This window comes from Pyxicephalus adspersus, chromosome 2, assembly GCF_032062135.1.
Source record: "Pyxicephalus adspersus chromosome 2, UCB_Pads_2.0, whole genome shotgun sequence".
Classification (NCBI taxonomy): domain Eukaryota; kingdom Metazoa; phylum Chordata; class Amphibia; order Anura; family Pyxicephalidae; genus Pyxicephalus; species Pyxicephalus adspersus.
In genome coordinates this window covers 88,246,050-88,368,278 of record NC_092859.1, presented here as the reverse complement: position 1 = coordinate 88,368,278, position 122,229 = coordinate 88,246,050, and the positions used below count along the sequence as shown (strand labels likewise).

Here is a 122,229-nt window from a genome sequence, read left to right as displayed (position 1 = left end):
CTACATGGAGTTCGCAAGTGGTAACAAAATACAATAACCAAAATTATTCAGGCTTTCAGGAAGGTTTTCAAAGCCACCCATCATTTCAGATTTTATTTTTTTCCTCCCACTCCAACATGCACAGTAATGTCCAACATGTATTGTGAACTTGTAATTTGCAAATACCTACATGCATACTGAGCCAGGTAAAACGTGATCTGGGTGCCCATACAGCTGGCCAAATATGTTTACTAAAAAGCCTTCAGAACCAAACTAAAACACCAATGGCTGCCATTGCATCTTGTTTTGGCTCTTTTGAAGTAAGTAGAAACATGAAGAACTAGTAGGATGAACAGGTAATAAAACAATGGTATGGGCAACACAGAAAAACAAAAAACCCTTGCGTGAATAGAGGGTGACAGACTGCAGCATATGGGTTAATTTGCCCATAATTCCATTTCGATTATGAACTAATACATCACTGCTGAATGGTGTGGCCTGGATTTCTTGTTTATTCCAGTAAAGCGCAAATTATCTTTGACTTTTTGAATAGAAATTTGTGTCCTACAATGTAACAAAGCAAATAAGACGTGACTGTCTCTATGCAAAGTTCTGTTTTTTTGGAGCGCTTGAGTCATACTTCACGGAATGAAACAAACAACTTTTAATGTTTTCAAATTCCAGTCCACTGACATCATATAACGCTCTCTTTATCAACTGTCAATCAGAGGTACAGTAGGGATGCATAGAAGGTAACTAACTGGAGCAACAAAGAAACAGGATTTCTTGTTAACTGTCATGTTCAACTGCCATTTTATGGCTTTCCAATTTAAAATAATAAAAAAAACATTTTCATACCAAACATTCTGCACTAAAAGTTGTCTGCCCTATCGTATTAAAATGCTACTCCAGCCAAAGACTGGAGTGTGCATACATGTCTAAAATGAAGGCATAAAATAAAGGCAATGATTACAATATTGCCATAATATTAGGGCAAACCTAGTAACTTGCATACGTTGTTTTTTATTCTTTTATAAGCTAATGGTATAAGTATTTTGTATACGCCTCGCATTTATTAACAAATGTAGGGTCATCTTGGCAAAAGATCCATTTATCTGGGAAAGCCAAAACATTTCCAGAGCGCATTTGTAGGCCTATAATCTGGCGGAGGTGGTGTATATTTCTCCATACACAACACACTGGAACAAAGATATGTCCTCTGGAAAACAGTGCAGTGTGAAAACAGTGAGTGTAATTAAAAGATTAAAATCGGTAAACATAATATTTGAATGAGACAGCTAAAGACACCCGTCTCTTTGTTCTCTGTCTACCCTAATCAAAATATAAATAGGAAGCAGGCAGATAAATGAGAATGTTTTGTAGGAATAGTCATGGAGAATGTTCTAAACACAATGAATGTGACAGGAACAGCAAGGACATAATCAACCCTATCTACCACAGGTAAAAGCCTTGTTTATATTCAGAACCTGTAAGAAAAAAACAAAAATGTTTTAGATATAGAAAGGTGGGTACATTCCAAGTATATTCCAATTTAATAAAATAAATTCTAGTTTAACTACATTTATTTTTGTTAAGACCTGTATATTATGGACAATTGCCCTTTTCTTTATTGTTTTCATAGTTTTTCATCCATTGTTGCATTTCAGTTCTGTTGTTTTTTATGCAGCTTTCTATATAAATGCACTCCAGGCATGGCTGAATGGCATTTGTCATGTGCTTTGAACACCCACCTGTAGCCTTCTTTGGAAGCCCATATGAAAAGGTTACAGGGCATGGTAATATACACTTTAAAACTTTCTGGTAGGATCACCAAGGTATTTTTAGGTAGGGTTTAGAATATTGAAAATTACTTCCTAAATTACAATAAACTCCAACACCAAGCACAAAATCACATAAACAGTAAACTTTGGACTCCAGCAGCCTTTCCACTCGAAACATGTACTATTAAACTAATTTACATGGCCAGCTACTGCTAATTATGTAAAAGGAAGGCAGCTGAAACGTAGAAATCAGCCATCTTTTAGATGTAAACAGACTGACTATAGAGTTTCTGTTGCTATCTTGAGGGAAGAATTCCTTTCTAGTACCCACGGATATACCGTAGGTTAGGTTATATTAAAGAACACCCGAAACCTTCAGAAATGTCATTTCCACCATAACCTGAAAAATTCATGACAATAATGGAAAAATTCCTATTCACAATTACCAGCAGTGCTACGAAAAAACTTCACTTTTTGGGACCATGTGGACACATATACACTTACCTTCCAGATCACTGATGGCGGTGGGGAAATTGCAGTTTAGAAGAAAGTTTTGGCTGATTTTTTTTACATCTTTAGGTGGTACTGGCAGAAACTCTGTGCTCAACACATTTTATACTACCTGACATATCTCATGCATAAATTTGTATACTGTATACTTTTCTATCAAAAAATGGAAGTGCAGGTAGCTGAATAACACTGAAGGTTCCAGATACTTGTGAATACAATATTGCAAATCAGGAATTTGTTTTAGAACCATATTATAAAAAAGCGCAATGTTGATCCTGAAGTTTAGGGGAAAAAGAACCAGCTATCTAAAGTAGGACTTTTTTTTGAAAGACAATACAATAAACATCTTCATTGTTTGCTCCATTGCTTCAGCCATAAAGGATATTGTATTTTAAAAATAGGCATGTATGACCTAGTGCAAAACCCACAAAATACTAATTTTCCCAAAATAGTTCCTCATAATACTATTATTTGGATATTAATATACCACAGTTAGAAATTAGTTGCATGTGCTAACAAAAATTCAAATAGTAAAGATATCCTAATAATGTTATCAAAATTATTCACCATACAATCATGAGAAGCACTTCCTCAGCTAAAATAGGTCACCTCATGTGCTGCCAATCAATAAGGGGCCAATTTTGTGTAGCCTCAACTAAAGGTTTGGACAGATATGCAAATATAGGCAAAAAAAACAACTTTTCGGGGTATTGCTGCACTTGAAAATTAAGTTTGGGAAAGGGCCCTTTAGAAAGACACTGGGGCAGCAATGAATTAGTCCCAGAATTTTACACATGATCGGGACTACTTTCACCAAACACTTCCTACTACTCACAATTCTTGTCTAAGATATTTTATCCACTCACATTATTTCATGTAGATCCCAAACCACAAGAGCAGTGATATGTATTAAAAACACAAAAAGTGCGGAATAATGCTTAAAAAATGTGAACATGCACTGTGTTTTCGGATGCAGAGTATTTGGAAGCAGAGTTTTTATGTTAGTCAAGGCGGGTTTTACTGTGCATTTAAATATTGGCCGCAGAGCAGTTCAGGTTTAGTAACCCAGCACAAAGAGACATTAATCTGACATTACAGTTGTGGACTTGCCAAGAAGGGGCATCATCACAACCCCCATCATTCACAGTGTGATGATGCAGAGAGTGGCACTGACAACATTATGTCACTACTTCTTTCTACATCACCCTGACCCACTAAGTGCCAAAAAAAAAATAAAGACAAACAGGAAGTGGGCCCATTATGTATGAGACAGGTCTAATGAATGTAAAAAGGTAAATATAAAACAACTAAAGCATGACATACTATTAGAGAGGTGGTTCCAGGAGGGAAGGGGGAGTTTGCAGAGTGGAGAAATTAAATATGTTGAAATCCATGGAAACAATCAGTAAGGAAGCAGCTATCATTGGACTTTTTGTAAGTGGAATAAAGTAATACATTTGGCATATTGATAAACCATATCTGTGGAAAATTCTTTAAACTTTACATTTCACATGCAGTCGTAATCCTCACAAATACTGATTTGCTTTAGTCTGTTTGTTTTAATAGATTGTGCTCAATACTGGGCCACTCTGTCACTTTGTAATGCTACATTTCCTTTTTTTATTTTCTAGTGCATGAAAGCTGATATTCATTTCTGATGTCAACAGTAATAATGGAAATGTTCAACTGCTCCATCTGGTTTATTTGTAAGTTAGCCTCTCATTTACAGTAATATGAGAGAGAGCAGTTGAGAGCCCAGCTGGTATACAGATGTCCCGTCTGATTCTGTTTCCTCTGAATGGTTTAGAGTCTACAGTCCTGTTTACAATCGATCAAACGAAAAAGCTTCACATTGCGCTGTGCACATACATAATTCAACTATGTACTGTAGAAGAGCTGAGTACACATTATTGGAGAGTAGAAAGGTGTCCTTTGGGGTTGATGTGTCATAGCATCCTTATAAAACATGTATGATTTCACAGAGAAAACCCATGCTTTAGGAGCAGATAATAAAGTTTAATAAAAACCTGTACTAATACCAATGAAGGGGGTCAGCTATTATTGACCTCTAAAAAAATGCATTAGCTTGTTGATGAGATGGTGGGATGGAGAATGTGAAGTCAAACTTATAAGCAGAATAAACTTTTCCCTTGTGGCTTATCCCATACACCACAATGGACTAAAAATTAGTCATATTTGTCTAGTGCACTGCAATGGCTGCAATGAAGGTGTACCAGGATACTACTGACAATTATTAACATCCGCTGCAAAGCACCAACAGATAGAATGTGCATTAGCCAGCATTTTAGTAATGCGCATATTACAGCAGCACCTTGGTTTAAATACCCCCACCACATGTGTAATCACTGCTGATTAAAAAAGGAGAATGCCATTAAAATAAATATGTTTTGTGTGAAAGAACTGATGTTGAAGTATTTCACATTGAGTAACTAGTTAAAAAAAACTAAGATAAAAAAATAAACCCCCCAAGGTTTTGGCCTCCAGGCATATTTTCACATTATGGCAGACTTAACTTCCACAGTTCTTCTTTTGGATCTTTCGGCCAGCTACATTGTCTGGGTTAAATTTGGTGTATCTCTCATGCAGACGACAGGAGTTACTTTATCCTAGAATGGATTCATGCCAAGAATGTATGCTAAACTGGGCATGCGTGGATCAGTGTACCCATTCAGGAAAATGACCAGGCATGCTGGAACAGCTTTGACAGATGAACACCTTCTGTTATTAAAAAAAAGCCTCCCTGTCAGCACTTTTTATTAGGCAGAGTATACTTCTGCTTTAAATAAAGTCAACTTGATATGGTGTTTAGCAATTGCATTATTTCCAAAAGGACATTCCTGCACACAAGAATACCTTTGAATTATAGAAACTTTCTAATTTAAACGTACAACTGAAAAAGAAGTAAGAAATAAAATATAATGAAGGGGCTCGTGTTTTATTACAACATATTACTCTCAATGCTCAAATCATAGTTTACTGTAACATTTTTTATCTGGCAATCCTTTCATACATGAACTCCAAAATTGGCAAACAAGAAAATGCAAATGTGCTGCATTGTGTCTGTTTATTAGCCCATTGCAAGTATTTGAGTTTCCTACTCCTCCCATACTACTCCTGCCCTCAAAACTGAAAACACTGATTTAGTCTGCACTTCCTTGATAGCAAATATAACACTGGTCAAAAAACATTTTTTTTGCCAAACAGATTAAAATAGTTTACGTTATGTTTGATGCACAGATTCCAAATATGATATTGGTTTTGCTAGATTTTCTCTAGTTTTTTAAATAATTACCTCAATAATAACCTCATAGAAAACTAATGAAACATGAAAAATAAGTAAAATTTAACTAGTTATGCCTATGTATACAAAATACAATGTATACAAAATTAAATTATGTCAATTTATAATGTCAAATAATAATGTCAATATATTCTATCATCAGTATATTTACAGAACTAATCACAAAGAAGTCATGTCTGTTTGTATGATTTCCTTTTATGCTGATGATCAGGACAATCACGTTGAAGGCTCCAGCAGTAGTCTGCCATCATGTGTCTATCCCATCTGCCCTGATACCTTTCTTCTATCACCTTTATATCTTGATGGAACCTCTCCCCTTGTTCCTCACTGCAATCACCAAGGTTTTATGGAAATTTTTGCAAATGGCTATGGAGATAGTGTACCTTTATGCTCATAGTAGCACCCAAATTTTTAAAGTTTAAGCAAGTTTTTTAGCAGTTCTTCATAATGTTGTGCTTTTTGGTTATACAAGAAGTTCTTTACAACCATGACATAGCTGTACAAGGCAGAACCTTCAATATCAGTCATGTAACTTGTGAAATTTGAATCATTTATCAGTTTCTGAATCTGGGGTCCATCAAAGATTCCTGCTTTTAATTTTTCAGTACTCAATCCAGGGAAGAATCTACAAATGTATTTGAAGCAATCGCCGTGTCCTTGTTCAGAGCTCTAACAAATTGCTTCATTAATCCCAACTTTATGTGTAGTGGAGGGAGAATGATTTTTTCTTTGTCAACCATTGGCTTCTAATGATGTTCGCTGCACATTTTTTCATGTTTGCCCTTGGAGGCCATGTCACTTTTTTCCAGTGATCCTGCTTTGCTCTAGTAACCCACAAGCAGGTGAAACATGGGTACTTTGTGTATCTACTTTGCTATCCAAGTAGGAAGTTCACCATTTGGACCATTGGTGTTTATGATAGCAAAGCTTTTGTAAGACCATTTTGATATTTTCATATTCTTCTTTAAGTTTTGTTGAGTGACCAATTGGAATTGCTGCATAGCAGTTGCCATTATGCAGTAAAACAGATTTCAAACTTCGAGTGGAACTGTCTATGAAAGGCGGCCAGTCTTCCGCTTGGCATTCTGGTACTCCCATATGGGCTAGTAGTCCAGGGATGTTACAACAGTACACAATGGCCCTGATTTATTAAAGCTTTCCAAGGCTGGAGAGAATACATTTTCATTAGTGAAGCTGGGTGACCAGCAAACCTGGAATGGATCTGGTCCAGGATTGAAAACATTTGCTAACAAATAGCTGATAACTATTAGGAAATCCATTCCAGATTTGATTACCCACCTTCACTGAGGAAAGTGTATTCTCTCCAGCCTTGGAGAGCTTTAATAAATCAGGCCCAAAGTCTCCATCTTCACTGAAATATGGTAGGAGTGTCACCTCTCTTGTCCTTTAAACTGTTATTTTAACTTCCGGTCTCAGACAGTTCTTTTCTTTTAGCCTGGATGCTAAAATTTCAGATGCTTGTTTTGACATGTATTAAATCATTGAGCTCTTCTTGGGAGAACTGCTGGTTTGATGAAACACTTCCTTCATATTCACTTCCACTGCTACCTCCTGGATTACACTCCAAACCCTGTATATCCTCCATGTCGGATACAGGAATATCAGGGAGTGTACTGAACACTGGTATGGGAACATCAAGCGGCACAGGTCGTCTTGCTGATTCCAAATCAGGATACTTATAAGTATTGAAACCTTTTTACATTCCTAGCACAAAAATAACAATCATTATAATGATTTTTGGGCTCTCACCATACCATAGGTACACCAAATTTCTATTTTTTTAGCTTTTTATTTTTCCACTGACGTAGACACTCTACACAAGTTTTGCATACCATATGGGGAGCCCAATACTTATCTTGGTCCCCCAGTTTAATACCAAAATATGGAAGATAGACTTGTTTTACAAATTCTATAATGTTTCTTTTCTTCTCTTCTCTCTAAACTCAGAATTTTCATTTTACATGAATGGGTAGACAACCCTTTTATGTACGGTAAAAATATTTTTTTAAAGGCAACAGCCTTCGAAAAAAAAATGCAGTGCAGTGCAGCACCGCCCCCTAATTTTCAATCGCCTAGGCAATTGAGCATGAATAGGAGTGCAAAGCCTAATGGGATACCTACGTCAGGCATCCCTGGAGGCTCTTGGGTGCTCCTTCTGCACATTCGTGAGCATCTCTGGCATGCGCAGAAGGAGCCTTTTCGTAGGTAAAATTTTTTTTTTTTATCCTACATCACCAGATCTCATAGGGTGACATAGGGTGAAGAACTTGGAAGAAGAGACGAAGATGGCGGTGTCCGGAGCGCCGGCTCCAGGATGATGGGGGACCAGATGCAAGACACCCCCGGATGGATCGGACTACCCTGCGGGATTAAAGGTAAGTGTATTTTTTTTTGGGTGTTTTTAGTTTTGTTCCTCTTTAACATATGTTGTTGGCTATCGTCTATTCTGATTCCTGTATCACAAGAACTACAGCCAATTCAAAGAAACTGATGTAATTTCTGGATTCAGCAGACACGAAATACACTAAATATATTGAAAAATCCTTGGCAAGTGAAAAAGTTTTGTTTTGTTGAGCTGTGTAATTGTACCTGCTGTCTATTGGGTGCCTAGCTAATAGCGACCCTACTTGGTCCTCTTGTCCATTGGGTGCTTACATAATGGCAACTGTAATGGGTTCTCCTTTCCATTGAACTGCCTGTACAGCCTCTTTGGCACCTGTTCCCCCTGTCCATGGTTTTTATTACAAACATTAGTGCAGGTTTTAGCCATGCAATGGAGAGTTAACCGTACACATTGCCATTTGACTGCAGAAAATCAGATGTAGGATGACTTGTCTGCTCATTGTGATATGTAGCACATGTTCTGGCATCACTTAGAATGACTGATTGTTATTGAACTAAGAGCCTCTCTTTCCTCCTTATTTAGAAGTAGAATATTGATGTATCTGTAGTGTTTTCTGTTTACATCAGCATGTACAGCAGGAGAATAGTGTGTTGATTCAGAGTCTTCTCTATCATTAGAAATACTTGTAATCATGACAAAATAGCGAGGATAATAACTAATTATTTGTAGTCCTAGTGACTTCATTGTGTATTCTCCATCTCATGGGAACAGCTGTAATATAAACAGATGTACTTCAACAAATGTATTCATCTGTGACTTAGGAGGCTCATGAATATTTATAAAAAAACATTTAATTGACTTTCTGGAGTCATACAAAATTTAACAACCTAATCTACATTCCATATTTTACCCTGATCTACACCCTTTATACTGATTTTCAAGTTTGTACCAGTGCAGAACCTCTATTCTTGCCTGTATTGCCTAATATCAACATTATTTGTAAAATATATTTTAAACAATTCTATTGAATGTGTCCCATAGCAGTAGACATAACTAGTTACATTGATTCATGTACTTTTTCTGCAATTATCCCACATGCTTTTCAGTTGTTACCAGCACAATAATACAAAGTGACTTGCAAACTAATACACATATTACTATTTCTGGGCTTTCCTTTTATGATTTATTAACTTATGTATTTATTTTATCATTTATCACCTGCCCTAACTTTTAGGTTTTCTAATCAAACCAAATATTCGATAATGAATGTTCAATAAATTATAATCCTGAATATTGTACTGTATAAAAGTGTGATTCCAGGTCTATAATCAGTTTTCATTCTTAAGCACTTAGCCAAAGCTCCACAAAAAAAATTCTTTGTCTGCAGAATCTACAAAAATGATAGTCATCAGTACCTATACACCATGTTCAAGTCTTTTACCAAAATTAAAACACAACATATACTTACAGATTTTTTAATTACCCTAGAAGTAACCCAAGATCAATCACATTCAGTGATGTAATCCAGTACCACAATGGTGATGCTAAATGACAGATCTCCAACACTGCGCTGTTTGCACAGGAATTACTTATGTCACTGCATTAGTACTAGTAATCTGTAACTATGTCCAACTTCCAATGTCCTTTATTTGACAGTAGCTTGTCTATCAGCAGTAAAAACTGTAGCAAATGAAAAGGTAAGATTCATCTTCCATTGATTTTATTGGGGGTCACATTAAACATTGGGTTTGGTGACATTCATAGAACATTGCTGAACATGGCACAAACAAAACTTGAACACATCTTTCCATCACCAGCTGTAAAAAGCATGACACTGATGTAAGGCCATAAACATGTAAACATGCCCTACCCTCCATGTTCCTCTACAATGAATTACTGTACTGGGTTTTTGTTTATTGAGCTTTGCAAGCCTTAATTGGATGTAGTTGATCATTCACCTATCAAACCATTTTAATAAGACAATAAAGACACAATGGTGATTTCAAATATTCTTCTTGGTCGCTTTGTGCTGTTTCAGTTTGCACTTCTTTATTCACAACTTGTGAGCAGGCAGGATTTTTACTGCAGAGGAAACAGGTGATGTCCCATGTGCAACCTAGTATGCTGGGATATGCTGAGTATTCCCCACTGCTGCTGGGACTGAAAGAACTCCAACAGCATGATGGCCGAAGATCCAACACTTTGAGGAGGATCAGATGAAAATGGCAGCACCTATGAAGAAGCAAGGACATGGTTAGTGTAAATAAAAAATTGTGATCAGGCAGGTAAAATTAGTTTTTTGCAGAAGGGACCTAACCTTTAGTTTGGCTTTAAACTTGATGATGGTTCAAAGTACAGAAAACCAAACCAATTAGGGGCCCCAAATCATTTTGGTAGGGGTGGGCCCCAAGTCAGTTCTGCACAGGGGCCCACTGTTGGCTACGTACGCCACTGGTGGTAAAATATACCAGAGATAAAAAGTAGGCTAAACAAGAGGCAGTAATAGGAATGCACTGAGTTTACTAGTCGTCACCACTAATTTGGTCTGGTGTTCCACTCCAGAATTCCCAGTGAATCCAAAAAGCAAAGCCAAGTTATGGTTTCATACTCCCTGTTGAATTTTATATAATAATTCTTATAGAGAGCCTGTCACCAATCCAAGTTTCAAAATGTTTAATGTAATAAAACACAAATAATAATAGATAATTGTATGCTATTTTTTAGCTTCCTAAACATTTGTAGTGTTTGTAATAAACCCAAGAATAGAAGATAAATGTGTGCTATTTTTAATAAGCTTTTTCTTCTTTTATTTACCAGTTTTGCAAAATGAATAGGAATGGTTATTTCTGGGAACATTAAAGCCCCCCACAGCTAGATCACAGCTATCCTGGCACTGCTTTAGCTGCTTGCTGAGTTTCTGCCATCAGGCGATGAAAATAACTTTAATTCATCAGCTATCAGCAATCATTCTATCTTAATTCATTGTATCTAGCAACTTGTGCTGTCAGCCTTGGTATTGTCAATGTGAGGACTTGGAGACAAACAAAGCAACTACTTTGCCTATGATGCAGAGTCTCTTGTACTGATGTCAGGGTCTTATTGAAACAAGGCTCCTTTCTGCAGCCAAACAGCACATTAACATGGCCTGACAATGTACAATTAATTTAGCCTAAATATATTTTCTGCTTTTATTAGCTCAGCTACCACTGAATTTTTTGTTGGGGTAGAGAACGAAAGGGTAACAGTCACTGCTAGGCTTTTATTACCATCTGTGGTGTTTCTATTGGGATATTTACTCTCACTTCCTATCAAGACTCATATGATGGAAAATCTCTGTAGCAAGAATATTTTGGATGAAATATGGCTAGAGCTTCTATATATGTACTTGCTGTCATGCATTTCTGCAATATTTGTTGGTTGAGTGAGGTTGAGATTCCAAACATATTACATTTTTGATCACCTGGGGCATCTATAGGTTATCAATTTCAGGAATTGGTTGATGCTGCATAGCAGAGGGTAGGCAAACTCCGGCCTTTAGGCCAGATACGGCCTACCCAGTAGTCCGTTCTGGCCTAACTCCCCCTTGGTCAATCCGGCCTAATCCAGGCTGCAGCTCTTGAGCCTCCTTTTTATGCCTCCCTTCCCTATATACTGTGGCCAGCGTTAACACTTCCGTGGCCGAGGTAAGGTGACTCTGCAATGCACATGGAGGAGAGGGATTTCCCTCCAGGCACGTTCTTGGTGGGGGGCGGAGCCATAAGCGCGGGACGAGAGAGAGAGTCCGGCCTAGTGTGCCTTCTTGACCTCCTAAAATGGCCTAGTAGCCAAAAACGTTTGCTGACCCCTGCTGTATAGGAATGTTTAACAGAGCCTTTTTGGGTAGCTAGCAGGTGTAAGATTCAGAGATTTGATTACCCTTGAGCAGAGACTTGCAACAGTTATACCAAAAGGCTGTGAGAACACAGGAATGTCCACCAAACATAACCTCCCTTCTCTTACCTCAATGAGTTCTCATTTTGTGTCATTTGGTCCATCGACAATGGAAAACTCTCGTTTGGAAAACATCATGGAAAACATCGTTTGACAAAACTCGAGCAAATATAAAGATGGGCCCCAAATGTACTGCATTGCAGCTCTCTGCATCCCTGCTATTCTGCTAATTGAATAACTGAAGAAGGTGGTGGCCGTGATTGTCCAGCTTGCCCTACCCAAAATCCCCTCACTTTATGATCACATATAAGTGACTGTTTAATGCACAGCCACTATTAATCTTGGTAAAATTTCCCTTTTTCTTTTTCAAATGTGCATGTGTGAATTTGTGACTACACATTATATAAGATAAAATATTTGAAATGATATATGGCCTCCCATAGTCTATTTATGTGTTTTAATGATTGATGGACACATTATTAATGCAATGTGTTTCCGCAATAGTTAAATTAAAACAGACTTAATAGGAAAAAACAATAACATTATATCACTAATTTAAACAACAATATATAAATATCATAATCAAAGAAAATAAAAAAACTCAAATGAATTAACTAAATAATAAATTCACATAACAATATTTATTATTGATTTAAAGGAGATTTTTCCTAAAAGTAAATGATGAAAAATTTTAAAACTCAGCGAGTACCTCTAGGCTTGTGTAATCCATGCAATAAGGTAATATAGGTGTTCAATTCAGAAATATGTCTTTCTGCAGCTTGTTCCTGGCTTTGCTGACCACTGTGCAAATTGACAGTTTTTCATAGCACAGTTTACAATGTCAGACTATAATTGCTTTAATAATCTCTTGAGATGGGAAAGTATTGATGTTTGGCAGTTGTGATCAGCATTTTACCACAAACTGATGTTACAGTGTGCATGTGTAGATTAATAGCCAGGGGAATTAAAGGTGTGCTATAAATTTACCAATGGCATTTTTCAAGGTCTGCAGTCTTTAAATAGACTTTGTCAGCTTTGAGTAACATAATAATAAATTATTAATCGATATTTTCTTTCAGCTTAATACTACAAAATACAAGTTGTATGTAGATTTATATTTGTCAATATTTTGTCCTATTTTGATAAATAAATCTTAATAAATATGAAATTCAAATTTTAGATTAGCCATGGGCAGCATTGTGGATTTGCCACTACAATTATTAGCCACATGGAGTGCATTTTGTTTTTTTAATGCAGTCAACAAAACTGTTTTTAAGTAATTACTGGGCAATCAGGCGGCCACTTTCACTGGCTCATATATCATTAAGCACAGTATAATAAAACACACTTTTCAGCCCATAGGCTTAGTCTCCTGCTGTCATAACACTAGCAGATAATAGTACAAAGTAAAACTATATTATAATTCATTAACATTAACAAAGACCTACTACATTGAAGTGCAATATGTAGTACAATAATCTCAGTATGTTCACCCATGGCTATTTAATACCAATAAAGTAAATTAAAATGTAATCTTCCATCATTATTTATTTCCAATTTTTAAGTATGTTTGCCAATAAGTTTGCACACAATGATAAAAAAATGATATAATATAAAGCTACGTACACACGTCAGATTTTTATCGCCCGATAATCGGCATCGGCCAATTATCGGGCGAAAATCTGCCGTGTGTACAGTCGGTGTCGTCCATCGTCCGGACGACCAACCTGCCGGATCCACGGACGATGGACGACAGCCGATCGTAATGAAAGTGAAGGGGAGAGCGCGCAGCAGGGTGCCGCTCCGTCGCTCTCCCCCTCCCCTCTCCATAGAGCATGAACGGTGCTGTATGTACAGCACCGTTCATGCATCGTGCACTCCCTTGTCGTTGGAAAGGATCGTGAAAGATCCTTTCCAACGACAAAAATTGCAAGTGTGTACGCAGCTTTACATAAACACAAATACTACAGGTAACATGGGAACCCCTCGTAATGGACATAGCACATGTGGAGTCCCAGGATCTGCACCATCCTGTCTCAAAATGATCTCTGCTGTATACAATTACATTTGTAATAATATATTTATATTGCTTACTTATGTCTTATGTCAGACAGGCGATTACCAGTACTACACAGCAGTTTGTAGCTGGTAATTTGATCACAAATCACTGTAATGTATGTTGAGAAGTACTTGTTGCTGTTACACAAGTGTATCTACAGCCAAATGTTTAATTTTAGTTTTGGATAGAGTAGCGAGGGGTTGGTACTCTTGAATGGATCCACATTTGAATGCCTGAAACTGATTTATTTGATTAATACTTTTATTGTCATACTTGATGATTGTAAGTGCCACTTTTTTGATTAGGTATTTTATGCCATTATCATTTTTTGCAATTATTTAAACATACATGCCAAAATGCTCTAAGAATGCAGCAAATCCCAGAAAAAAACACAGCTACATGTCATAACAGGTAACAGACATGCTAAACTAAATAATTTTTACAGTGATGTGGTCTCGCTACAGTGAAAAGCATTTGGCCAGAATTTTTTTTACTTGTTCTTTTATGTTTTATATCTGTATGAAACAACACCATGTACTTTGCTGATTTATGTAAATTCATTTAAACCTATATTTATAATCCTTGACCATGAATTTAACACATTATCATCTCAGGAAGGATTAGAAACTGATGAAATTATTCTGTTAAATGACCACAAGCTGGGAAATGTCTAGTTTTCCAGCAATATTTATCAAAAGCATATGCGCCAACTGCTGAGATGCCATATGTTCTTCAGAAGACATGACAACATAGGCTACTTACAGATCTTATTAGCCCTTTATATGTATATGCTTATCAAAGTCTGGGCATTTATTGTAGACAACATTAGACACTTCTAGGAAACATATTCTTCCAAGAGACACTTGTTTTTAGCTACTATTGAGCTACATGCACTAAAATGTAGCCATGGATTTTTTTTTTTAATGGGAACTGTAATAACTGTGCAGTGGTAGTAGTGTATATTAAAAACCCACAGGAGTTTACAGGCACTCACATGTTCTCATACATAGATTTTCTAGATTGCCAGTCTGCTCATATGTGTCACCACTTTACCACTGGAACATTAAACATTTAAAAACATTCTTACTATTATTTATGTATGTTATATGTATTATTATGTATGTTATACATTTTATATACGTATGTATTACTTATGCATGTCTCTTTTACGTTAGCAACACTGCTAAGGGTAAAACCATTCTGTCAAATCTGGCCCTATCTAAGCTCCATTTTTTTAAACCTAATGCTAAACTCTGAACAATAAATCATTAAAATAAATTTCCTAATAGCACCAAATACTACAAATTTCCAGTTGTTTGTATCAAAAACTTTTACAAACCCAGATATCCCTATATAAAAGTAGTAGTGACATCACCAATTGCTTCATAGAACCCGTAAATAGAGGCGAGCTACGGGATGGCCCCAGACAGATTGCTGATGACTACATTAAGGGGCAGATACAAAACCAGCCACCCCCAAGAAAAGAGAGCGGCAGTAACTGCTCTTTATAACAGGAGGCTCCTGCACAAATGCAAATTTTTTTTACTAGATTACAGATCTGGAAGGAATACATAAAGCCTAACAAGATTCAAGAACACACTAACCACTTCTATTGTTTGTTTGATCATTTGTTGAACTAGGTATTCAACTAAAATTATGCAGCTAGACAGACCCTGAATGCAATGACATTGACAACAGTCCAAAATTATATCGAAGACATGGGTTATAATGTGTATGATAGCCAACAAAGTTGGCTCCTGAAGCAGTTTACAGCATTACTTCTTAGCCGACATAATTGAAAACAAACCAACTGCTTAATAAAACATACTGTACAAGAGTGACAAAAATGCATTGCAGTTTTCTGCTGTTGTGGTCTTCTTTATGGCCTTCTTTACAAACAAAATGTTATAAATTCATATTTAGATTTATTAGTATTTGTCATGGAATATCAAATTTAAAAGCAAAATTAAACAATCTTGTATTTGTTATTGCCCCATGCAGAAAAATCTGCTTGATGGCGTACGATAATTGGTATGTGTCAATGCAAAGATATTTATAGACAATAAATGTTGAGATGTTTATGCAGTACACTAGAATACCATGATCTGTGCACCAGATGAAACTGAATTTTCTGATTATAACATCACAAGCGGACTTTTTTAGGGAAGACAGAAGCTCTCCACAAAGCTGTATAAACTGTTTTGTTTGCTATTGGTCAATCTAACCTGTCACTTTTGTTGAATAAATACTCCCACCTAAGTATTATGCCTTGTTGATCTACATAATAAACAGATGGAAGTAAAAGTTTTAAAAACAAACATGCACATCTATTAGCATGAACTTCCCGAAATGATGAGGGCCGTTGATGTGTAAAACTTTATTCACATCTGACCTCTGCTAGGAAGGGTGTGTTAGGCATGAGTCACATGATAACCACACAAGATGCTACAGTGTCTGCTAACCATTTTCATTCATATAAACAACTGGACGTACAGTTGCATTTGCATCATTCAGTTGTGAAACGAATTGACATCATCAGGCTTATTATCAGATTGCACTTCACTGTAGGCAGATTTCCTATTCTCCAGGGTAACTGCTACATTTCCCCTTTGCTATTCACACTTGAACATGGAAGATAAGATTGTATGCATATATTTCCTTCACAATATTGATCTGGCACGATCCTGTGTAAATCAGGTTTTATATTTCCTTATATAACTAAATTTTTAGATGAAGCCTTAAATGATCTATACGTTTTAAAAGGATTGAATCAATTAGTTCATTGAGAACTCCAGTGGCAAGGTTTCTATGAGATATCTTCTCATTGTGACAATCCTTATTATTTGGTGTGCCAGAATTGGATACTCTAGCAAGTCTGATCACTTAGGTCTCTGCATTATATAGTAAAAACGGTAAGTAGATCATCACATCCAAATCTGTCTATAACCAAAATATTAGTTTTACATGGACTGACCTTCTTACACAAGATATAATAAAATGTACAAATTTGTGGTGTGTAACCAACATGCACAATAAAATGGTTATGTAATGTGTTAACATGCATTTCAGTAAGGTAGCCCGTTCATTTGGAATGGTTTGCCAATGCACCACATGGAACCTGGTATGCAACTGCATGTTTTTATCACTTCATTAATTTGCTAGACCATTTGGCAGCACTTGTGTTCAATAGAATATCAATGCCAATCCAGCAATTTTGCACATACAATTACAGGTTTCACCTTCTGTGCTGATCATCACCTATTGCCAGGTTGCATGTAAGGCAGCAAAATGTCATTACTGATTTTCCATAATGACTTTAATTTTGTAATATGGTTCAGTTAGCCATAATCCCTAAAAATATAGAAGATCTGTTATTTAGTCCTCCTTAGTCTGGTCTCCACCAGTCTCTACCTACCTGGTAAGCTTTAGCCCTACATTAATAAAATAATAAAATGGGCTGGCAACAGGGTTCTTTGGAAGAAAAAAAAGGTCTTAGTGTGAGGAAGACAAGGTCTAAAGACAAGACACAGAGATCCAAATTCTTCTCATGATCACAAAACAAAAGTTGACTTCTTTTCACTTTATTCTCTGTACCCCTCCAGAGTGTCATCCCCTCTTCACTCCTTCTCACCTGCTTCTCCTTGTATCCCAACTACCACTTCAGCTTTTGCAAACATTGAGACCCGGTTGTTTCCCTAATATAAGTGTATGTAGGAAGCTGGTAGATAGTCAATCCAGGTAGAGAAGACTAATGAATATCCAGCACCTATCCCTCATCTCATTTTAATCTACAAAAAAAACTTTGCTATACCAGGGGGGAGTATGGCACCACTAGTCTCTGTTTTAGCTGTTTATCTTCCTACATCTTATGAAGCCATTTCCATTCCCTTGCTCAGTCTGACCTAACTTCTTGCCCTGTAGTCTATTCTGTCTGGAGTAATCAACACCAACTGTTTATTTAAGAGTTTTTCAAAATTAAAGCGGAACTCATCCTTACATATCTTAATCCCAATATACACAAAACTTCTGGGAAGACATATAATGACACTTTTTACCACAAATTCTTGTGGAAAGGAAAGGAGTCAATATGCTAAAATAATCGGTGTAACTCACAATTGCTTTTCACCACTACTTTTCCTTCATATAAATACAGAAGCTGAATGAAAAGTTTAAGTATAACAAATTGGGTAGTTAAAAACATGTTTTATAGAGGTCTATTTGTCAGAATATCAAAAGAATGAGGGGGGTGAAGGACAGGGGGTTTGGTTCCAAAAGAACAGTCCTTACTATGTATGTAAATTGTACATGTATAAAAATATAAACTGCTATTTTCAACATGCCAAATATTTATAAAACAGGCATAGACATTTATGGTCAGCTATGGCCTCCTTTTTGAACCCTGTCTGTCCACCTTTTCTTCATATTTATAGCTTGCAACGCCTGTTATCTCATTCAGTAAACCACAACCTGAATATAAAAGCATTAGTATAAAAACACTACCTGCTGCATGTTTTCTGATGCCTAAATACTCTAAAGTCCAAGGTGTAAAAAACAAACCTAAAAAAAGCCAACAGGATGGGTAGCCCACACAAAATGTGAATAATCTTTTAGGCAAGTTTGCCAAGTTACACCGTAAGGGATGACAAAGGTGTCACTGTTCATTTGCAGCCCTTTGTTTTTTCCTGATAAAAAACTTTAACAAAAGGTTGCATAAGATAAAATCATGTTCTCACCAGTGTGAAATAAAAGTTCTTTTTTTTTACAGTGATTCATAGCATGGTCATAAGTTTAACATCATATTCACGCAATTTAGGGGTCTGACGTTTCTAATGACAGGTTTTTGTTTTTTCCTTGTTCTGTTTTAATTATTTCCTGGCACAGTCGGGTCCAAACATGTACTGTAGTATGGTTACATTGGATGAGTCCCATTCTCTGCTGCCTTGCGGTTTTTGAAGTATCGCGTCACAGTTATTTTGTTTGGATCACAGAGGCACATTTTATTTAACCAAATGTTTGTAAACTCTGCAGTATAAGGAGTGCACAGTGCTAAATTCTCCAGCATTTGGCCAAACAAGTACAAAGTAGACTAATTAAAACCTGATTTTAATTCACAATGCAATGAAAGGTCTTAGCAACAAACATTTGAGAATATCTTTCAAATAAATGATTTCATTTGTATTTTTATACATATGTGAATTATGTAATTAGTATTCATTAAAAATCACCTTAAACAGTTGCCACCTGAACAAGCATAATTAGAAGATATATGCTCATGTCTTCTATTTATTATAATATTTTGGGTTTCTGATTACTTACTGTTCCAAGGGCAATAGTTGCCAGGTAAAACAGATAGGGTAAACCTTCTCAATAGAAACCTGACAGGTGTTCCAGTATTTTCCTACTCTGATTTGGAGACCACACTGGTGGGCAAGACGCATAGGAAAATTCCATCTCTGATGCATTTCACCCATATATAAAGGATAGCCACCCTTCAAATGGTAAAAATGTCAATGTTAAGGTCTGCTTTGCTGGCGATCTGGTTTTTCTTCTCTTTTCTTTTCTACACCTTGTATAGTGCACCAGAAATCATGAACCCAAAACATGAATTTTTGCAACGCATTAGAGGTCCATGCTTAATACTCTTACAGCTTTTCCAACTCTTTTGTTTGTGACTTTTGTCCATTTCAATGTCATAGGTCACCATATTATTATCATCAATGGAAGATTTCATATCAATTTGGAAGTTATCATATCTCATTTGGAGTTTATACCTGCCACCCACCCGTGTCGCCACAGAATAAGTGTGGTATTCTTGAGTATTAGGAAGTACATCCTCCAGCACCAATTGAGGAAATGTTCCTTCAAGAATTACTACTTTTCTTTAAGTATACTTTCACTTGAAACTAAAGTGGTCATTCTTGAAGAATTAGTTCAGCATTTGGTGTCTAGAGAATGTCATTACTTCCCAGCAATACAACAATACCCATCTATATTGCCAGTACCAATTTCATTTTGAGCCTTTACTGATAAAGCTTGGGGCCAAGGATAATGACTTTTGTTGACCACTTTTTTGATTCTTGGGTGCCCCTAAATTTTAACACTTTTCTGTTTCAGTAAAAATGTTTTCAGAATGATATTCAAGATTTGTATCATCCCAAGTGACATTTGTCTTCATGAAGAGACACTGACTTTCACTGGACTGTTGAGTGTCATTAGAAGAACAATAAGACTATATGCTCCATATGTTCTTTAAAATGAACTGCTTAACATGTCAACACAAATGATAATAATAATAAACAAAAAAATCTGGTAGAATTTTTTTTTTACCCAACATTATACAATCAGGTTCTTCAATTTTACAGTCAGTCTTGAACTGAGAGAGGTTTAGGTCAGACTTCTCTGGAGTGCTTTATGTAATCATGCAGACTCTATTAACACTTACGAATGCCAGCTGCAGATTCTTTAGTTAAGGCTCAGCTGAATATGTTCAATCTGTCAATGTTTTCCTTCATTACAGGGGTAAAATCAATATCTCATTGAATGTTTATTTAATATGGATTTGTTTTTCTAGGCACATAGACTTGCAACATAAAGAATAAATGTTTCTAATATGTCATATTCAGTATACACTGGAGCTCAAGTCTATAAATAAATCACTAAAGTATAAACATTTCCCAAACCTCAGAATAGATTCCATTTACATTTTAGGCATGCACAATTATATCGTTTAATTTTTTTCTTGGCAGTATATTGCATTTTCCACAACAACAACCTTGAATATTCTGTTAGCATTGGACCTATGATTATCCGTTCTCCTTATCTATACCTCATATCCTTACTTGATTGAAATTAATTTTACATTTAAAACCTAATGCTTACTCAGTGTTTACTGTATTGTAAATTGCAAGAACTTCTGCTTGACTGCTGGGAGGTGACCATTAGGAATGGTAACTGGGGTACACATTGGCCTTTCACGTGGTAATATGTACACTCCTTTTGGGTGAACCATCATAGCCATGTCACTAAATGTGCTTCAGATCCACTCACAATCTAATGACTCCTTCTATAGTGGGTAACTGTCTCTAACATAGCTTAAGGCCAGTTTTTTGGGAGGAGGCCAATTAACCAATCATTAGGTTTTGGGATGTGGAAGGAAGCCTAACACAGGCAAGACAACACACAAGAAAACACCGGGAGAACATACAAACTCAATACAAATAATGTCTTAGCTGAGATGTGAACCTGGAACCTGGCAAAAGTTCTAGCTACTAAGCCAACTGTTGTAAATCTTTGCCTCTCTATATGAGGTAGCCTTAGAAATCTCATAGACAGTATTTATATAGCACCATCAAATTACACAGCACTATACAAAGTCCATAGTCATGTCACTTACTGTCCCTCAAAGGAGCTCACAATCTAATGTCTCTAATATGGTCAGATGTCATTAATGTAGTCTAAGGTCAATTTACGGGGAAGCCAATTAACCTAACTGCATATTTTTGGGATGTGGGAGGAAACCCATGCAGACACGGGGAGAACCTGCAAACTCCATGCACATAGTGCCCTGCCTGGGTTTCAACCTGGGACCTGGCGCTGCAAAGGCCAAAGTGCTAACCCCTGAGCCACTGTGCTACCCTTGTCCCACAACCTTTTTATCAGACACTAAAGTTAAGAGCCTCCAACTGCATTAAACCTGACATGAGTTCCATTCCATTATTACTCTATCCAAAATGTTAACATTTTAGGTATAGATATACTAGTATAAATTTATTCTGTAATGAAGATCTGGATGAAGACCCTGATATTATGTTTTTTATTATTTTTGTAAAGCATGATATATTCTACCCATATGAATCATTCAGGTTTCACCCTGAACAATAAAGAATAGTTGATGATTGGTTCAGAAGAGGTCAATTTGTATTGTAGAACAGAGAATGTTATCTGCTCTCTAACAGACACTACATTACATTGCATAGTTCCTTCAGTTAACAAATCATAAAACACGGGCTGTTCTGTGCATAAAACTGTGTTTAACAAATGTTTCATTTTAACAGCAGTATTACCATAATACAGTTTTATAGGGGGGCCCCAATGTATTGCCAAAACTTGCAAATTGATATTTAGCCATTTAAAATGGGTAATTTTAATTCTCTCAAATGAAAATGGTTTACTGCAATGATGAACTAAAAAGTAAGAGAAGGGATTTAGAGAATTTAGAAGTATTGATGCTCTGTGGCAGGTGCTGTAATAAACTATGTTAGAACAAACATTTTTTTCTTTTTGCAGACACCTGACAGCTTTAATTGAAGCTATTGAATCACATTAGCATGACGGTTCCTGGAAACATCTGCAGCCAAGGGGAGTAATTTACCAAGGAAGGAATGTTTACCTTTGCAAGCCCTTGTTCCTTTTATATTTTGGAAAATGTTCTATGTTTTATTCCCTTGCACACGATTGGATGTTGGAAGTGAACACGAGTTTACTGGGCTAATATAATATAAAGGCTTGAGTAAATCTTCTCCTGACATGTTAAGCTGAATGTGTCAGAGGAAATAGTGCAAAGCCTCATGAGAGAGAAAATGCATTACTTTCTTGTCCTGTTTATCAACTGAATAAAGCCTCATGTTTTTCATTACAAATATATTAAACTGAACGTGACAATATTCCTTATTAAGATGGGAGATTGGGATCAATAATTAGAACAACACAAACATATTAAAGGGTCATGAAAATAAAAGCTATTAGTGAACTAGACTGCTCAGTCCTTGCAGTCCTCAGATTGCACAGTCCTTTTTAACAGATTCTGTCCACTGATATGAACATTCAAATTTACTTTGATTTTGGAGTCAAAATTGATTTTTCAACCAATGTTTTTATGAGAATAATGTTTGCTATTTTTATCACACTTGCAAATTTTATTCCATACATTACCGTTTCTGATATTGTCATTTATAGGTAGATTTTATAAAATGTGCATAATGTTTTTTGTAATACCAAAAATATTAGAAACTTTTTTTCACATTGGTAAACAGATATATGTGGTGAATAATAGAAAAAAAAACCTAATACAATATTATCAAGGCTCTGATAAAGAGAAAAACCACCCTTGCTTTAAGGACTGCTTCTGTCTTTCTAGAAATGTGACATGTGAGTAGCAAGATTCACCCTAATATGGCCTTAGTATTTTTCAGGCTGCACCTGATGCAAAAAGAACTGAGGCCACGGTCTTAGTTATACAGTGTTACAGAAAGTAGGAACTTTCCAATTTATATTTGTCATTTTTTCAACTACACTAGTCTACATAGGGAAAATTCTCTGTTATAATAAGATTGTTAATCTTAGCATTTAATTTTATACTGGGGGATTTTGCTTCAGTTTCCAAACAATATCTTCCTCCCCTTCATGTGTGGGAGCTACGTCAGCCCAGCCCGGACAATCAAGATGGCCAAAGATCGGAACTAGGAAGAGAAGTAGGAAGAACATGACAGTATTCGCAACTGAATGGGGACAGGTGATGGTATTTAAAAAAGTAAAAACAGATAAGCATGGGTATTTTATTGCATAGCGATAACACCTGTCTCTGCAATAGGGGACCTTCCTGATCACAATCTGTTTGAAAATGTGTTTAGTTCTGCTTTAGAACATCATTTAGCTGGGATGCAAAGGACATCATAACAACATAAGCTGGCTTTAGGTGCCAAGGGCCTTAGTTTTGGGGGATAGCGCCAAGCCCAAACTCCTTAGTACTTCTAGGCATTTATCCACAGTATATCTTCCTAGTCAAAAAGTGGACCAACCCTTTCTGCTCCATCATTTTGGCTGCCAAATGCAATGAGCGTAGAACAAAAGCAAGTGCCAACAACAATGCTTGAATGCTTGAATGGACTCAGTAGCACAGATTAGCCAATCTGGAATGGTTTATATTGTTTTGTAAAGAATAGAAGATGTGAGAATCAGTGGATCATTAAACCAAAGCCAAAAAGCTGTGTGGTCGATAACTGACAAGAGGATAGGGTTTTGTTGGTACTGAATTTACTACCTTTTGGACTTAGAACCCTTTAGAACTTCTGAACATTTCTCCTGTATTGTCATGATACATGTGTCACACTCTCTTCCATCATTCTTGCCTCTTGTACCTTTTTTCTGAATGATAAAAAACACCCTATACAAAAAACAAAAAAACGCTATACTGTAGCCTTTACAGCTGTACTGTTTTAAGTATAAATATATAAATATAATTTATTGTGTCATAGGAGAATAAAAGATAGAAGTAAAGGTCTGAGGCAAATGGTTTAGGATACAAAAACGATTTGTAAGAAAAAGTTAATTTTCTGTTATGCTTAGTAGATTTGTTTTTGCCTACATAAAATGTATTCCATATGAGTGAGTTAGGAGAATAAAAACAATATGTTACGAATCAATATTGCGAGCTAAACACTCACTCCCTTTTGTTCTCCTCTGCCTTAGAAGCAATAAAAAAGGAACTCCAGATGTTTTTCATTATTGCGCTGAGTATGTATCCTCCCCTGTCTTGCCAGCTTCCATGAATTCCATAGTTTTTTTCCCTGAAACTGAAATCGAGCTCAGTCAGAAGTTCATTTATTGTTTTTCAGACTTAAATATTTTTTACTTTTCCTAAAGTTTACAGTTTCATTTCCAGCAAGAATTCTTACTTTAGGGATCACATGATCTATGTACTGTTTGTGGAGGCATCTAAAGCAGGTTTGCCATAACAAAGAAATCAAAGGAATATTAGAATCAAGCAGATTCTCATGCATGGAAAACCAGCATTAAACTAATGTGAATCAATTGAACATACAGGGGCATTTATTTCTTATGTATTTAAAAAAGTGCCAACATATTACAAAGTGCTTTACAAAGTCCATATCACTAACAAGGGGGTTCACAATCAAATACGAGGGGGTGCTGAGAATTCCTGGCTTTGCCCCCTTCCAAATCAAATAGAAAAATGAGTGTGGGGGCATATGACAACCTAATATCTTAGTATGTAACTGTGCAAATATCAGGTCTTTGCAATTCTTAAAACTGTTTTTTCTTTTAGTGAGAAGCTGTGATGGCAGAGGCACATGCAAGTTTCACGTCGTTGGAGTTACGGGCTGTCATGAAGCTTTTGTTTCTCCTGGGAAAGTCAGCAAAAGACGCTCACACTGAGATGTCACAAACACTGAGGGAAGAAGTGTCCTTCCTACAGCACTGTCAAAACCTGGATATCTCGTTTCAAAACTGGGCATTTCGCCATTGAACTGTCGCCCCCCAACCTCAACTGACCCGGCAACCTGCGATGCTGTCCATGAGTTGAATATTGAGGACCAGTGAATATACGCAAAAAAGATAGCCCAGATATTTGACATCTCACGGGAGCGTGTTGGGTTTGTTATCACAACTATCCTAGACATGCACAAGCTTTCAGCAAAGTGGGTACCAAAATGTTTGAACGTTGATCAGAAGAAGAAACGAGTTTAAGCATCCAAAGCCGTTTTGGCCCATTTTGAAGCTGCAGAGGACTTTTTGGCTAGGTTAGTGACTGAGGATGGCTCCACATCTATGATACTGAAACCAAGGAACAGTCCTTCCTTAGTGAAACCAAGGAAGGAATGGCTCTACAGCGGGTCCCCGCTGCCAAAGAAGTTCCGAACCCAGGAATCAGCCAAAAAAGTCATGGGGCCTCCTTTTTCTGGGACAAAAAAAGGGTATGTTGGTGGACTACCTACCTCGGGGCTCTAGTATTAATGGACAGTATTATGTCAACCTCCTGGACAAGCTGAAGGAGGCAATTAAGACGAAATGCTGTGGCGTTGACCAAAGGGATCCTTTTTTTGCAGGACAATGCACCTGCGTACATGTGCACGTTGTGGCTGCCAAATTGAACACCCTGGGTTTCCATTTGGTCCTCATTCCCCCTACTCACCTGACCTGGACCCTTCGGACTATTATCTGTTCCGAAGAAACACCTGAAGGGGCAACGTTTTGAGGACATTTCTGACGTCAAAGATGCTGCTGAGAGCCGGTTTGCAGCCCAACCAAAGGACTTTTATTTGAACGGTCTAGAAAAGCTGCAACTACACTGTACCAAGTGCACCAGTCTCAGGGGGAATATGTTGAATAAATGTGTTATTTCATAACTCTGGCTCTCTTCTTTCTGGGCAAAGCCAGGAACTTCTCAGCACCCCCTCGTATTCCTACCACAGTCGTATGTCATTAACACAATCTAAGGACAATTTTGAGGGAAAGCAAATTAATCTACATGTTTTTGGATTGATATGGAAGGAGACAACTGGAATGGGAGAAAATGTGACTTAGCACTGCAAAGGCGAGAGTGCTAGCTACTGGGCAAACCATACTGCCCTTACTGACCTAGAAAATGTTTAGAAACACTGTCCTTCACAAAACAACCAGAGACATTTGTGAACTGATTTTTGTCAACAGGAATATTAGTTTTTACAACTGCCCCAGAGGCATCTGGGAGAAAAGGCATCCTTCATTACGTTTATCTGCAGGCTTTCTCTGTAGTGAAGGTCACAAGACTCTTCCCTGTCATAAAGAAGCCAATATGTAGATAATGGACAATGAAACACACAGGCAAGTAACCTTGAAACTACAAGAGACAAGTATTTAAGTTTCAAAAGATTTTCCTATGGAATATAAACTTTAATCGCTGTGTTATAAATAAATAGACATACACATACAAAATGTTCTACAGGTATCCATTAAATACTTGGGTTGAATTGTATGGGGTGCAAAAACAAGAGATCATTGTTCCAGTACATATATTGAGCCTCTGTAGAATGAAACTATTCGGTTAATGTAACAGAACACCAACAGAACAAACAAACCTCACAAAAATGTGTAGAGTGCCTACTGGGAAATACTTGCAAGAATGTATTCCAGATGTATGGTGTATCCATTTTGACATGACTTTCTCTTCTACACATATTGTGGTGTATTACATTTATATTTATATCATGCAAGGTTTAACAATACTTGAGGTGAGATTTTAAGCTATTCAGAATTTTTTTAAGATTTATAAAAGCTTGAAAAGCTATTTTAAAGTGAAATCAACTGGTTTGGAAAGAATCAGAAAAAACAGTGGAGTGAATGTTAAAGTGTCTTACTTGGTAAAAGAAGTTATATTTGTTATGATGTTACATATACTTCTCAAAGAAGTAACTATCTGTGGTCAAGAAAGATCTGAGTACAGTAATTAACGACTATGGGTTTGAATTACAATATATCAAGATATACATGTCTTCATTAAAACTTCCTAAAAAGTAACTGATAGAAATATCGGACCTGCCATTGCTGGCTAATTTTTGAGTAGAAGCAATCACAGCTAACATAGTTCTTATAGCCATGTTTGCTGTTTTTGGATAAATGGTTTTTATTAGGGTTTTCATTTTTATAACTTACAAACAACAGGGAATACAAACAAATTACATAACAGGGTAAAGAAATACAAAATAGGAGGGAGAAGAGGGGAAAATTTAGTATCAAGAGAACATATGGTACAGAACATAAGTTGCTGTGTATACAGGGATTCAATAAAATACAAGTTTTTATTACCCATTAACATACATCCATTTCTATATACCATATATCTTAACTATCATCACTGTAAGCTAGACTGGCCGCCAACGTTACATTTTTGCATTGTTTGCTTAGGACCTGCTCAGTGGGGGTTTGGTCATACATTTCCGTAATATGGTTATTGAACTCTATATGGATTACAAGGGTAGAACAGCAGGAAAATAGACAAAAATAGATCTTCTCCAGCTTTGCTAGCCCGTCTCTCATAGGGCAGTTTTCTTTCAAAGCAAAAACTGGCTTTTTTCCGTCCATTGATGCATAATAGCAGTTGGATCTACCTCCTAGATTGTAAGCTCTTCGGGGCAGGGTCCTCTCCTCCTGTGTCACTGTCTGTATTTGTCTGTCATTTGAAAACCCTATTTAATGTACAGAGATGCATAAAATGTTGGCGCTACATAAATCCTGTTTAATATTATTATTAATAATAATATTAATGAAATTAATAACACAAATCTGCACCCATGATTACATCACCCTCTGGAAGCATGACCAGCTGCCTGGTTCATAAACTGTTATGTTTGACAGTTTCTATTAATAACACTGGGGAGAAAAAAGGCAGATGAAGCCAATGATGTTTTTTCTAAGGAGGAAGTAAAGCTAAGGTTTCCACAAAGGTGGCTATAGACATAGGGTTTGGGGTTTCCAACAGACTGCTATGTAATACAGTAATTTCTATTACATATTTAGGGTGAACTTACAACATTATTAGGTTTGCTTCTATAAAGTGAAGGGAAGGTTTGTATTTTTATATACAGGAAACGTGCTTCAAGTCTTTCTTGGATGTCTAGAACCTAGGAAAGAAAAATCATTATTTAAGTTATGGCTCTGAAAACCCCAAGTTATTGGTTAACTTTTTTACTGTATTTGATGGAAAATAAGTAAAGTCTAAGAAAACTTTTACAGTTTACAAGGTCCAATAATATAAATATCCCGCTTCTCCATATTACCGTAAATTATCCAAAATGCACATAAATATAAATAGAATAAAATCTTTCTAACAAACAAAACTAACTTTAGTACTTGTTTTTAGTATTAGTATACTGTAAAATCAAGACTGTCAACTAGGCTCTCACTGTATAATAAACAGTGCTAGAGCCTGCTATTTTGTTGGCAGGGACATATGCAACTTGAATAAACCAGGATTAGGCAGAAAGATCTCCGGCAACAGGTAATGAAATCATTGTAAGGAGGACATTCATTGTAAGTGTTAATGTTATACATACATATTACATATACTGTTATACATACATAAAAGATATTCTATTTTTGTTTTGTGCATACTTTATATATTCTACTCTAATTAAAATTACATAAAGCAGTAGTTGATCAATGAGATAAGAATGGATGACTATTAATGCCCATTCATCAAACCATAAAGCACAGCATAAAATACCACTCAATGGTTGAAAAATATCTCTTCAATCTCATCCATAAAAAACACACACCTACACAAACAGACAGTGGCGCTCAAATAAGGAAATAGGAAGATGATCATTTCTGATTGAAGTCTTTCTCACCACATAAAACATTGCTCAAGTTGAGCGTGTTAAAGTTCTTTGTTCCCACCCACTCATGAGGTCAGACTGCTGAACAAGCTCATTCCTAGACACAAGGAGAACAGTATTTCATTTGTGTAACATCTGCAGAAATTATGAGAAGGGGAAGTACATTCTGGAACACTTGGCTAAAGAAAAAATGAAATCTGAGCGTTTCATTTGGATGTATCAAATATGGTTTTCATTCAATCAACAATGCAACTTTCTGTATCAAATACAGGTTGTTTAGTAAGAAAATGTCACTATCTACATGCTTACTGCAAAACTGATTTATGTTATTACAAACAGATTTAAAACATTATGTCACTATACTCCTCTCATATCACAGACTATACTCTTGAAAGAATTTACAGAAAAAATAATTTTATTTAATAGGGTTGTCTATGTGATTGGGTTTTCTTTGCAAACCTGTGAATATTTACTGTATTTACTAAGCTAAGTGAATTATTCCTTTCAAAGTGATAAATCAGCTTGATAAACACAATAAATAGATTATTTATTTTGTGTAACATCTGCAGAAATTATGATAAATGATATGAATAGCCTAAATTATTTTAATAAATTTACCCTAATGCTTTATTCGTTTAAAGTAAAATGGTGTTCGACTAGGCAAGAAAAAGCCAAAGGTTCAACTAAATGTTCCTGCTCATCCCTGCATATACTCATCTTCCATTTACTGACCTGCAAGTTGGTCGGTCCATGTATGTTACTTTCTATCCTTTCTGGATAGAAAGTGCAGTAATTGGTGTCTAGAAGTCACCTTCCAGGCCTCATTTATGTAATAAAAGTTCAAAAGTTTCTATTTATGATTTGGCATATTAAGATAAAAATAGATCTCTAGATCTAGAAATGGCATGGATCTCAAAATATTATTGGTTTCAAAGTGCCACAAGTATTAAGATTGGGAGCTATGATGTCCTAGTATTGTCAGTTTAAACAGATGTTGGCTGTCAAGGCATGGTGAACTTTTGCAAAGCCTTATCCCCAGTCAAGGCTGATCAGTGATGATCTTTGCAGACACATGAACACATAATAAATCTTTACTAATGGACACTCAGACCAAAAAATGCCTTTGGCAATTTGCCTAATAGGTGGAATCCAAGAAAATTTAACATCCACCTGCGTACTTTTTTAAACACTGTTCATGGATATGTTGTTCTCCATAGGAGTTTAAACAATATTCAAAATGCACTGTAATTTAGTTTATTTTTAAAATGGTTCTCAAATAATGTTGGTTATATGCTTGCAAATGATTTTAAGAATGCCTGAGGTTGATTCCAGTATACAAAAGTAAAATATAATATAAGAGTAAATGAGTTGTATTTTATTACTAGATATTAGATTAGCATTTTGTAGGTACCGGGTCTGATTTTTTTAAAGTCCAAGTTTAGAGAAGATAGACTATCATGGGAGAGCCTGGGTGATCCAGCAAACCTGGAATGGATCTGGTCTAGGTTTGAAAACATTTGTCAATTAATAGCAAATCAATTTAAGAAATCCATTCCAGGTTCTCCCATAATAGTCTTTCCTTTGCAGTCTTGGATAGCTTTAGTAAATAAGACTATTGTATTTCATTATGTCTTTTTAGATTAAAACAGAGATCCTAATTAAATGTAAAATAGAACTTTGACCTATATTAAAAAAGTATGTACTGCAGAACCTAATTATCTGCATCTATAACTTTCCTTTATTTCCTAACAAATATGTTAGACCTTTCAGTGAAGTCCAACTAATGGAATTAAAGAGCATTGTTTTAAAATGTAATTAAATACCTACTTATAACCACCAATATGATGATTATGGCCATACCTACCCATAAAACCCCTAATGCAATGATGGTAGGAATAGGAAGGGCGTCTGTTTGTATATATGTTTGTACATACTGTATAAACACACACACACATACTTGTGATTAAATGGTTATATTATGCAATATATATTTATATAACGCTAGAAATATATTGTTGTAATTACAACTTTTTTCGTCAGTGAGCTTTGGGTTCAGATGTTATATAAACACTTTTTTGCACAATGCCACGCTGCAATGCTACTTTTTTCCAGATTCCTCGGACTGCTTCCATAAAGTAGTCAGTATGTAGGTACTGTGTGTTATTGTAATTATTACAATGCTATTAGAAGGAGCACAGCACCCTCTTACTGTAGAAAGTAGCAAGTATGTAAAAGAATTGAGTGTCCAAACAATTACAACATTAGTATATACATTTTAGAGAGAACTTACTACACCTGAAAGAAAATACACATACAATATACATTTTTACATTACATACTATTTATATAGTATTACAATACCTATAATATAATTTAATTGTCTACAATTGGTTGTGGTGGTAAAATTATTCCTTGGCATCAGGAACAAAAAGGCTAAAATAGGTCACCAATCCACAAAAACTCATTTTAATGAACATTAGTAGCCCCACACTAATGGTAGACAGCACTGTCATGTTTTGGAGTGACATGTTTTGACAGGTTTAGGAGTGACAGTTCCACCTGCTGCACTGAAAACTGTCTCCAACATGACACTTATGGGTGGACAAGTGAGCATCTGGATGGCATACTCAGATGAATGTGGTCAAACGTCTATTTTTTTGCCCAGTAATTCACCAGCACCACCACTACCATCATCAACACCACCAGAAGCAGCTGCAGAATTGAAACATCGAAGGACAAGTGTGCCTCTATCAATGTTCTCTTCCTCTACACTTCTCTTCTGTAGCTACTCCTGATTTATTAAGTGTTGTATGTTCTTGTTTCCTATAACTCGTACAAATTACTTTCCTGTAGTTTCAATTTTTTGAGAGTCGGGTATACTGTCTGCATATAGAAGAGGGGATTGAGAACATGTGTCCTCAGAGGGAATCATCATGAGTGTTGCATAGGAAGAAAAAGTGTCCTAGGTACCTTGGCACATGGTTAACACTAAACACTGTTCTCTTGGTTACAATATACAATTACAATATGAAAAAAGTGGCTGATTTTATCATAAATCCTAATCATAAGGCCTATCTGTGCCAATTAGCTCCAAGCTCTGTCCCTGACAGACAGTAGCAGAAACTGGCATATTGGCTTACTGGGCAACATCTTTAATGGAATACTGCTCTGACATCAGCCTCTTGTAAAAGACAGAGACAGGAGTGCCAGTGTGGCCATCTTATAACATGATTTTCCCATGTCCAAGATATATGAACTGGGAATTGAGCTTGGTTTGAGTTCCAAATCTCTTCTTGGCGTTTGTAACTTTGCAAATATTCTATTACTGAGTCAGATTGATATCTATTTCTTGAGTCTGATGAACATTCATATAATTATGTATCATAGTTTGGTGCTTTAACTATGTGGCATTAAACCAGTTTGTGTTTGCAACTTTGATCTGTCAATCCAGAGAAAAATGCTGGAAAATGGCCCCCATAAGAAAATCCCCAGGCCACTAACTGAGTATCAGCAATTTAGATATTGTAGATTTTTACAATTTTAATGTAGTTTATTTGGTAAAAAAAAAACACACTTCACAGCTTACCATTACCAAGTGACTACTGGTAGTCTTAAGAACACCTATTACTACAAGAATGGTTTTGCTTAGCACTAAATTGGCACCTTTGATCCCTGTAACCAAAATAAAGAACAGTAAAGCTTGTGGGTTAGTAAAAAACATGAACAAAGACAGTCAAGTTTGTATAATTTTTTGTAGATGGAAAATGAAAAAAAATACAAATTTTAAAAGTCATAGATGGTTAATACATATATGTTGTATTCTTAAAGTACAATATATTTTTTATTGAAACTGCTGCCTTGGGTCGAAATTCTCCCAGTGTAATATGTGTCAGATTACTCTTGTCTGTGCTGAGCCACTGTTTGCTTGGCTGCCTTTTCTAGTCTCTATTTATAGGTTTCATTGCTTAGCTAGGACAGCTTGAATATATCTTTTGTTAATGCCATACGGAAGCGTCAAGACAATTATTAACAAATGATGTGCAAACCTAAATCTGTGTTTTATAGACACTCATTCTGAAAGCTTGAACTAGAGTAGATGCTATTCTGAATTGTATGTGTGAATGAACTGTAAACGCTTTTACTATGCAATGTAAATAAAACCACTTACTAGAGAATCAAGCTACAATACACATTTACAGTATATTATAAATTCTCTTTTTGCTCAGGAACTCAAGTACATAGATAGTGGCTGTGCAAATTATGAATCAATCTCTCTGTACTGCTTAATATTAATATTTCAAGTGCACTTTCTATATATCTATAAAATCAGCAGTTACATGACTTATTTACCTGTTATTCACTAGCTTATTTTATTATACTTTTCCTAAAAGCAACCATTCACGGTAATAAACTATAGGAAAAAAGCTGGGGTCTATTATTGTGAGTGATGATCAGACCAGAATTATTTTAAAAATACAATCTAGTTTAACCCCCTTGGAGGTAATCCCGAGTGTAGCTCAGAGTGAAATTTCTTTACAGAAAGTGGTAATCCTGAGCCACACTCGGGGTAGAATTGAGGGCTTACCTGGGCCTCACGAGCCCAGGGCGTCCTCAAGCAATGCCAGCCCAGCATCTGTGTCACTAGGTGATGCCCGGCTTGCATTGGCATTCCGTTGGCGATGCCTGGCATCTGCGTCCCCTGGCCTCCCATCCATCCTGGCCTACCCCTGTGTAAACGTTGGAGACACAAGGCCAGGGGATGCTGATGTCAGCTGGGTCATAGGACCGGTGTGCGGATTGCGTGCGTGCGTGCGTCAGGGGGCAGGACCAGCGGGAAATTTAAAATTAGAAGTATTTTTAAATGTCAAATGTACCGATTTGACATTTAAAAATACAAAATAATCATACAGCCAGGGGGGTTAAACAATAAGTATAAAAGTGCATTCAAAGGAACAGTTCTTGATATACTTTAAGAACTCTTTTTCACTTTGGACCTGAAGTTATTCCACACTTTTAATATTGTACTTGCATGCTTTTTGTACATTTAGGTGCCAAATGATTTTGTAAATATGGTGCAAACCCCTGGCATTGCAATATTGGAAGGTAGATATTGAAATGGAGATCTGATGCAGCACACTGGAAGACCGACTTATTACCTTTGAAGAGATTTGTCATTTAACTCAGTGAATCTGACATTCATCAAAACATTTTCTGGTGGAGAATCTTCCAGGCCTATGTTTTTTTTCAATGGCAGTGATTGAATGTTTCATTGAATTGCAGTTTTCATGCTTTGTCGACAGACCCCGTAGTCTTAGCCAAATCCTTTTTAATTCCCCTAACTTTAAAGATAAGGGTTTTATGGTGTCACTTGTTCTTAAACAAATCCACTCATTTTACGTATCTAATTATTTATTTACTGAAATAGTTTTCAAGTCTTAGGGAACCCCTGCTATTGCCCAAATTACCAGAACATTAGTGTAATGGCCACTGTTAAGAATGCATCTTACATTACTGGCCAGTCAAAAGAATGTCCCCCTTATAGACAGCCAAAAAGAATATTGGTGTCGGTGGTATCTGACCTGAGAGGTACAAACTGCTCATTGCTCAAGGAACCATTAACAACCTTTGGAGGAACCCTAGGGTTCCACACCCCTGGCTGAAGATCAATAGCATAAGGTGAACATCTTCATCCAAGCAACACATGCAATAAAATCAGAAACTCCCACTTCTTTCCAGCAAAAACATATTACTTTCATAGTTGTTGCTCCTTTTTGCTCTATGAGCTCTCACAGACCTACAAGGAATGAACAGCAGTTATTTAAAATTCTTAGGGCATTCTGCCATTCAACAATAAACTCAGCAGAAGTAAATGACAAATGGTGTGTCTCTGGTGTGTAATGTATCCTACAGTGCATCCTCAAATTTTATTTTGTATAACAGCATACATAACATAAGATGGATGCTTTGTAACCTACAAATTATATAACATCAACATGGTATAAACTCATAAAGATGTTTTTGATATTTATTACAAGGGGTCTACAGATTACATTTAAACATTTACATTTAAAAAAAATGCTTGATTTGATCCTTGAAATGTAAGTCAATTTCTTATAAACCCCCAAATGGAAAGAAATGAGCTTCCAGTAAAGTGCTTTCTTTTGCAAAGTTTAGATAAACTTAGTCAGGTAAAATTAATGTCCAACTTTTAAACAGTAGTTCAGGCAGTAATTTGTGAAGCTAGTGGCAGCAGCTGTATACTGTATATGGGAATTGCCTCGCAACCTTTGCTTAAATAAATAAACTGCAGTCAAAGTTGTACAAAATATTTGACACTAAACAGATATTGAACCAATAACACAGTTACCTTTGAGAATGCTTTTAGTGGCTTCTGAAATTTACAGATTGCTTGTGCTGCCATTGTTCATCGGAAGTGCTTGCTTCTGAATATTCTGCATATACTCAACAATGCTTTGTGTCTTCAATACAGAGTGTCTACAGAGTAGAAAAGGGTCTCTGCCAGATGTAGATGTAGTAAGTCACATAGCAAAGCATAAGCACCAGGTCAACAGTAGACATAAGTGTTTCAGGTGAATAAACTCAGTTTACGATAATTTGTGGATACCATATATTTGAAAATATCAGACTTCCTAATTCTAAAATACTTAGGCTCTCTCCACAGATGATGCCAGCTTGCCATGAAAGCCATACAGTTGGTTTTCTCATTGCAAGAGTGCTGTGAACATCTGGGTTCCCTTGTATTCTGTTGGATCAGCATCAAGCGGTTGTTTCAAGAAGGGACTCAAAAAAAAACAAATTGCCTTTCTTAAAAAAAAGGCAATGCTCCTGCCAAAAAAAAAAATATCCATTGCTGGCATGCTTTCAAAACTAATGACATTATTCATTGATATTAATCAACAAACTTCCTAGAAACTTCCTGAACTTAAAGTAACAAATACTTGATGTAACAACCCTTTAACTTAGAACAGCAGCAATTCTCCACACTAGGTATACTTGCATGCAGTTTATTAAGGTACTCACATGGTAGGTTATTCTGGTCATCCTGGAGAACGTGTCACTGGTTTAGAGCAGCTTTGGCTTTTTATTTATGTGCCTACAAGTAACCCCAGATAGCGCTGAATAATGAAGCTGGGGCTGATCAGACACCTCCTTAATGGAAAAGCTTGGCGCTGATTTCTGATCCCTATCCTCGTGTTTTCTTATGGACTGGAGTTGTTTGAGTAATGTTTTTTTTTATTGTACCTCATTCATGAAGACCAGTCTATGGACTGTTGATGTGAATTAGCTTAAGATTGATGTTTTTAAGGGAACATCATATATATTTTATGGTATGTATTTCCAGTAGAAGAAACACATGAAGATAAAAAACCCAAAGGCTCTGATCATGGGATTGAATTTAAGGAGTAGGAGTAGCATGAATTTTTTCTTGGGGGAAACATGGACGGTGACATTGCTAACTTCTCTGTCTTCAAGTGCTAGTTGTTTGGCTGTCATGATGAGCCTCGCCTTGCATCAATACCAAATATGCAGATATGCACTTTATGACTTTACTCTGATTTTCTGATGCTGCATACTGTATGTATTTGTCCCAGGTCAGTGATTTAGTGAGTTTTTATTCGAGTGGGTCAGTCAGTCAGAATTATCAGAAAGAGAGCTGCAGTGTCAAACCCAACATTTCTCTTAGATGGCGTTTATTTGAAGACATGCACTCACCTCTTTTAGATATATTGCAGCAGTTGATAAGCTTTTCTCCTGGCATTGAGATAGGCAGCATAATTGTATGTGAATGGTTGTGAATGAAAATGAGAAATTCTTCTTGGAATAATTTTCTTCTTAATCATTGACACAAATTCCCCAACATTTTAGCAGTGATTACATTTTGAAAAGCATATCTGCATAACAGAAGCAAAGTCTTTAGTGAAACAGTATTGAAGCATATCTCCTTTTTTAAAATGTTACTAAAGCAAAGCAAAATCATCCAAAAGCAATTATACTAAGAATGTCCCCTAATTAGGCATATGCTTTACTACTATTTAGAGTCAGGATTATAATAGCAGACACCGTTCCTGTCATTTATTCCACTGATAATAGAAAAAGCCAGCTCACCAGATCAAATGCTGTTTTTTTATGAAGTAGTAACACTATATAGGGATGAAAGATAACTAACAGAACTGTTCTGAAAGAAACTGGACCTCTAATGAATGTATATCAATATCAGCTACTTAATATAATTTCTGAAAAATGTAAAACTCCACAAATAATATAATAGGTAGGTAGACACTGTAAGGGAAAGAGATAGGGCTTCGGAGCAGGAAAAATGTTGAGATGTGGAGCAATTAGGAAGGGGCTTGCAAAGCAGACAAATACATTTTATTTATAAGGTAGCATACATAGATCACAAGGATAGTCCCTACAGGCCCTTTGGAACAAGTGACCCAGTCACAATTGCAACCACTGCAACCCCTTTTCCTAGAAAATGAATCAAAACTTTTTTTTAATACAGTATTAATTGGGGGAAGGTTAGAACTTTGGCTATTCTTTTTTTTGTTCCAAAACACACTTTATTGAAATGCCAGAGGAAAACACATTTAAACATATACATCTATCAGTGCATAGTTGAAACATAGAATTAAATTGAAACAAGAATCAGGTTGAGTAGACATACTGGGCTTTATTTATTAAAGCTTTCCAAGGCTGTAAGAGGGTGAACTTTCATCAGTGAAGCTGGGTGATCCAGCAAACCTGGAATGGGTCTGGTCCAGGATTGAAAACATTTGCTAACAAATAGCAAATCACTTAAGAAATCCATTCTAGGTTTGCTGGATCACCCAGCTTCAATAATGAAAATGTATCCTCTCCAGCCTTGAAGAGCTTTAATAAATCAGACCCACCAGACCTAAAATCCCTAACTTCGGAGGGGTGATGGTCTCTCAGCTAATATGGCATCTATGTGATGCTTAGGGCTATCTCTTGGGTGGAAAAAGAAGTGTAGAGGAAAAGAACCAGAGATGGAAAGGACTCTCTCGTTGTAAGGGGGATCTACTGATTTCCAGTGCACAGTGTGGGACCACCAGCATGCCCAGGTAGCACAATAAGCGGCCATACCATCACAAGAGGAGTGACTAAGCTTCTCCATTTCCGCAATGCAGTTAATTTGCATCAACCAGTCCTGTACAGTGGGCATATATTTATTATTATCTGCTTCCCTACTGGGAACATTTCCTGCTACATAGATACAACAGGAAATTAGTAGAAAGCTCCAAAAAAGTGAGGGAGATCCCACTTCTGACATCTGTTACCAGATCTATCTGCTTCTTCTGTTCCAATGACAGCTGTAAGATTTTAAATATATATAAATATATATATATATATTTAAATATATGCAATGGAAGATCTTATTGTTCCTGTATTGCATGTTCATTAAGTATCCAAAATATGTATGTTTCAAGCAATTTGTTGCCGAACGGTAATTTAGCAGGCAAGAGGGATTTTTAAATCTGTTGGTCTAACAGCTCTTATATGTATTTATTTTACAAAACCTTTAAAGCTTCTACATATACTGAATTATTTTTATTTCAGAGCACTATATGAAAAGGGACACTTATGTTATTATGCAAAACACCTGTCTTACTGTGCTCTGACAAAAGCACCTTTACCAGCTCATTTGCTGCATATTCATGTACTGAAGGTTCTATGCTGATAATCAGAGTGCATATTTATGTAATTTGATTGTGCAGGCAAAACTCATAGGCTTAAACATCACCTCAGTAAAGAGTAAGCACATTTCAATAAAAGGCACACATGTGCTAGACTGGAACCCCCAACCCACTAATTCCTTCAGCATGACAACCACATTCTTGTTTTATACTTTGACACTGATGGTTTGGCATGTGCAATGACCCCCTGTAGACTTGTATAAAAAAAAGCTTGGTAGGGTGGACTAGCATGTTTTACCTAAATTGTATTCTGCCTACTGTATTTTCAGTACACCAAGCATTTTCTTTATTGTTTCCAATAAAATCACTGTACAACACATGTAAAAGTTTTCCAAAATCTGGATTGAAATGTAAATGTGTTAGGGTCTACTCAGGAAGGTAGAGTCTACTGAGGCCCAGAATCTAAGAGACACCTGGTCTACAACAGAGCACCTCAACATGGGGTGATGAGTTGGTAACCCTAAAGGACACCAAGCTCCTCGCCACAAGGTGTTGCCAGGGCATGACTCTCAGGGTCACCCTACTTGATTAGGTAGGATGGAGAGGCTTTAATGTAAAAACAGGTGGTGTCCAGCAGACAGAAGAGGGAGACCACAATCAGGAGGGGTCAAAGCTGGTGATAGACAAGCGTAGTCAAGGTCCAGGCAAATGGTCAAAGCAGGTGACAGGCAAAGCATAATTTATGTATATATTCTTTAATATGACACAGTAGAACCCTGGTTCTTACTGTAGATAACTGGAAAATTCAGATAACCAGCACCCGACAGCTCCGCTTTCTTGATTGCTCGTGCAGCCCTACCAGAGCTGTGGCATGTGTTCTGCATCCAAGAACACAACTCCTGCATCTGCTTCTGCATCCAAGAACACACACCACAGGTCCGCTAGGGCTTTGGGAGCTGTCAGGAGAGCAGAGCAGAGCTCCCCTGATTGCTCCACCCCGTGATTGGCTGAGGAAAGGGAAACCCTTTTCTCAATCATTCAGCACTAGAGGTGAATGGGGACAAGTCTCCCCATTCAAGTCTAGTGCTGCATGGCTGAGAAACCTTTGTTTCAGAGTAACCTCAGTTAACTGGAAACTACACTTAATCTGGAATTGGCCATTCCCCATGTGTGTTGGATAACCGAGGTTCCACTGTACTATTTTCTGCAGTCTTTAAGTTCTTGTACCAAGGAAGTAAGAAGATAGCACTGAATGTTCTAGCTATAATTTCTCTATGACTCTTGGTGTTATAACAGACTACAGAATTTACACTACCTAATGCCCACTAACCTCTATGGGATGAAAATATCATAGCAATATGTAATGACTACTAAATTAGTAAAGCCAATATTGAAGGGTGATATTGATGAGGATTAGTGCAGCTCTTAGTACACAATGACTGATAAAGTCTCTAATGAACTAATTGAAATGCTCATATCCAAGTTGTCTCATAAAATTGCACACGAGTACCCTGTGCTTTACATGGGAGCTGTGTTTGAGAACAATACCTGCTATTGTCTGTAACAAATATTGTAAAGGTATGGAGGAAGTGTCAGGTAACAGAGAAGACTGATGTCCATCCTCAAGAATGCAGGGCATTGTGATATATGACAGGTGCTACAGCTCTGCAGACACCTGCCCTCCGATCCCTACACCCTTCCCCAAATACACTCACACTGTTTGAAAGGTTAAACAGCACTTTAATAGCTTTTACATATACATTTTATTAATGAATACAATTGGCTAACCAATGTGTAATTAGTCACACTGACATGTAATTAATCATATATCCCTTTATTTACTGAACAAAATATATATTGGAAAGTTTTACATGCAGACTTTTTATAGTCATAAAACAACAGAGTATAGACTGGATAGTCAAAGATTTGGGGCCTATTCGTGTCAAGTCTATTAGGCTGTATTGCACACAGAGGCCTAACACAATGACAAGCTGAAATCCAAAATCTCAAATATGCCCAGTTTACATCAGCATACTGTGTTGATACACATTGGGTAAAAATTAAATAATCTACATACAAACACAACACGCTGCTACACGCTACAGTGTCACAGTCTTCTCCAATGCATATTAGGGAAAACAAAATAAAGTATTTTGGCAAAAAATTTAAATCAATGCAAGGTATTAATAAATGCATGTCAATACACAGTAACTGAAGTGCATTTACACTAAACACAAAACACACAAGGTGTGAATTTAGTTCTAGAGCAAACAACTAATACTACAAATTACTGCCTATACAAAATAAAAAAAGAAGCTATGCATATATCTCCATCTAGTGGCCATTAAAGGATGGACATGCTGTGAACAGAAATAAATGTATTGTAGTAATGTGTATTGTATATGCAAATGTTATTAATAATACCAATCAACTATACAGAAGTTCATAATATTTTTATGGCTATAGAGATTTTATTCTGCAGAATACATGTACCCTCCCAACTACAAGTGCTATGAGAACTTTATGAATATAATCATATATTTAGGGAACAATACTCCCATCCACATACTTCCTCTTGATTGGGCAACAATACAGTGGTGGGAATATCTATTTACTAATCAAATTTTCTTCCTTATTTAAGTATTGTGAATAAAGGAACTTACATTTTATTATACATGCTGTCTGCTTCTATTTGAGATGCCAAAAAAATCTTGACTCTCCATTTATCTCAAGAATAAACATTATTACATAGTATTTATATAGTGCAAACATATTATCCAGCGCTTTACAGTTCATAGTGATGTCACTAGCTGTCCCTCAAAGGGACTCACAATCTAATGCCCCTACCATAGTCATATGTCATTAATACAGTCTAAGGTCAATTTTGGGGAAGCCAAATAACTTAACTGCATGTTTTTGGAATGCGCGAGGAAACCGGAGTACCCGGAGAAAAGCCATGCAAAAACAGGGAGAACCTGCAAACTTCATGCATTCCTGGCTGAGATTTGAACCTTGGACCCCAGCACTCCAAAAGCCATGTTGTCTATCCTTTTATGTCAGGAAAAAATTTAACTTTTGGTCCGCTTTAAAGCAGTATATTCCAGAACAATCTCACTAATAATCATATTATTCTCAGTTTAACCAGTTTTAGAAAAATTAATTTTTTATGAATTGTTTTGAAGGCACCTGTTACGTGTTTGATAGATCACCTCTTTCTGCAAGTAACTGCAAAGTTAGTCTGTTCAGTAGAATGAGTAGTGAATGTAAATCTTACTCACGTCATGAATAAAGTATTATGAATAAATTATATCTAAAGGAAATAAGGCAACTATATATGGAGGTGGTCCAGCAACCCCATATTTTCATAAAAAATTGTAGGTGCCCATGGATTTTGTAGGAAAATTGGTAAAAGGGGAGGTCAGAGTACAAAATTTATATCCAGGTAGACAATGAAGAAAAGGACAGAGTGCATTTCAAAAGTGATACCTTTATAGCACACTTAAAATTTAGCACTGCTCTCCTTTTGCACTCCAGTGCTTTAAAAATTTAATGCTGAAAACATACAGTTTTCTAAAAAACGTTTAAAACGAATGGAGATATGTGTACAATAAATAGATAAAAGTATTTTTGGAAGCAACTAGTGTATGCACTTGTTTCTGACTTGGTATTAATAATAGTACTATTCTGACTAGGGTAAATGATTTTACTTTAATGTACACGAGTTGGCAAGTAACATACTGGCAAGAATAGCGAAGAACATATATAGTAAAAATACAACTGTATGTGTGTGTCTGTGCTTTCACTGTCTAATACACAGTTCGGGGACAGATTACTCTATGAATAGGCACCTCTAGTAGGCTAAATTTAAGTATGCCCGTGTGTGTGTGTATTTGGCATCAAAGATCTGCAAATTGTTGTATGTGCTTTGATCTTGAATCTGATGTGTCCCATAGTGATCCTTCACCATGGCTGGATTGGACACAATCTTCCTGAGGATGGTGAGGCCATCAATTTTTTCCTGCAAGTATTTTACTTTTCGAATGCCAACTCAGGGCTGTGTTTATCTCAATACAGTATTACAAACTTTTTTTTAAATAAAACAACCCTTTTATGCTGGCTGTAAATATAAATGTTTGGTGGAAAATTAGATCTGGCTGGCTGTGTGATTGTAATTATTCGGCCCAGAAGTGCATTACAATGCAATTAATGATAACCGGCTACATAACACATTTAAATTATGCACCAGTATTGCAGCATGTTGCAGTGTACTGCATATATATATATATATATATATATATATATATATATATAATATATATATATATATATATATATATATATATATATATTTCTACTAGATTGTAAGCTCTTCGGGGCAGGGTCCTCTCCTCCTGTATCACTGTCTGTATTAGTCTGTCATTTGCAATCCCTATTTAATGTACAGCGCTGCGTAATATGTTGGCGCTATACTGTATAAATCCTATTAATAATAATAATAATAATAATAATAATATTTATATAGCAACCAACCTATTTTGGGTTAGTGTTGGCATAGTGACACTGTGCATCCTGTGATAATAGGGTTCTAAAATAAAAAATGAGGCTGATAAGGAAGGGGGAGTAGCTATCATAGAAAACATACAAAATCTCTGCAAAATCTGCACCCTACCTTTTTTCACCCACTAAATATTAGGGCAACTTCTACTAATGATACCATGTTATAGCTAACTATTTAAATTAAATAGGAAATTGGCTATGTTATGAAATATTTTTATGACCCTACTGACACAATTTCAAATAAACTTATTTGTAATTTGACTTGTGATACTGATAAACTTTTTTACAACACACTGCCCTGCAGATTATTGTAACAGAGGAAAGGGAGACGGAACGATTATCTCGCGCTTTGTTGCGGGCCGGAAGATGTTTTGCGGTGTGCCGCCGCTGTTTAGGTCACGTGTGTTACAGCAGCATGGCGGAGGGGAACGTAGATTCGGAGCATTTTGCTGGTAAAAAGAGACAGCGAGAGACCAAACCTGGTAAGTGAATGCGGAGAGGTGCAAACCCCGTGCTAGTAGTGTGAGGTTAGGGGTTCGCTGTGCTAGGAGCCTGTGGAAGCACCTGGAAGTGGCCATGCAGTTGTCATACATGTTTAGCTTCCCTCATTCTATACAAGGCATTTGGTGAAGATTGGTGTTTTTGGCTTCACCTCGTACACATTACAATCTAAATGTCATGTAAGTGTAAATTTCACGTTAATCTAGAAATGTGCCACCACCTATAGTTAAGACTGTGTGCCATCAGGCCCCCCTTCCTTGGGGACAACATACATCTAGGTATGTCTGATGTGTGGATTGTTCATTAAAAAAGTCACAGATCTAAGGAGTGCATCCTGTTATTCCTTCTGCTTTGATTTGGAGACCTGGCTACCCTGTACCATGGCTGGAGTATGTGAGCTGGACAGAAAGAAGGGGTGGAATGGGGTAGAGACAGTGAATTGTAACTTTTGTTTTGTGGTGGAATATCAGTGATAGAAAATCTATATTGTGTCACTAGCATAACCACTCCAGAGCTGGTGGCATCACTTCTAAGAAGTCTCAGGATGTTTAGATGTCCACATGAGATACTTTTACAGGTAAATAAAATGCCTACAATAGTTTAATGCAATTATGTATTTTTGGGAAGATTGATGTTGAAATAAATGGTCTGGCATAAAGTGTTTGTATGGCCAAAATTTATTTCCTTTAATTTTGGGATGCTTTTAGTGTTAGAGGCTGCAGAGATTTGGGGAAGAGGTATATAAGCACCTAAGGTTGTGGATTGGCCACAGTTTAGTTTTTTTTTTTTTTTGGTAGGGGGGTTATTTTATTTATTTTAGGAGCATAAAGTAAGGCTACGTACACACGTCAGATGATTGTCGGCCAATAATCGTTTTAGGGATAGTATCGGATGAGAATCTGACGTGTACAGCACTCATCTGATGTCGTTCATGGATCCCTCCTGGCGAATTGACGAATGATCGTAATGCAAGTTAAGGGGACAGAGCGCAGTTGGGTGCTGCTCTGTTGTTCTCCCCTCTCCATAGAGCAGAATGGCGCTACATACAGCGCTCATTTGTCATTAGAAGGGATCTTTCACAACACAATTATTGAGCGTGTGTGCGTAGCCTACATCTCGGAACATATTACCTGACAGAGAGGAGGAAAGTTCTGATTAAATACGTTTTGAACCAATAATAATTTTTTTATACACTTGTTTCATAGCTTTTATATAAGTGCATGATCGTGTCATATTTGGAGCAAAAACAATGTATTTCTTACTCTTTCTTACAGTTGTAGATGAATCTGAACTTCTCACAGTCCCAGATGGCTGGAAGGAAGAGCCTTTCACTAGAGAGGACAACCCTAAAGGACTGCTGGAGGAGAGCAGCTTTGCCACGTTATTCCCCAAATACAGAGAAGCCTATCTAAAAGAATGCTGGCCATTGGTGCAGAAAGCTTTGGGAGAATGTGTAAGTATTTGTTGTATTATATTTGCCAGTCAAAATAAATTGCAGGTCAAGTCATTTGTGTTTTAGCAGCAAATATGAGGAACTCAAACTACTAAACACAGCGGTGATAAATTTAGTTTATGTTCGTTGTTTTCCCTACCAATGTAATTGCCTCTGTTGAAATATTTTTGTGGTTTTTACATACCCCTGTTGCACCATCATTGCAACTTGCCACTGTGCCACTCTGTACAGCAAGGTTGGATAGTTTGGTAAACACCATTACTTATCAATGGGTAAAGACCTTTGTAACTAATAAAATATTTGCATGTCTAATTCCCTTTGTTTTCTTTTATGCAGTTTGTGAAAGCAGAATTAGATTTAATTGAAGGCAGCATGACGGTTACCACTACCAAAAAGACGTTTGACCCTTATGCTATTATAAGGGCAAGGGACATGATAAAGCTGTTGGCAAGAAGTGTACCATTTGAGCAGGTGAGTATCTTCTGTTGTTTTTTTTTCTTGTTATTTTTTTGTGTGGATAGTTGGAGTTAACTTGCAAGGCTTCAGGGAGAAGATCTGTTTATTGGGACCTACTTAGAAAATGGGTTGCTTTTGGAGGGTAAGTGGGTGTAGGAATTAAAATTTTCATAAGTAGAAAGGTGTACACTATTATTATTTTGAATTTTGATGTTCCACTTTACGATCTTTGAAATGAGTGGAAATCATGCGGTGTTGTTCAACTTCATCCACATTGTATATATGAGTGGCCACACACAGTTCCTCATTTTTTTCATATACCTGTTGGAGGCATAGAGATCCTGATTTTTTTTTTTTTATATTATTTCTTTTCTCTGTGACATTATCTATATGTGTAAAAAAAAAAAATAGTTGCTAATCGTTTCTCCTGTCTTTTCTGCAGGCTTCAAGAATTCTTCAAGATGATATGGCTTGTGACATTATTAAAATTGGCACACTAGTTCGAAACCGGGAAAGGTTTATTAAAAGGAGACAACGACTTTTGGGACCTAAGGGATCAACTCTGAAGGTATTTTTTTTTTAAACATCTATTTATACTAAAAAAAATGTTGGTTTTACACAAACTTTAGTTTACTGTATTGTTTCCTACAGGCCTTGGAGCTTTTGACAAACTGTTACATAATGGTCCAGGGAAATACAGTATCTGCTTTGGGACCTTTCAACGGCCTTAAAGAGGTAATTTAATAATGTCAGGTTTAGCACCTTTGTTTTTTTAAACAATAAAATGAAGCACACTAATAGATCTGAGGATCAGGAGCACAAAACATTGAAACCTATCACTGGTGCACATACACAGAATATTTCTGAAGTATCTAGTAAGAAACAGAACAGAAGTTATTAATGTTTTATTTATTATGCGTAAGCAAAAAAAAAATGCTATATGCTTCCTCACTTTAGAATAGCCCAACTTGCCCATCGTTATATCAGAACCACTGGCTTATAGAACTACAACATAATGTTATGGAGCCTGTTGTTCCAAGCTACATACAGCTTTTTCATGCTTGTTAGCTATCATCAATACATTGCATGGAAACAGTGATTTCTAGGAAGTAGGATTGAGGGACAAAGCAATATCTTGAAAAACTGCAGTGTATGTAATAAAGGTATGTTTGGTCTCTGAACTTGGAGCTAGACATTAATATACTCAAGTTTTTTGGTATGGGAGTGAATGTACAGGTTCCATGTTGTGTATGCACTTAACTGTAAATGTAAACTACAGTTCTTTGTTTTGTCTTTTACTGGATTGACTTTTCACAAAGGTATTCTCAGACGACATAACATAAAAATATATCCAACTTTTGTTTTGTTTTTTGTTTTCTCATAGGTTAGGAAAGTTGTTCTGGACACAATGAAGAATATCCACCCTATTTACAACATTAAGGTAAATGTAAATGTTTTAATACCATGTCCAGCCTTGAAGAAAGAAGTCATAATATGTTTGCATATTTATGCTTGTATATGGGCTTTGGGGATTCTGTGTTACGATTGTAATTACAATTGTTATGATTTATTTTTTTGTTCTTTCCTTAGGCTTTAATGATCAAGCGAGAGTTGTCAAAAGACCCAGAGCTAAGAACAAAAAGCTGGGACAGGTTTCTGCCACAGTTTAAACATAAGAATGTGAGCAAGAGGAAAGAACCAAAGAAAAAGAAAATTAAAAAAGAATACACACCATTCCCTCCACCACAGCCAGATAGCAAGGTATAATACTTTCTTTCTAAGTGTTAGCATAAAGAAAATGTCTTTTAAATGTAGGTTATTTGTTGTAATTCTTAAGTTGTTCTGTTATCCTTTATAGTTTATGGTCTCATTCAGCACTAGAGGCTACCACTACTCCGGATACTAGAACAATAAGATCTAAATCTCTAACTGTCTCCTGTAAAGCACTTCTCTGCAGATTTTGACACTTTATAAGTCACTTGCACTTTTACATTATTAACTGCAGTCTGCTGCAAACTAGGCATGCCTGATTATAACTTATGTTAGTTTAACTTGTTCTAACTACACAGATGTTTTATTTATTTATAACTAGATTGACATTTAGGAATTTGAGGTTTTGCCCTATTAATGGAAAACTGTTTAATGGTCTTTTTTTTTGGGGGGGTGATGCACTAACCTAATATGGTTGCTTGAAAGCTTCTTCTGTAGAATATATCTCATATTGGAGGCATTTTAAAAAAATTACTGTTTTGACTTCATAGATTGACAAAGAGATAGAAAGTGGCGAGTACTTCCTGAAAAAAAGTCAAAAGAGGAAAAAGAAACTGGAAGAAATTAAGGTAATGTAAATGCTACCTTCAACCTACTACCTATTATTGTTCTTGCTGTGATATACTAGAATATAACAGAAGTGCAAGCAATTGTGAATTATCTTTTTTGGGGCAGAATTAGGTGTTTCATATGTACATGAACCTAATCACCTACTAAGGTAGGTATCTTAGATAATTATCTCTACCTTCAACAAGAAACCCATTCTAAAAATTGGATAACTCCCTCCCACCTTGTCCTCATATCTTAAGTTTTTTTGTTTCTGTCACTCAAAGAACGCACATTATCAATTATGTTATATCAGTCTTTGCTGTAGTCAGCAGGCTCTCTTAGAGTTTGGTACCTGCAAAGTTTGCAATCTGGACATGGCTTGAGTCTTTTACCTCTTTGTACTGGGGAGGAAAGGGTGGCCATGAATGATGCACTTCTGTGCCACAGTCATCGTTCACACCTCATTTTGATGCTTACAGGTAAGGCAACCAAAAGCTTTTTTTGCAGGAAGGAAGCAAAGTCTTCAAAAGGGTGACCTTAAGCATGCAGTCCTGGCTGCATAATGCTTATCTGCACATCCACCGTCTCCTCTGCATCCCACAACAATGGATGAAGGGGAAAATGCTGAATTTTACTTATGCTAATATGCCATTCATACAGCAGCAGTACCACTTACAAGATTGTAAACGGATGTTGTGTTGTCCATTTATTTCTGTTTTGCTACATTGTCTCAAAATATGTTTAATCTAGAATGTCTTCCTATTTTTCTACTTCTAGACAAAACAAGCAGAAGCTGTGTCTAAACGGCAGGAAGAGAGAAACAAAGCGTTTATCCCACCTGAGGAAAAACCAGCAATGGCGCCCCAGAAAGGTAAATAGGATATATATATATATATATATATATATATATATATATATATATATATATATATATATATATGTGTCTCTGACCAAAACCACTGAAAAGTGACGTGAATAACAAGAGGGTGGGTAATGTTAAGCAGCAAGTAAACAGTCAGTACTTGAAGGTGATGAATTGGCATCTCTAAAAAAGACAAGTCTTGTGGGGTGTCCTAGTATGCTATGACTATTACCTACCAACAGTTGTCTAAGAAAAAACAACTCGTGAACCAGTGACCGACATGGATGCCCAAGTTTTGTAGATGTATTTTGGAAGATTTTTAAAGACATTGCCCATGCTGACCTCTGTCCAGCAGTGTAGTTGTTTCATTCCTAGTTCTGCGTTTCTCCCAGATGAATAATACTAATGCGTTATCCATTAACCAGGCTAACAGTGGACAAGTTATATAGAAAGGCAAATGTGTGCAAAGTTGTTTCTAGAGGTCTTTTTTAAGTTGACCATTCACCTAAAGTAGTTGAAGTTGAAAGGTTATTTGGCTTGTAAACCTTGAAAATCCCATTTTTTTTACATATGGCAATTTTAGATGCAGAGATACTATTCAGGCGTTTGATAATGGAAGTTTGAATTCAGAACATGAAATGCACTGTGACAATAGTCATTGTATGTGTTGAGTGAGGATTACTGTAAAAAGTTTGATGGAATCCTTGTTGATTTTCCTAAACAAAAGAAGAACAGATAACAAATTGAAAGACAGCCACACATAAAATTACTATTTCTTGAAAGCATGTTTTAACATTTTATGTATATCCTAGTTTTTAACATGGGAATATATGTATTGTACTGTTACAAATAGGTATATTTTAGTAAAATTGTAGCCATGTGATTAAAAAAGGAAAAATTTGAAAAATTCTTCCAATCTTTTTTTATCAGATTTCCACTTGTATACACTGGATAATTGACTGGATGAAAAATGATGGTTTTATGTATGGCCATTGTATTTTAGTACTAACCTAAACTCCATCAATTTCTGTTATATTTTCAGAGCCCACTTCCACCAAAATTGACGTGAATGCTATTAAAGAAAAAGTAAAGAAAGCAAAAAGCAAGAAGCTTGGTGCACTTCCAGAATCCGAAGTTAAACAAAAATTGTTAATGTCAGACAAGAAGAAAAAGAAAAAATGATGGATTTACTTACTTGTTTTCCCCTCTTTAATGAAAGAGGTTTATCTGATCGTTTTCTTCAAAGAAGATAGTTGTTCTTGCAGTGACCTGCTTTAACATCATGGTAAATAGGGTACATCTTTAAGAATATTGTATTTTTTCACGTTCAAAGATTGACAGCTGTTCTCTGTAAAATGTGAGCAAGTCATTGTAATGTCTTGCTCTTGTCTTTCTACCGCCAAACATTTCAATCATTTATTTCCCCAAACTCCATTTGCTTTTTAATAAATCCCAAACATGTTTAGGTAGTAAAGGTGATCTTCTGTGTCACCTTAAAACATATCAAAAACATAAAGTGGATGAGATGTTTATCTTATTACAGTCAAAACAAAGTGATCTGTTATGTGATTTTTTTTTCATAAACAGTCCCCTTAATGTTTTCTTTCTTTAAATAGGCTTAATAAATATTATATTAACTTTTAATGCGCTGTACAGTTTTAAAAAAAGTTAACATGAAATGACTATGCAACAGAGAACAACACCTACGACCTTGATGTCTGAAGTTGGGCTTTATGTTAAACCTAATTAAATATATATAACTATCTCAAGTGACTTAAAGAAAATATATAACTATCTCAAGTGACTTAAAGAAAATATGTGATGTGACCCTCAAGGTAATGGGATACACAATATGTTGCAAGCTGTAATCTAAATGCCTGTGTATTTATCAAATATACACCTCCCTCCCCCAAAGCACAATGCAGTGCTCTGTGCACCAATCTCCCACTTTGGGGCCTAGGTGTTTTTGGCCCTAGCCCTAACATGTTACACAACACTGTACATTTTCATTTCATCTTTGGGTGGATTGGAAGAAAAGAAGGCTATTTTTTGCATTTTAATGTTGGCAAAGCTGTTTAGTACTTGGATAATATTGTATAGGATGGATGCAGCTGTCATTTAAAGCATACAGTTCCAGATTTAAAAACTGTGAGCAGGCAAAAGTTTTATTGCTGAAGGGACAGGCAATATCCCTTCTGCAATAAAATATGCTTACCTGCCTGTTTGCAATCTTCTTTCTCGACTACACTGAGCTGTGGCTGCCAGGACTGAACGAAATCCTGCATGGCAGTTATGTCATCCCAGCCTGTCCAATCAGGATGGCTGAAGATTCGACACAAAAGGATAAAAATGCTGGGGCCTGTGATGGAACAGAGACAGGTGAGTGTAAATAAAAATAACGATCGGGCAGGTATATTTTTTATTTTTATGAAAGAAGGGACATCACCTTTCCCTTCTGCAATAAAGGACCTGTCTGGTTGCAATTTCTTGTGCTGGGGTAGCAAAATAAAATATTTTTGATGGAATTATATTTTAATACACATAGAAGAAAGTTATTTTTTTTTACAAGAATACAACTTGCAAATAGTTTTAACCAGTTTATTGATGATAGACCAATGACCAGTAGTCAGACAATCAACATACAGTGGTAAAAGTGTACAGTAATGTTATTTATTAAAATCTGACAAATGGAGAGGGTTTTGGAGCTGGACTCCAAAATAAAACCAGAACCTGATGGATGATTTGCTATGGGCTACTGCACACAATTAGCACTGTTAATTAAACAAGGTCATACAGTTTATATGACAATCTCTAGCAGTGAAAGCTTATAATTTTAAAGAACCAAACTTCAATATAGGAAGCTCTTTAAGTTTTTGTAGGATGAGATGTGTATAACTGTCAATACCTAAACCAGCTATTTATTATATAATCTGCCAGACCAACTGCGGATTACATATATTAGTAAAATGTTACTCCCCCCCAACACTAAATAGGATTGCGGGCCTTCCAATATAGTATGCACATGTATACATTTACAGAAAAGTTTTATTCACAATCAGACTACCCAAATACAACCCACCTTTGGATTCATTAAAACTATCCATATATTTAAAAAAAAAAGAAAAAATCTGCCTAATAATGTATTATTTCCTGCACAGCAGAAATAGAAGGGACAGCTCTGCAAAACAATTATACTTTAAAACATTGAACACTACACATAGAGGGAACCAATGTAAGCGCGGACAGAGTTGACCACAGAAGTGTGTTTAATGTTGAACTTCAAACATAAAACAGAATGGTGAGGTCAGATACTGCAGTACTATGAACTAGAGATGGATGAGAAAACTAAAGAAAAAAAAACATATTTTAGAACATATATTTTAGGTTTTATTCTCTTTTTTGCATCTCTATAGTCTAGCTTTTAATTTATTCTTGAGGTTGGGAAGCAGCCTGAACACCAGCATTAGGGGGCTGTTGGAAAAATCTTGTTCAATGTTTTATCTGGTGTTGACATAAGTTTCTGTGCTTTACCTTTTACCTAGTGCCAGACTATTGTGACCATGGGTATGAGGCCTCTTGTTTTTCTTTTCCCTTATATTGTAAGATATTTTCTCTTTTGGTCTTTAGGGCTACATTTAGAATAGTCTTGATTTTATTGTTGCGTCCATTGGAAAGATTCTTTTAGTGCTTGGGGATATCTCTTTACTCAGAATACTTTACTTACAGCCTTTCACCAAATTAAGATTAACACATTTTGTACTTGGGTTTATAAATAACATAAGCCCATGTTATAATCTAATCATCTAAATAATCCAAAATCAGTGTTTACTCCACCCCTGGGTGTCCCCATCATCACAGCCCTCTGCATTCTGGGAAATTAACACCGCATTTTTTTTCTCTTTCCCGTGGACGTTGTATGTTTAGGTCCACTCTAAAGAGATTTATGGCTCATAGTCAACACACAAAAGTATAAAACATGCATTAACATTCAGTGTTTATATTCCTTAGCAGAAGAAAATACAATATTGATTTTCAGCTGTTTAAAACAGAACACATGTCCTTCATTGCACCAGTTCGTAAAGCAAATAGAAACGCTAAGCCAGTGACAAAAACATTTTAAACAAATGTTTAAATCTTTTTAGTCCTAAACCATGCGCCTCCTCAGCCCTTCAGAAACAGGACTTGAAGTGACATTTGCACCATCAGACTCACAGAGGTCCCTTTCACAAAGATCTTCTGATGCAATTAAAGATGACTTGTCCATAATTGGATTCTGTGCAGTCATATCCGTGTCCTCCATGTCTGGTGGAAATTCCTCACTTTTTCTTTCTACCTCATTTTCATGTACTTCCACTTGTTGAGTCTCAAATGAATGTATAAGGGCTTCTAGTGTATTTTCACAGGTTTGGTTAGCTTGGGAAGTAAAAAATAAATAAATTGATTATAAACATTACATCCCCTTTAAATACAGTAAGTTTTGACAAACAAACCATATGTCCTATTACGGCCCACCACCTGCACCCTTTTCTAAATACACACAGAGGTCTGCATAGGAAAAGGAACTTTTTTAGGGGACAGCTTTAATAGGCAAATATCTCAAAGCAGTTTTCTTACTAAAAATACTTTTAATGTCATAAGACTAGATATCTGCAAGCAATAATAAAAAAAAAAAAAAAAAAAGCAGTTTGTTGTCAATTCTTTATTTTGATGTTTGATAAAGACCTCTGTTGTATCTGTTTTGATGCTACTCCGCACTTTTCGTTTATGTTTTATAAAAAAAATGAAACGATAAAGAGCCTTACCAGGACTATGAGACGCTGACTTCTCCATTCCACTTTTCTTCATTAGATGTCTGATTGATAGCAGCTGATTCATGATTTCATTTTTCTGCTGGGTGGCCAATGTGTTAACACTAAAAATTAAATATGTATTAATTTTTCATGGAGTATTTATACCATTCTTTTTATAATTTGCAGTAAAAGGTCATTTACATCTTGCTGTTCCTTCATCTTCACTTGATCTTCACTATGTTAGATCAACATGTATTTTAGCATCGGATGTTATTTTAAGAATGCCAAAAGGCTTACTCTAACAAATAATTTACACTTACACTTAACAGTTCTTTTTCTAAAATACACTACTATAGGTTGACTGCTTTAACTGTTATTCGGAGAAGTGTATTTTGTGCTCCTTTCTGGTTTAGACTCCCTTTTCATATTGAGGTTTAACCTAACCTCAATTACCTTTAACTCTTGTGGCTGATCTCTTCCAGCTACCATTCTAGTGTCCAGCCACATGTACAAGACTTGTGATTCCCAAAATGTATTTATTTGAAAAAAAAAATTATATAGTGTGGCACTTGTCCTGTTTGTTTTTCTTAATTTGAGTTTAGCCGGGGAATCTTAGATGAGATTTGAGTGGTTGCAAGTGAGTTTAGAAGATCAGTGTCCTCCTTACAATAATTTCCTCAATTGTAAAACAGCAATTCTAGATCCAGGTGTATTCTTTTATCACTGGTAATAATGGTTTCTCACCAGGGAATGTTTGAAGGAATGTCAAGATTCCGTTTTAGAAATACAGCCCTGCATATTCCAAAGTTTTGCACACCATCACAAATATGTGAGTTTGTTGAACCAGCTTCCTGTGCAATTTTAACAGCCTCAACTCTTGTATATTTAGGATTTTGGATGCAGAATGTGAAGACATGGCATGAAATTAATGTTACAATTTTATTTAGAGTTTTGTACAAGATACCCAAGCACATCATACCAGTTGACACTTTTTGCATAGGTACTAGAATATGATTTGTGGTCATCATCCTGCCCTATACAGCTTCAGAGATTGGGCCATGGTGTCCTATCAGCACTGCTGCTTCTCGAGGCTCAATAATAAAAAATTATATTTTCTTAGCAATGTTGGAGAAGTTCTTTAAACTATGTACAAAAGGTTTCCACCAATGTTCATTTCATGCTTACATATTTTGGCTTATTGCTTTTTCTAGGTTGTAAAATTATTAATTTGCAGTGTTCTCCCCAGCCCCTTTTAGCTGGGCGTACCAACTGGCACTTTTCAGTAACCCCCCAACCACAGCTGTTTTTGGGTGGTTAATAGTAAGCGTTGGGTTGCAATACAGGGGCTGCCACCCACCTACAATTTTCTTACCACCCAGCTTTAAAAACTTTCTGGGTTGAACACTGAATTTGGTACTTACCAATTGGATAGTGGGTCCAGTTGTTTAAGTAAAGAATTTAACATTTCCTCAGTTTTTATAAGGTGCCGCTCTAGCTCCAAAAGTTGACTTTCTGAAAATTTCAAGTAGATAAAAGGCATGATTAAACATAATAGCTGATAATAAATTAAAAAAAAATAAAATAAATTCATCCCAAGATAAAATTACAAAAAGTAAAACTTCCTACATGATGATTTAGCCTTCAATATTAATCCCCTTAGTCCAGAGGTAGGCCAGATACGGCGTAGCCACTATTCCAGTCCGGCCTAACACCCCCTAGTTATTTATTGTTGGAACCGGTCTAATTGAATTGTCACGTTATTGCGAGTTCCCACGATATCATCGAGTTCCCGCACAGTAACCCCAATTACTATGCCTAAAGAGCAGAAGCAACGTGCAGCAGAAGGTTGACCCCGAACGTCGTGTCTTTAACCCTGAATGGACTGACGAATTATTCAATGTCCAATGCGGTAACAAAGCCCCGTGTTTAGTGTGCAATGACACCAACAGCACTTTCAAATGGTCAAATCTCAGGGGGCATTTCGATGCCAAGCACACGTACAGGGTCTACACCGCAGAAGACTGAAGCTGCTCGCTTGTAGTCACAGTTGGAAAAAAACCTTTCCTTGGACAAATTGTTTCTTCTGGCCTGTGTTTTCTTGACCTCTTGAAATGGCCCAGTAGTCCAAAAAGTTTGCCGACCCCTGCCTTACTCTCTGAGACCAAGTTTTAAAATACCATGATCCTAACAATATTAGCGTTTCTTGTACAATCTGAAAGCAATAAATGAAAACGTCTTCAATTTTTACAAAGGACATGGAATTCCTTAGCTGTGCATCAACAGACCTTTCCCCACGCTGGACACTACAGATCAGTTGTTGCAGGACAAAAGCACTTTAGTAAAAAGAAAAATGAATGCGGTCTATTGGGGAGAATCCCTTCACCCCATTTTTTTCATTTCTCTTTTTATTTCCTGCTACATAAAAAAAAAAGACAGTCAGTAATACATATGCAGTAATGCCCATGCAGAGGTCCTAAAGTTTCTCCATTTACTAAATATATGTCATTGTTAATGTCTTTATCACCACCACTGGAGAGTTCCAATTAGTTTGTTCCTGGGACAGAATGTGAGGTAAAACCGATATCAAGGGAAAAATAACGGGGGTTTTTAAAACTTCTGCACCCTTTGGTTTTATTAGTTTGAAGGTGAGCCAAATGATGAAGAAACCGATGGTGGCTCTCTAGGTGATAAATCCATGTAGTTGATGGATGATGCTAGTCAAACAACTATTCATTAGGTGATGATTAAAGATGATGTGGCTCACTAATCAAAGTCTAAGATTCCTGCAAACAATGGGGAAGCAGGTAAAATTTTAATTATGACATACCTGTCTTCTTCGCTTTTCTAACATCTTCTTCCTGTAATTTTGATTTGGTATTTTTTTCATTTGACCTAATCTTGATGTGGAGAAAAGCAACAGAGATGTATTAACCTAACTTGTTATGCTAATTAAATGCCATTTCGAAATACACAGACACAATTCTATTGAATCATATTAAAAAGTAGAAAATGCTATAATATTCAGGATTATATGTCTCCCTCCTTAGTTTGTGCCTTTATTAACTTTGCACATGACAGACAGTTAACGAGATCTCTCCTCACTTACCAAGTGCTTTACAGTCTTTAGGCAGTTAATCTACATCACAAAAAGGATGTGATCATTACTAATTTACCAGGCCCGGGAGTTGGTGACTTATAGCTTAAGAACACCTCATGTTGCCAGAGGGTAAAAGTTATTGTGAGAATCACTGGACAGCACCAGGTGTGCAAACCCAGCCCTTAAGATAACAATACACATGGGTCTCTTCTCTTATGTAAGGCTGACTTTATATCTGGTTATAGTTTCATTTGGTTATTATATAGCACCAACATATGACTGTACAATAAATAGGGGCTGCAAATGACAGACAGATACAAACAATGACTTTGGAGGAGGAGAGGACCTTGACCAAAAAAACCTGCACTTCTATTAAGATCGTATGTCGTTCGTGGAACCGCCAGGACGGATCCGTGAACAAATGAGAATCATCTGACGCACGTTGCCTTGGAGTAACAACTTTATTAGGATATATATTTTTTTTTGAAGTCAGTGGAGATAGAAAACTAATTCAAGTGACCATTGATATTTTTAGTCCTTTCAAGCACATACATTTTCATTCTGTGTAAGTTCCTAAATTGGCAGGGGACCACCAAGCATTAAAAGACAGATCCATGTGTTCACAAACAACCAATCCGTTCATGGTATACTCACATGTCTCCCCAGGCAGTAAAATGATTAGGCCTATTTATGCAATCATATCTACCTCTTATAATTTTTTTATTATGTATTATGTATTTTTCTGGTAATATCAATGGATTTCTCCATGTATTTGCCTTTTATTTCAAACCTTTAATTAATATAAGTAGTTTATAGCTGTTGTTTTATTCAGCTGGGAATTATCATAGCAAATGACTCTAATGGTCCAAGCTAGGAATTAATGTTGCTTCAAGTCTTATAGGAAATGCCTCTGCACCTTATGCAGTTTATGAGATGAAGTCCTTTTTTCACATCTTGGCTACTGCTACATCCAGACCATGTTACTGTAAACACACTTTAAATTACTTATGAAGCAGACAATTCCCAATTCACCCATCTTACTGTAAAGCCACATTCACTGTGCCAATTTCACTAAAAACTGGAAGTAACAGACATCACAGTCTGATCGTGTGTAAGTAAAGTTTGTTACTCCTTACTGTCACTTTATAATTGTTTCTAAAGAAGCTGTGCTGAGTAATGTATTTACTTCCAGTAGACTCTTTGCACAGATATCTGACTCCAAAAACTGCTGGTTTAATATTTTACATTCTTAAGACGTGTTTTCCAGTCATTGTTTTGGAAATTCCAGGAAGATTTTTTATACAGCGGCTGATATACTTCGAAGGCAATAAACTACTAAATAAACTTTAAAGACTTATAAACTTCATCTGAGAGACTTATAAATCAAAAGCACAAAAAAATCAGAGCAAACAGTTCAAAGAATAACCATGTAGACCGAATATAAGTTTTACGTTGGGAGCAAACTGACAATAAAATAAAAAAGCTGCCAGCCATTTTTTGAGCTAGAAAGTTGCAGAAACTGTTGCTTCAACTATCCTATGTATTTTTAGTCTCACCACATTACTCCATACTATTTTACAGGCCACACTGCACCTAGCTATTGTTCCACATATATGTTTTCAATCTTTCTCCTATTCTCATATGCCTGTAGTTCATTCAAATTGCAGCTTTTTTTTTTTTTTTTACATCATACTTTCCTATCCTTTCGTTTATTACTAACTGTCCAAAAAAACTGACAGAATTTCCACTTTTGTCTATGCGGTTAAAGTCCAACTCCTGGCAATATAATAAATGACAAATATGCAGCAGTCTGCCAAAAGCAATAACCAGAGCAGAACCCCTGTAACATGTAGTGGTATTACCTAATGATCCTGTGAGTGACTATGGTCCTTGGCCTGCAGTAAAATCACTTGGCAAATTAATACCTATGGACAGTATAGTTTTGGATTGGTGTATAAAGTTAAATGGACTTCAAATAATGTATATATGAAATAAAGCCTTGTAAAAATACTTGTGTTGGGGTAATGCATGCACTGCAATGTGCATGATCATAAAAGCGTGCTGTGGTACTGCAGCTCATTAGCCTAATAATTTATAACATATCGCACTGCACACCTTGCAGCAGTATTCTGGAGATTTGTTGGGGTCATTTTTCACAAGTCTTAGCAACACTTTGCACCCTTTGCAAACCTAAGCACTGTTTAAGCATTTTGAACTGTTGAACATTTACCTGTTTTCTATTCATGTAATGAAGTCACAAATTGAAGACTCCAAAATAAACAGGAAGCAACTTCTTTAATGCAAAGTTGGGTTTGTAGCCCCATCACCAGGACAAGGAAATAATGATTATCTTTAGCACATTGTAAATGCTTCTGTTACTGTAACATTTCGAGTTGACAAATTTTTAAGTTTACTTTGTAACCATTGTCTTTATTCAGACACTTACCTTTGTGAACTTGTAAGCTGCAAAAAGTGCCACCCCCACAGCATACACAGGCATTAGTGCAAAAGTTATGCTTAGACCTCCCGCTGGCGTTTCAGACTTCAGCTCTTGTTCCATTGCACTTCTAACATGATCCATGTTAGCGAACCCCTTTTCTGGTGCAACCCGATGCCTTTGACTTTGAGAAGGACTCTCTGGAAACATTTACGGTACATTATTATTGTGAAAATTCCAACTGCAATGTTTAAAAAGTAAAGCATACATTTTATCATTAACCATCAGCAATTACAATTCATGAAACGGAAAGAATGTTGTATAATCAACATAACGAGATCTGTGAAATGTCTGTTTTACAGCAACCTGGTACTATGCCACATCAGAGAAACATCCCACGCTTTATAATGCTTGTAAGAAAGAAAATGAAGCACTACTGTATTATCTTAATAATACTGCTAACTTAGGTAATGTCATGTATTGCATTTCAATAAAAAGCATAAAGACAGGTACTCTGTGTTAAGGCTTAACTACAACCCCAACACAGACCTGTTGCCCCTAAATACCTTACCAAATTAGTGCTTTGACTATATACACTCTATATACTAAAACCAATTTTTTGGGAGTCAATGGGAAAAAAAATTAAATTACTGGCCAGTTGAAAGAAAGCCCCCAGAACATCATCAAGTGGGAGGTCAATTAGTAACAGTTCAAGGTACCCCTTCCAACCTTTGGAGGAACTCCGGTGTCCAGGAAACCCTATCTGAGATTGGTTAGTCTAGACTGAACAGTGAGCAACACTGCGTACAAAGTCATTTAAGCCATACCTTCATGCACAGTTGTATACCACAAACAATATTAGGTAGTAAATCCACTAAGAAAGCAAGAAAACCAAATCTGAGAAAATTACCTTTTCCCACTGCTCCCCTACTGCTGTACTGTAAAAATCCTGATACCTTTGTATATTCCTGCCTTTCCATAATACTGTGCAGCCAATCACCAGGATCTTCCCACATGGGCAGCGTGAGCATATGCCATAAAGCCTGCAAACGTCATTGATTTTATCAAATGGAAAGATTTGCAGGCTTTGTTTATACAGCTTACTTTGAAGGATGTTACATTTGGTGGAAAGGTCTGTAGCGTTGGTAATGTGAGGAAGAACATTGTTCTTGAATTGTTGCCTGCAGACTTTTGGAATACTTTGTATCTATCTTAGGTCAGGGGTAACACTGTATGAAAAAACACAATTTGGGATGTTGGTTTTACCTTATATTTCTTGGTTGGTACAGGTCAGTGCTAAAAAGAAGTGGTAGGGGTGGTCTTTTCAAATGGATGTCATTTTTATAGGACCTTTGCTTAAAAAATACATAGCCAATGTAAAAAATGAGTGTAAATATCAAACATAGCTGGATAAAATTATTAATTCTATTGCAGATTGTATGTATTTTGCTTCAATCACAAAATGCAATGCTACAATGCTCTCTGGTGCATTATTGAATGCCAAGAGATGGTAAAAGCACACAACTTCTGTACCCAAATGTCCATTATCTGCCTTTATACATGCTTTGTAATTGGAATAACCATATAGAGAAAGGTAACAGTAGAATATCATCTTACACTTAATAAGCCACAGGATATGGAAAGATAATGACGGCATGCTTTTATACAGTAATGGCCTATTCCCACTCCACACTAATCAATGACAATCTAGGTGTGGTGTTATAGAAAGGCTGCAGGAACTGATCTGCCCTGCAAAGCACATAAACCACCAACAGGTTTTACAAGGAAACTGACAAGAAAAAAATTCCAAAAATGAATGCTTGATTTAGATGCAAATACTACCTTTAAAACTGGAAATATCAGCTTTACAATAATCTACATCAGTCTATGCAAAACTGCTCGGGGACAAACATGCAATAAAAAAATGGGCACAAATCAAAATGATTTGGAAAAAATATTTCTGATTATATTTTGAATTCCCACAACTTTAAATAAACAGATACTAACCAAACCAAACCGGTGATACTCACCTGTTGCAGGGTGCTGCCACTTTCCTTCTTTTTTTCCTGCATGTGGGTTCCTGTTAAAATTCAAGTTCCCTGCGCTTCACATTGATGAATGCTTAGAGGCTTCTGACTTTGACACTCAGTTTGTTCACAACTTGTTTTTTGGGGGGGGTTGCTGAATTGCCCACAGATCCCCAACTTTTTCATTTAGGGAGCTGGACTACTAAGCATTGGTATCTAATTCAGATTGTCACAGAGTCTCTTTTTGTCAGGTTGGCTCTGAAGCACAGTACTTTGCACTGTTTCTGTGTTCTCCCCACCTATTTTTAGCTGAGCAGACCACACAGAACTTTCAGTAACCACCAAAACCAGACAGTTTAGGTTGGGTCACAATACAGGAGCACTGGACATAATACAGATGATGAAAAAATAGGACATACTAAGAGGGTGGGCATTACAAAGTTTGGACAAAGTATAGGGGGGTGGTAGAAAAAGACATAATTATAGGGGTTACTGGATTCCTATGATACAACTTCTGGGAACACTAAATTTGTCATGTGATGTCCTGCTCATTTTGACCACCTGCCTACTAGCTTCTTCCCACCCAGCTTAACAAAAAACGTGGGGGATAACATGGTGTTTAATGCATTATTTGGCACAAATTTTACAATAATAAGCTCCAGATTTTTTTTTAGGCTCAGTGGCAGCCCCTGTATTGTGACCCAACTCTTTCAGTAACCACCCAAAAACAGCCAGGTGGCTACTGAAAAGTGGCGGGTGGTGTGCCCAGCTAAAGGGCTGGGGAGAACACTGAGCTCACATAGAGCACAATAATAAGAACTGTATTCTTTAAATGATATGATGGACCCTGGGCTGCCATCAATGGGGGACACGGGGTACTTCTGTAAGGGGGCTAGATCACAGAACAAGAAATTTCTGATGGAGGCCCCGGACGCTACAAATGTCATTTTGTGTTGTGTATTTGTTATGTATGTTACTGACACTAAGAATACATATACAGAAAATAGAATATATATTTTATATTGTGTATTACTAATGTCTACAAAGTCAACAAACGGGTCTCTGCTCTTACTACAGACCTGCCAGATAAGTTTAAAATTCTGAACAATTATACCTTTTATTATAAATTATAACACATTATTATATACAAAAATAACATAATGTATTAATAGCCAACATGATTGCAAACTTGATCAGGACATTTTTCACAATTGAGTATAGAAACGTATCAGGGTATAGGAGGAGGAAGTTATTATCTTGTCCTGTACCCAGAGCAGGAAGTAGGAAAAAAATCAGAAAAATACCAAAGCCTGTAGGTGTGGGTGGAAGATTCACCTGTAGGTGCCGGTGGAAGATTCACCTGTATTTCTTATCCAATGACAATGCAAACCATCTGGGTTTCAGTGGTCACCAGGACAATTAGGGTGAATCTATCCAGCTGACACAAGATCTGACAACAAAAGTTGTCTTTAGATTCACATTTCCATACAGATTTGGGGATATAAAACAATAGTACTGTTTATTATTATACAAATAACAATAATAAAGAATGCACAAACAACAACAAGCACTGTGTGCAGCTGATGAGAGTCCATGGCCAGGGATACTGGAGTACAGCACAGGCTGACACAAGTCCGGGGAGTCCTCGGGGAATATTCCCATGGTTTAGTTACCTTTGTGTCCCCGGAAGGGGGCTGTCATCCTCTTGGGATCTGTCTTGCCCACCTCCCCTCCTCCTCCGATCATCCTTGGCACCAGGAAGCACAGGCATAGTGCCAGGGACACAGACAGGAGAATGTTCTGCGAAGCACTGAGCACCATCCCGCCCGCCTGCTGCCCCGCACACTAACATTCACTCACTCACCCCGGGGCGTAGCGCACACTAACATTCACTCACTCACCCCGGGGCGTAGCGCACACTAACATTCACTCACTCGCCCCGGGGCGTAGCGCACACCTCACTCGCAAGCTGATTGGCTGGCCACGAAGAGTGACGTGTCTGGTGTATATACACTGTGCATCCCAAATTAAGCGTTCAATCACATTCACACAGGGTTTCCTGTCCGCACATACATATTACACCAATTATTAAGGCGGTGACCTCACTACGAGTTTAAATACAAAATAGAGGCCAGCCAATCGGCTTTGTCCGCCATGCGTTCCACGCTGGAATGCAAACACTCCCTTTGGTGTCGCAGGTGTTGCCATGGTGACCTGCAGAACATTCGCTGCCATTGTGTGTGACACCCGTGATCGTATCTGTGACCCGGGCTGTGTTAGCTAGGTAAGTTCTTCCTAGGGAGCCGTGGCTCAGGGTTTTAGGAGTTTCAAACTCTAGGGTTGCTTTTTGCAGAACAAAAAACCTACAGAAGCAATGAGTCTGCCTTATACTGCAATGCATAGCGTTATACTTTTAAAGTAACATTGTTACAGATGTGATTTGCACTATTTTAAAATATCGCATAAAGAGAACCAGTCTTGATTCGAATAAAAATGTTGGGTTCTATAAACTGCAGAAAACTTGCAGGAAAAGCAGCCATACTTACATTATCCCCCGCCCCTCCAGCAGATGGCGCTCTCTGGTGGACTGGCTTGTGTACAGGGCCTCTGTGACCACACAATGTTGGACTGCTGCTCCTGCTGCTCCTGCATGTGATGATTCATAGTGCTGAAGGTGCAAAGAGAGGTAGCTTAGGGGGAATCTGTCCTGCAGCTGGGCATTTAGGAGGTAAGTATAAGAAGCAATTAGCCCTTGCAGTGTGGAGTGAGCCAGAGCAGGGGGTAGTTTCCTTTTTAAATTGTTTCCTTGAGTTCAGACTGTATTGACAAGGATGAAGTTGTGGCTTTATTTTCAACCATGTGAATAACTTTCATATCATGTTTGTGTCAATTGAACATAACCATCACCGCGTAGGATAAAGAATCTGATGCCAGTGAGTTGAAATTCATCATATCCAGGAATCTGAGCTCAGCTGAATTCTGATGACCAATCAAATGCCTCAACTTTCCAATCATTTTTGGAGTTAAATAGAAGAACCCTACAACCAAAAGCAATATAAACAACCACATGCCTATGCTTCTATTGTTGTGTGTGTTCATGAAGAAGCTCGGGAGCTGTGCGATAGATAGTAGGTGGTGTGGACGGCTGCATCTGTCTGGCTTTTGGCTAAAAACAAAAGATGGATAAAGGGGCAAATATACATTTGTAATAGGTAATTATGTTATAATAGATAATGTCTGGGCTATGACTGGTTCTCTGACCACCATTCATGTTGTATTGCTGATGTGCTAATGAATAATTCCATCATGGCGCAGGATTATAATATATTCTTACATTCCAATTGCTGTTTACATGACACACTACGTGTTTCCTATCTCGCTCCATCCCTTTCTATCTTTCCCATATATATTGTATATTGAATGCAATTCTGAGCTTCTTTTCTATTTTCACAAATTTTGTAGATTTCAGAATGACTCTTGAGATAAAAGGAGTTGCCGCCACGCCTAGAGGTCATCCGCAGCCTTCATCCAAATCGCACTCTGCCAAGGTAAAACATTCTAGACTCTAGAATATTCTAGATTATTTTGTAATAATCAGATGTGTGGAATTGGTTATTCTTTATTTCCTATATTAATATGCAATTCTGTTTTGTAAAAATTATGGTAAAGAGAGATTGTTTGTTTTTATAGAAGAGTCATGCAAATGTTATGTGAACACAGGTTCATGTCATGCAAACATGTTAGGAGTGGAATGTCATACTCAAAGCAACCATTGGCTTAATCAGACCTAAAAAATACACACAAAGCATGGGGCAGTGTAACAATTCAATATTCTACATAGATTTAGAAGTATTACATCAAATGGCACCGCTTTTAAAGACAACGCACATGTCTAATATGTCCATTTTGTACACTAATAAGGACCCTGTTTACCACTCTTGAATCTTTAAAAGGGTAGAATAGGGCTGTCTTAGGTCAGATAATATTAAACAGAGTATGCTACATATTTAAAAAACTTCAATAATTCTGTTGAGAAGAGGTCCACTCGCATGTATGGATTGTATCCAATGACACTACAGTAGAGCAGGAAACAGCAGGAAAAAAAGAGTTTTTAGCCTTTTACCCATCTCTTGTATGTTCAATCTCTTATTGTCACTTCAAAAATATGTTCCTGCACATATGTGACCCTGAAATAAGCTGAGATTGCTAATATTAGCTATTAGGTTTAGACATATATATATATATTTAATAAATCCATTTTTTACTGCATGAGTGTGCCCATGCATGTGTTTGACCCTAGACCTAGAAAAGTTGTTTATTTTACTCTTTTTATTAGCTTAAATGGTTGGAACAGTATAGTTTAGGTATAGTTTAATGTTGGCTAGTTTAATTGTGCTAAGGAACATTTGTATTATTTTATATATTGTGCTGCCATTGTTGCTTTATTGGATTTGATGCAGTGGAAGTCTTTAGCGTTCTTTGACAATGGGGCTTGGAGAGCTTTAATAGATCAGGCCCATTGCAAGAGATTGCATCTTGACAGAAGGTTATACCTTGATTGAAGCCTTTCTTATTTAGTAAGAAATTGTCCCATTTAGAAATACTTTCCTATGCATTCACAGTTATTACTGTTAACCACTACAGAGCTTCATAGGTAAACTTACAATCTATGCTCTCACAGGGGTGTTATATAGACACCAGTCCAGCCTATTGTTAGTGGCCTGGTGATCTAGGAACCCTTTCCAGTTACCCAGTTACCTGTTTTTTAATGTAAGGAAGTTGTTACATAGAGGAAATGTGATGCATCAAGGTTTTAGTAATACAAATGTATCCATAGTCTTAGAAATTCAACTTGTAAAGGAGACACTCAATATTGGATACACTCACTATTCAATATACAGATCTCAAATTAAGGAAAATTTTCTGTCATTGGATAGCTAGATTGCATTATTAGATTATTAATTGTTTTTTACACAAATGTGAACAATATTGTCAATACTAGTAAAGTCACTTTATTTCAAAAATAATTCATGTTGTGTCTTGGGAGAACCAAAGATTCCAGCTACAGGTACATGTTCTTGATCCCATCAAGTTTAAAGCCCATCTCCAGCCTCCATCCCATTGCCGGCTAGTCCTTATACTTAACTTCCCTGATGCCCATCTCAACCCACTGACTTCCTCAATACTTCCCCTAATGTTTTATGTCTTCTTGCCAGTCTGGTGATGTCACAAGTTCTTTTGCTATAGTGACGGCCAGTGCTTACAGAATCACAGAAAATTGGCGTGATAATGAACCTCCAGGGGACCTTTCCATGACGGGGCTCTCAGGAATTGGTCATACATGACTTAATGAAAGGAGATACTATTATTAGTGTGATGCTGCCAGTTTATATTCTTCATGACAGAAGTTACCTTTGTTTCAAAACAAAATTCCTGAAAGTACTGTGCAGTGTAAGCTCTTCGTTATTTGCTAGTACAGGTGCATATGGGCCTTAAATTTATGAATGAACTGACAAAGAGTGCCTTGCTCTAGGAGAACACATCCTGTATAACCATACAGTTTTCCTGGCTTGTGTTTGGGGATTGCTGCTACTACTATTACTTTCATAACTCATGTGTGTATGAACCCCTATTGTGATTCTGCTTGAATTTCATCTTCTGTGATTAATCCTGCCTCACCATTACATAGACACTTCTGTCATATTAGTATTCATACAGTTCAAGCTAGACAGCGGAGGCAGCACTCCAAAGCACCTAAGCAGCTTATTCACTGTAAATACATCTCTACAAAGTGGTAAACCTGCTTTACAAATTAGAGCTACCATGGATATTAAATGTTATATGCCTGGATTTTGCAAAATGTAATAATTTCAATTTAAGACCATCAGAATTCTGTACTTTGTCACTTATAAATTTCCAATATTTCTCCACTGATAGGGCTGGCGATCACAGTCACAGGCTGCGGATATTCGACCACCAGAGTAAGTAAATGGCATGATTGTACATGTAAATAAAACATTTACAGGGCTCAGTACTAAGAACACAAAGGGCCTGTTTTATTAATGGTCTCTGAGGCTGGAGAGGATACACTTTCATCAGTGAAGCTGGGTGATCCAGCAAACCTGGAATGGATCTGGTCCAGGATTCAAAACATTTGTCAACAAATAGAAAATGATTTTGAAGAAATCCAATCCAGGTTTGCTGGATGACCCAGCTTCAGCTTCACGCCCAAAGACTGTTTCCTTTGTCATTCAATCAAGTTTGCCTTTGAAAATACCGAGTCCAAGTATAAATGATGAACTAAATCTAAAATGTTGTATTATAAAAAAAAAAAAAAAAATACAATATAAAACAAGCAATATATAATTAGTAACTCCATTTTTTATGGAGCTTAAAATGTATATATTTAAAACCTAAAATAAGGTGCCCATCAGTCTTATTATTACCAATTTATCATTGAAATATTTGTCCTGATAATGCACTTTGTTACTAATTGCGATTACTAATACACTATATCAGCTAACTATTAGGTCCCATTAACAAAAATAACTAGAAATACCACAGCTTAATATTTGTTCTTTTTTTAAAAAAAATAAAGATTACTTCTAATATCTTTTCTGAGCCACTCCCCCAACCTGTTTTATAGACTTGAACCTACAATATTTAAATTCACCTGCAGGTGACATGCACATTGCACTGTAATGACAAATAATATAATGGTAATATAGCAAGGGGATAGCCACTGTCACATTGTTTTCAAGGACTGCCAAAGGGAGACCCCTTTGTTGCTGTATGGAAACCTTAGAAGTACGTGTTACATTTCGGTTTAATGTTTCATGGATGAGATGAGTTAACAGAAGTGAAAAATAGTGCATTGTAAAGCTAAATTTTTTCTTCCTTCTATACCTTCCATGTGTGTCCGATGTGCATAGAATTCACAAAAGTTTTACCTGGTTTTATGATATCAAAAGGAGCAGATGTATTATCTCTGCTGAATTAGGAAAGAAATACATTATGCAATACGGAAAGTGTTATAGGTGCTGTAATGAGCCAAAAAATTTAATATTTAGAATGGCATTTCCAGTTTCCCGTGGGTTTATTTATCACTACCAATGCTTGGCAAGCTTTGCACAGATTTATGGGATCTTCTTTTCTGCTACAATAATTGCTCATTTTACCATCAGATAGTAACCACAATAACACTGTAGACCTGATCTAGATTTGCCCTGATGTTCCATAAGGTTCATACTGTACTCTCTATTGCAGTTTACAGTCCTCTCTATTTATTGCTGTCCCTGAAATCAATAGATGTAACTGCTTGTGCTAGCATATTAAATTAATTTATACTTGCCAAGGAAACATGGTAAACAAGTAACCAGAACCACCTTAATTTTATTTTGAGTAAAACATCTGTACACATAAATTAGATTTAATGTGTGCTGGGACATAGCTACAAGGTAAGCATCGTTTTTTTATCTTGAAAAAAGATAGAGGAAAGGTCAGATATGCCATTTAAAGAGAAGTTTCTCCCATGTCTAAAGCTGTGATCCAGGGTGAAGTATATATAATAAGTAGATTTTCTTGTCTTATTAAAAATTTGACCATTACTGCACCCATGTGTAATGTAGTAACACATGTATCAATCTTATAACATATATATATATATATATAGCATGTATATATAACATGACTTTTTTTTACCATCAGTATGATGCTGCTGGTCATGCCTACGACAATGAACAATTATTCAGTCATTTCAAACAAACATTATCTTAAAAACAATAGTTTGACACAACAGGGAAATACAATACCATGATCAAACTTGGTTGGGGTTTTCATCCAGGGTAATTGTTCCTTTATAAGGAAAATTATGTTTGTCAATCAAAGCACTCATTTGCTGATTAATTTCTTTTGTCAAAGCAATCATTATGTTTAATAATCTCATATTATGCGTAAACCAAGCATTAGGTCTACCCTTTCTTACATAAAGTGTCATGAATTTTAAGCCATTACTTTTACCTACAATCCTTCTAAAATCTGAGCAGAAAAAAGAATGAAGAAGCTTAGAAGCCACCAATAACAAATCTTACTCGTAAAATTACAAATGTAATGTGAATAGGGGTTTTTGAAGTGCAGCTTCTGTCAAAATGTTTTATTTTTAGGTTTGGTTTGAGTTGAGAAGTATTAGAATTCTCTGTAATATTTTTTTATAGAGAGGAGACCTTAAAGCATACCTGAAATTAGTCCTGCAGGGGCAAAGCACAAGTTTGTTAGAAGATAAATAAAACTGTCTGTTTTTATAAGTTAGCGCCTAGAATTTTTATTTACCCTGGTAAACTCTGTATATTTGTTGTCCAGATTATTTTTAAGGTATTTAACTTTACTGGTTGAGACATTTCTCCTGGAGTCAGCTAGCTGTGCCCTATGCGAGAGGTCTTCTCAATACCTCTCTACTGTAATTTAGTCCTGCAGTCTCCTCCTCTCTGTGCTACCAGAACAGAGACGACTCGAAATGACTTTAACATTAGGTTCAGGTAATTTCCAGCTATAGTTTTATAGAAAAGAGAAACAACAGGGTACAGTAGAGAGATGGGTTGGGGTAAATATATCAGACTCTTTTTAGGGATCATCATTACCATCCTATTTTACAATGGCTAAAGCAGGAAAAACTTGAATTTGTACATTTTTTCTATAATTTAAACCACTGACTTTTTCTGCTTTATAGGAGATGAATTTAAACCACTGACTTTTTCTGCTTTATAGGAGATGAGTGTTACTTTTCTTTTATTTAATGCATTCGTAAAATATGCGCTTTTATTTTTTTTTACATCACTTGTCAGTAGCATAAAACTTCCTATTTCAGAAAGGTCATAGCGCTTATCTTATATAGATTCCAGCTACCAGTATAAGTAGATCACATTTCCTGAATTTGTTATCATTCATGGTTTCCTTGCATGTATCTTTCATTGCAGAGTTCCTTGCCTTGACCTTGGAAAACTGGGGGATTCAGATGATGAGGTAAAGGTGCAGTAGTATATAAAGTAATCAAGGCCACTCACATGCTGTCATGTTTTTTCCTATTTGGAAAATTACTCGGTAAATAGCTTGTGTATACCATTTTAGGATTGGAAATTAGAATTAAAACATTGGGTATTTGTAAAGCTTCGATATAGCCAAGAAATCAGATTTATCACAGAAGCTCTGGGAGCAAGTGAAAATTGCCTAGGTACCAAAACAATCTGAACTTTCTTTTATTATAATCCTACAAGAGACCAAACATTGGATTTTTTAAGGACTGTTAAGTTTTTTTTTTTTTTTTTATGTTCTAAATGTTACACAGTAATGTATAACAAATAGGGGGTCATAGCTGACAAACTTGCTTGACAAACATAATCAATGATATAGGAGGAGAAGGGGACCCTGCCCAACGGAGCTTACAATCTAAAAGGTTGGGGAGCAAGGTGGTGGTCAATCATTGTTTAATAATGTGTATTTATATGCATGACACAAAGCCATGTCTGTCATTGTGAAAAAGCATTAATTGACTGGTGGGGACAAGTGAGTTTGGTTGAAAAAAGGGAGAGTATGGAATGGAGAGAGGAAGTGCTCCGGTCTAGAACCACTGCTTGAGCAAAGATTGGAACAAACATCCTTTACACCAGTGTTAGGTCCATGGTTGATGTTCCTAGCCCAGGCCTGTGTCAGCCCCTGCTAATGAAGCGTCACAAGTGTGATTAATAGAGTCATAAAAGAGGGCACAGAGTATGTTTCCTGGCTTTTCTGTGCTAAGAATAGACAGACACCTGTTCTGGAGAAAAGTGGAACCTGAGCGGCTGTCAGAAACTGTCACCAGAGAAACATACTGAGAGTGGAGAGAGATATTGCAAACTGTTGGCTGACATTGTTCTATGTAGGATTTAAGCTCAGGAGGCAGAAATGCTTGGCAGAAGCCATTCTAACATTTCCATTTTTGCCAGTGCATATTATTCATAATGTATATAAAATGAAAATCATTTATATGGGTATTTTTTCAGGGCATCAAAGTGATTAATTTAAAGCTATTTTTTGTCACAGGACACGTACATTCCATTAAGTAAAGGATACCCAAGAATTGGTCCTCCAGATTCATCTTCCACTGTTAGTTGGGGTACGCCACTTAACACTCCGTATGCTCAACATTACCAGAAACAACAGGTATTTGTCTGCAAAATTAAATTGGAACAATATTCAAATATACAATTTTTGGTATATATGTGTATATATATATATATATATATATATATATATATGTTACTTTTTGGTTTACTTTAGTGAGCAGTGCATTGGACTCACAGGACATTACCTATATCAGATAAAGTAACAGGGCTCCATTAAAGCAGGCAGAGTATGGATCATATATGCAAAGAAATGTATCTGCTTTGTTTACCTGTGCAGGCTCTCCCATAATTCTTCCTTTGACCCTACTAATAGTGCTAAACTGGGTCAAGGACTTACCTCTTGGGCCCAGGGATAGGCTATTGAATCCTGCCTTGTTGAATGTTGAGTGTTGCTAGACTTTGAATACCTGGGAGTACATCAGAAATATTTTCTTGAACAAACTAACATTGGGGGAGAATGAGGTAAACAAGCACATGCTCCTTTTTTAGGGTGCTATGCAAAGTCAGTTACTTTACCCCAAACTAGCAAAGTGCAGGTTACAATATTGCAGTGTAGCGTGTAGCAGTGGGGAGATGACAAAAAATAAAGAAAGGAATGAGTCATGTGTAAAACATACAGATGAATTATTCAAATATGTTCATTCCATTTGGGAGTCTGGAAATTTTCAGTTTCTAGTCGGTTATAGTTTTAGTAGGTTTTTAAAGGTTGAGCAAAAGGTAACAAAGCCTTGTCCTTGAACCCTTTAATTACCAACCTGGAGCTGCCAATTATTATAATTGCCAATTAGCTGCCATATATCCATATTTGTCAAAAAGTTCATGCAAACCCTGACAGTAAACGTCCCTTATTTTCATTGATTTGGTCTGTTACTATAGGTCTATTTCTAATAAGGTCAAATGTGGGGAGGCCAACGTAGATGGCATTGTAATTCTTTAGAAACAACTGGAACTGTAGGGGTCTACTTCATTGATATGACCTATGTTTGAAAACTTTCCCATGTTTTCTTTCCCATTTTTTACTAACAATCTTAGAATTTCAAGTATTAAAAGTATTGTTCACATTTAACTTCTATAAGTAATAATCCTTCTAATTGTTTTTATTATAGACTGTTATACAACAAGTTCCTGTCAATACTGAGGTAAGAGATTACAAATGTGCTATTGGACGTTTTTGCATGCACAGTGAAATTACAGTGACAGCTTTAGTCATTTGATTCAGCATCCCTTGCTAGTTTAGCTCAGACCCTCCACTTATTAGACAGCAAAACATAATCAGCAAGGTCAGTCTGATGGAAATGTAGCCGGACCATTTGCATCTGGTTCACCTTCTGGCTTGATTGACGCTCCACTTGCACCTGGTTGCCTTGCTGGCTAAGTGGAAGTGAAACGTCTGATCTAACCAGCAAAGGAGTCAGGTGGGTGTAACTGTTGGGTCTAGGATAACCAAGAAGGGAGCGAGGTGCAAGTAAAAGGTCAGAGGTAGCCAGAAAAGAAAAATGTGCAAGTTGCATTAGGCTACTTTGTTAGCTAACCAGGTGCAAGTGAAGGGTCTAAAGCAACTGGCCAAAGAACCAGGTGCGAGTGTTGGGTTTGGGCTAGCCAGCAAGTGGAGAATCAGGCTTCATTGGTAAATGTCCCAATGCATAATATTGATGTTCCCCTCTAGTTAACTGAAACATAAATCTGAAAATTAGATTTTTCTTTTACTAACTCCTAAAGCATTTATTTGCAATGCATTGAGACCAATAATATTTTTTCAGTCCTGTTTGAGTTATAGAAATACATATTTAAATATGTTTAGTGTCTCAATCTTCAAAGCTTTGCATATCTCAGAGAACAAATTCAATTGCCAATGTTTGTTGCAGTCTTATCCAGGTAAATTAGACATTTACACATATGCTTTGCAAGAAGATATGTACATTCCCATGTTCTAGGGCCATGAGGCACTGGGTGTTGCGTTAGGCAGCCCAATAATTAATAAAGCATATAAAAAATGTATACTTAAGGAATAAGTGGCACTGCACTTCACAAATTTGTAAAATACATGTTTATGTGTGTTGTATTAACATTATTTTTCCAGCATTTCATATGTGTCAATGGTTCCTAAAGTGTATTAAACAAAGAGATTTAACGCCAACTTCAGCCAAAATATACATTTTAATTTTTGAAAAACCAAGTAAAGGTTAGAGCCTATGTCTAGATTTTATTTCTGTTATTAATAGAATAAAGAAAAGATCAGAATATCTATCAACATTTTTATTCCTGTCTGTTCTTTCATGTCTTGGCGATACCTGTGCTCTCCATTTCCTGTATGGGTATGTATAGGAAGTAGGGAAAGAAGAGGAAAACACAAATAAAAGACATGTTAACTGTATCTGAAATTGAAAATAAAAATATTGGTTGAAGCTAAACTTTACAGTGTCACTGTTTTGCTTTGTACCTCTCAATAATTAGATTTATGCCCAATTCCATAATTTTCTGAATCTTTAAAAACCACACCTTACTAGATTTACTGCTGCCGCCTAATGATTGGAATTTATCAGCCCTGATATGAAGCATAGATTTATTCCTCTACTTTCTCCAGCTTTCTCTTACACAGCTAAGGACAGTTCCTGAGAACTTGCCATCACCATCTGACAGATACCGCTTGAAGTACCAGCAGTATGAAGAGGAAATGAAGAATAGCTATAAACAGTACACTATGCGAGAAAAGGCCAGAGATACACAACATTCTGCAAGACAGAAGGTAATTACAAATGTCAATCCACTTGAATTTACTAAAAACTAATGAAATGCCACATTATGCTTTTTTAATCCTTCAGGATAACTTGAGGGTATGCATTTTGATCTTGGCAGTATAATTTTCATATGGTGTGTTCATATGTTCTATTTCTCGGAATCCTGCTGTACTCATGCAACTTATCCAAATTATTTCTTAGAAATTCCTATGGAGGTTCCTGCAGTTTCCAATGTCAACCAAGGCAAATACAATGTATTTGCATACCTATTTATATTATGATTTCAAAGTCACACTTGCCAGTGAAAGAGAGCAGTATATAGTGTAGTAATTCCAACATTAAATGACAGGCAGAATAATAGTCATTTTACATTTTCCTGCAAAGAACCTAAAGTGGCTTACCTATAGCGCAAAAGAAATCATTAGGTGGCAGCTTTAACAGCAAACATTCCTTTACGTTCCTTGTCCCATTATTTCACACATGTATATGTTGAGAACAGTGGCCAGAAACCCTTGGTACAAGCCTTATTTATAAACAAGAAAATAAAGGAAAAGTGACACTTACACATAAACATATAGCATATACAGTTAAATAGTTAAAGAGGTGCACAAAACCACCTAAAAATGTGTTCTGCCTCCATCTAAACTAACTAAAAATCGAAAAATTCTTACACAAAACATGTTCAAAATTGAACTTGATCTGACAAAGCAATGAATCTGGAGCAACTCCAGTTGAACAGAATCTACAGGTAATGCAAAAGTCTTTAGTTCACTGGATAATATGGACCCCCAAATAATATGGAGGTCAGTAGTGCTTAGTGAGTTAATTGTTCAGACAGCCCAAAGCAATTATTATCATCTTAGTTTGTCCTCTGGATCTGTCTGTATTTGCCTCCTTGATCTTTGCTGAATGTCTCACCTTGTAGGTACTAAAGAAACAAACAGAATTAGTCATGCAGATCAATAAAGTTGTTTTATATTGATACATAAAGGGTCCATATAGTAAATATAGCATAAATCTATTGAATTTATTGTCATTTAAAAATGCAAGACACTCTTTTTGTGCCTGGGGGAGAAGTTAGATCTAACTAACCTTAAAAATAATTATAGTTATAGCTATTTAGCATTATACTGCTCTGTGTTAGAACAAAAAGTGTGCGGTGTGCTTCCTTAACACAATTAAAATTAAATAATTTAATGTGCATTATAACCCCTGAATGAAAAGGTATAAAGAAGGAGGTCTTGATGGAGGAAAGATGGAGATGTCTGCCACTACCCATAGACAAAAGGATTATTACATACATTTTTACATAAAATACATGTCTGATTGAACAACAGTCATCTTGTATATATAAAATATACAAATGATAAATTATTATAATATATTATTGAATATAAGGTATGATGGTTTATCAGAGGTTATGCAAAAAAAAAATATCATTCATCTCAATCAGAAGAGCTACCATGTATGTAAAGCAGTGTAATAATTTGAGGTGATCAGTAGAGGTCTCCCTACGCATTACAGAACTAAATGTACACTTGGTCATGTAGTTTAACGAGTGTAGAGGAACGGTTGTATATAAATGCTTACATATACAGACACAGTCTTTAAACAGAAGCTTTTATTTAAAAAAAAAACAAAAAAACTTTTTCAACTTTTTTTTCCCAACGTCATTTAATATTTACATTATTTAAAATGCCCCTAATTTTCTTGAATAATGTTTGATAACCAGAATCCACATTTTACATATAAGGATAAAAATGAATGTTTTGAGTGCCAGGAATCTTACTATACACACAAACATTGGGTTAATTGCTGGATCAGATTTTATCTTGACATATTTATCATTCTTTGCTGAAGTTTACATATGTTATCTCCAATATTTATTGGAATTATAATTGATTATTAGGTTTGGTAAATATACTTTTTTTCCATCTATTCTTCTGATTTTTTTTTTCTATAACCACTCTCCTTCTTTATGCCTTTGCATTAAGCATTTGCCCCTAATACAGAAAGCACTTTAGTCAGTTGGGTTTTGAATGTTTAAGGCCAGTGGCAGTGTGACCATTGTAAGATAGCTTAGAATAGCACAGCTATTATTAGATGCAGGTTATCCAGCGAAACATTTACTTGCTGCCAACTAGCTATACAGAAAAAAACTTATTTTCAGTGTTCAGGAAAATAAACTGTTTTTACTCAAGGAAAAGGGCAACATCTCAGAAAATACAACCCACACTAGTTAAATCTGCTTTTAAAGTATCCATATTCATTCAGTACATAATTTATTCTGCTTTGGTTTGTGTGATAGGATGGTACACTTCTACTTATGTGTAGTGCTAAATAAACACTTGCAATTAGTCCAAAATATTTATTAGTAATCATTTTGGGTAACAGTTTAGTAACAATGGCTATATAAACAGTTCATATGACTCATTACTCTCTATTTTGTGTTATCGAGAGGGGAGGATGAGCATAAGATACCCATCTGCATTGTTATACAATTTTATAACAATAGCTGTCTTTTGGCTGGTCCTCAGTTCTGCAGGACAGTTTACTAATTGCCTCCTCAAGGACATTGGTGAACACCTGAACAGACTCTAGATTATCTCCCAAGATGTTCACAAGTGATCATTTCAGACAGTGAAAATGCAGGGTGGGTATGGATCCTAAGGCTACGTACATATGTCAGAAGATTCTCGCCCAATAATCGCCTCAGGGCTGATATTGGATGAGAATCTGGTGTATGTACAGCGTTCATGGCGGATCCTAGAATGATGAACAACAAACCATCATAATGAAAGTGAAGGGGAGAGAGCTCAGTGGCGTGCCGCTCCGTCACTCTTCCCCTTTCCCTCTCCATAGAGCAGAATCGTATGTAGAGCACTCGTTCATGCATCGTGCAGTCATTTGTCGTTGGAAAGGATTGTGAAAGATCCTTTCCAACGACAATTAATGCACGTGTGTATGCAGCAAGAAGTCTTTTGCTGTGGCCTCAACAAATAATAAAACTTTTTTAGAAAATAAAATGTTTTCTTTTGTAGATTCTCCACCAGGGAATGTTTCAGTGAATGTTAGAATTACTGCTATATAATTGGACCCCTTATAGTTCACAATCTTTAAAATGTATCTATGCCCCCAAAAAATTTTAGTATTGGGTATAATGGGACAAGTTAGAATACAAAATGTGGTACCTGACCTTGAAATATTATAGAAAATAGTATGCCAACCCCCTCAAGGTATATGTAGAATACAAGGAAAATTTCCAGTAGAAAACAAAGGTTTTTTTTGGCAATACAATTGAGCTAACTTGTTGATCAGCTCATACATTCAAAGGCAGAGCTATACAGAGTTTACCTGCCACATTATCAACTTGATGGCACATGTCCCGTATAGTGGGAAATGTAGAAATACAATTAGTCCAAATGACTCATTAGAAATCATTATTTGATTGGCTTCTTCAGGGGAGGTAAAAACAAGTAACAATGAATGTGAGTCCTAGTGTAGCCCTTTGATATTGTTTCAAAGATAACCCAAAGATGACATGGAATTAAGTTCCAAGCTTTCTGACAGAGTGGGTAAGGGTTAAATCAGGATATGTTGCATGAAGCAGCATACAGCAGGCCATAGGATATATAGCGTGGAGCAGCTTACACCAAGAGAAAATGATAGAACCCCTGTTATGTTTTACTGCTATTTGGGGCTTTGTTGGAGTGATTTACCCTGTGTTGGAGAGATTTTTTAGTTGGAGAGATTTCCCCTCACTTTCTATGCTTGAGATATTTTCTTTTTATTGAACAGATAGTGATAGAAACAACTATGACAACAGTAAAAATATTCCTAAGCCTGTCCCTACTTTTTGCAAAAAGAAAAAAGTCCTGGCAGCAAGTAGAGGGTGTTCTTAAGAGAAAGGAGGTATGCTCTACATTTACCAAAATTGCTACCATTTAAGAACTGAGAAATATTACCAAAATATCACAAAACTACACAAATACCAGAATAATAATAACAAAATTAAATGAACACAAATGGTGAACATATGTGTTATAAATGTAAAGCAATTGTATGTGTATTGTAGAAGTAAAAAGTTTATGTACTATAATACAACAATTGTTATATTTCATTGAGTGTCATTCCCATAAAATTGCCAAAGACCTGGAACACCCTTGGACGTAATAAATGTTGGGTGTGTCTACACTGCTTTGGCAGTACAAGGGCCTTGAAGGGCAGAGTTTACTAAAACCCAAACCAATTCACATGTGTCACAATCCTTGTACTCACAAAAAAATGCTTTATTTATCTTGACCCAATAAAAGTATTACAGCCACAAAAAAATTCATTCTTAAAAACTCTTCCATCACATATGCGAAAAGACAGAGATCTGATGCTTTGTTTGATCCAGTCCTAAAGATTATTAAAATTTTATAAATGTGAGCACTACTTAGCAACAAGCACCTGTTGAGATAATAATAATAATAAGGACCTTGATAAGGACTATGTAATTTAGAATAGGAAACATACAGTTCCGAGCACAGAATGAAGAAGAGTGTTATGGGAATTCAATGCAAAGGGTGATCTAACAGGCCACGAATAGTTAATGCACGAATGCAAAGCATAGATTATGGAAAGAGGCAATTAGAAATAGGAAATGAACAGCAGAAAGGCTGTGAGGACTAGTAAGTGCACAGTGCAGAAAGACCATGAGGAAAAGAGAAGCACAACACTCAATACCAACCATTTAGGAACCTGGGGTCATAAAAGTCCCAATTGCGACTGGGCACCTCGCTGTGTAGGGCCTGTAGGGATCCTTCTTGTGATTGCTAATTGTTATACATATTTCTCCAATACACTACGTATGTTTACCAGTCAGTCTGCATGTTAATGCCCAGCTGCAGTGACTGGCTATGAATAGCTTATTAGAAGCAGCCCCATTCTCATCCTGTGTTAATGCTTACCTCCCAAATTAGATTCTTCCCTCTATTTCTTCTTACATTGAACTTCCCCCTCCAGATGCAACGTGAACAAAAAGTAGTTAAATAGAGTGACCCCAACCTCCCATTTTTGCCTCTCCATACACATCTTTGTCAACCAAACCTGCTGAAATACCAAGAAGATGAAAAAACTAACTAATAACTTTTAGTAACTTCTACATTTGTGTAATTACACCAGAAAAGATATTTAAAGAAAAAAAAGCTATAGGGGATTGTTTCTGACATGGTCTAACCATGTATATCCTTCTTTTTGTCAATGACTATGGTATCTGCTTTGCTGCATTGTATTTACATTCATCCTAAAGCAGTAAATCACATGCTTTAAGCTACGAACACATGTCCAATGGTACTCGCCCGATAATCGGTTTAGGGCCGATATAGGCCAAGAATCTGGCTTCTGTACAGCGCCCATCGTCCGAATGACCGTCCTGGCGGATCCATGGACGATGAACTACCCTATCGCAAGGGAAAGGGGGAGAGCGCGCAGCAGGGTGCCGCTCCATCGTTCTCCCCCTCCCTTCTCCATAGAGCAGAACAGTGCTGTATATACAGCACTCATTCATGCATCGTGCAGTCCTTAGTTGTTGGAAAGGATCATGAAAGATCCTTTCCAACGACAATATTGCACATGTGTATGCAGCTTAACTCCGGCTGTACAGCCAAACAATTTTATATGTTCATTGGCATGAACAAAGGTTTCCCTTGAATCAGAAATTTTTATGTGTGTATCCTTCTTTGTTTTTTAACGAATTGGTTATTACAGACATGCTGCCAACTTTACTTAATATTTGCACCAAAAGAACAACTCTATTGAGTATGTTCATACTGTTAAAGTACTATAGGAAGTTAAAGACATAGTTTGTTTTTCTTTTAATTAAAGAATCAGGCAGGTTCCTTACTGCAGGTGTCCCTTCTGCTATAAAATACACTTACCTGTCTGATCAAAAATTTTTAAATCAATTCCCCTTTCCCCTTTCCATTGCAGGAGCCACATTCTTCTTCGTTTCCTGGTACCAATCTTCAGCCAATTTGATTGGCTGTCCCAGATTGACGTAAACAGCTTTGTAGAACACTTGTATTACTTAATCTATTTCTCACATTTGTGGGGGAATTTTGGCCTGTCCTGCTTTTCAATGTTCAGTTCAATAAGGTTTGTGGGCACTCGTTTAGGCAAAGCTTTCTTAAGGTTCTGCCACAGTATTTTGATCACGTAGAGGTCTGAACATTGACTGGGCAATTATGACACTTTGATACTTTTCAGCAATTTTTTTGTAAATTTGTTGGTGTGCTTGGGATCATTGTCTGGTTGCATGGCTCAGTTTCAACAAAGCTTTAGCTGTGGCACAGATGGCCTCACATTTGACACCAGAATACTTTGGTACACAGAGGAGTTCATGATCAACCCAATAACTGCAAGGTGCCCATTTCCTGTGGTTGCAGAGCAAGCCTAAATCTTTACCCCTCCACTACCATGCCTGACAGTTGGTATGAGCTGTGTGTGCTGTTTTGGTTTTTGCTGTAGCATTGCGCATTAAGCCAAAACATCTCCACTTTAGTCTCATCTGTTCATAGGACATTGTTCCAGAAGTTTTGTGGTTGCTTCAGATGTAATTTGCATATAGTCATACTGCCATGCTCTTATAAGAGGGAAGATGCTTATTCCTGGCAACCACAACAATTGTATTGTTATGAACTTTAACATTTACCATGCTAACCAAGGCCTGTACAATCTGAGACGTAGTTTATTTATTTATTTATTTATTTTTTTAGCAATTTCTCTGAGCATTGCACATTGTCTGACCATGGGGTGAATTTGCTGGGACATCCATTTCTGGAAATATTGGCAACTGACTGGCTATATATTAAAACCACAAGTAGTTACTCTCCTTTTTAGGATTTTTAAACTTTTGGCCAAATTCTGATCTGGCTTATTTCTGTTAGCTGTTTATTAATGTTTAGCTGTTTATTAATATCCAGAGTCATTACATTTTCATACTTTTTAACCCCTATTATGGGGGTCATGTGTGACCTCTAAAGCTCTTTGGATATTGTTTGATGGGATAGTAAATTTCTTTTGACTCCTTCACCAAGTGGTGAACATCGTTCTGTTTGATCTGATAGCTAATGACTGGTTGTGAGAATTGGTTCCCTACACAAATATAGGCTGGTTGAAGTACCCTGTCAGGTTAAAAGAGTATTGAGATCAAAGATGCAGTAGAGGAGCTTTCATGCTCTCGGAAGTGTCAAATGCCAGAGACAATGATGCATTGCTTGAATGGACGGGTGGTAGTAGACACAGCCCACCAGGGAGGTGAGCATAAAAGATTTACAGGTACATTTTATTTTAATTTTAAAGTTGACTGGATTGCTTAGGGGTGTTCTTAACTTAGGCTAGGCACACACACACATCAGATGATTCTCATCCGATAATCGTTTCAGGGCTAGTATCGGATGAGAATCTGGTGTGTTTACAGTGTTCATCTGACGTCGTTCATGGGTCTGTCCTATATAAGTGTGGGATATAGGTTTCTAGATTCTGTGTATTTCCACAGAAGGCGAGAAGGCACAGACAGTAGTAGACTTTGGATTCATCACAGGCACCTTTTTTGTTCAAACACTATCTAGGGCCAGCATGTGCTTTCCAGGTGCTGGTGCATAGACAAATCAGTCTTTTAGGCATTCACTTGCTTAGAGCTGTGGTGTGGTAAAGGTTACAGGAATTGTGGAGAACCATGGGAATGTGTTCATGTGGACAACTAAAATTATTGAAAGGTCCACTTAACCTTTTTTTACCTAGCATCCTTACATTTGAAATAATTTGGATGCATTAGGATGGGGATGCCAAATAATTTTATGTGATAAATAATGTAATGTCCTGCAAAGATATCTACCATGTAACTATGAATTAGGTATACAGTTACCTTTTCTAAAACATGTTATGCTTACAGAATTTCAGGCTGTCTTTTCAGAAGAGACTGATCTAAAATAGATTCATCCTGCATAAAGAAATTGGTTATTTTCATCAGCAGTCTGTCATCCTACACCCACAAATTAACTTTGTGTGACCAAGCTTCAGTAGTGCTTCAAACTGTGCAATACAGCTAAAACAAGATATACATTGCTTGATATGATTTTCATTTCACAAACAAATTTTGAGTTGTACATTTATAAGCCCCTGAATGGATTCTGCCTGTAGCAATGCCGGTAGACTGTGGGTAGAGGAGATATTGCCAGCAATGTAAAAAAATAGAATTCTTCAGTCAATTAATTTACTTGCTCTCATTTTTCTCTTCTGCAGCAGCAGGCAGGACCACCTGAGGAACAAGGCTTTGGCATCATAACACAGATGGATGATAAAGTTTACCTTCAGCAGTGCTACACCAGTAAACCGTATTCTGCACAGCATAGCCTCAGGAAAATGGAAGCTGTAAGTTGTAGAAGAAGAGTGTGTACTATTATAATACGATTGGGGAGCTATATATCATGTAACCATATCTGGATATGAAGACAATAGCAGTATTTAAATAGTAAATCCCTGTATCAATATCACCTCCAGCAAGTTCTAAGAATAAAGTAGTATTACAAAGTCATTGTTTTTAAATGATTAAAAGCAAGGAAAGCCAAAAAGTGATTACTTTTTATAAAACCTACATTAATTGTGCTTTGATTCTATATATAATAATAATGAAGACATTTCAGGTGAATTGACTGTAGAAACAAGGTCATGAGCATAAGTAAAACATATGGAGGGTCATTTTGTATGGCCATTTACATAGGCTTATTCAGTAAGACGTATTTAGATCTATGCAGTGATGTTAATGCATGTGTTAAAGTTTGTTGCATTAGGCAGCCTAATAAAAATGAATGCACCGCCACTACACCCTGATAAAAGCACAAGACCCTTTTATTTAAACATACCACAATGCACTACTGTGTTGGGGTGTGCTACAAATGTAAGGGCGTTATTTTAAAGCAGTCAGCATGGCAAAGTATATTACATGCATTACCACAATGAAAAAATCTAAATGGGCCCAAAGGACAGCTGTTTGCTCCATCACACGGTTTTAGGTGAATGATTGCATGTATTTAGGGCCCATTTAGATTTGTGCGGTTTGGTAATGTGTGGTAACACACATAGCATTAGTTGCAGTGCCATTCATTTTGATGGCACCCAAAGCACTTAGCCAATACTCCTGTCTTGTAGCTTGTATTTAGCATTTTAATTTGCAGACTGCTCATTAGATTCATATGCTGCCTTAATGCAAAGTATCTTATGCACAACATATAACAAGGTAACATACTTACATTACCACATAGATCTAAATAAGCCATTATGCAAGATTTTGTGTAGTTTTTTTTAAACCTTTCCAGGGAAATTTAGAAAAAAAGCATTATTAACACATTTCTATGGAGAAATGGTAAAATCCATTTAAGGTCCTGATCTGTTGCAGCTGCATTCAAAACCTTGCTAAGGTCTTAAGTGATAGTGTCAATTATTAGTTGATCCCATGCCATAATTTGACTACTCATGTGGATAGTTTTACTGATGACCATAGCTTTTACTTCTTGAATTGCTTTTGGGATACTCTAAGGACATACATTTTTAAAGCTGAGACCTCGGTTATAGATATACTGTAAATAGAAGACTGTACAACCTTTTTTTTCAGCAAGGTTGCATTGATTGGTTGGTATACAATGTCCAGAGGTCACCTTTACTGGCTGGAGAAACTCACTTAATGGTTATAAATCAGGGACTGACAACATGTATTTAGCTTTGTTATCGTTGCAGACTTTATCTTGAACGATATCTAACCTGCCATTATTTTAGTATGAATAATCTTTTTATCCTCTAGTTTAACTTCTCTGCTACACAAACTTCATAAAGGGTTTGCTCAGTGCTGCAAGGTGTAAAAGCAAACTGCATTGCTTAGCTTTGCTTAGGATGCGTGCACTTTTATGCATTGCTAAGCAATGCACTGTAGATGTTCAAGTGCTGAAGGGATTTACTGTTTTTTCTGTACTGGATGGTTCTGAATTTAATTGGAGATGTTGCTGACATTTCAGCTGCTTTAGGATATGCCTGGATTCTTAGCTCATGACGGGAGTCTGGCAGAGGGCTTGGAATCAAAAAGCTTCCTTAGAATAGCAGTATGAAATCCCCTTGTCACTTGTAAATCTCAACACTGTCTTGTGATGCACATCAAGTTTATTATCCTACTTTCAGCTAAACTGATTTTTTTTTCACCTGGTTATAATTACAGGAGGATATGGCAGCACAAAGAAGAAAGCAGGCTGTTGTAGAGCAAGTTATGATAGACCAACTCTCTAGGTATATAATAACATGCAAATATACTAAATGTCATCCTTTACTCATTTCATCTTTTATCATAATTAATATAGATCCTTGATTTAAACCAAATTATGGCAAATCAAAAAGTTCTCCACTCTGTAGACCCCTTTTATCGGGGATACTAGTCTATTTTTTTGGCAGTTATTAAATATGCATTTATTATCTCACAACTGCTGATCATTCATTATTTTTAGAATATTACAAAACACACATGACTAGTGGTATCTTGCAGCAATAGTTTGAAAGCCAATAGATCCTTTTATTCTGTGAAAAGCCAGAGGGGGTGTTTCTACTCCTCCCCATACACATCTTTGTCAACCAAACCTGCTGAAATAACAATAAGCTGTAAAATACTAACTAAGAATTTTTTCTAACTTCCACAATTGTGTAATAACAACAGAAAGGATATTTCAAGAAAAATAAAAAGGTCATATATCAAGCTATACTGGATTATTTGTGACATGGTCTAACCATTTATAAACCTTTTATATTTTTTGTCTATGACTATGGTATCTAATAAGTAGTGCTGTATAACAATTTACACTTCAATCTTCACTGTATTTTGGCATTGACACTCACACTGAGGCAGTGAAAGTTTTTGTACCAATTGTTAACAATAGGGATCAATAATTCCCTCATATGTACCACATTACAACAGTACTTCTAAAACAGGGCATGGGTTATAGTCCTAAGACCATGAATACAGCAATTTGTGCAGCAATCCATTATTTAACCTTTGACTATGGCCCAACCCCTTTTTATGCACACTTCTTAGTGGATAGTATATCAATAGAAGAAACTGCAGTGCAGAACAACATTGAATTATTATACCTCATTCTTTTGTCCATATTCTAACAAGTTCTATCCTAATAAGTTAATCATCTGCATTCTCTACATTGTGTAGCAATTGGAACCAGGGCATGATTTAGCATTTTCAATGACAGAAAGATGTCTTAATACCTTTTCATTGAAGAACTGGGCCACAAATGCACAAAGACTAGACCACTAAATAAAGAGCAATGTAACACCACATCATTTTTCTGGCACCATGTGAATGCAGCATTCTCCCAGAGGTGGATGTTTCTGAAAGACTCAGAGTGGAGCTGATGTAATTACATCAGCGCCTCTTTCCGCATCAATACATTCTGAGCGCAGGGTGCTGTGCACAGGGATTGGGACAATGACTTCCTGCACTCATAATTTCTTCTTGGGACTACTTCAGATATTTAGCAGGAAAACAGACTGGAAAGCAGACTGCACCGACAGATAACATAAGTAAAAAAATGTTCACATCTCTATGTGAAAATAAAATAAAAAAAATAGTAGCATCTCAGCTACATTTTCTCTCTGTCCCCCCAAAGTTGTGCAACAGAAACATTAGAACACGATTGCTCCTGTTTTAAGATTAATGATGTGATGACATCAGCAAGCAATTATTGTTCAGACCAGCAGGCAGTCTCTTTTGTCAAGTTTATTTATTCAGTTAATAGTTTAATAACATTTAGCGTCATTTGTTTCTCATTATTATAATGTCAACGTTTACATTTTGCTTTTGTAGCTGAAAGTACATACTGTGTTGTGTTCATAGGGCTGTTATCAGTGACCCAGAGCAAAATGCAAGTTCATCCATTCTGAATAATCCTCAGCGAGATGTAACATCTGCCCCTCTCCGCTTCAAGAACAGAACCTTACATGAGACCAAGTAATGTATAGCTGTTTGTTTTAGTTGTTTTTTTCTGAATAAATGACCTATATTAATTCTTACAATCACTATATATGTTTTTCATGTATTGTCATAGAACATTGAAATTACTGTGGTTTCATTTATTTACTCTGGTCAGCTGTAATATACTTTTTATTGTCAAATTAAAAACTGATTGCTACAAAGTGATTTTTAATCCTGATAGGAAAAAATAAAATAGCTGTTCTTGTAATTATACACCCCATTTATTTTAACAAAATCATCACTGGGGCAGACAATTCCTTTACATAATCACATATTTAGTTGAATTGATTTCACTTATGTGTACTCAAGAGTTGACAAGTGACTGTAGTGTAATCACACATGAATCTGGTCCAGCTTCCAGAAGTGAGGGGGAATTCAGTTACTAATATGATAAAGACTGTAGCACAAATAGAGTGGAGAATCCTCACTTAATATATTATGCACATATTAACTTCAATGATCCAATCATGTACAGAGTACATAGAAATTTTCTGTGCACATGATTGGATAGCTGAAGTGAATATTCATGCATTTTTTGTGAAAACTCTGAAGTCCTTTAGTGGATTGTATTTGTCAAATCAGCTTCCAAACTTACATATATATAAAGAAATGGAAAGAATGACACCCCTGTAAATTTTACCAAGTGACGCCCAACTTAATATAAGTAACTATCCAAGTGGAAGATTAGTGAGGGAGCCCACCAGAAGACCTGAAAAGTTCTCCGAAGAAGGTACAGGCCTCAGCAGCTGAGAATGGAGGGACTGCATACAACAACTGATATGTAGATGCTTTATTAGTTGCAGGTGTATGGTAGAGTGAAAAAGAAAGTCACTAGGTAGCTCCATTAAATAATGTAGCTCCACGTAGTATGCAAGTGGCAGCATTTATCACACTTAATTGCATAGTGCCACTGTTGCATATAATTATTCATTACTGCATACTGCAACAGTATTTTAGTAGAGCCATTTGTTCCATGTGTCATCAATCCATTGCTAGTTTCTAATTATGCAATTTTAGCAGTACAACTGAGCCTCTAAAGTCACCTGTGTGCGTTAGACCTAACTTTTACTTTGTGTCTTGTTCTCTCTGTGTTCTCTTTTCTTTGATTTTTATTATCTATATTTCCTACTACCTTTCTGGCAGTATATTTCATCATTCTTCAGAAGCAGGACCAGGTAGAAACCTTTTATCATTTGTTCATACAATGTTTCCTGATTCATTTTCTTACTTCCTTTTCTCACCATTTTCTCTCTGTATGACTCATGTTGTGACTACATTAATAACATTTCAAAGCCATATTAGAAGAACAAAGAGTTGCTAAGTAGATTAACTTGGAAACATCATGATATAAAATTCACTTATCTAAATACCAGTACAGTGAGAAGTTGTACTCATCCATTGACTAAAAAGAGAGAAACAATTAACTAGGAACAATTACATTTTATGTAATGTTCTAATGAATGTAAATGAATCTCTTTTTGGGGCTTTAAGTCTAAATAGAAGCATTCGCCCTTCTTTTAGACATCCCAACTGTTTTGATTTTGAATCTGTCTCTCCAGGTTTTCACATTTAAAGCAAAGCTTTAGGATTTCTGTAATAAAATTGTAATTATTACTCATAGATGTAATTGGCAAACCTGTTTGTATTATCTTCATTTGAAACATGAAGAACTATTGAAAATATAGTATATGCAGTCTGTTTTTTAAAAAGTAAAGCTATGAGCAAGACAGCAAACCAACTAGGACCACGTTTTCCACATATTATGAATTTAAAGTTGCACCCCAATCACATATAAAAAATCACAAATGACTGCAGTGTTGAAATCATTAATACATTATGAAAAGACAAATGTACCTTTGTTGTGCAGTCTTCCTATAAGAAAATGCTTCCAGACCCTTTAATGCTGCCTGCAAGGTCTTGTACTTACCTACCGAGAGCCGAACAGCTTTTCTCCTGAAAATTACAGGCTTATATTGCACATAAGACTTATTCATACCTATGTGAATTCTCACATTCCTTCCTACTCAAGTGTTTATTCCTACTACAACCTTCTCTACAGTACAAATAAGGCTGCTTCATCATGTACATCTCATTTTATTCATGCTTTTAGGTATACGCCTATGTTCATCTTCAGTGTAAAATAGTCCTGTCTTACAACACACATTTGAAGTTAATGTTAGCGCAGATAATCAGCAGCATTAACATAGATGTTTTGTTTTCAGTGGCAGAATCAGGGACTCTATGTCTAACCCCATCACATATTGCGCCACAACAGCTTTAAATAAATAATTTAAGTAAAATACCAATAATCGCAAAAATGGTCTCTGCTTGGCACTGCATTTTCCTGTTGTGTTTCTATCTAATACCATGAATAAGTAATTAGGTAATATAAAATGTATAACACTCTCTTTTAATATATACAGGATAAAAACAAGGTCAACGTTAACGGAAAACATGTTGTCACACAAGCTATGCTTCGATGCCAGAATTTTATGCAGGTAATGAAACCTTGTTGGAAAACTGTATTAATGCACTACTTTTTTTCAAAGCTTACGAGCAGAAATTCCCATATTGTAACTTGGAGGTCACATTGTCAGTTCTAAATTCTTGGATTACTATCTATTTTTTTTTTGTTAGGTTCTTAAAAAAAAAGTTCAGCCAAAGATTTTTTTTTACCAAGTAAGAAAGGTTTTAAGGTTGCGATTAGAACTGAAGTATAGGTTTTATCTTCCCATTGGAAATTTTGATTTCATTGCCATTTGTCAGAGGTGAAATTTTCTCTCATTTTGGAGAGACTTCCACTTACTGTTTTGTCTCTTAGCATATGATTTGCAGGTAAATATTCCTACTGGGATCACAGAAAACAGTTGAGTGGGGATATTCTGGCAGATCCATGAACGACAGAAGATGAATGACCGAAATGGAAGTTAAGGGAAGAGAGCACAGCTGGGTGGCACTTGCTCGTTCTTTCCCTCCCCTCTCTATAGAACAGAACATGTGTATACATTTTGCCCACAAAGACCAGTCCAGCTGGGACTTGTAATTCAGTAATATGCAGGGTTGCAGCACAGGGGAGCTAAATTTATTGCATAAAGAACAGTTATAGGCATGATATCCTCTTCAAAGCTTAGGAAAGGGCAGTGTTGCTCAGAACTGTTTTTTAAGTTCTTTAGTAAAAATGTAGCTTGTCTGTGCCACAACCATGTGTATTTGTCACACTGGTACACAGAAATAGTAAAGTATGGAACTTGGGTGTTGTTCAGGTGTCTGAAAATAAATCAAGCAAAGTCTACTCAGGAGACACATTACCGATGCGTGGGGCACAATTATTGTTTCTAAAAGCTCAAGAATAAAAATCAATATAACATTTTTTAGAAAGAAATGTGTGACATCAGCAGTGACCCAGCCTCACTAAACATTTTTTACTTTATAGGCATGTGTAGTGTGCATTGATTTGTTTGTTTTTTTTCATTTTGAGCTTTCGTACAGGCTAAGCTGCTATCTGGGCTGTAACTGAACTAAGTTAAATAAATTACCAGATGCTGCACCATGCCACAACTGCTAAGTGAGTTTAATGAGGCTGTGCAGGGAACATGCTGATGTTACAGCAAGCAGGAGTAGTGGAGAAGGCCCAGCTGGTAGAACCAAATATCTAATGCCCCTGGAAGCTTCAGATGCCTATATATTTAAAGCAAAATATGCAGAACACTGATTTACCAACAAGTGGCACTCAATTGTGTATATTTTTTTTTTAGTTGGATTGATCAACAAAGTTTATTAGAGCAGTTAATATATGCTTACAGTTTCCTAAAATGTGAATCAGAACACTTAGTTGTTACCTGGTTAAAGTTGGTGCATCCTGATCTGCCAGGTTGTTTTTGGGCACTGTGGTCTAGTAACTTGATTTACCTTCAGATGGTAATTTATTACGTTTACTTCTGCCTGTTTCCTAATTATATCTGTATGCTGCATGCCAGGTGGCTAGCTTAGATGGTGACTTGAGGGCAGGAAAGCACCAGACAACGTAGTCTCTTTAAGAGATTTTGTGGTCCCACAGAGAGTTTCAACAGAGAACAGAAAAATCAATCCAAATAAGAAATAAAACAAATCTTTCTGTAAAATCCACAGAGTGTCTAGGCCAGTGATGGCGAACCTTTTAGAGACCGAGTGCCCAAATTGCAAACCAAAACCCACTTATTTATCGCAAGGTGCCAACACGGCAATTTAACCTGAATACTGAGGTTTTAGTTTGGAAAAAACAATTCGTACATTAACATATTTTGTCCTAAAATACCAATAACAGAGCTTATAATGATACAAACAAGTTTTTAATTAGGTAAAAGTTTGCATTTGACATGCTTTTTAACAAATAATGTGATTTTTGACTTTTGTATGCATGCTGATTATTTGTCTAACCTTGGCTCATACCGATATAATTCAATGCTGAAAACAGCTGCTCGCATGCAAAATATGATCCAAAGTAAGGAAAGCAAACCCAGATGCTTTCAATGACTTAAAATTATTTGGCAGAGAATTCCACACTTTAAGGATTTCATTTTCAGGAATAACTGTGCTGTCATTTGAAACTGTCAAAAAAAATTACAAGCCATGTATGAGCCATGATGTAATTCACCATTTTTGTGAAATCTCTGGCACAAAGATGTTCGTGATGTATAAAACACTTCATGTTTTGTTTCTTTAACAAAGAACTGTATGAAACCAGATGTTGCCCCCACCATAGAAGGTGCCCCATCACTATTAATTGAAACCACTTTTTTTTTCGGTCTTATGTCTTGTGACAAAAAAAGCCTCCATCACAACATTAAAGATATCTATCCCTTGTGCTCCTTCAGGCAAAGACACCAGTTTCACCAGCTCTTCTCTCATGATGCCACCAATAGCATAACGCAAAGATTATTTGCCTGATTATTTATACCTGTGCTTTCTTCCAAGTAACAAGCCACCTTTTGTAAGTCAGTGGTCAGTTGCTGGCTAACCTATATCTACTAAGTGGCATCTCTTGAGAAATCATGAAAAAGGGAATTACAACCGGACAACATGGTCGTTTTCATAATATCCCCATCAGAGAGGGGCTTACCATGTTTTGCTATGCACAGTGACACTTGATGTGCGACACACAACACTTTTATTACACAGAATACGTAACACTTTCCCATTGCATTCAATCACTCCAAATGACCCTGTCCATGCCTCTTGGAATGATCTTCCACTATCTCTTTTTGATTTTTTTGCTGTACTAATTTTTGGGTGTTCAAGACTTGGAGTCTACAATCACAAAATTAAAAAAAAAATGAAGCACACCCAGTACAAATCTATCCCTATACCAAAATAACACTATTAGTTAATACTAAATACATTTATATTCTCAAATCAACTGCAGTGATTCTGAGCTGGGTTTCCTTTTAAATTTTCTGACCACTAGCGCACAGGGCAATGTTCCACTGACCTCCAGCTTTTGGCCTGCTCTGAAAAACCTACTTCATGGGAAATTTGCCTAAGTAAAAATGAAGTGGAGGTGTAGCGCACATTTTCCATACACAGGAGGTGTGCAGACCTCGATCATCCATACAAGCTCTTATTTTCCCATTAGCAGGAGCCCAGGTTGGTTCCTATGAACAGCAGCCAATACAAAGTTCCCGCTGATAATCCCAGTACAAAGAGTGCTATGTCTGTCCTCATATAGCACACATACAAGCCATAGAGAGCTGAACCCTGCACACCAACCTATCTCAGCACACCGAGCTTTAGACGGGTCATGTGATGTCAGGTAAACAGAACCTGCCGCTATGCAATGATATTGTAATCGTGTACTGGATGCACAGAACAGATGCCAATAGGTGAGGATGTCATTCATGCAATGTACAGCAATCACTCCCTATAACAGAACCAATCCATAGCCCAACACCAGCAATGAGCACCAACCTGATCAGGCTGATAAACTGACAACATAAGCAGAGCCCACTGAATCATGCCAATGGCCCATCTAGTCAAGCTCCTGTATCTCACAGTGGTCCACATCTATAATAAGGCGGTAGCACAAAGCCATCAGGGCTAGTACCCGTGATGGGCTTTTCCTCCAGAAATTTGTCCAATCCCCTCTTAAAGGCATCTAGGCTAGATGTCATTACTGCAGTGCATATTTACCGCCTTCATTTATTTCGGAAACTAAGAAATTGTCATTAAGACAAAAAATGATCAATATTTTCCTAGTAGGGTGCAGACAGCAAAAATAATAATAATAATAAATATTTTTTATATTTCACAGGAATGCAGGGAGTTTTACTAAATGCATGCCAATTGTATAGCTTAGAAGCACATTGCACACAACTTTTTTATAGCACTGTGGACAGCAACACACAGTTACAGGGTTCCCATTACATTTAACAGACACTTACCTTCTACCACAAGCTTTGGCCCTGATTTAATAAAGTTCCTCAAGGCTGGAGAGAATACACTTTCATCAGTGATGCTGGTTGATCCAGCAAACCTGTAATGGATCTGGTCCAGGATTGGAAAAAACATTTGCTAACAAATTGCTTGATTTTAGGAAATCCATTCCAGGTTTGCTCAATTACTCAGCTCCACTGATGAAAGTGTATTCTGTCCAGCCATGGAGAACTTTATTAAATCAGGGCCTTTGTGTTCACCTGGTCGTGACTGGGTAAAGCAGACTGGTACTCTTGTCCCTGGGCTGTGTAGCTCTGTTCAGTGTCTTCAGCTTTCATACTGTACTTCCCATAACTAGGACAGAGCAATACATGATCCCCCTCCCCTTCTTGTCATGTCTGCCTACCCCTCCCTCTCCCCCCCTATTTTTACCCATTCAATGCTGGATCAAGACAAATCAGCTTCAATACACAGCAGCAGCAGCTGACAGAGGGACAATAGCACAGCCAATGGGAGGCCAGCAAGGTGGGAAGTGCATGTCCACAGAGAGGCCTCTGAGTGCCCCCTCTGGCACGCGTGCCATAGGTTTGCTACCACTGGTCTAGGCTCAGCCTAAAACCTCAAAGGGTTGTAGCAGTCCTTGTAGCATTCTTTGCAGAGGCCAACAACAGTTTGTCATTGTATAGACACATGCATAATTCATTGGCCCTGATTTATTAAAGCTATCCAAGGCTGGAGAAGATACACTTTTATCAGTGAAGCTGGGTGATCCAGCAAACCTTGAATGGATCTGGTTCAGGATTTAAAACATTTGCTAACAAATTGCAAAGGTCTTTTAAGAAGTCCATTTCAGGCTTGCTGGATTACCCAGGTTCACTGATGAAAGTGTATTTTCTCCAGCCTTGGAGAGCTTTATTGAATCAGGCCCAATGTCTCTCTCCAGGGTGCATCCCCAAGCTATTTTGTAAGGTGCCAGGTGATCTGGCAAGTGGAGTAGTGGACTGGGCGGCCAGGCTGCAGACCCCTCCCCCAATGTATTCTGAAGCCCAAACTCGAGGCCCTACAGAGGAATCTTCTGATCAGCCTCCTAAAGGGAGACTGACCTCCATTCATCACCAGTCTTTCCTGGAGCTCATTACCACCACAATCCATCTCCAGCTTGTGCTGCCATTGTTTAACCGCCCTAGCGGCTAGTAGAAAAAAGTTGCTGAAAGCGGTAACCCCGAGTAACATTTAGGGTAGGTAAACCTATGGGAAGTAATAGTAAATACAGCGCTTACCTGATCCGCCGGCATCCCGCGTTGTCCATCGCTGCGATCCCTGTCTTCTTTCTTCTTCCTCCCGCGTCTTCTGCACACAATTAGTCACCGGGGGAGTTCCTGGTGACGTTGGTGCATGTGTACATTGCCGCGGGGCGGGAAATTCAAAATCCGTTTGTATTGCATTCAATACAAAATAACTGTATTGAATGCAATACATTGGATTTATATGTGTAAAAGTAGTGCATTGTTTTCATGAACATTTTTTTACAGTATAATATAATATTATGAGTATAATATTTCTTTTTTTTACATTTAAAAAAATAAAATAAAAAAAATATATATATATATTGTCAGCTGGCATCATCTCATTAATCCGAGATTCATATGGCTGTCTGCCGCACAGTATCCTCACAATCACCAGTTTTGCAGAAGAACAGACACTCCTGGAGACTGCACCTTTGTAAAAGCCCTCTGCCACCTGCTGTTGACACAGAGGGCCTGATTTATTAAATTGATCTAAGACGGGAAAAGATAGACTACCTTGGGTGAACCTGGGTGATCCAGCAAACCTAGAATGGATTTCATAAAATCATTTTCCTATTATTTGGCAAATGTTTTCAATCTTTAACCAAATCTATTCCGGGTTAGCTGGAATCTTTTCTAGTCTGGGAGAGCTTTAATAAATCAGGCCCAGGGAATCTACCTTATTCTGTGACATACATGGGTTCCTAACATACATCCCTGTACAAAATCCTGCTGTCTGTTGAAAATGCTGTCAAAACAAAGCCCTGCTTCTCTCCTAACAAGCGCAAATCATTTTGATGACAAACTGACAGCTAGCTTGTCTTTGTGTTGCAGTCACTTTACAGTAAAAGTGTGACAATTCATCTTTCTTCAACAGCTCATATTAAAGAAGCCTATTTGGAGTGATTAAGAGAGGATGGTTTGTGTGTGGAATGTCTCTGTTTAATTTTTTCCTGCTGCATACAACAGGCAGACGTGCAGCCTATGAACGTGGCTTCATAGATCATATCAGGCCGATGTAAATCCATACTGTGCACATCTGAGTCACTGCATCAAAGCTTTTAAATTCAAGGGCAGAAAGTGCTTCATTCTGACCTTTGTATGACATTATCAAGTGATTGAAATGTAACCCAATAAAGGCTTATTTGATCTTTAGAATCTTTAGCAGATTTTTGTTAGGTGTCATTTGTTTTTAAACAAGACGCCTTCAAATTTCCACCTTCTTTTTCTTAAAGGGATTTGAAATGGCTAATTCCTCTTCATATCGCAGTGATTCAATGATTACCTTAGAGCGTTGCAGCTTTACTTTCATTTGCTTTTCCAGAAGGAACAGCCTAACGCAGCTGGATTTTAAATGGATTATCTTTATTGCTTTGTAATGGATACACAAAGGCATATAATTTACTTTTTCACATGTTTGCATTTTATGTATGTGGGTTTTGCCTATTGCCTGTTACAGGGCATATTTATAAAAGAATGGCAGAACTGGAAAACATTTACCCTAGATTCTCAATACCGTACTAACAAATAACTGCTGTCATTATAAACCAAATTTTTTACCCATTTCTACATGATTCACAATGCTGCTCCTCCATAAATACATTATAATAAGTGACTGTTGTTATCCTAGGAGATAAAATGCTAATGGTAGGTGTAACAGCTACAACTAATACAGCTACCACCAACTAAATGATTATTCTTTATATATAATCCTCCAACATTACACAGTGCTTTACATTAAATAGGGGTTGCAAATGACAGACATATACAAACAATGACACCGAGGAAGAGGGGACCCAGCCTATAAAAAACTTACAAACTAAGAGGGGGAGAGTAGTACACAGTAGGAGGGGATATGGAATGGAAGTTAATTAAGGTGCGTACACACTTCCAATTTTTATCGTTCCAATCGAACGACGAACGATCGATTGGGCAAAAAATCGTTCGTAAAAAAGTAACCAACGACGCCGACGAACGAGGAAAGTCGCTGGAAACGAACGACCGGACCGGCGGATCGGATTGGACGACGATCGTTGAACATCATTCGTGTGTACGGTCGTTCGTTGATCGTCCATGTTCAGAGCATGCGTGATGAACGAACGTCCGTTCACTTTCCTGTCGTGCACATAGTTCCTCTATCGCTTAAACGATCGTATCTATTGTGTGTACAATATCTACGAACGATCGTGTCGTTACCTCTATGTGCAGTATCGGTGCTATACGATCGTTCATATATATCGTGCAGGAACGTTCGTCGTTCGTTTTCCGACGATAATAATTGGACGTGTGTACGTAGCTTTAGTGATAGGTTTGACAAATAAAGATAGGTATACAAAAGAATACAGAAGTGTATATATTCGGGACACTTGTGGCAAATATCACCATTAAATTGTATACAATTGACCTTTCTGATGTCTCACATTTGTACATATACCTTAGTCTTTCTGGTAAAATATATAGTATATTGTGAAGCAGGATAGTAAAACATTCCCATTTTAAATTGTTGTCTGCTTATGTTCCTTTATTCCTATTCAGAGGGAGCATATCTTGCTGGACGTTGCTGGATATGTTTAGAGCAGCTCCCAGTTTTTTAAGGCATGTTACACAGGCACTTATTTGGGCTTAATGTAGCACCCCATGCAAAACCAACCAGAGTTTATCTTTTGTATAAATTATGTTTTTCATTTATTATTTTATGGCAGGTTTGATTGCAATTGCACCTGGTTATTGTTCCTTGTAGATTGTTGTTTCTGCACTTAATGTTTAAGCGCAACTACTGTTTTCTACATTTTAGCCCTGTCTCATGCATGGCAAATTGACCCACACAGGGCACACACAGGGTCTACTAACAGCTCCTGCTGGAATTCATGCATGCAGACTGAAAGGGGTTTAATAACTAATGCACTTCTTACCAATGTATTCCTTTTACAGTTCAATTAGTCACCTTTCCTGGTGTAATAGTACCCTCATTTTTAGCATAACGGAACTTCCAAAGCCACCAGTCTGTTTGCTAGCTATGGGCAGATGATACCCAACATCAGTATGAGAATGTAGTACCCACTTACCCATGGAGATGGTGACCCCCATTGGCCAGAGTTAAAAAGATAGTGGTTCACAGGGTGTATTCTTTCTGCAAACCAGACAGTAATAACTGATAGGTTACCATCAGTTCTATTATTGTTCTACTCCAGCAATGTGTTGATTAGTCATTTGTTTTTGTTTTTTCCTATACATGCACTTTAGGTATAGAAGCTGGTCTATGTTACATACTGATCTTTATTGCTGTGTAATGACAAACTCTTCAGTTCTTGGCTGTCATTAAGTTACCATGTTTATTTGCAATCTGCAGCTATTTAATAGCAAAATAAAATTAAGACTCGCATATAGAGCAACTTGCCTTGCTAGCCATTGCTGAAAATGTACAAGTAATGACATTAGTAATATATCAAGTGAGAAGAAAATCTCATAATGTCATTTGTGGTATTCTCGCTTGAGTGTAATTTCCTTTAAAAGTCTATTAAATTGTTTCCTATATAAATCTCCGGCCCGATGGTGGCTTTGGTGAACTGAATACGTTAAATATGAGTTTGTAGCTCCAAGGCATCTGATGTTATTTCTGTATAATAAAAATAAAAGACTGTTATGGATCACATTAGTCACTGTAAGCATGCTTCACTGTGCCAGGATACAACGACATAGCACTGGGACAATGTTTCCTTTATTAACAGGCTATTATTATTTTTATTAAATGCTTGTATCGGTAAAAGCAACTCTGGTGATTATTTTGACTGTACGTTCAGGGAAAAAATACATTATGTAATTTCTTTACATGGTAGAAAGCAAATCCTTTTATACATTGATCAAGATTGCAGTTTGTTTTATACTGTATTTTTTTATTTATTTCTCTAGGCTTATCCATAGAACATTTTAGTTTTACACATGCATCTAGTTTTACACTAAGTAAAGTTTGCAATTGTAGTCTGACCAAACAAATTATTTTTAGGAGTTATATTTAGGATCATAGGTGGACGTAAATGCCAGTAATTGTATATATTTTAAACAGTAAGACAAAGAGAAAATGTTTTGAGTATGCTGTAAAGGTGAGTGTTGTCCACAGATAGCTGTGTATGATGCACATTTCCAATTCCACCACATTCCTCAGCTGCTTTATTGGATTGTAGGCTGTTTAAAAAGGCAATTTGAGATGATTTGAGCTATGTGAAACGGCACATTTTCCTGCACATTATCTTGGTTGGAACACCAGCAGATCGTCTTGATAACGTCTATATGCCTGGTTGCTGCTATGTGATTGGTTGATTATAAGTGGCTGGTGAGTATATTTGTTTTCAGACCCAGCAAACATGGGCACTTATTATTTCCCCTTATGTTCGCTTACATTCTCTGCCCATTTGCAGGCATACTAACATTATTGAAATGGAGCTATTGCCCTTTTAAAAAAAAAAAAAAATAAAAATAGCTGGAAGCTATTTATGTTAGATTTTCTTTAAGGATAGAAGGAATAGAAGTATTGATTAGTAGGAACATTGTTTAAAAAAGCCTGATTATAACCGTGTTTAACAATACTCAAAGGACAAGAATAAATATTCCTTGTAAAGTTGTAATGTCATCCTTTATTCTCTTTCAGAAATGGGCGTGATGCCTGTCGAGAACTTATTGGGTTCTTTTTTGACCACGACAAATCTGTTACCATTTATGAGTATCACCAGTTTGGAAAGAATAGGTGAGAATGTTTTCTGTGTTAAAACATGAAGTAAAATAAAGTTGTACAGAGTACAACTTTGCAGAATTCAGGTCATGCTTTCTTGGAATCTGAATACAGACACAGTTTACCTCTCCTGGTCTTCCCATTCCTACAGCTCTCAGCCCCCTAGGTGTGCATGTGGTTACCTTGCCAGCTATAGGATGTGCCAGCCATCCACAGATACATAACAACTTAGTAAGGAAATCACATATTAAATTAGCACCACACAAATTATAAAATTTCAGAATTTAAAAGCCAGTTGTATTGCAATTAAATGATAAGGGCAAAGAATTCACTGCACTCTGACATCTGGAATGTTTTACTCTGTAAAAAAGTGCATGTCCAAGAGGAAAGAGAACTTCTGGGTAATCTTTTCTTTCTTCCTTTGGAAAAGCTTATTTTTAGTTTTACCTATAAAAAAAAAGTGGACCATCAACTAAAATAGAAGTTTGGCTTTTGCATCACTGGACCCTCTGTTTTGTGTTGGATCCATGGAACACAGAGAAGAGAAATAATTGAGAAGACACTCTGGTCTATTGCAAGTGTGCTTTTTGCGTGGAAGAGCATTTTAATATCTGTCAGTAGACTCACTATCTCCTTTCCTGTTCAAAGTAAATTTGTTAATGCTAGGGAAAATAACAGATTTACTTTACTGTATGTACGCAAAAGAGTATTCAATTCCTTTCTAACCACACCATTCTGTTTGTCTAGTAGGCCATGTACTTGCACACATTGATGTACCTGAATACATATTTACCTGTAGTTTAAAATTGATAGGAAAGTTGAAGTTTATGTATGGCTATTCAAGTTTTCTATTTACCCTGTGAAGCACTTATTACTTAACATGAGCATTGGACAGGGGCCTTTAAAAAGCCCTGGCTTTAACTAAATTTTTGAGGTGGAAAATGTAAGGCAGAGTAAAGCCAGAAAAAAAACATTTTCTAGCTAATGAAAGTGATTGCAGACATGAAGTGCATAATTGTGAGGAGGGAGGGAAGTGACATGTTCTATACAAGGGAGTATCAGGTATTTCTTTGGATTCCAGCAGCATATTGGGGCAGCAGAGAAGCTGTGAAAGGCTTTCAAATATCTTTTATGATCCATGCAGTAAAGTCTATTGCAGTAAGACAATCTAATACATTATCCCACTGAAACTCAGAGTTAGGGCCAATTTAGAGAAGATATCCAGACCAATTTAAACCAAAAAATCATTGAATAAGGTCTGTGAATATTTTCAAATTGTGCTTTGTGAAATTATGTGGAAAAAAACCTTTGGGAGGTAAACCTTTTATGATTTATATATTTCCAGTGGAAATTTAACTGTTTCCTGGATTTTAATTTTAAATTGTTTTTACTTTACATAAAAGGGTATACAACCCTTTAATATGAGGTAGAAATTACCTTCTTCAAATTGTTTATCCTTCCATTTAATTAACCTTTAAATTGTTTGTTTTTTTTGTAGGACAAATGCTTTACCATTTATCCAGAAAGGAGTGTATTACCATAAATATGGATGTAGAAAAGGGAAACCCTATGAGCTTGATGATTTTTATTCTGTAAGTACATATTTGACTTTTTTGCATGAGGTCATTTTATTGTAAAATATATATTTTATAGCTGGAACTAATATCTTTATTTAACCAGACAGAAATTAGATAGGATGCCTCTAAGGTTCTTGAAAAATGCATGTGGTGAAAAGGCCATTTCATTGATTAGGACACCTTAGATTATGGTATATTTTATGATGACAGTAATTGCACTAATTTATCCTAAAGCTATGCTCTCTCCTTCAGTATTGTTATTACTTTTTGCCCTTTGTTCATTATATGAAACATAAATAACTGTGTATGTCAATGAGAAGACAAATTAATTGTAGATCATGATGTCTTCACAGAGTATGTGAGAATAAAATAAAACTTGCTGTTTTTAAGCTGCTGTACTAAATAACATTTTTTGTAGGCCTTTTTTTATTTGAAATGACCAAAAATAGATATTTGTTGATAGGCATACCAGTCTTTGTCATGATTCCCTCAAATGTATCACATAGATGATACATGTCCTCTATTAAGGAAAAACAGTGCTGAGTGAAAAATAAGAATAATGAATAAATAGGAAATAGCACTTTTATGAACCTAACAGCTATGGGGATTTTGCACTCAGACTTTTTTGACATTATTGGTTTTATAAAGGAGGGTAACAGAATCGGTGTTTGATAACTCTGAGAAATTGGAAACATGACACTTTAAAGTGAAAAAGTGATAAAGTGAGGACACATCTAGGCCCCTGCATATTCAGTACCTGCAGTAGCATTGTCCTCAGCATTGCATGAATGCAGGATTATTTTGAACAGGCCAAGCTTCAACGATTCTGATTAGTTAGCTACATACTTCTACCACCTAAATTTATCTAGTGTTGCCACTTCTAAAGTCTAAGGGGGTGCCCAAGTGCTTCATTTGAAACTAGAATGCTCATGGATCTTAAGGTCTAGATCATTGCTTCTCTAATAACATTAGCATTTCCAAGGGTCACTGTAAATGTATAACATACAGCTTTACAAAGTCATACACACAACATGATAATGTTATATTGAACACCAAAAATGAAATACTGTAAGTGCTATGCATATCTGCTACAAACAAGAACATATTTTAAACATCACACTAGCATTGCTGGCATCTCTCCACGACTTATTGGTTTTTATATCTTAATAGTTCCCTGCACTCATTTATACTGTCCTATTTCTTTAATTTAGTAGCTAGGGCCTATAATACAAATGAGCTGCTACATGTATTAGTTTAATTTCCAGTTGTTGTCCTGCAGTAATACAACTGTAGTTTTCCTGTGTTTAAGTATTTATGACTTGAGCATTGCCTTGCCCATTTAATTTTGGCCAGATCCACTAATGGTCACTGTGTTTATAATATAGACTCAAGCACTACAGTCTTCACTTTGTTGATTTTTGCAACAAAATACAAATACTGATAGATTTTTCTAAGAATTTCTTTCCATACAAGTGCATACACAGATTCTATACAAAAGCATCAGCAAGAGTTATACCCAATAGTTTTAGGTTGAAATATGTCATAACTAACATGTGCTTCTTTAGAGCTTTTTAAAGCTTAATGTAGACAATTTTAAAATTATGTTTTTGAAGTAGTGGGACCTATGTAAGGCTATGTTGACATTGACCATGAGGTGCATTTCACACTTGTCTCCCTGGGGAGAAACTACACATAGCTCCTCATAGCAGCAGCTCCATAGAAAATGATTGAAGGCAGCAGGGAGCACTCACTGCCACCAGCTGACACTGGTTCTTTAAGAGCCATCACTGTGGTACAAGTGACTGGTGGAGTCCCTTCAGGAGCTGCGCAGGATTGCTTGATCCCAAAGTAGATCTTAACCTGCCCATGGTTTCAGGTTGAACTTTCCATCAAAATATAAATGTATACTAAATCCTAATGTGTTTTTTGTATCTTACATTCAAAGTCAGAAAGTGTTACGATGATAAAAACAACAGCAGCTACTAAAAATATTACCACAGTGTTGTCTACAAAGTAGCAGCAAATAAATTCAATATTAGGTAATGCAGGTGTACTAAGGAAGTTTTATTTTATTTCAGGTGCCCCTCTTTATAGGAAAATTCCTTTTAAATTTTGTCTTTATGAATGTTAATACTTTCTGGTAAATTATGCATTTCCCTCTTAGTCTGCCTTTGGTAGGTATATTATTAAATGAGAGGTAAAATAAATGAGTAAATATAGCTGCATTAACTTAAACATAAAATGTTTTGACTACTTCTGGAAGCAGTAAGCAAGGCTTTACTTAGGGGACTTCTAAACTAGACTTTAAATTAAGAAACCTGCCATTGCATGTCTTAACAGGGATTCATTGTGAAACCATTTTTTGTGTTTGTTTGCTTTACTTAACCTGAAATTGCTTATGAAAGTTTGACTGATTTTCAGGTTGAATTGTATATACAGACTGCCTCCTGCTATTGCCCTGTTTATAATCCTGAGCAATTGCCTATTATACTGTCACAAAACATTACTGTGAGCTGAAGGGACAAGGGTAGTTAAGATAAAAACAATTTTGTAGTTTGATTTACGATAGAATGAAAAAAGATTGATGGCTTTCTATGTCAAAGTTCTATTAGCTATTGACTAACCATGAAGGTTACTTATTTAAATTTGCTCTTTTTTTACAAGCTGTCTCCATAATGTGAAAATGAATACATCACTGGTCAACAGATCATCACATTCAATCAAGTGCAAAATTGCAGCTTTATCTTTTTCAAAAAAAGTAGAAAGGGATGTGTGTTTAGAAAGCTTTGTAGATAAGGAATACAAATGATAGCATTTGCAGGCTTGCCTATTATAATTGGCTCGTTTCCATTCTGATTACACAGTCTGTAACTTCAGCCAAATGTAGTTCAACCATTAGTTCCTTCATTTGTTCATCAAAAGCATATGAGTTGGAGTTGAGGAAAAGTGTAAAGATACATATCAAGCCATTATTTTCATCTGGTGGCTTAATTGTTTTTATACTTGTTCATAAGTCTAATTGTCTCTACACACAAAGGATTCTCATGTCGCTGATTTCCGTATTATGATGAGAAAGCCTGCAAAACCACGGAGTCAGAATACATTGAATTTTATAGTGTAAAAGAGTATAAACCAGTGATGCCAAACCAAAACCATTTTGCTTAATAGTTATTCTTTCACATTTTGTATTTATGTCTCCATTTAGCCACTCTTGTGATTTAGACCCTTACTGAACTACACAGACAAATAGCCTCCTACTTTTAGCTATTTCCTATGGTTAGTCCTTTCCCACCAACATGCAATCAACATCATTATTACCCAATACGTAGACAGATGAAAGCTTTCTAGATTAACTCTATATAGTGATCTTCTTTGCTATGTAATATTGCAAATGTGTGTAATGGACAATAAACAGATATACAAATTATTTACAGTCTGGTATGCTGTATGGTTCACAGTGGTGGAATCACAAATATTTTGACAGGTTGAACAGTATAATATTTATTTCAGCTGTGCAGTTTGGCTATAGTGCACACTTTTTTTATCAAAGGTAATTGCAAGGACAGTCAAAAGGTATTGAATTGATTTGTGTGGTTTGTGCACTATCCTGATTCTGCTTTTTCAGTAGTAGTGCTTATACTCGTGTAGGCTGTTCTAAATAGTATTACGTGTATGTGCATGTTAACATGCTTTATAATCTTACACTGCATAACAAAAGATTAGCTTTTTAATTTTCGTAACATTAAGGCTATTTTTAGAAACTGTGTGTTACTGTCTGTCAAACAGGCATTAGTGCATATTACACATTAACTTGTGTCAACCAAAAGGGAAATGCAAATGATGTACAAGCGCAGGTATAAAATCATGTCTACCTCATTTTTTCTTAGCATTATTGTTTATTTTACAGGCAAGCCTTTAGTGGCAGATTTTAGTTCAAACAGAATGGATCTTAACAAAAGTAGTAAAGGTGGCATGACAACAAAAACTTTTTTTTTTCCATTTTGCATATTATGGGAAAGAAATATAACCTTTGTCATTTTTTTTTTGTGCTCTCTGTCTCCCTTTTGGATAGAATTCCCCTACATCGCATCTTCATGAAAGTGGTTACCAAGACAGATAGGGAGTAAAATCTATCCTCTGGGGATTCCGATAACCATATGAATAATAGAGAGTTCACCAGACTCTAGTCCCTCAATCTAACAGCGCGCTCTACACCTAGAGCAAGCCCCCCCCCAGCCATGGGAGGATAGTTATGCCATCCAGCACACGGCTGCACTCAGGAATTCTGTGTGTAAAGTTGGCATCTGGGGACTGACAGAGAACCAGGAGCCCACAGATAATGCAGTACAGAAGATTCCAGCAGAAATAATTCCAGAATTTAGAGCCAAAGTTCATACAAACGTAATCGGTCCACCAAATATGGTATTCAAGATTAGAGATTAAACAAAGTCATGGTCACAGTCAAAGATTGGTCCAGGCAACATACAATCACAGGGTCAGGAAACAGGCAGAGTCAGCATTAGTGAATCCAACAGGCACTAGTCACTGGGAGCAGAAAGGTTATAAAGTCCTAGCAGCCAATGGCAGGACAGGACTAAAGCCAGAAACTAATCTGCTCATTGGCTGCAGCCACACATACTCCAAAATGCCCTTCAGCTGCATACAGTCTCAGTGTATGAACTGAGGATGCTGAGAAAGGTAGGGGCTACACAGTTAAAGGGAAGCAGGAGATGCTGTGAGCAGATGGCAGACAACTAATTTGTTAATGTTCTTTGTTGCTGCAAGTGACATGCTAAAGAGAATAAACAGGTCATGATATATTGCGGTGGTGCAGAGCATGTGATCACTGGTAAGATAGGAGTCTCCTATAAAAAATTTTTTTTTCAAATTATTACTATCTACTTCCCTGGGATTATACCATTCCCTGTCCTTCTAATGACACTGGTCTCCAGGACATGAAGTGATAGAGTTCTAGCTCTTTTCTACTCAATCTATTACTAGAAAAAAAAGTTTGGGCTAAAACAAAATAGTTAGAAAGATAAAATCTGAAAATGTTTTTGATGTATTAACCCCCCCTAGCGGTATTCCCGAGTGTGACTCGGGGTGGAAAAAATTGCAAAAAGCGGTAATCCCGAGTCACACTCAGGGTACCTTTGAGGGTCCCTCTTACCTTATCCCCGCGCTCCAGCGGCGATCTCAGGATCTCGCTGTGATGGCGGGGCGCTTCTCCGTCGGGGGGCGTGGCCGGGTGGGAAATTTAAAAGCAGATTACGGAGTAATCTGCTTTTTAATACCGCCCGGGTCCCCACCACCCCGATGCACACATCTGCAGTTAGATGCGATGCACCATGCAGGATTTCTGCTTGGTGCATCGCATCTAACTGCAGATGCGATCACCAATAGTAAATCCTGAGGGTGATGCCAGTGGAGATTTCCCGCTGGCAGCACCCCCTGGATCTACTGCCTGCTCCCTGCTCGCATCTCCCGGAGGCTGATCTCCGGGTGATGCAAGCAGGAGAGTGAGCAGCGGGGACATCCCCTACTCCCGGAGGCTGATCTGGAGACTCCCCGCTGCTCATTCTCCTGCTCGCATCACCCGGAGGCTGATCTCCGGGTGATGCGAGCAGGAGAGTGAGCAGCGATCAGCCTCCGGGAGATGCGAGCAGGGGAATGAAGTAGGGCGGGGACATCCCCACCGCATCACCCGGCAAGATGTGTGACATCTTCCGGGTGATGCGGTGGAGTGATGGATTCTGGGGGCGCTAAATTTAAAAGCAGATTACTATGTAATCTGCTTTTAAATTTTTTTTTTTTTTAAAGTAAAAACACATCAAAACATATAATAAAAGTATAAATACACATTGTAGTGCACCAAGCATCATTGCCCAGTGCCCTGATTTACATTTTGCACGCTATTAGCCCTGACCTTGATCTAACCTTTTAATGACTTTTTAATCACTTCCTGAATTGAAGTAAATTTTTTTTTCTAAAATCTGCATATAATTTATATTATTATTTATCAATAATATTGCACCCTTGTTTGGAAAATTTCAGAAGGAAATTTTTGATAAATTTTTTTTTTTTGGATAAATTACATTGTTTTGGGCTAATATTTCATTATTTTTTATAATAATGATTTATAATTATGTATTATTTTATAAATTATGATTCTAATATAATAAATAAATATAGTAATTATACCCGGGAGTTAATCCTAAGAATTACAGGCCCACAATATAAACAAAAATTTCTACGCAAAAAAAATAGGATCACTTTTTGCATCAAAAAATGACAGAATTAGAACGCTAGGGGGGTTAATGCACACTGTATTATTGTGTATCAAAGTCAAATAAAGTATGTATCACTGATAATAATATGTAAATCTACTCTTGGCAGGGAGCAAACCTCACTTTTCACACAGTGGATCATCAAAGTCTTTCGGAAAGCCTAAAGAGAAATCCTGTACTTGCCATACGAATCACAGCCGTTGATGAGAGAGCAATGAAGTCCTTGAGGTATAAAAAGGAATATTGTATTACATTTGTAACAAAAAATACAGATAGATAGAAAGATATTATGGAACGTAGAGTGGACTAACCCATAGTAGCTGATCAGATTTTAGTAAAATCAGTTAAGATGTATTATGTACCGTATATTTGGTTGCTATGGTTTTCTGTACTTGTAGAAGTTATTCTGCACATTTTATGTAATCAATAAAAAATTAGTTTTAGGGGGTAAATTACTAAAAGTGAACTTTCAGTGTAGTTAAGTAATGCGTGCACTGCAAAGACCCACTCACTTTTTTTCTTGCAGGGAACTTTATTATGGATATTTTTTTAAGTGGACAGGGTCACTTTAAGCTTTTTAAATCCCTTTCATACAATGTTATTTAAGCCACTGAAACTGACATACTAAAGATACCAATTACCATTAAATACAAAATCTAAAGGGCCATATTTTCTCTTTTTTTCCCGCTTACCTTTGTTGATGGACTGGACACTCATATACATTTTTATCTCAAAGATTTTTTTCTTGAAAGCATAGTGTTTTGTTGCATATGTCATAGCTTGTCCCATCTAAAAAAAATTAAAAAAACATAGTTGAGACTTTATTGGGGTTTAGAAAATGCCACTTGCTAGTGCTGACAAGGCTAGAAAGTGGTAAGAACATTCATATACCCCAGCATGTGTCTGCTTTTTGCATTACTATAGTTTTTTTTTATATTAATGAACATTAGCAGAGCATTCAGGCTGTGTGGATATTATTGAATAAAAGAATTACATGTGTCTTTAATGTTATTTTCTCTACTCACAATCATAAGTTCTGGTTCCATTTTTAGAATGTGGCAAATAATATTGGTTCCCTGTTTTCAGAGCACCTGCATAATTAATTTAATTACATCTATAATTACTAGAACTTGGAAAGCTAAATGGCCAAACCTAGATATAAGCAGACTTTAGTACTAAATTCTAATGTGCACCACTGACAGCCTAATACCTAAGTGCTCAGGGGATCAATATTAAAAGCAATGTTCTATAGACAGAATCATTTTTTACTTTAATTTAAACAATGATTTACATTGTTGTACTGTATAAATAAATAGACCATCTAATTGTCAATTAAGTTTTAAGTCGTATGTCCTAAATTATTATACCCTGTTCAGTAAATGAACAGCATTCATAATAAAATCTCTTTTATTATATATTATGAAGGTATAACATAGAGATGTTATAGAAAAGTTGTGCATGATCATTTTTATTGTCTGATACTACTATTTGTCAATACCACCGCCACTAGGGACTACCATTCCAACCAAAACTATGTTGTGTCTTTAGGCATCTGATATAATGCTGAAGGGTAAAAAACAAGCTGTTTTGAAATTACTAAGATTTTCCAGTTTGTATTAGTATCATGGGACTTGGCTTTTCCTACTGTAAAAGAAAGGTGCTATTTGCACATGCATTGAACAAGCCTGTGTGAGATACACAAGAAAAATCAGCAGATCTCACCAATCCAGACATGGATAGATGTCTCCTTGCTTGTCATTTGCAGAGACACATCTGTTTCTTTAAAACTAGTCTTGGATTCTGTGAACAGAACTTGTTGCTTAAAGTCATCTTTTCATTTTCAGTTTTCTAGCATTCCAAAAAGGCAGGCTTATCCTACTTTGACATATTTTCAATCCTTGAAATCAAAACTATAGAATGGGCGGCACCAGGCTCATTACAAAAGATCATAACACAGTTAATGTTTGTATAAATTTTACTTAATTTACAAAGTTTGGAAGGCATTATTATAGGACTTACCAGGCCAGTCTTGCTTCTTCATTTGCCTAACCGTACCTATTTCAAGGCTTACTAGGAAGTATAATCCATCTAGTTTTGTTAGCTGGTTTTCTGGGGTTTTCTGCTAGTTTGATGTGTTTTAACAAATTATATTGGTAGCCTTCCAGATGACATTTGTTTGAGTAGCCCAAAGCACCTCACATATTGATAACCTGTATATACCATTCTTATGTTCTCACTTGTGTTTCCAGGGTCATGTTTGAAGGAAATAAATGTGAACCTAATGTTCACTGGCAGGATGATAACATTCTTTTAACTGTTCAAGGTATGTGTCTTTGTTATCACTATCGACCTTCATTTGTAAAAAAAAAAAAAAAAAAAAAGTTTTAGTGTCATTGTCTGACTTCTAATTCTCTTTGTACAATGTTGTGGTTTTCATTGATATAGAGTTTAAAAGAAATTATTTATGACCTGAAAACGATTCCATCTTTTGTAGATGCGATAAAAGAAAAGTTAAAGAACAGAAGTGTTCGAACTTTAACAGGTTTGGGGAAACACTTTCGACAACTTGACAAAAATGGAAGTGGATATTTAGGAAAAACAGAATATAAACAGGCTCTGAAAACCTTTCACCTGGATTTGTCTGAAAAAGTAAATATTGAGTATAAGAGTATAAGAGAACATATATAAAGATTATTGTATTTCTTTAGGATGCTCACCAGTGTTTGCTAGGATCATAGTAGCCAAAAAATATCTGATTTCTGCAAAGTTGAGTTTAATTCTGCATCAATTCACACTACATGTACAATATGACTGGAAGCTCATCTAAAATTTATGTACGGGATATTTATATAACACTACAAGATGAATAAATTAAGACAAACTACATGGCATAATATCAAAAGCAAATTGAATTTACTAAAATAACTCATCTAAATGACATTTTAAAAAAGTGCAAAGTGGTGACCATTTAGTGTTGTTGCTGAAGAAGAATTCTTTTAGCAGAGCTTTAGCAGGGTCTTGAAGATCACTAAATAATTTTTTCATAGCAAACATATCACATTTAGGGATATTGGCAGTAATTGTATAGTTATAAGGATGACTATTACAATCTGGAGAGCAAAAATAATTTCCACATCGTGTGGTCAGTCAGGTTAGGGGTATGTTGGATGTGGGAATAAAAAAACAAAAGTTTGGTCCAACAGAAATTTGACAGAGAAATTAGTCTGTATTTGCACACCCAAGGTTCACACATGACAGACCTGTTGTAAAAAAAAGGTTAATTTAAATCTGGTACAGAATGAGATATCTCTGCAAATTGATACTGTATAAATGGTTATGCAATACAAATTATCTTTGCACACTTTTCCTGAACCCACCCACATTTTATCTTTCTCACCTATCACTAATAAATTGTTTAGCTGTGCTCCAAAAGGAACTGTAGGAAGGAGTGTTTTATTGATCATGTCTTATTTTGTTACCTGTTCACAAGTTTGGGAAATCAGTTAAATGTTAGTGGAAAATATGTTTTTATAATAAAACATTGATCCTTGTTATGTATCAAAAGGAAGAGAATTTAATTAGATATCTTTATGCAGCCTTTTCAGGAAGTAGATGGAAAGTGAATACTCTTTATAACTAAAATATACCAGTTAGTAAACCATATTGAAAATAATAAAACATACAGGAAATGTGATTCTATTTGTTATCCAATTGTACTGTTGGCTTTTTTTGTAACTAAATACTCACTTAAAAAGTGGTTTCCAGCATGTACAAAACCATTAAAAAACAATACAAAGGTCTCCCAACTACTGATTTGTAATGTATATGTTTCCAGAAAACAAAACAGTAAAAATATATCATAACCATCCCTTTAGAAGTAACATCTTGCTGATTAATTTATTACAGATCTGTGCATGTAATAATTTTTACTATGCCTTGGGAAATTAGGATAGGTGGGAATCTGGAAGCAGTAACTATACTTTAATGTAAACATTGTAATGCCTGTTCCCAGAAATGTTGTGTTTGGTCATTTTCTTGCGGGGGACTGGGCTTTCATTTAAAGAGAAAAGTGAGCATGCTACAGTATGTGCCCACTAACCCTGTAGGTAAAGTAAATGGTAAAACGACCCCTTAAATGCAAAAAGCAGCTTTTTTTGCCTTTGAGCTGTAAAGTGGTGGCAAACCATGTGTATGTGCATTTCCTTGTTCCCTCTGTTCTTGCATCATCAGTCAGTGTGTTAAAGGGTAAATGGTTACTCCATTGATAAGTGAATGATCTATCAATACACTTTTGATAATTATCAAAACATAACCCAGCATTACTGGTTTGTCAGTGAATCACTTATGGTTGGAGGTACATATTCTTGGCTGCACAGACCTCCACATGCCAGCTAATGGTACCCTGTCTGCTGGTAAAGCAGAACTAAAAGTACAAATTTAAAAAATCAAACATACTTTTACTTCCGAAGATCCCTTGTTCCTTCAGGAACAGTCTTCAATATGGTCCAGCATCCTCCAGGTTTTTTCCATTGAAGAAGCATCAGGCACCATCATCTTCCTTCTTGCTTTTTCTGCCTAGGTCACCCGATCTCGCACGGCCCAGGCACGAGATCAGGTGACATATGCTGCTGTATTTGTAAAAACAAAAGTGCAGATCTCACTGTGCATGTTTTTTTTTTTCTCAATGACTGAAAAGCCCATCTGCATATGCTCGATCTCAGGCATGTGCAGAAGGAACAGGCCGAAGCCTCCTGAGATAAGTGACGTATATATGTATATACGCCCAGAGGCTCTGCGCTCCGATTCAGTCGGTAAGGACAGAAAGGGGAGGGTCTTACTGATAAAAAAAAATCAACAGCAATGTACCCTTCTACATAAGGTAAAAATTATGGTGATAAGTCCACTTTAAGTACAGAGATGAAGTTATCAGACCCTTTGTCAGAACTTATGCTGGCGCACGAGGACAAGCATAAAGTCTGACAATGACCTTACTGATGCAGGAAAATCCCTGGCCTAATGTAGCCAGTGTGTATGCAGTTCCTGGACAATGAGGGCATTGATGCCAATGACTGGCCCCCATGTTTCCCAAAATCCAATGGAGGCCTTCTGGGACATTATGTATAAGGATACTGTTCTCTGCATATCTGTATAATTATATACTGGAATTAACTGTCATGGATGCATAATGATCTATTTTTTAATAGATTCTTTATTTAAAGTAAAACAATAGGAAACGTTATCTCAACAGATAAATGTTATCTCAACAGTAAAAGAAAACCAAAATAAAACATCAATGCTAGAAAAGACAACGCTGTAATATGACTAAAGATAATAGATAGGTGTGTTTTTTTAAGGAAATTTAGGAATGCACAGTTCCCGGGAGAAGGGGTTAAACAGGGCAAATACATGTCAAGAATGAAATTTGGGGGAAAAGCATGAAGCAGTGAAAATCCCCCAAAGGAGTAACATTAAACATAGAGGAACAGGGAAAGGAGGAAGGGAGCAAGGTAAAGGGAAGTCAACAAATCCATAAACAAGGATACATTTTAATGTGAAATAGATATGCAGGGGAAATGCCAGTAAAGCTAACCTGTCAGCTAAGCCTGTTAGCCTTTGCTGGTATAAAAAGCCTCTTATGTGTGCCATTCCAGGTCCACTTTTTACTGAGGGCTCATATTCCTCGACCTCAGGGTTAGGCCCTAATCCATATTTTAGGCTCCAGCATCTCTAATTCTCAGAAACATCTGATAGCACTGTTACTTGCCAGTACATTTCAAGTTTACCTGGCTTAGATTTAGGTGTGTAGTTATCAAAAACTGGAATACTAGAATAACAACAACCTTTAACTAAAATCTTAAAAAAAATCTACTAAAGATAACAGGAAAAATCTTTTGTGCAAGACTTTAGGTTTGAGTTAAAACTTATTTTTGTAGGTGGCCTTATTCAACCCTGAAAAGTAAAGCTAACATTGTGAGCTCTGTTTGCAGTGATTACACTGTATAAGAGTTAAAAACCAATTAAAATGTGTATTTAGAAATACTCATGAGTGCATAAAAAGGTTATGTGATATTTTAAGATCTATCTGTTTTAATAATTGCTGATTGTTTCGGTTGATACAGTGGCTTCTGTGCTAAAATCCTTTCACAGGCCAAACTGTGAAGAAACACTATGTCATGCAGTAATGAATTTTACATGTTTTATTATAGCAACTGTGATCAGAAGGTACATGAATGTATTACTGTACATTTTACTATTTTAAATGTGTAATATTGCATGCCATATGTCAAGGATTCTCCTTACTACTGAACGGCTAATTGTTGTTGGTATTTTTTTTAGATGTTTGAATCCTTATGGGATATTCTGGATGAAAACAGTGAGGGGAGAGTAGACTATGCTATATTTGTCCGTGCTCTTGTGGGAGAAATGAATGAGTATAGGAAATCATTGGTTCGAAAGGTAAAATAAATATGACATTTGTGTTTCCGTATGTAGGTCTCAGACAACAGTAATCTGTTTGGCTCATGGTACAGTAGTATGTCTTCTTAGTTTAGTATCTATTAATCAGCCATATGACATTACATTTACACCAAGTTATTAGCCATATAGGTAAAAAGAGTGGATACAGTTATGTCATTCTAAAAGTCCTAATATTGTGATTATACACCACCTGAAGTATAAGTACATGTGATGCACATGTGATGACATTTTAATTTTTCAATTATATTTTTTATGAACATTTTAATTATGTCAAAATGTGGTAAGATAAAGAAACAGAAACTATGAATGAAGAATAAATGCTTATATGTCATACATATACATACTATCATATATTTATAAATAAATAAAGTAATTATCTACTGTTAGTGTGCTTTTTTCAAGTTTAAGGTTGGCTTCACAGTGTCATGCTGCATTTTCACATGGATGTTAACAAGCATTTTGCAATGCATTACTGTACATTTTGTTAGGGTGCCCAATTCGTTTCCAACTAAATGTACTGCCTAACTCACCAAAAAATGCTGTATGCACATTGATAATATACATATAACACATGTGCAGTATTGCAGTCATACAAATAATATCCAGTCTGCCAGGGCTGTACACTGTGCTTGTATAGCATGCATGAGGGGATTACAGAACAAGGGAGTCTTCAGGAGAGCAAAATTGAAGCCAAATAAAAGCCAATTGGTTAGGAAAGAGGAGGAACTTTCTTCTACTCATTATCATCATATTATAGAGGCCTCAATGGGGTTTCGTAATCCATTAGATTTAGTTTACTGTATTAGTAGCATTGCAATAAATAAATATGCAGTAAATAATAGAGTAAATAAATATTTATGAATATATATATATATATATATATATATATATATATATATATGTGTGTGTGTAACCTGTTCTGTTTTTAGGCATTTATGAAACTGGACCCAAATAAGACTGGTGCAGTTTCTATGATAGATGTGAGAAAGTTTTACTGTGCAAAGAAGCATCCTCAAGTGTTGGCAGGTAAGTTTGGTTTGAACGGCTAGTATGTTGCTAAAAAGGTAAATGTTGGTAAATCCTGATAGTGACTGTGATATTACACAACTAAAATTAGCATTTATATTTGAACAAAGTTTTTTAAAATATACAATAATCTTTTTACCTTGTTCAGATATTACCACAGATAATTATTTAGAGATGAGTACAATGGCAACAGATTGTTCCAAGGTGATTGTTATAATGCATTGTTAAAGATTTAAAGGTTTATGCAAATTTACATATAAACCAGTCTCTAATTGTCATGTGTTAAAACAGTAATTACTGTAGTGACTGTAGACATGTAGTGCTAGAATGGCACTCCTATATACATTACAGTCTAATTGTTTAAGGTGTTTTAGATTTACCAAAGCTGTCCAATAAAATTGTATGTTATCATGTAGTCTTTTTACTGCATAGTTTTTGATAGACATAAATGAGATACTAGATCATATTGTTAGCTTTGCCTTTACATAAAACTTTGTGTCTTTTGCCTGTTACACAGTGTCTACTGGGCTCATTTATTTACAAGTGATAGATGAAGATAATTGCTCACTTTTACAATGTTGCATTGATATTGTTTTTATTATACCAATTCACTATTCGTTACTTTTTACATCATATGAATTTCTTTCTTGTTAGTGGATTTGAAGCAGTTACAAAGCTTATATTATTCAGTGTTTTGTTCTTTGATATTACCAGGTAAAGTTGAAGTGCAGGTTCTCCAAAATTTTATTCCACATTCCCAGCTAGTTTTTGTAGGGAAAGCAGCAGTATGTTAGCAGTGTTTCAGGCATATGGTATTACTTCTTTATTGTGCCTTTACAAAACCTCTGTGTATGTTCACTAACAAGCACGTCAATCCCTGTACCAATGTGTTTTAGCTCCAAATCCCTGGGGTACCAAAAAGGCCAAGTTTTTAACATTTCCCTGCATGTACCCAATTTGCATAAACTCATTGCTAATTACATTTAATTGGAAGTGATTTGCATATGTTTTGGATGCCTGTAAGCCTATTTATGGCTCTTGAGATCTGGAGATAAGGAATACAGCCATTTGCATTATGTAACATCATGTTGTATGTATAATTCTAAACTTGTACAGGAAAGTCCCAGTTTTCATTTCTCCTTTTTTTAGGTTCTGCATCAGAGGAAGAAATCAAATCTGCATTTTTGGAAACACTGGAGAGTGCATGCACTAATCCCCAGGAAGTATCCTACAGTGAATTTGAAGATTATTACGAAGGACTGAGTATTAGCATCTTGAGTGATGAAGATTTCATTAATATTTTAAGAAACTCCTGGGGCATATAGGGAACTGTGCACTGTACCAGTGACCTGTATCAAGATTTACCTACATTAAGGATATAGCACAAGCTTTAACTTTAATTCTTAAGATTAGAATCACTGAAGTGCAAATACACAGTTTGACAAAACAACATTTCTTTAAAGATTGACATCTGGTTTTTGTGTTTGACGCTATTGCAAATATAAAAAATATTTTTATTTTCATGTGATTTAGCATTTACAAAAGGGAAATTGATGTAAGTAGCTTGGTGCATGATTTGTGAATATTAAATAATCATGAAATGCATAAAAAATACACCTGTAACTTTCGAGATAATATTACGTTTTAGATGAGTTGGTTAGGGCAAGAAGACATTTTCGATATTTCTTATATTAACTATAAAAGATTTAGATAATTTTTTAAAAAGTTATATTAAAGTACATCCAAAGACTCCTTTTTAAAAAACTTAAACAGGTCCCAAATCCAGTTACTATGTGATGCATGACATAAAAACAATACTTTTTCACCCTGAGAGTATTAAACATCCTTTATTTAGGTCTTACATGCTCCTCCCCTTTGGATTAAGCAAAACATGGGAGGGTTTTTGCAGAAAAGCAGAGCTGTTATTCCTAAACTCAGTGAGCAAAACTAGCTATGGCGAGCTACAGAATGACATGCTACTGGCTTGTGAATCAGTAATGGCAATTCTAGTCATGACCCCTGTAACATCTTCTTATCCTAGTGCAAGAAGACACAGCCTACATGGCAACAGTGCTAATATGAATTCAGAAGCAATAACCCAGCATAACATGAATCTTCAGGCATTGGTGGAAACTGTTGCAGAACAATTTAATGTAAAGCCTTAGTTTTGTTTCTTGAACAAGTATGCCTCTTCCTGTAAATATACAGCATCTAAAAGGAGGTTGGATTGTGGACACGTTTGGAATCAGCCCACAATATGCTAAAAACAGGTGGGCCTGTACCATAACCTTAACTTTTTTTTACCTGTTAACATAAGGTTTGGTATGCATTTGTGAGTTCTTAATGAGTACGTCACACAAATAGATGTTGTATTCTACTAAAAAGGGCATTAATATCCAATTTTCTGACAAAATGTTTTTGTTTTGTTTTGGACAGAACAGGTAAGTGGTAGACCTATCAGGTTTTTATTGCTGAAATGGAGGAAGTGAGGGAAATCTCCCCTAACAAAAATTGTTAGTTAAAGTAGGTTTCAGCCAAGATACACTAAAGTCTTCCTCCTTTTAAGTATCAGGTGCAGGATCTTCAATCCCTACCTACCTTCTTTACAAATTGGACCTGATTTAATAAAGCTCTCCAACACAGAAAATAGACTATCATGGAACAAACTGGGTGATCTAGCAAACCTGAAATTGATTTCATAAAAATAATTTGCTATTTAACATGGTTTTAATCCAGGACTTGATCCATTCCAGGTTTTCTGGATAACCTAGGATCTCACATGATAGGTTAACATCTCTAGTCTCAGAGAGCTATAATAAATAAGATCCTTTGTGTCTATTGGTAAGTAAATGCACTCAATAACTATAGATTTAAACACATTAGCTCCCATAATAATATAAAATAGTTTGTAAGTGTTTAAGTTATTGTTTAATATTTACTATTTGTAAAGTGGATTTTGTAGCAAAATTTTGTTAACACCAAAAAACAACAAACGGAACAATCTCCATTTAAAATAAATTAAAAGTAAACATCAAAAAACAAAATACATATTATAATAAATAAAATAAATGAAATTTGAAATGTCATAGTTTCCTCAACTTAACATATTTTTAATATTTGAATTTTAAGTTCTGACAATAATAAAGCAAAGACAGAAACATTTTAAAACAAGGCATATGTGTACAGGTATCTCCGTGCTATCCGATGTTAGATTATACCAGGTAGTAGTTATTAACATGCAACTGAACATCTTCTTGTAATCTTGAAGATGTTAATATTTTGGCCAAGCCACTTCTTGGCCAAGCCAGTTGTGTGGAGTGTGGATATAAATATTTGGGTATATTCTGGGCACTCATTGGAGTTGAAGAAGTGGCTTGGATAAGCTACAAAATGTCTTTAGCATTGCAAAACCAAGACCTGATTACTAAATGACTGTGGCCTGGATAAATGCAAACCTTCACAAACATGTTGGACAATAATGTTTCCTAAAGACGGGTTGGCGTTTATTGACAACTCTGGCATATCAAAACATGCTTACCATCATACTTTTCTGATATTCTACAGTAAGGCACGGGGACAATAAAATCATTGGGGGTTTGGGTTCATTCCTAAGAGCTTGGTTGAAAAGATGAAATTATTATTAGGAATTTATGAAGTTATTATTGTGTGTATTATATATAATAATATATCTTATTGCCGCATTATTATCTTAACTGATTTATGTAAAGGTCAGCCAAAAATTACACAAAGTTGTGGTTCTAAAAAAGTTAAAAAACATTAGTTTAACAAATGTTTTATGTTTATAATTGGTGAATTAAATTAACATATCATAGTTTTCCCCAGTGTTTTGTTGGTTTCAGTAAGTTATCCTGCATAGACACTAAATCTGTCAGATCACATTTACATATTATCAACTCCACCCGAGCCAGATAACCAAAAGTAACTGTTACACATATATTCACCATGTGTTCATTGCAATTCATAGGCAAATTTTAATTTACAGTTGATCTACCCTTATCCAATACTTAACTGTGCGTTGCCATTACCCCTTATTCATAGTAAGATATATTTATTTCTTCCTCCCTAAGATTATCAGCTCCAGAATCAGTGTTTTCATCTAGAACTCTAAATCAACAGAAATACCTTTTATTTCTGGCCATTGAAGAGCACTTACTCCATGTAACTCACTCAATGTGACAGTGTTGGACCAGTTTAATACACTTATAATTTGCTTTTTTGGCTACTCCCTTTATCAACATGCTAATTACATTTGTAAATACAAGTTTGTTTTCAATGGTAATTACATTCATTATTTTAGTTCCTAAACAGTGCAACACCCAGATGCAATGCCAAGCCTCCCTCTTTGAAAGAACTAAAATTCAGAGAATGAAAAGGGAAGGCCAGACACTGGAAGACAAGTTCACTCTAGGTGGGTTAGTTCATATAAGTGAGTTGGGTCTCACATGGGCTGCTATTTTTTATTTACTCCTGAACTTAGAATTTAAAATATCACCTTAAAGTGGAAATAAACCCAGTCGATACACATCTCATACTCATTCCATTCTGGGCATTGCCATCTTTTCCTTTTTTTCCTTCCGTATCCCAATCTTTGGCCATCTTGATTGTCTGAGCTGGGATGATGTAATTCCTGCACACGAGAGTTCATTCAGTTCCTGCACCTGCAAGGGAAGCCAGAATTGTGGGATGTCCCTGGTAACAAATGTATTCGCAGCTCAGCAAAATTTGTTGACAGCTGGGCAGTGACCACTAAATTTTAAAGTGGGACTTTACTTACATTTTAAGCTAGTACAACTGGAAATAATATCAAGGGGAGAATAACATGGTGACAGGTCCAATCACTATTTAACAACTTAAAACTAGTGTGTCTGCTATAGTTCATACTTGTGGACTTGTCTTCCCATGAAACAAATGCAATCTCGTATCCCATCTTTAGCCTCTAAATATGCCATTAGTCAAACATAATTTCTCTTTATCACATCAAACTTAAATTTCTTCTGCATATGCCTTAAATAATATTACTGCCTTAATGAATGTAAAATATGTTACATTTGAATGTTTTTTTAATTAGGGTCTTTTTGATTTTCCCTACAAAGTGGTATTTCTTTTTTTATTTGTTGTTTTTTAAATGCAGAATTATTTATCATTTTCTTTGCCAGTTGTTTTGAAAGAATGCATGTGAAATTCCTTGTCTTGCTATTAGATAGTAAACTGTGCACTTTAGTATGCTAACTAAATGTTTGTACTGTTGTCCAAGTGTGAATCAGGTTAAGGATAAGAAGAAAGACATTTATTTAAAAGTACTAGTTAAAAGTTTATTTTGAAAGTATGGGCTTAGTTGTTCTAACCAGTTTAGGAGCCATTATTATTATGTTTTCACTATGGATTTATACATTTAGCTTTTTTTTTTTTAACAAACAAGGCTTCCAGTAAGATATATTGTCTTTTAAGACATCTCATTTTCTGTAAAAAAAAAAAAAGAGACCACAGATTAACAAAACATAACAATGCATGTTGTCTTTACAGATGGTTCTGTTCTTGAAACCAAAATAATGTTTTTTGTTCAAAACACGGTAATTAATTTATAAACTTGGGTTAAGGCAAACTTTTACATTTTGCATTTTAGTTTATATTTATGCTTCTGCTACAAGAAAATGAAACAAAATGATCGAAAACACAAATTTGTGTAAACTATTTGAAAATAATAAAAGAAATGTATGTTGTTAAACCTACTATGAGTTCCTCTACATTTTGTTTTATTACCTGTGTACTTACCTTTTTTTAGACCTTTCTTTGGGGCAAAAAATGGTCAGAAAACCATTGCAAGAAATAAGAGGGAAAGGATAGAAGTAATCAGGGTTAGTTGTAGGTAAAATGAGTTTAATACAGGGTGATTCTTCTTTTTTAGTAATCCTTAGGTAAAGGAATCAGAGAATACTTTGTGGCAAACTGCTCGGAGGGCTGCAACTAGCCTCCATGTATCAGTGTTTATTTACATTTTTACAAATACTCAGAAGCCACTGCTGTTACTACATTTCTCAAACTCTAGCACTGAGAAAGAATAAGATTACCTACCCATCTGACATACAGATCTGGATTTAAGCTGTCATGCTATCAATCCTAGCAGTTACTTGTTTTGAGCTTGAGATGTACCAGGTATTCCCTAGGGACTGTGTTTTTTCCATTGGCTTCATTACTGATAATGAGTCTGTAATGCATATGTTGCATCATTACATAAATGTTTTTCATTAGTATAGTAGCAACTATAGTTGTGATCCAGGTGTAGAGGTTTTATCCACTTCAAAAGGTATTTTATATTGCATGTTTAATTACTCAGATCAACGCACTGAAATATCTTTAGTACACTCTACACTAGGGTAAAATAATATCTTCAATACATAAACTTTAAATTACAAAAAGCAATTACTCAAAATATTTTTTTGAAATACTATATTGTACATTATATGCTTGATAGATTGTGCCCTGAACTTTTTTCCAGCAGAGAATAAAGGGTGCAGCTAAGCCTGTGCTGCTTTGCATGAAGAGCAGAAATTGCAGGAAATGCCTGAACAGTTTTGAAATTTATAGCTGGTATGGGAGACACTGATCATTTTATAGAAGTGATATCTCACCTCCCTCCAGCTTTTTCCAATGGGTCAATTTCATCTGTGACAGTTTCAGGCTGTATATTTCAAAAACTACATTTTTGGAGATCACATGTAAAAAAAAAAAAAATGGCTGTCTACCCTTTTTAATGAGATCTGCCTTTTGTGAAATTTTCTGTCACCTGTGGAATTTGGGAGTAGGGGGATTGGTAGACCCACAGGCACTTTCCCAATTTTCTCCATTGACAATTTACCTAAATATGTGTTGGCACAGGTTTTCAAAAGTTTAATGATATGTTTATGGCCTGGGTTTTCTTACACACTATGCACTAAGCTAGTTGCATTTTTTGATCATCATTAGACAATTAGAATATTGAAAGTTGCACATTTATTCTGGCCAAGCTGCTAACTTCTAAAAATGTATATGTGTTCCACATTAGGCTACTGACCTGCAGCAGGTGGATGATATGTACATGCAGATGTTACCTGAAATGATGTATTATTAGTTGCAACTTGTCCAGGAAGAGGCTTGTTATTTCAGCTTGAAAGGAATAACAAACAAAATGAAGCCTATAAACGTGAAGTGTTCATTTAAATGACATTAAGTACACTTTAGTCTGAATGTTCTTTCTGGCTTGGACTAAATGCACTGTATTCATCCACATTTGCTTACTATGCCATAATGAAAAAGATTACATTCCTTTCAGGACAATGCAGTCCCATCTTTTGTTTGCATTTCTAGGCAGATGTTTGCTGTAAAGAATAATGCCCTTGTTGAATTTTAAGTAGAAAACAACAGGCCATCCTTTAGCTATATAGATGACTTAAATATGTGAGTCTGCTTAATAATACTTAGGCACAATTCTAGTTTTATTAAATCCCTAAGCTTGGTCTGATTAAACAAGCAAATGTACCTTAGTAGTAAAAAAAATGAAAATAGGAATAACTAGAAGCAAGACATAACTAAAGCATTAAGGCAAAACTGGCAATTTTGTTCTAAAATGTTGCTCCAGGAGGCGTAAAGTAAAATTATTCAGTTTTGATTACAATGTTCACTTTCACTCCCATAAGTTATTACATAGGTTTAAAAAAGACATAAGTCTATCAAGTTCAACCACTAGGGAAATAAATATTTCCCAGATAAAACCCTATAGACATAGTTGATCAAGAGGAAGGCAAAAAAAACTTCTGGTTCAATTTGCTCCAACGGGAAAAAAATCTTTCCTGATCCCATGAGCAATCAGATGTTCCCTGGATCAACAGGTCTGTTATCTTTACTTTAAAGCTTTAATACTCCGTAATATACTGTGCTTTTAGAAAAGCATCCAACTTTTTCTTAAAGCAAACCATAATACTTGCTATCCAAGTACTAGTACTCAATTCTCTGTAGACAAACTCCCAAAATGTTCTTGTAAAAACTTCCCACAATGGCAAACATGACTTTGAATGCCTTATGACGTGTATTTTTTTAAAGCAAATGGTGTAAGGGTGTTCATGGTGTAAACTGACTCGCTTTATGGACCCTGGTAATGCTTTGTACAGCAGCACTCAAGTAATGAAATGAAGGGGCAGCACTAGGAGCCAATCAGATGCTGACCAGGTACCTAATGACAAGAGGAGGGAACAGA

The 122,229-nt window shown here is 36.3% G+C and overlaps 3 protein-coding genes across 5 annotated transcripts; 2 read left to right on the top strand and 1 right to left on the bottom strand.

Moving 5' to 3' along the window:
• The first annotated feature begins 43,639 nt into the window (after positions 1-43,639).
• Positions 43,640-50,646, top strand: KRR1 (KRR1 small subunit processome component homolog). Its single transcript, XM_072401383.1, has 10 exons — positions 43,640-43,772; positions 45,066-45,244; positions 45,581-45,715; positions 46,143-46,268; positions 46,352-46,435; positions 47,085-47,141; positions 47,291-47,461; positions 47,962-48,039; positions 48,797-48,890; positions 49,924-50,646. Exons 1-10 carry the CDS (start codon positions 43,706-43,708, stop codon positions 50,061-50,063), a joined length of 1,131 nt encoding a protein of 376 aa, XP_072257484.1. The 5' UTR covers positions 43,640-43,705; the 3' UTR covers positions 50,064-50,646.
• Positions 50,647-51,465: 819 nt separating this feature from the next.
• On the bottom strand, positions 51,466-63,153 carry CCDC107 (coiled-coil domain containing 107). Its single transcript, XM_072401384.1, has 6 exons — positions 62,906-63,153; positions 59,215-59,405; positions 56,499-56,568; positions 55,093-55,183; positions 53,684-53,793; positions 51,466-53,294 (listed from the first exon to the last, which is right to left on the bottom strand). Exons 1-6 carry the CDS (start codon positions 63,051-63,053, stop codon positions 53,026-53,028), a joined length of 879 nt encoding a protein of 292 aa, XP_072257485.1. The 5' UTR covers positions 63,054-63,153; the 3' UTR covers positions 51,466-53,025.
• Positions 63,154-63,292: 139 nt separating this feature from the next.
• On the top strand, positions 63,293-119,728 carry CAPS2 (calcyphosine 2). Of its 3 annotated transcripts, none has more exons than XM_072401382.1 (19): positions 63,293-63,516; positions 64,695-64,780; positions 67,170-67,213; positions 70,205-70,250; positions 71,307-71,426; positions 72,496-72,528; positions 73,989-74,135; positions 82,414-82,542; positions 84,377-84,444; positions 86,054-86,167; positions 88,615-88,689; positions 98,531-98,626; positions 100,110-100,203; positions 106,585-106,703; positions 108,725-108,798; positions 108,970-109,124; positions 112,812-112,931; positions 113,882-113,978; positions 115,128-119,728. In XM_072401382.1, the coding sequence occupies exons 2-19, from the start codon at positions 64,703-64,705 to the stop codon at positions 115,301-115,303; spliced, it is 1,785 nt and encodes a 594-aa protein (XP_072257483.1). In that variant the 5' UTR covers positions 63,293-63,516; positions 64,695-64,702; the 3' UTR covers positions 115,304-119,728. The 3 variants fall into 3 exon arrangements, with proteins under 3 accessions (XP_072257483.1, XP_072257481.1, XP_072257482.1); XM_072401380.1 differs by having other exon boundaries at positions 73,974-74,135; XM_072401381.1 differs by lacking the exon at positions 63,293-63,516 and adding an exon at positions 64,014-64,444 and having other exon boundaries at positions 73,974-74,135.
• The last annotated feature ends 2,501 nt before the right edge of the window (positions 119,729-122,229 follow it).

Bases quoted from the DNA above. Each gene is read 5' to 3' on its own strand.
- CCDC107 (XM_072401384.1), bottom strand. From the start codon at position 63,053: ATGGTGCTCAGTGCTTCGCAGAACATTCTCCTGTCTGTGTCCCTGGCA. The intron at 56,569-59,214 runs GTAAGTGTCTGA...CTCCACATCAAG, and splicing joins CAGCTTACAAGTTCACAAAG to ATTAGGTCAAATGAAAAAAA. The intron at 53,794-55,092 runs GTAAGTACCAAA...TTTAATTTTTAG, and splicing joins CTGGACCCACTATCCAATTG to TGTTAACACATTGGCCACCC.
- KRR1 (XM_072401383.1), top strand. From the start codon at position 43,706: ATGGCGGAGGGGAACGTAGATTCGGAGCATTTTGCTGGTAAAAAGAGA. The intron at 47,142-47,290 runs GTAAATGTAAAT...TTCTTTCCTTAG, and splicing joins ACCCTATTTACAACATTAAG to GCTTTAATGATCAAGCGAGA. The intron at 48,040-48,796 runs GTAATGTAAATG...TTCTACTTCTAG, and splicing joins AGAAACTGGAAGAAATTAAG to ACAAAACAAGCAGAAGCTGT.
- CAPS2 (XM_072401380.1), top strand. From the start codon at position 64,703: ATGACTCTTGAGATAAAAGGAGTTGCCGCCACGCCTAGAGGTCATCCG. The intron at 86,168-88,614 runs GTAATGTATAGC...TAATATATACAG, and splicing joins AGAACCTTACATGAGACCAA to GATAAAAACAAGGTCAACGT. The intron at 88,690-98,530 runs GTAATGAAACCT...ATTCTCTTTCAG, and splicing joins GATGCCAGAATTTTATGCAG to AAATGGGCGTGATGCCTGTC.